The sequence below is a fragment of the Gavia stellata genome, chromosome 16 (assembly GCF_030936135.1).
Source record: "Gavia stellata isolate bGavSte3 chromosome 16, bGavSte3.hap2, whole genome shotgun sequence".
Classification (NCBI taxonomy): Eukaryota; Metazoa; Chordata; class Aves; order Gaviiformes; family Gaviidae; genus Gavia; species Gavia stellata.
Window position 1 is genome coordinate 1719021 of NC_082609.1, and position 127089 is coordinate 1846109.

At 46.4% G+C, this 127089-nt stretch overlaps 6 protein-coding genes across 11 annotated transcripts; 3 read left to right on the top strand and 3 right to left on the bottom strand.

The window, feature by feature from the left end:
• The first annotated feature begins 535 nt into the window (after positions 1-535).
• SPRY4 (sprouty RTK signaling antagonist 4) lies at positions 536-1457 on the top strand. The gene has a single exon (XM_009820143.2). It carries the CDS (start codon positions 558-560, stop codon positions 1455-1457), a length of 900 nt encoding a protein of 299 aa, XP_009818445.2. The 5' UTR covers positions 536-557.
• A 29759-nt stretch (positions 1458-31216) lies between these two features.
• Positions 31217-50118, bottom strand: NDFIP1 (Nedd4 family interacting protein 1). The gene is given in 10 exon segments (XM_059825569.1): positions 31217-32165; positions 34436-34541; positions 35156-35222; positions 37114-37238; positions 37422-37509; positions 38431-38561; positions 39717-39804; positions 49559-49620; positions 49691-49761; positions 49763-50118. Coding segments are annotated over 9 exon segments (1092 nt in total). The 3' UTR covers positions 31217-32165; positions 34436-34437.
• Positions 50119-56867: 6749 nt separating this feature from the next.
• Positions 56868-61169, top strand: GNPDA1 (glucosamine-6-phosphate deaminase 1). 2 transcript variants are annotated; one of them, XM_059825299.1, is made up of 6 exons: positions 56868-56991; positions 57069-57170; positions 58253-58435; positions 59074-59258; positions 59939-60113; positions 60398-61169. In XM_059825299.1, exons 1-6 carry the CDS (start codon positions 56868-56870, stop codon positions 60493-60495), a joined length of 867 nt encoding a protein of 288 aa, XP_059681282.1. In that variant the 3' UTR covers positions 60496-61169. The 2 variants fall into 2 exon arrangements, with proteins under 2 accessions (XP_059681282.1, XP_059681283.1); XM_059825300.1 differs by lacking the exon at positions 57069-57170.
• A 2044-nt stretch (positions 61170-63213) lies between these two features.
• Positions 63214-71435, bottom strand: RNF14 (ring finger protein 14). Of its 3 annotated transcripts, none has more exons than XM_059825263.1 (9): positions 71399-71435; positions 70479-70631; positions 69735-69897; positions 69048-69199; positions 68179-68706; positions 67539-67767; positions 66706-66878; positions 66009-66139; positions 63214-64802 (listed from the first exon to the last, which is right to left on the bottom strand). In XM_059825263.1, exons 3-9 carry the CDS (start codon positions 69886-69888, stop codon positions 64745-64747), a joined length of 1425 nt encoding a protein of 474 aa, XP_059681246.1. In that variant the 5' UTR covers positions 69889-69897; positions 70479-70631; positions 71399-71435; the 3' UTR covers positions 63214-64744. The 3 variants fall into 3 exon arrangements, with proteins under 3 accessions (XP_059681246.1, XP_059681245.1, XP_059681244.1); XM_059825262.1 differs by having other exon boundaries at positions 70428-70631; XM_059825261.1 differs by lacking the exons at positions 63214-64802; positions 70479-70631; positions 71399-71435 and adding an exon at positions 65063-65213 and having other exon boundaries at positions 69735-69898.
• A 596-nt stretch (positions 71436-72031) lies between these two features.
• On the bottom strand, positions 72032-91131 carry HSPA4 (heat shock protein family A (Hsp70) member 4). 3 transcript variants are annotated; one of them, XM_059825146.1, is made up of 20 exons: positions 90959-91131; positions 86639-86696; positions 84838-84978; positions 83977-84099; positions 83415-83514; positions 82869-83002; positions 80701-80945; positions 80226-80302; positions 79770-79921; positions 78664-78770; positions 78200-78333; positions 77540-77721; positions 77441-77452; positions 77039-77128; positions 76369-76521; positions 75726-75851; positions 74617-74724; positions 74185-74304; positions 73632-73793; positions 72032-73362 (listed from the first exon to the last, which is right to left on the bottom strand). In XM_059825146.1, the coding sequence occupies exons 1-20, from the start codon at positions 91063-91065 to the stop codon at positions 73156-73158; spliced, it is 2538 nt and encodes an 845-aa protein (XP_059681129.1). In that variant the 5' UTR covers positions 91066-91131; the 3' UTR covers positions 72032-73155. The 3 variants fall into 3 exon arrangements, with proteins under 3 accessions (XP_059681129.1, XP_059681128.1, XP_059681130.1); XM_059825145.1 differs by lacking the exon at positions 77441-77452; XM_059825147.1 differs by lacking the exons at positions 77039-77128; positions 77441-77452 and having other exon boundaries at positions 78670-78770.
• Positions 91132-105295: 14164 nt separating this feature from the next.
• ZCCHC10 (zinc finger CCHC-type containing 10) lies at positions 105296-117809 on the top strand. The gene is made up of 4 exons (XM_059825443.1): positions 105296-105336; positions 108523-108684; positions 112440-112481; positions 116046-117809. Exons 1-4 carry the CDS (start codon positions 105296-105298, stop codon positions 116311-116313), a joined length of 513 nt encoding a protein of 170 aa, XP_059681426.1. The 3' UTR covers positions 116314-117809.
• The last annotated feature ends 9280 nt before the right edge of the window (positions 117810-127089 follow it).

The window sequence follows — 127089 nt, forward strand, 5'->3', positions numbered from 1 at the left end:
TGGGTTAGCAAGGACGAGTGCTCAGCCCCGCGCTCCGAAGCATCTTGGTAGCAGGCCAACGCTCCTGCGAGCCACAGTTTTGCATCAGGTTCTTTAGGGGTCAGGGTCAGCTGGGGAAAAATCCCCAAACCTTAGATAAGTCATTTCAGGCAGTTTGCTGACAAAAATACATGTGGATATGCACCGGTAACCCTAAGATGTGCTTTCCCTCAGTAAAAATGATGAATGGGTACTTCAGGAGCTTGCGGTAACGGTAGCCCTCCCAGGACCGGAGGAGCTACATACGGCCAAGGTTAGGGAGAGGAACACAGCAGCAAAGGAAGAGTGATGCATGTCATACCAGGGCAAGTGCTCTGACTCCCTTGGACACAAGTTTAGCTTGTAAGACCTTCTGCATAATAACCAGCCTCAGCGAAGAGCCCTGTTTGGGCTGGGGTTGCAGGGTAACTCAATAACGATGCGCTCTTTCTCTCCCCCCCCGCCCCTTTTCTTTCTCCTTTCCTTCCCCCAGGATACTTAAGAGCAGATTTTTCACCGTTAATCAGACTGCTTTCTCAATGGAGCCCCGGATTCCTCACAACATCACCGTTGTCCCCAACTCTGTGATGGTCCAGCCCTTGCTGGACAGTCGGATCCCCTACGGGCGGCTACAGCATCCGCTCACCATCCTGCCGATTGACCAAATGAAGACAACTCACATAGAGAACGATTACACCGACAACCCCACCGCTTCCCAGCTGGCAGCCCAGAAGCGTCCCCGAGGCCCCCATGAACTGGTCTTGACCAACCAGCACCTGCAGCGCTGTGAGCAGGATGTCACCCACCCCTGGATTTCGTTCAGCGGGCGCCCCAGCTCCATCAGCAGCAGCAGCAGCACGTCTTCAGACCAAAGGCTCTTGGACCACATGGCTCCGGCGCCTGTGGCGGAGCAGTCCTCCCCCAGAGCGGTTCGCATTCAGCCCAAGGTGATTAACTGCAAGCCCCTGGACCTGAAGGGGCCTGTGTCTCAGGAACTGGACAAGCACTTTCTACTGTGCGAAGCCTGTGGGAAATGCAAGTGTAAGGAGTGCGCGCTGCCCCGGACTCTGCCTTCGTGCTGGGTGTGCAACCAAGAGTGCCTCTGCTCGGCACAGAACCTGGTCAACTACTCCACCTGCATGTGTCTCGTCAAGGGCGTCTTCTACCACTGCACCAACGAGGATGACGAGGGCACGTGCGCCGACCACCCCTGCTCCTGCTCCCACTCAAACTGCTGTGCCCGCTGGTCCTTCATGAGCGCCCTCTCCCTGGTGCTCCCTTGCTTGCTCTGCTACCTGCCAGCCACCGGCTGCGTCAAGCTGTCCCAGAGGTGCTACGACCAAGTGAGCCGGCCCGGATGCAGATGCAAAAACACAAACAGTGTCATCTGCAAGGCGTTGCCGGAGAGCAAAGGCAGCAGGCCAGAAAAGCCCTTTTGATAGTTTGGGAGGACGGGGAGTGGGAGGATGCTCCACGGAGGGGGGTGCCGTTGGCTCTTTTTGATAACCTGTGTTCTGAGGATAACGTTAGCCTTTTGCCTTCGGAGAAAGCGGAAGCGACTATTTCCACAAACTGAAGCACTTTGGGTTATTCAGGGTTTTGGAACTGGTCAGAATTTAAATAGATGGGGCCAAGGGAGGAATCTTAATAACGTAGAGTGAAGGCTGAAAACCTATGTATATCATGAATATCATGAAGTACAGCTGCTTAAAAACTCCTGGTTCGGACGGACGGCTGCTCACCATGCCTGCATACCACAAGAACCATTAACTGCTCGCTTGGCAGGCACGGCCGCACAAGCAATATCCATTCCCGGCTGCAGAAAGCTGCATTGGAGTCACCGTATTCAGGGTGGGCTTCTTGTTTTCGCTTTCCTTCCAAATTCCGATTTGCTACCAGCAGCCTGTTGAAGGTGACGGGTTAACTCCCTCCTTCCCCACCTGCACACCAGTAGAAGGGCCAGTTGCACACAAAGTACGTGTTTCCCAAAAGCTTTCTGTGTCCCTCAGAGATTTTGAGCCAGAGTAAAGATACAGTTCGTTTGTATAAGGGTCTCAACATTTAGACATATCGCTTTCTTTGAACCCACCTGGCCACACTGATTTGGACCCTATTTTTTAAAGCAAGATGGTAGCAGGGTTGCTCCCTCCCCGGGAAGAATAGCGGCAGGATGCGTTCAGGCAGTTGTGCCGCCATCGTGTCGTTCTGGCTGTAAGCTGATCCGTAGCATCAGGTTTCACTCAATGGAATATTAATTTTACATCAACAGTACAAACCCGCTCCAGAAGGATGTTGGCCGAATCCCGTTCCCCAACACGGTGCTTGCTCCCCCAGTGCTGGAGCAAAGGGGATCTTCACTCATGCCACAAAGTGAAGACGTTCGGTGTTTGTTTCTCTAAACCTCTCAAGCTCTGTTAAGAAGTCACAAAAACCTACGTGTAGGATACACATAGGTGTATTTTTATAGGGATATCAATCCAGTACCTCCTCTCCTGGAACAAGCTCTTCTTTGCTCATTAAATATTAAGATTTTTTAATTTTTTTTGTCTTGGGGAAGAATGGCATTTGCTTGAAGTACAGCCCATTCCCCCATCTCTATTGCTGCTGTTCGACTTTTGCCTCCTCTGTACAAAAGTGTGTCCTTTTAAATGTAGAGAATGCTTTTAATGTTTATTTTAGTGTTAACAAATGCTAGGGGAAGCCAGGGGAGGGAAGAGAGTGTATTTAAGAAATCTGCCTATGGTTTTCAGTAAGTGAATATCATCGGCCTTGTCCGTGCACTCATCCTAGGGCCGGTTCTGCATTCCCTTAAGATGCAGTAATCCCTTTCTCTTGACAACTACAAGGTGCTAAATGAAAATCTTTGTCCAAACATGCAACACTGTAATAAGTAGGTAGGTACTTGTTGCATGCAGAAAACTGATCTAGTCTCTTTTTTTTTTTTTTAATTAGAGGAAATTTCCTCAGTAAATGCACAGCAGTGACAGTGAAATGTCATCTCTAATTAGATAAGCAATAGGCAGAGCTCGTGTAGCCTTTCCAGGAATCCCATTTGCTTGGTTGCAATACAGTTGCTGCGTAGGGGTTGGCAGGAGCGTACTGATGGGAGCTCTGGTGTCTTTTGTTTTAAGAATTCATTTAAGCTGGATGACTTGGGGTTTGGTTAAGCTTAATTGTAGATATTTATTGAATGGGGAATTTAAAAAAAAAAACCTTTCTATATTTATAACACTTGCTAGCTTGTATATGATAAATCATAGGAAAAGGGATACTACGTCTGTCACCAGATACCTATTCCTATAGTTTATCCTCGTGTTGACCATATGGGGACACCAGAAGGAAGGAAGCAGGTGGGGATCCAGACCTGTATATATTGTCTTGCACAAACAAGAGGCGAAAGGGTAAAAGGAAAACCAACCCCAAACTAGCTGAACTGTTGGTTGAATGTATAAGGTATTGTATTTAATAAGATAAATCATTTTCCTAAGATACAAACCCGCTAGAAAACGCAGCAGGAGAGGTATTTACCCGCTGCCCTCCTCCGTTGGGGCCACACGTATCCCAGTGGCCTCCACCTGTGGTTGTTTTGCCTTTTTGACCCTCTGTCCCTGGCTGTTCCTGGGGGATCTGTGCTGAAAATCTGCAATAGCAAAGCCCGTGGTTTAGATGCATGGTCCTTGCAAGCAAATACAACGCTGGAGTGGTCGCCACTGTGCCAATCTACACTCATGTATATACACCCAGCAATCCCATATGGATTTCCTTTCATTGTACATAGTTGTAAACTATTTCTCTGTTGGTTTCTTTTAATATATAAATCCTGCTATGGTGTAAGCCAGTCCCATGCTGGAAGACTGTAAAGCGTTAGTGGATGTGTTAGAGCAGTGGTAAATGTAGCAGAGCGACCCTCCCTCTACTCCTCGGCCCCCCGGCACAGCGGTCGGACCCTGCTCCATCAGCTCCTGGCCCAAGGCACGGCAAGAAAGTCGCTGAGCTCTTTGCAGCGCGCTGGGAAAGGCTCGGGGTCAGCCGAAGCGGGGGCTCTGCCGGCGGCATTGCGCCGCGGGGCCGGCGGAGGGGACGTCGCCGGTCAATAATGTCTTTATTCCCCTCTCTTCCCCCATCCCAACGCCTCCGTTTCCCCCATCCCCTTTTAAGGTACTTAGGTCTCCTGCCACCCCTTAGACGTACCGCGGGCACGTAACCACAGCCCCGGCCAGGGCACGGAGACGGCAGCTCTGGCCATCCTCCCTGCAGGTCGGGTCGCCCCTTGCAACCCAACGAGCAGCTGCTAATTAGCACAAACCTCGGGCGCGACTTTGCTCTCCGGCCGCGGCGTCGGCGCAGTGGGGTGGGACCAGGAAGGCAAGAGGGGAGGTGAGGTCAGGTTCCCGCGGGACAGGCCAGGCGCTGTGCCACCGCAGAGCGGCTCCGGAGGAGGAGGAGGATGGCAGGGCGCTTCAGCTTTACTGCCCTGAACTGCTAATTGCTGTAGCAGGTTCATTGCCGGGTTTTGTCCTCTGCCCACACGCAGGAGCGAAGGCCCAGAGAGCGAGAAGGGGTGACTTTACGGCGCGCTGGCAATGCCGCGCCGCGTCCCCGGCAGCAGGGTGGGTTCAACAGCCGAATAAACCGTCACTGCACCCTCTGTCCCAGTGCCCGCCGGGCACAAGGAGCAGCTACTAAATTCACACCATTGCTCCCTGGGCACCGGCTTGCTCACCCGGACGAGCCCTCGCCCTTTCGCAGCACTGGGTATTCCTCCTCCCCTCCCACGCTCGGACACGCTGATAAAGGTTTCCCCCTTCTCCTGTTACCACCACATATACACCCTGAAAAGTTACCACAGAAGGTTTTCTTTGTATAGAATATTTATTTTGAAGCTCTATTTTAATAGTATTTATTTTAGAAAGTCTACTATTGTAAGAGTTCTTCTGTTTGTGAAGAAAAACAAGTACTGATGAATGTACTGATCTAGAAATTATATATATATAAATATATATTGTTAAATATATAAATGGCTGTTGTGGTTTTTAAAAAAAAAATCCCAAAGAATGTTTATAGCAATTATTCTAAAAATACAAGCAGAGAGTAGCCCAAAATCAGTTATTTGATACTATGCACACCAGGAGCAGTTGAGGGAGTCGAGAGCCCGGGTGGGATATCTCCTAACACAGACGGCTCGCTGGCCCTGGCGTCACCGGCGCATGGGTGCAGACACCCCTCACCCGAACGGCAATCGCAGACCCCGATACACCCCGTTGATGGTTGTGAGATGCACCAGGTGTCTGCCACCTCATCCACCGGCTCCATGCGGGAAAGCCGTGGCCGGGGCAGCCCTTCCCGGGGAAAGGGGCACCCCCGAGCCCCCAGCACGGCTGCACCGACAGCCAGAGCCGGAGCGAGGGGAGCCCCGCTGTCGCCGGGAGCCCCAAAGGCACGCAGCCCCTCGCCGGGATGCTCTCCAGCCCCATTTTATTCCGGCTGAGGAAGTCAGGGCGGTGCCGGGGTTGTTCTGCCCTACGGCTGGCCCATCGGGGTGCACGTCGGTTAACTACCCCGCAGTTCACCTGCAGCGGGGCAGAGCTGGCTCCTCGGTGAGGAGAATACCCTGCTCTGTCCACTCGTAGGAGCAATTCCCTCCTTCCCTCCGCCTCTAAAATACGCCGGGGAGATTTGCACCGAAGTTAGGCTGCTCCTTCCACAGGGCTAAAGCTCAAGCCTTAGTGTGAAAATTTGGATAGAGATTAAAAAAAAACAAACCCAAAGTCAGTCGTACCCACCGCATAGAGGGGTTTTGCTGACGGGCACGTCCCACAGAGCCTCCCTTGACATTTCAGACCCGCTCCCTGCTGTGCTTCTCCTTTCCAGGAGCAGAGCCCGTGCTTTTTGTACACCGGGCAGTTAGAGACGGGGTCTGCTCAAACGCCACAGCCACACCTATGGGGTGAGCACGGACGGACCACGCGGGACAGGGATGGAGGTCAGAGGAAAAGGCCAGGAGGGCTCTCCCCTCCCGCTGCCTCTTGCCCTCAGCCAAACCTTAATAAAACAATAAGTACGTGGCCTCAGGCAGGTGTAATTTCCATAATTCATGAGTCTTTGGGACAGGAAGGGAGCTCCAGGCTTTATCATATTTGCACACACTTCGGCTGCCCGCACGGTGCTCTGTGGAGCTCTGCATCCCGCAGCGGCGCATCCCCCCATCGCCCACCCGCGCCTGCCGCGCCCGGGCACCCACGATGAGGGGCACCTCCGCACGCAGGGAGCAGGAGGGGACTGAAACCCACTCCCTCATTTCCCCGAGTCGTCAGAAAACTCTTCCCGCATTGACGTTAGCTCCCCGCAGCTACAGCCGTGACCCAAACTCCTCCCGGGGAAGGGCTACGCAGGGCAGGATGCGAACCCCAGCCCCGTTTACCGGCGGCGTGCCGGGTGGGAAGCAGCAGCCGGCACCGAGCACACAGCGCGCCGAGGACACCACCGAGTCGCTCATGTGCAAATGCGAGCGGCCACTCACTTGCAGCCGCCTTGCCAAAGAGCGGGGCGTTGTTTCCTTCACAGTTATTTATTTTTAGAGACAAAAAGTCGGAGCTGCTCCTACGGCGTGATTTACCCAGGCAGGGCTGTGCTGCCGACACCGGCAACGGGCACCGCCGGGGCCCTGGCTCCGAGCACCCACGGCTCCCATCCACCGGCACACGCCACCCTGCCTCCCCCCCGGCTTCAGCTGCCGCCTCGTGTGTCACCAGCATCACATTAGACTGCTGAAAATAAATTATCCGGGTTATTTTTCACCATTCCTGTTATTTATTTGCACGCTCTATGGAGCTATGACTCATTAAAAGACATGCCATGTTTTGTGTCATCCGCAAAGGTAACCGAGTGCTTTACCTGGCCTGAAATAATATTACTGAAACAATAGCGCTGAGTTAGTCACTGGATCAGATAAAGAGACAATAACTACACTGTACAGATCATGACATCTGATGCCAAAAAATTTGCAATAAGGAAAAGATGGTGAATTTTTTATGCCGGTGGTGGGGTTTTTTTAAAACAAACAGACTGAGCCAGGATGTATAAATTTAAATCAGAGTTTGGCAACACTGACTGATGTCTTGCACGTAAAGCATTATAAATATCAACTTGGCGTTCATGTCTCTCTGCTGGAAGTGAACCAGAGCACTCTTGATTTGACTAGTAGATGTTAAAGTAATATTTTTTCAATCAGAATTATCACCTTTTTTAAAATCATTTTTTACACCATTTTCAATAATTGACCATTGAAGGAAACCAATTCCAGCACCATGAGCACAGGTTATAAGGTGGCAGAGAAAGACACAGAGCTAAACGAATAACAGGCTTCCCAGTTCCCTATCAGCTCCAAAGCAACCACAGCTCTTGGAGGTCAGACCAGAAAGGGAATTTCTAGTGAAGCAAAGCATCCAAAATACCCATTAAGCAATTCTGAGTGAATGGGCTGAAACTTATAGAAATGAAATAAAAAGCTAATTCTGAAATTTCCTTTAAAACCAGTTTGCTAAAATATGTACATAGTAAACATGTTGAGATTTTTCCGAGGGTTCAAACCCACCCTTTTGAGATTTGTCAGTGTTGCCAGCAGTGGGAGGAGGGGACGGGGAGAGCAAACAAGCGACATCGGGCAAAACTTGCATCCATCCTCGAAGACAAACACGGCGATAATATGGCTTGACACCAAAACCTAAACAAAGCCCTGAAGATGGGGCTTTGTATTCCCTGGCAGCTCTGAGGTGGGTTTTTTTGGCTGGGGAGCAGGGCGCATTCTTCCATGGTGAGACGCTTCTGCAAGAGCGAGGGGAACAATAGACACGACATGATCCAGGAAAAGGCAGTAACTGCAGCGGGCAGCGGATGCCCAGTTCGAAAGCCGGGGCTCAGGCGGTGCAGGGCTTGCTCAGCACCCTGCCATGGTGGACCCGGCAGGATCCGGCCCTCCCAGGCCATGTGCACCGCTCGCTCTCAGCCCCGGGACCGAGGCAGAGCCCGTCCCCCATGTGCGGCTCATCGCGGGCCGTAACACCCACCTGCCCAAGCTTCTCCAGTAAGGGATTTTTTTTAATTCTTTGCAATTATACAATTGTTTTCCCACTGTGCGTACACACACCCGCAGGTGCACAGACACGCACGCACACACACGTGGAACCGGAGTGGGATTATTTGGTGCCATTCCCCTTAGTGAGCACCTCTGCCCTGTTTACATGGAAACTAGATAAGGGATTCAAGGTCTGGTCTGCCTTTAAAAAAAAAAAAGTTATTAAAAGTCAGCAGATCCACATCCATGATCATGCTGCTGATACAGGAGCTTTGCTTTCATTTCTTGAATTTCCAGGTGTGATGCTGGGGCAAGCGTGGCAAGCAGGAGCCCGGCTGTGGCACGGGAGGGTACCACGCAGGTACCACCTCCCACGGCGCTTCTTTCCCAGTAATAAATAATTTCTGTCGCTGGGATTAGACACCAGTGGTGTGTGAAAGGGCATGACAGCGGCTGTGAGAGCCCTCTGCCCTGGCCGGACGAGGAGCTGGCTCCTCGCGGGGGATCCACAGACCGGCACACGTCACCCACCGATGAAGTTTGGCCTTTTGTGAGAAGCAGACAAATGGCCGGAATAGAGATAAATTGCCTTTGCATTTTGTTTTACTTCCTAATGACAATAACCTCCTGTGTGAGACAGTGAATCACGGGGCTGCCTGCTCCGACCCCCGCCGAGCGCTGTAAAACTTTAGGGATCTCCTCAAAGAGCCGAGAACATCCACCACCCTTGAGAGGGCACCTGCGCTCCCACACAGAGGAAATAACGAGATGGTTATAAAGGTCAGGGCAAAGCCTTTCAGCTGGGAGACGCAGGTCTCACCCCTCCTCCTGCACCCCACGCTAGTCGGGGCTCAGCCTCGGGGCGGAGGGGCTCAGAGCCACCCGCGCCCTGAACAGACCCCGGGAGCCTGAGTTGGATGCCGGGTGCTGGATTTTGAGGCAGAAGAGGGGTGAAGGGGGTTCACAGGAGCTGCTGGTCATGCCTGGGCCACCGGAGCCCATCGTGGCTCCGGGGAAAGCAGCCCTGGGCACCCAACCCGGGCACACCGAGGCTTCTGCCGCTTCCCGGGGGGTTGTTATCACAGGTAAAATAATAACCAGCAAGCTGAGAAACAGCAGTCAAGAGCACGACTGGAGGAGATATTTGTCATAAGATTTATTTTTAAATAAAAAAACCAAACCAGAACCCTTTGGGTCTCCCTGGTGCCAAGGCAGCTGCATCTATTTCACGCGGGCTCAAGAGTCACCCAACAGCAGCTTGAGCGGAACAACGGCTCAGGACTCGGAGCTCACCCCCGCCCAGCAATCCCCACCGCCTGTCAAACCCAGAAAACAGCAAAGGAGACAGTGCAGAGTTTCTGAACGAACCAGCCAGGATTTCAAGTCTCTAAGGCTTCTGCCAGCTTCCGCCAGACCGTCGCCCCACCAGCCTGGGGCCGCACCCCAGCGAGGGACCGGGCAGGGCGGGCGTCCCCCCAGCATCTCCCGCTCCCTGCCCAGCCCGGCTGGGGTCTGCAAACCCAAGCGGGGTTTGTGCTCCCAAGCACAAAGGTCCAGGAATTTCTCAATAAAAAGCCAGAAAAAATTTACTTTTCAGTACTCCTGAATAGAGGGAAGATTGAACTGTGTGCTACCCGTTCGCTCCATAGCACTGCAGCTGTCATTGACATTTTTCTCCCCCTACAACAGGGAATAAATAGAAGTTTATGCATGAAGAAATTCTTATGAATAAATCATAAAACCAAGTTCCGCTCGACGCCAGGTATGTTTGTGATTATGAGATGCAGTTATGTAACTGGGTTTTCCTAATCAGAAACATGATATTCTCGGAGCATGAAACTGGGACGTTCTGCACCGTGTCCCTTCGCTCCAAATACCGCACTGGAGCATCCAACCATGTGCGGAGCAGGAAAATCCTCCCCTGAGAAATGTCCTGCTCTGAGCTGGGAAGGAAACAGTTCACGTTGCCTCTCCAGTGGAGCCGTCTTGCCCAAAGACACGGTAAAGCACAAATATATGAATAAAAAATCCATTGTTGTTGACACAGTATTTAATTGCTTCTCATGAAGAGGGTGAGCTATTAGCACAGATCCTCCACTTTAGACCCTCCAGGGGTCTAAACAGGGGTCTATGGTCTAAGGCGCCTAGGGACCCACCAAAACCAAATTTTTACCATCTCTCGTGTTTGAGGATGAGGAGTTACAACTCTGTTTTCATCAGCTGCCCCTTCCCTCTGCAGCAGCCTCAACACGCTGCTGCACTACTGCAAATAGCTTCAAGGCTGGCCAGAACCAGCTCTCCTGGTATTCCTGGAAATAATCCTTACAAAGACAACTACCAAATTTATTTTTTCCTTTACAGGGGTGTCTGTATCCACTGCTAAGAAACGCCCAGCCGTATTTCAGAGCGACTGAGGCGCAGCAAAGGACTCGTGCCTAGCTGAGCGGGATTCAGTGACTGTGAATTACGGACAGGACAAATCCCAGCTCACCAGCACAGATCTGCCTAAAACTCTGACAAAAGCGACAGCACCTCTGCAGCCGCGGTGCCCCCGGCGAGGTCCCTGCCACCCAGGGCACCCCTCCTCGCCGGAGCCGGGGGAGCAGCACCCGCCTGCTTTCAGCCAGGAGAGAGAGATTTGGCCGCAGAGTTTCTGAGTGAATAGGAGGTGGGGATGTAAAATAAGGCCAGAGAGTGCTCGCTGAGGTCCGGAGATTAAAAAAAAATGAATTGGAAAGATGCCACGCTGCTGGGAAGCGATGGGCTTTTCTGCCGGTCCCCAAGAAGTGAGTGGAAAATGCAGGTTACGATCCAGCGAGGCAGCAATATATCTTAACGATCCCTCGGCCGGCTAAACGGGTTAGCCTGGCTAAATGCTGTAAACTGCAAAGGAAACCCAGAATGACAAACAATTGTAGGAACCTGAAAAACCAAGTTCCTCTGGATTTCATGGGAAGTGCGATTTTAAATACTCCGACCTGTCTGTCTGAGGGGAAGTGGGCAATAAATAGCAGCCTGGTTGTTATCAAGAGGATGTGAGCTATTTATAAAAAATTCTTGGGCTTTTTGAACTCTGTTTAAAGAGGCAATATCCTTCACTTGGGTAATTGGGGGACTAAAATGCTAAAGAAAACAAGATTACTCAGCCACCTTGGGAAAGTTTAGTGCTTGCTTGTGCGTTTCTGAAATTTCGAGCGTATTTAAACAGCTGCGCTGTTATTGTCCCCGAATCCAGAGGAGAGCATGAAAAGGTCTTTCAGTCCGCTGCGTATGCAGGGACGCACCAACAGCCGAGAGCTGCTCCTAACACACAGGGATTTGACCGCTGCAGCTCCGCGATCCCAACAGCTGACAGCTATACGTTGCTTCATTAAGTACTATCTTATAGCAACGAAATGCCTCACCTGCGAAGGGGCTTCTGCACGCCTTGTAACACTCTGGCTTCCCAGCAGGATTAAACTATCTATCTTCGGCTCCGAGACAAAGTGTGGGTATCAACTCATGCAGATGGCAGTAGCCCAAGAGGGGGAGATTTTGGTGGGAGGGCAAGGGGAAAAGGAAACGGGCACCCCTGTAAGGCAGGACGCACCCGACAACACAAACATCCATACAAAGCAATAAAGACCTCTTGCTCAAGGGAAACTCATCCCATCCCTCCGACAAATAACTGTTTTTAAATAAATTAGGAAACCTGCCGCCTTTGCTGGGACAACCACCTCCCCGTCCAGCCTTTGGCAGCACACGGAGATGCACCGAACCTTCAGGTGCTTTCAGAGAAACGGGGGCTGACAGCCCACGGCGCAGCGCCGAGAGCCGCGGCAGGGCACAGCCATCCTAGGAGGGACGGTTAAATGCCCAGGTCGCGTTGGCCGCGACGCCCTCACCCTCCCAGCGCCATGAGAATGACCAAGGAGCGATGGATTTAGGGTTGTTCAACTGGGGAGCTTTGAGTGCAAGCCTCTGAGCGGCTCCCGTTCGCGAGGTCCTGACCCCCTCGCTGCAAAGCAGCGGCTGACACACGCCAGGGAAACATCCCTCCCGCTCCTTCTCACTGTCCCACGATCCGCATGTCAGGATGTGGCACCAAACGGAGCCCTCAAGGGTTTCCACTGGCTGCTTTTTTTATTTTTCTGAGCACAGCCGTCAGGCAGACAACATTGCTCCTGTGTGGGAACCACACACAAAGTGTCCTGACAAAATGATGGCATCGTCTAAAATACACAAACATGCTCAAAAGAAGGAAAACCATGAAATTAAGGATAACAAACAACAAAGAGAAACTCATACACAGAATCTGTTAGTGTTTATGAGTCACTAAGGCCTTCCTGTCTCCTCTTATAAATTGTGGGAATCCGCTGTGGTCCATCCTCTCCTTGAAAACCACCGAGGTGCTATTTTCCTCACAGCCCCAGCGCCCGGGGCGGGGGGAGCCCGCTGCACAAACGAAAGATTTTTTTTTTTGCTTTTTCTTTTTTTTTTCTTCAAAGTAGGAAACCAAATCTGAGGAGCAAATGCTGCAAGGCATGTAAACAGAGGCGACGGCAGAAGCCTTCGGGATGAGATCACTGAGCGCCTTGGCCCAGCGCTGTTTTCCGACGGCGGAGGGCTTAACAATGGAATGGATGGGAAATGCCAGGAAAAGTTAAAGAGCTTTGGACACGAGGTCTTTGTAAAAGCTCATTCTTTAACATTCACAAACAACTTCTCCCCATCCTCCTTCCTTTCTCCCTTCAGCAAACAAGGATTTTCTTTCTTAAATGTATTTTTTTTTAATCTCAGCGTTTTTAACCTCTCCCAGCATGCCCGTTCTGCTCCACCCGCCGTGCCGGGATGTTGGGATGCCAACGCTGCATCACACCTCCACGCACCACCACCATCACCGCGAGCTGTGCTCTGACTTCAGGGCCAAGGTTTCTGCTCCACGTGGCGTTCGCAGGGCGGTGCAGTCGCTGCCCTCCGGCAGGACAGACGCCACTCAAGCACCCAGTAACTCCCAGAAGCAAAGACCATCGCCCCACGGGCAGGCAGAGCCTGTGCAAACGCTTCCCCTGACCCACGGGAAGGATGCTCAGCCCGTGCTTCCTGCCTAAAGCTGGAATACACAAAGTAGAACCGGGGACAGCAAGTTTTTTTGGATTTTTCTGTGAAAGCCTCACACGACAGAGGCTCTCGGATGGCTTCAAGAGAAGCCACCCAGACTCACTCCAGCCAGGGCCAGCCTCGAACAGCTCATCCAAGCTGCAAGTAAAACACTGGCTAAACACATTTACATATTTAGGGACTTTCAGTACCAACTTTGTGTGTAGAGATAAAAATACAAATAAGGATTGTAAGAGGTTCTAAACCGGCATCTGATAGCCGAAGGCAATACCCAGCCTTTGGGGGAATGGTATGTAACCCTATGCAGCACCTCGACACGACGGTGTCGAGCACTGCCAAAAGCTGAAAGGGAGACTAAATCTTGTATTTTTACTGTCAAAATTCTCTCCCTGCCTTTTTCCTGGGGCAACACTGCTGGCCACTGACCAGTTACGTAGTTTCTAGAGCTTTAACGGAAGGACAGACCAGAGCAGGAGCTGTGCTGCTTCCTCAGCCTGGAGCAGGTCCCATGAGTCGGGAGCTGTCAGCAGCACACCTCCACTGAGATTTCTGTTCAGTTCACATAATTCCTTCTATCAGCTCACAAAACAGTTTTCCTGCTCCCTCTGGATTTCTTGGTTTCCACGCCACAAGCACTGGAAATAAAATTATTATAATAATGATTATGCTACAACAAAAAGGCTACCCCCAAAATTACATACTTTGGAAGAAACAAGGGAGTTAAAAACCCTGAAATGTCAACCATAAGTGTTATAATTCTATGTTTGCGCTAACTGGAGGACATGCTTCAGCAGCCCCTTTCATCACCAATAACGTCTCCCTTGCCTCCCTGCCGGAGGAGCCCCGTGCCCGGGACAGCGGCGGGGGGAGAGGCAGGGACCCCGCTGCCGACGAGGCTAAAAGCACCGACAAAAAAAGATTCCAGTCCTAACAGTGTGAGATACGGAGTGGAACCAAAACAGGATTTTACAGCTATTTTGTACCAGTGCAAATGGCTGCAGAAGGAGCAGAGCGTCTCAAGGGCACCGAACCCGCCGTACCCAAAGCGAGGACAGTGCCTCCGTGAGACGGGTGCCTGGAGCCGAATTTTTCTTTCCGACTGAATCATTCAGAAAGTTGTACCCTTTACGTCAAGAAAGTCTCTTTCACTCATATGTGCACTGTAACAATCTGTACCACAGTGTGAGAGCTCCAAGGGGGGTACAGTTTACTGCAGCAACAGCCTTAGCGTCCAGCCCCAACAAAGCGATGGAGCTGCAGGCGCACATTCAGCAAAGAGTCACCAGCGCCACTCAAAACTTTCAGCTTCCTATAGACTGTCAGTTATTGGGAAAAGTTACAGAAATCTTTCCATTCCCTCAGGAATATTAAAGAGATGCCTAAAATGAAATCAGAATAATGTAAATTTGTTCAGCATCCACAGGAGTTGCAATTTCTGGGGTGTTGTAACAGGCACGTTCTTTCACTGAGGTTGGAAAAGACCTGTAAGATCACCAAGTCCAACCACCACCCCAACCCCACCATGTCCACTAAACCATGTCCCGCAGTGCCACGGCCACACGGTCCTTGAACCCCTCCAGGGATGGTGACTCCACCACCTCCCTGGACAGCCTCTGCCACTGCTTCACCACTCTCTCAGGAAAGACATTTTTCCTCATATCCAGCCTGAACCTCCCCTGGTGCAACTTGAGGCCATTTCCTCTTGTCCTGTCACTTGTCACTTGGGAGAAGAGACCAACACCCACCTCCCCACAACCCCCTCTCAGGTAGTTGCAGAGAGCGATGAGGTCTCCCCTCACCTCCTCTTCTCCAGACGGAACAACCCCAGCTCCCTCAGCCGCTCCTCATCAGACTTGTGCTCCAGACCCCTCACCAGCTCCGTCGCTCTTCTCTGGACACGCTCGAGCACCTCAATGTCCTTCTTGGAGTGAGGGGCCCAAAACTGAACACAGCATTCGAGGTGCGGCCTCACCAGCGCCGAGTACAGGGGCACGATCCCCTCCCTGCTCCCGCTGGCCACACCATTTCTGGTACAGGCCAGGATGCCGTTGGCCTTCTTGGCCACCTATATCATGTTCAATATCAGGTTCTTTCAATATACGATCACTTGTGTGACAGCTGAGAACAGAACCAGGCAGCCCGATCCCGTAACCCACCCCACAACCCAGACTGCCACCGAAGCGTTCAGCGCAACCCTTGTCTGCGGGGAGCCGCCACGCTCACGAGCCCCGTCTCTGGCCACGAGCAGCAGACGTAGGTGCAGCACTGGGGCTCTCCCGCCTGGCACCGGGCCTCAGCCTCGCCGGCAGCCCCTGCCACCTCCACCTGCTTTTAAGCTGCGGGAACACAATTCCCTTTTCTGCCTCTCCGTCTCAGCCAGAGGCGGGGGAGCTGAAGCACTATTCGCACACAAAACAACCCTCCTCCTCCTCTTACAGTTTTTATTTGCTTTTTTCCTATTTCCCACAAAGCTGATCATGCGTTAGTCCCACAGCAACAGCGCTGGGAAACTCGCCCACCCGAAAACGCATCTCCTGCTTCCTCGGTGAGCGAGAGGATGGCATCACCCACGTGACGCAGAGATGAGGGTGGCACTGCCACAGACCCTCACCCACGGTGCTGACCTTGTGCGGCTTGCCCCATCCCTGGTCCAGCCTGAAATCAAAGCCAGGGCCGTGCCCGCAGGCTGTGCTGGCTGTGCCCACGCCGGCCCTGCCAAACTGGCTCCTGAGTCCCAGATTTATATATAACCCAGTGGAAAAAAATCCTGGTGTGGGTCCCCTGGGATCTGCTGGTGTCTCAAAGCCCCTCTCACAGGCGGCATCAGACGCATCCCAGTTTCAGTACCTCCATAAGGCAGAGCATGTGGCTGGCGCTGGGAAAGGCAGGGCTGACAGAGCATGAATACAACAATAGGTACCACTCATCGCCCCGAGGGCTTCCCCATACCAGGACTTAATTTCCCTGAAAAACAAAGAACAATTCCCCGCATCATGTATTGATGGGTCTTGGGTTTGGTCGCCCGTACGAACACACACACACACACACACAATTTTTTCTTTTACATTTTTGCCTGATGACTTGCATGACAAGCCTAATAAAAGCCTAGACAAATAACCCAAAACACACAAAAATGTAATACTGTTTCATATTAACTTCCAAAGCACTTCACTGGCTGTAGGAAGAAGCTGTATTAAAACATCAGAACAAAAAATCAACCATGTATGGAAAAAATATATACCTAAAAGTGCCCACTTAAAAATCATCCATGGTTGGGGAATTGTCAACGAGCAAACGTGTGGTGGTGGGCAGAGCCGCTCGTGGGGCACCTTTGTGCAGGGCTGGCTTCCATCTGGAAACACAGACTGGGGCAGCTGCAACGCTGCCGCCCTCCAGCAGAGCCCACGGCGCAAGATACTCGGGAAAAGAAAAAAAAAAGACAAAATCCCACTTGCTCATCCATCAAGAGCTCTGCTGCGCCCAGGGCCCTTATTTGGACAGAGGGTTCGTGCTCTTGGGCCACTTCTGCTTCGCTCGGCTGCGGGCGGCAGCTGGAAGGTCGGGATGGAGCTGGGGCAGGTCCCGGGGACGGGGATGCTCTGGGGAGCACGCGGGGAGGGAGGAGGCCTCGTGGGTCTTGGCACAGCGGTACGGCCACGCTGACACCCTGCCTGGTCTGGGGAAAGGCTCCCCCAGAGCCTGTGCAGGGGTGAGGTGGGAAACACGTTCAGCCCCGACGCAGGACACAGCGTCTGCGTGCGGGGAAGGATAACGTGGTGCCGGCCAGGGCTGCTCTGCGCGGGCAGTTGCCGGATGCCACAGCTTCGGCCCCATATGGCTCAGCAGATCCGAAATCTGCCCCTGCCTTGGAAGCCGCTGCTGGAAAGGCACCGGGTCCCCACGATGGGGCCAGGGGCCGTCCCTCCCCATCCCGGGGTGCCCACGAGGTACTCGGCAGCAAGGGCAGCAATGCTGAGATGGGCCCTTCCACCACAGCCCCACAGCCCTGCACATCCCATTGCCACCCTCTGTGGCGCATCCCCTCCTGCCCCACAGCCGAGGCCATCACCCCCCTCCTGCCCCACAGCCGGGACCATCACCCCCTCCTGCCCCACAGCCAAGGCCATCACCACCCTCCTGCCCCATAGCCGGGACCATCACCCCCTCCTGCCCCACAGCCGGTCGCTGTGCCCCATCTAGGGAGATCACTTTTGGGGAGCTGCTCCCCGGGGCATCACCCCACTCATTGCCAGCAGCAAAAGGCAACAGCTATAACCCCCCCAACACAGAGCAGCAGCGTGGCCCTGGGGGGCAGGAGCTGTCCCTGTCCCGGGGACAGCCCTCACGGGCCACCCCACGGGGGAGAGGGGGCCATGGCAGAGTGAAAATCATCCGGTCTCAGCAGAGAGGAGAGGACGTTCTGGAGAGGTTGTTCTTGGCAGGAGCCGATGGGGCTCTCGCTTCCTGCCCGGGGGGGGACATACCCCCCAAGGGGACCTCCAGGCCGGGGGACGGCACATCCCATTTCGTGTCCTGCCTCCCAGCCTCGCTCGACTCCAGCCCAGCCGGCGGCGAACAGGCTCTACCCTCCAGCAGCACGGGCGTGCTGTCCAAAAAACCAAAGAAAATTAAAAAAAAACCCTAAAACCTACCAAAAACCACCAACAAAACATCTATACCGTTACCGGGAAAACAAACAGCACGCGTGCTTTAAACCAGCATCTCTGCCCCTCCCAATATATTCCCGCCCCTCCCGCCCCTCCCAATATATTTATAATCTACCTGGGGGTCTTGTAGGCTTTTTTGTTATCTAATGACCCTAATGGCTTTGGGAAACAGGCACTAAAAATTTAAAAGTGTGATCTATATCTACATGAACAGCTTCATATAGAAAGGGGAAAAGTTCTTCGAGAAGCTGATAGCGCATTGAAAACAGCCTTTTCCGACTCTGATTGTGCCAAGCAGCTGCAAGAAAGAAATACCAGCAGGAATGGAAAAATGTTTCCACTTATTTTCCTAGGCCGCCTGCCATCAGAGAGCCCGGGAGCGGGGCGGGGGGCACGGCGAGCCCCCCCGCTGTTTGCACGATTGCCTTGCTCAGGAGGTAAACGTTTACGGCACCTTGCTGCAAAGTGCCAGCCGAGCCAGGGGCAACCTGAGTTGGGCGAGTGGAAAGCGGCCCCCGCTTTGCAATGCAGAAACCAGTAGCTAAAGTTTAAACCACTTCCTCTACCTCCTAACAATGCACAGAGGAATTTCCACAAATCCCAAGGCTGCCCTGACTTCCATTTCTAAACTTGGAAAAAGAAATACCAGGACATTCCTTTGTTGTTCCAGCTCACTCGCTGTTTGATCTGGGGTTTTTTCTCCAGCTGAGCCAATTAAAGAATCCCAATTTCCCCTGGAAAAAAGCATAAACCAGTAACAAACAAGGCGCTTACGTCTTTGATTTTTAACTAATTGTTTTCGAGTTGGATCAAAACCTGCTACCTCATTCTGGTTGGCGTGGTTTAATGCTTAAATAGTGTTTTGGCCAGAGACAAGAGAGTGATAGAGGCAATTATAACTGCATTCCTGCCCTCTGGAAAGAAACAGTCTAGTGCTGCATTTATTGCACAGCGGCTATTTTGGATCACAGAAACAGCTTGGAAGATATTCCCCCCCAAAACCACGGCCAGCCCCAGCCAGTGCCCAGCGCAGTCCTGTGGTCCTGCACCGGCTGCCGAGGCAGAAACTCCTCGACGCTTGCACACACTCCTGGGAAAGGTTCCTATTCTTTGCTTTTATTCTGGGGGGTTTCATCCTTTTGCCTCCCCTTGCCACCTGCTGTGCCGCCCGCTCTGATCCCCCACATCCTCGGGCACGTTCTCTGCCCCTTCGTCTCCCAGCACAATCCCCGTCCCCGCTGTCCGACACCTCCTCTCCCCGCTGCCTGTGGGCAGTGTCCCGGCCGTTCCCTGCCCCGCGGCCAGACATCCAGCCGCAGGGACAGCCTCCTCCACTGGTGTCTGTGACTGCCTGCCGTGGAAGCTCTGGGCACCAGCAGAAGGAGCTGGGAACGAAAGCAGCGACACCCAGCAAGGCAGCGTCCCTGCTCGCCCCACGGGGACATGGGAGCTCCCAAGCGATGCGCTCGTCAGCTCCCGCGTGGCCCCAGTGTTTGTTCCCTCCACCATCCCCGCTGGCGTTTGGATGGGAAAACGTCATTTCCTTGAACTTACAAAGACTCCGTCAGTATAAATCACTGCGCTGAAAAACAAGAGATACACACTCAGGTGTGAAGCGCTAGCCTTCGGTTTGCTCCAGGAGTTTTTAACCGTCATTAGAGAAAGCCAAGGGAGTTTTAGAAGCACTGAGGATCAGGTCTGGGTGCCTAAGCTGAGCAGAGATGAACACCTTGACTTGCAGCGAGTGTAACTGCTAATCAGAAAGCCTACGACCAAAAATAATCCAAGCAGCCGCCTAACCACAAAGAGATAGCAAAGCTAGTAGGGTGACTCTTGCCTCAAGCGTAAGGAAGCATCTATTCTTCTGCCAGGAAGAAAGAGAGACGCAAACCTTGAACTTGAGGAGGAAGGACCGGGTTCCTGTTGTTCAGCTGGAGTAATTAATTGCATATGTATCGAGAGAGGCCAAAAGGGGAAACACGTGCTGCTCATGGAAAGCCAGCACGGAGCCAGTGCCACCGGCCGGCGCTGGCGGGACGGCCTCGGGGAAGATGCGACTCCGCCATCACCTCAGCCGCAGCTCTGCCACGGGGCTCGGGGGGCCCCGGCGCAGCAGAGCCGGTGGCTGGAGACCATCGCCACGGCCTGAATCCATCTGTGGGCCCCCCACGGCTGGAACGAGCCTCCAAGTACGGGTCCAGTGCAGACAGCAAGCAGTCGCGTCCTCAGCAGGCTGGAGCCCGGCTAGGCTGCAAGAGAGGTCTGCTGCAGCGCAGCATCAAAGTGTTGGCCGGTATCATTAGCGACATTTTCTTCTCATGATACGACAGAGCTGAAGCTCAGACCTCGGTCTTTTTCTCTTTTTTTTTTGGTGGTATCTTATCATCCAAGAGCTCATTAGCCAGGAATCCCACATGCTGTTTATTTTCCATTTGTCCATATGTTCCCCACAAACTCAGCCTAGTCTCTGTTTTAAGTTTATACTTAGAAGCAGTAATTGGAAGGGCTGAACAAAGGCACGAAGGAAGGCAACACAAGCACAAACAAACTTACCAGATGTTTTGGATTCCTGCATTTCCCCAAGAAGCAGGATCCTTAATGTTTTGATCATGTCATCACAGTACGGAGCTGCTGCAATCCAGAGTACAACTGGCTCCTCTCTTCTGACTACTGGCCACAGAGACAGTAACTCAAGTCTCCACGAGCAACCCAGATCTGCTCTTACCGCCAGCAAAAGCAAAAACCTGGGACGTGCCTATTCGGCATCAATGCCTACAGCGGGATTGTCCCAGGGATGGATTTGGCTCTAGACCTTGAAACTGAAGGAGAAAACCGAACTCCTTAATTCCCACAACCTGCCCATAAGGTGGACCAAGAGCTTGCGTAGCTCCACAAGCGCCGTGCCGAGCCAAGAGCCAGAGGAGAGCCACAAAGCCAGCACTGGCCGCAGAACTGATCCCAGCCCAGCAAACCCCCCTGACCCTTTTCTAAATTCTCCCACCCACTGAAGAGTACAAACGCTCCAGGAAGAGTTGCTTGGGGGACAGAGGGCTGACTGCCTGCCAGTTACCGGATCGGCGCGTGGCCACATCCCTCCGCAGGCAGCCGTAGCTGCATCCCCTGCGGTGTTGGTGACGCTGTTGTGCACCCTTCAGCCCCCCAGCACTATTAATTGAACTGATGCCGCCAAGAGATGCAGCTCCTGCCTCGGGGGCGAGGTGTCCCCCCCCCGCCCCGTGCCGACCCAGGGAGCCGTGCCACCGGGGCGCTGAGCGCTCGGACAGGCTCCTCGACGTTTGGGCAGGCTGAGCCCTGCCCAGGGCACAGGCACAACCCGAGCCACCCCGCTGATGTTTACTGTGTTTTAAACACACTTTATTGTTGGTTTATTTGCTGCTAGTGCAAACCCCTGTAACCACGCTCTCGGTGTCCCACCGCCCGGGCTGTTGAACTGCGGGCTGGGGCACCGTCCCCTCCCCGGCTTTGTCTCGCTGCTCCCCCGGAGACGGTTCACCCAACCAAGTCCATCTGCGTCAGGGATTTGCATCCTCAGAGACTGACACCGCTTTATCTTCAGAAGTGAAAGCAGCTGGTTTAGTTGCGTAGGTGTGAAGTCTTTTGTGCGTTTTCTTCTTTCAGTTCAAGAGTGCTTTTTTCCTTTAAGTATTATGCCAATTCGAAATCAATATAAACTTCACCAAAATCATAGAATCACAGAATCATTAAGGTTGGAAAAGACCTGTAACATCAAGTCCAACCACCACCCCAACCCCACCATGCCCACTAAACCATGTCCCGCAGTGCCACGTCCACACGGTCCTTGAACCCCTCCAGGGATGGTGACTCCACCACCTCCCTGGGCAGCCTCTGCCAGTGCTTCACCACTCCCTCAGGAAAGACATTTTTCCTCATATCCAGCCTGAACCTCCCCTGGCACAACTTGAGGCCATTTCCTCTTGTCCTGTCGCTTGTCACTTGGGAGAAGAGACCAACACCCACCTCCCCACAACCCCCTTTCAGGTAGTTGTAGAGAGAGTATAACAGTATATAAAATACAACAGTATTAATCTGAAATGGGTCTCTGCACTAGTTAAATTAAAATGGTATACGTTTGCTTGTAGATAAGGCCTTGTTTTCCAACACAGCTGTTGCAAAACACTTGGGACAACATCAAGATACTGTACAGAACAGAAAGAATTAAAATAAAAAAGGGATATGGGCAATTGTGCACGGCCCGACCAGCAGACGAGAGCTGCTGGACAGGGGAGACGGCATTTACATTATGGTTAGCAGTCTTCTCTCCCATTCAGAGTGCGGCAGTGAAAAGAGGCCGTAAGACTAACGAGAGGAAAAACTGTGACCACAGCAAATAGAATGACTCATGCCTACTTGATGGTCTTAATTTCTAATCTGGAATAGTAATTTTCTGCTGGACCAGATTAAAAATATTTCCCCTCCTGCTGAGCCCATAGCCTGTTGGGATCCAGCAGCCCACACTCGGAGCACCGGCCACTGCTTGGGTTTAACGGCTGAACGAAGCCAGACTCAAAACTGTCCGAGCTCTACCTCAGCGCTGCACCAGGGAACACAGGCTGGGCACGAGAAAAAGAAATGCAAGACAAAGAAACCCCTCCTGTCTCCCTTCTGTAATGAAAAGCACCAGAGCCCTTCAAACACCACCACTGCACGCTCGCAGAAATGGACTGAATACAGGAAATTAATTAAAGGGAGAACACTAAAAGCAGACTAAATACTGGAAACCGTGTACTAAAGCACAACTTGCATCATGATCGGAAGGGGAACTTCCCAATTTGATTGCAGAAAGCAATTTACTTCAATTAGCAGGGACACAAACAGAGCGCTTGCAGTACTGCATCTCCAGAAAAGCAAGCTCCCTTAATTGCATCTCTCCTCTTGGCGGTGCCGAACTTTCAAAGCCTCTTTTACGAGGGGGGGGTTGAAATAACCCTTTGGTTGTCAGTCAGTCCTGCCTGCTGCGCAAGCGCACCTTCAGCAGAGCAACACGGGCACGTTCCTGTTGGGAGGTTTAAGCCGTGTCGGGCCAAAGAGGAGATCACCGAGGGGAAAGGCAGCAGGCAGAGCCTTCCTCTGCCTCCTCCTCCTCCTCCCGGCAGAGCCCTGCCTGCGCCCCTCTCGCCTGCTTCAGCTGGCTCAGGCTCTGCTTAACGTACGGATGAGGTCATTCCAGCCCCGTCGGGAAGTTTGGGCCCGTAAAGTGCTGCTTCCTCCCTGATTCCAGCTGAGAGTTTGGGGTGATAGATCCGGCTTGTCCGATAAAAGCCTTTCTATAAAACCGACAGTGAGGTAGGACCGAAGGACAAGGGGCTGCTGGTACCCCACGCATCCCGCTCTCCATGTCATCGCCCCGCGCCAGACCCCGGCACCGGCTCTGTCCCGCGTGCTTTGGAGCCGTGTCATGTCCTCCGAGCTGCAGGTTGAGAGGGCAGTAAAAGTCCTCCAAGAATTTAGGAGCTTTTGCTCCAAACAAACTAAAACCAGCAAGAGACGAGGACACTGGCACGAACACCCACGCAAACTGTAGGAATTAAGCACGAGCCCGGGTACGGGGCTGCGCATCCCACGCCACAGGAAAACCATTCCCTGGGAATCGTTTAAAATGGAAACTCCCGCCCGTGCCGAGCAGCAGCCCCTTTGGGACAGGGCAGCGGGGCAGCCCCTGCCCGAGCGCTCGCTGCCCACCCGCCGAACCACCCCGGCACCGGGAAGAGCGCTGAGACCTTTGCTTTTCGAGCCCGATGCCCTGCAGGTCCTGGGGGAAGGAAGCAGCAGCCGGACAAGGCGACGGCGACCGTCCCTGCCTCGCTGCGCCAGCACCTCTGCTTGTGCCTCGGCTTCTCGTCCTGGGGAACGGCGACGATGTATTTCACCTGTTTCTCAGTTCCCTGATAAAAGTGCTCTGTTGTAACAGGCAAAATCACTTTCCCTAATCAGGAGTATTTAGGGCTGAACTTGCGCTACCCAGCCACGACGGAGCAGAGCCGTGGATTTGCACAAAGGACCCAAAGGGCAGCGCAGAGCTGCAGACACCGGTCCCGCACCCGACTAGAAACCACGGATCCATCATTGCACCTAAGTAACTGGTTCCCACTCACCCCGGGCACTCGCAAAGCACTGCAGCGTCTGCAGCTCCGCTTTTCTCAAACCCCGGCCCTAAAGCTGGGCCTAATTTGCCTCGATGTCAGCGTTAGCAGACGGCTGCCCCGAGGTATGAACAAGACATTTCGGTCCCTCCGCATCGGTGCTGTGCTCACCTCCACCAGCTCAGCAGGATTTGGCAAAGCCAGGCAGGTCTGCAGCCTCCACCGCCAGCACCGGCCGTCACGCCGCATGGGGACACGCAGACAGCTGAAAACGAAGAATTAGGGAAACGGCTGGTAGCACCCTTCAGCGACCTCGCTGGGAAGAGCGAGAGGAGGCTGTCAGGGTAGCCCGAACCAAGCACCAGTCAGTGCGAGATCCCACCCCTCATCTCTCTCCTCTGGCAACTGGAGGAGGATTTACCCTTCCAGGCTCCTCGGTCCCCCTGCGCCAGCCCCTGGCCTGACCCTGAAACCAAGGGCTGGTCAGAGGGGAGACCAGTCCCGGCTACAACCCGGAGTGTTGGCATGAAGAGCTCCCAGCCCAACTCAGGAGAACCAGCTCACGTCCGCATCGGCTCATGATTCCAAAGGGAACCCCAGCTCTATCACCAGCGCTGCAGTCACTGTCCTCTACTTTGTATTTTAACCTACAGCTGTTTCAGTGGTTTGAATTTACTTTTGGGGGGAGTTTTAAAACATCTTGTCAAAGCCAAGCTCTGTGTTATTCTTTGCGTGACCGATTGCACCTGCAGACTTCAACCAATCTTTAGATTTGCTGGGCATCAGTGGGTTGGGTTTTTAGGGGTTTCAGGGTTGTTTGCAAAGTCAGGGTTAGGGCTTTGGTTACAGTCAATGTGTTCCTGCTGCCCCGCTCCCGAGCCGCAGGGTGCTGCCGTACTGCTCCCTCCCCGCAGCACTGACCCAGCCCCATCAACAGCTTCACCACCCAACCCAGCTCCCGCGCAGAGGGGCCAATTCTAACAGTGCTCCACGTTAGCAGTAAGATTTTGTGCTGGTCCCACTTACCTCTATGCAACTTGGAGAAATAAAGCAGTAACTCAAGCGTGTCCAAAAAAGCAGCACACCCCACAGCAAAGGATGGTGCTGCTGCAGGTTATAGTCTATTTGGGGGCCCCAGAGCCGGGCTGGGGCACAGGGGAGCTGGCCTTTCCCCAGGCAGGGCTCCCCATCACCTGCTGCAGGCACAGAAGCCCCCGAGCAAGTAACGCCCAGGCACAGCCAGGGCTTTTGGGCTCCCGCCCCGGTCGCAGCTGTGGGAGGGAGTCGGCAGCGATTGCAGCTGCGTCGCAGCCTCCCATGGGCCCGGGTGGCTCCGGCCAGAGCTGCTGCCCAGGGAGCACTATGGGGCTCAGCCGGGGCGGCCACAGCCACTGCCTTCCAGCCATGGCACTGCACGGCCTCATCCGGCATCCTGCAGCACGGCATGGCCCAGCACAGCGTCGGACAGCACTGCCGAGTCTCCCATGGCGCAGCGTGGCCTCATACGGCAGCACCATGCTCGCACTCTTTCCATTTTTTGGCTGCTCCATGCACCCGTCAGAAGTGGTAAAGCCAGCAGCAGGAGCCGCGTCTGCGGTCACAGCGCTGCCCGCCAGCCCCAGCACCACGTCACGCTCTCTTTGGGACCGGAGCCTCTCTCCGGATGGCAGCACGACGGCGGCCTCAGCTTCTCCTTCCCCCAGCACCCGCAGCAGGAACGCTGGTTTTGGGGCAGGACGACGGTGCACAGGGGAGCCACGTGCCGCAACCCCGACGGAGCAGCCGGCGCAGCCACCGCCTTGCTCCCGGCACAGCACCTTGTGTTTCCATCCCATGCAGGAGTGCATTTGGTAAATGGCCACTGCGGCAAGCTCGGGGCAGCCCCAGCTTTCAGTCTTTGCGTGGAAAGTAACCCCTCCAAATTAAACCCAAGGCACGCTGCAGTAACTCACCCCCCTTTCACTGAGCCAGTACAACGCGTGTGAGCGGGCTGGCAGAGAGGGGAGCAGCGACAGAGCCCAAAAACATTAAAAGGATGCGATCTGTAGGCAAAACTTACTGGAGGCTTCCCAGCGAGGACGGGCAGACCTCACACACACACCCGGCTGCATCCCGGCCCTGCGGTGCTCGACCCCCCGCCCCAGGGAGGGAGGGTGCCGGGGTGGCCCCGGCCGCCCCGCACATCTGCAACCCCTTTTCTTTTCTTTTTTTCTTTCCCCTCCCAGATCACTTTAAAAGTCCAGATTAGGGCATAATTAGAAAAGCAGTTAAAGTGGCGACCTGGCGAGGGCAGTGACCTTCGGCGGTGGCAGGAAGCGGCAGCAGTGGGTGGGCTGGGGGTGCAGCCCCCACCCGCTCTGCGCACAACGCCCGCCGGGCGCCCGGGGAATTAGCACTCGCTTGCAAAACGGCCCTCACCAACCCCCGTCACAGCCTCAGTTTCTTCATCTGTTCAAAGAAAACAGGCATTTTGGCGAAAGGGCTGCACTGAGGGATGCTGAGCATCCCATGCGCCATCCCACGCGCTGCATTGGCACCGCTCGCTCAGGCTCGAGGTGCCCCATCCTCTCTCCAGCGCCCTGCCCAGCAGCACCGGGTCCAACCCATTGCCCGTGGTCAGGGACTGCCCCGCCGTCACTCGTCCCCCGGCACTGGTGTGTGACTGATGAACCCCCCCGTTCACGCCAAGCGGGGTCCGGGCGCTGCGCCCCTCGGCTGTGGGACCCGCCGGAGCGGGTGTTTCCACACAGGGCCGTTTGCAGCGGCTGTGCTCCCTTATCGCCCCCGCGACCTTTGCTGGTTGCAGATTAGTGGCTGGAGCCAGTTGGAGTTGTTTGATTTCTGTTGATGGTTATTAGGCAGAGGAAGTGCCAGAAGGGATTTTGACCTCCAGTTTAAACCTATTCCAATTAGAGCCACCGAGCCTTTAATTACCGTGCTCCAGCCACTACGGCTAAAGCAACAACAAAAACAAACACAAAATCTGTCGAAGATGGGCTTTTCTTCTCATCAGCCCTCTGATCTGCCGCCCACTTTGCCCACGTGCTGCAGGACTGCGGGCGCGGGACATTTTGGCCCACGAAGCCCCTCGTCCTGCCTGTGGATCCATCGGCTGCCGCAGGTGACACTGCTCCAGGGTGATGCCCATGGTCTGGAGGCACACCGCCGCCCCGGCACGGCACCCACCGGTGCCCGAAGGATGCTCCGAGGAGCACCTCCGGGTGCCCAGATGGCTCCAGGCCACAAACACCCAAGGTTACGGTTCAGGGGCCCATTAGAGTTCATGAGAGATGATGGAGGAAGCCATACCAGCCCTGAGCTCCTTCTCCTGGGGACGCGGGGATCGACTGAAGTCACTCTGCCTTCCCCACGGGAACACCGACAGACATGTCCGTGCCGGAGCTCGACGCGTCTCAGGAAGCCCAGGACCTCGTGTGAATGGGAACTTGGTGCAGAGATCCAACATTTAATGAAAAAAAGAGAAAACCACGGACTTTCCTGTTAATTTCTCCTGCATTTTCATACGTTTATGAGACTCACGAAGGGAAAGCAAGCCTTGGATGTTAATTAAAGCTTCTTCGTAGAGCACACAGACCAGAGGACACTCAGGCATGGGGCTGGGACACTTGCACGCAGTCGGCACGCTCTGCCGCAGGGACAAAGCTGATGTACTCTCCTTGCTCCGGAGGAGCTCCACTGCTCTACAGCAAACATTCCCGACTGGATAAACTGCAAAAACAACACACTCAGCTGATGCTTTGAGCATGACTTTTGTTGGTTTGAATTTAAAAAAAAACCACCACCCCAAAAAGTTCATTGGTGTTTACATGCAAGAGATTATCCACAAAGTGATATATGATTATTTTGCCAGGAAACCAGCTAAGAACTATTTGCCAGACAGAAAAACTCCTCATCGTCCAAGGTCACAGTAACTCTCAGCATAATATTTTCTCAGCAACACACGTGATAAGGATGACTCCTAATGCAACCCTTTGGACGAAGGAGGTACTTAAAATGAAAATACATGCAGCTTCACTGACCTGCTGTTGAGAAACAGATGCTGAATTGATGTAAACTTACTAGCTGGAGCAGTGAATGGACTCAGGCGTTAACAGGACCGGGCTGGGTGAGCGTAACGACCCTGCCGGTAGCCGCACTGCGAGGTGTTTTATGCGATGAGTAGTATCGCCACTCGTAAACATTCTGCGTTCAAGGAGCTTTTAAAAAGGTTCATTAATCCAACTGCTGCCAGGTTGGGCTTATCGTCTGTATTTTTGCAACACGTTTGTTTCTCTTTCCTTCCAATTAAAGCTATGCCATCTTTTAAACACGAGGCAATGAAAACAACAGCAGGTACTATGAAAACTTACTTCATCACATAAAAAGACAGCAGCAAGTCCCGCAGCCCCTCCAGAAAGGGGCTGGGTACACGGAGGCACTCCGACCTCGTGCCGGCCTGGGCTGGGCCGGAGCTTTTGGCTGAATTACATTTTCTGGCCCTTTCAGATGCTTCCTACCACCCTCTGCTTCAGGATCTCCGGGCCATCCCCTCTGCCATCACGCGTGTCTGAAAAGAGGCGAGTGCACCAGCCCAGAGAGGTCATGGCCATCCAGCCCGTGAATCATTTCCACTAACGAAGCCACCGAAAATGAGTCAGTCCTTGGCTTTGTGTGGCCAAAACACAAAGCGATGAACTCACTGCAGTGCGTTTCTTGTGAGAAAGGACTTTTGCAGCAGAGCCGGAAGGTTTATAGAAATCATTCCTAAATCTAGCAATATTTATCAACTTCTGGGAAACATAATTGCGCATCAGCTAGAGCAAGAGGCATGGGGAAAAAAGTCTTTTTTACGTAAGTGGGAGGTCTCCCGATTAGTGCGTTTATTCCTCAGCTTAATCCTCTATTTCACATGGATGCCACGGACAATTAGCACCAATCTTTTCACTGGAGGCCGAGCTCCCACTGGAGCGGGCGGAAGAGCCGGGACAATGGACAGATCCCATTCATTTCCTCCGCGGTGGTCCTACCTTCTCCGTAGGCAGATTTGATTTCCTCCAGCACGTGCTTTTCTCCCTTTATCTGATCCTTCTCCCCTCAGGTTGCTTTTCCTTCTTTCATGGGAACTGGAAATAAGATCTCAAGATGCGCTTCCTACAATACCTGGAAAAATAACCTCAGAGCAACTTCCAAATGATTGCAAAGTCGTTTAAAAAATCAATCGTACGAACAATTCTGGTATTTGGACCAAAAAATGCAACTCCTTTGTAACACAGCTGAGCTTTTCTGCATAAGACTGTTACTGATGCAAAACAGTTTAACCATTTTGAGACTTACTGTGGAATAACCTGCGCCAGCAGCCACGACATCCCGGCCGGCAGCTCCCCTCCTCGCACACGCCAACCTCTGCCTTCATCAGGAGCAACTGGCATGTTTGCAGAGGATTCCGCTCACCCCGGTGTCCGGCGCAAGGATGGCTGCAGAGACCCCACCGCGGCAGGAGAGACCCAGAAGCCCCCAAAGCACCTCAGCCCCGGGTTCGGAAAGCGGCAGCGAGTGCTGGGCTGAGCCGAGCGCCAGCCCCAGGGCAGGTGGCAGGGAGCAGCGCCTGTATTTGTCGGAGCTCTCTTCCCACGAAGGCACAGCCGCTCGGCAGCCCCTCCGCAGCCCATCTGTGCCCTCAGCAGCACGCGAAGCCTCCATCCCTCTTCCAGGCACAGCGAGCTAAAAGGGATGCTGGAAAGCTTGATGCTTCTTGCATAGAAATGGTGAGATTATTAAATTTAGGGTGATTTGCTACAGGATCTCAGTCTCCGTTAGCATTTCTTGCCATTCCCTCCAAGGCCAACAGCCAAAGGAGAGGTCCTGTGTTTGCTGGGATCACTCCCTCACTCAGAGGCTGCATCCCAGCGTTTCAACGCACTAAGCACAGCCTGGCCTGAGTAAGACTCAGATGGATGGTCACAGTCCAAGAAATCCTGGGGTTATCAAAATGTAAGCAAATCTAAAATGGGGGAGCGAGGGGGAGCAGTGATGTGACACTGACGTTTCAGAGGTGCCATCTCATGCGCACGCAGTACCAAAGGCGCGATGCAAACCCTCCCACCCAAGCAAGCTCCAGGAAAATCACATTGCTGGGTCTTCTGCAAAGGTCACCGCGTGGGGCAGCACATTTTAAGACCTCCCTGGAAATCACAAGTATCGCCCATCGTAAGGGCCGAGCCAACACGGCCGTCTCCCCTCTCCAGGGAAGGATGGAGCACGCCGTTTCCCACAACCAAAAGATAAAACACGTTTCTGGGAGATTAAGTCTGCGTCCTGTCTGAACCTGCTCAGAGGTTTACCATGCTGGAAGGAGAAAACCACCTGGCTGACAAAACGCAGGCAGGAAGGCCAAAGGTGTTTATTTGGTCACTGCAGATGACCACAGACCTGCCACTTATACAGTATGAAGTGGCTGAGCTGTCACAGACCCAAAGTAATTATTTGAGCTTGGAGTCAGTCGTAAGCCACGCCATGTACAAGCACGGGTTTCTTCAGACCCGGTCACCCATCCGCTTTCAGCAGCACATCCCTCCCCTGCGCTCCCAGAACCGCTGTCTGCGGAGGAATGATTGAGCCCTAGGTGTCTGCAGCTTCAGGCCACCGAATGAAGAGAAACAGGAATGCCAAATATTCCAGTTGTCTGAATATACAAGACCAAATAAGGCCCAGATGCCAAGAGAATAAACACAAGGCTGATCTACCAAGTTTGGGCAAATGGGATTCAGAGTTCCCTAATGCTACAGATTTTGCCTTGCAGGATAAACTTAGTAATTCTCTCTGTTTACACTTATTCATGTTTAAAAAGGAAGTCTCTGTGTAACCTCCATCTGTCTTTGTCAGCCCCAATGGCTTGTTTGTGAGGACTATACATTTGAGAAGTTCAGCCACGAACCAAAACCACGAACAAACCGTTTCACGAGGCAGGTAAGTTATATACGTGAGACTAAGAAAAACACCCCCAAGAACGTATGGAATGGCCGTTTCCTGACCTGCCGGGCCGGCACTGAGGACTGTCTCAGGGTTTGAAAACCTGGCTACTAAATGGCAGACCGACACCTTGAAGTGGAGATTTGTGTTACACCTTCTGTGGCAAAGTAGTGGAATTCCCACAGATAATCGGCATTTGTAATCAATAACCAGGTGCAATAAAGCATAGAAACTAAATAAACACTGTTCTACAGCAAAAATTGCTAGATAAGTGACATTTATTAATGTTCTGCTATATTTACAGTTTTAACATAGTAAAACTCCAAAGTGAATTACCACTTGGCAGAAAGCACGGAAGTGCACATTAAATCTACATTTATAATGCATCATAGTCTCTGCTAACACAAATTATAAAAGCAAGAATTACAGGTATGTTAGGAATTGTCTCAAAAGTCCCAAGCCAAGGGGGGAAAAACCAAAAAAAGCCTTTGTTTTGCAAGGTAATTTTTTATACAAAGTTGCAACGTGATCTTTCATTTTTACACTACCAACGTGTACCGTGAAAACCCCTACGTAGGCCAAAAAGTAGGCAGTATGAAAGTAAAGTATACTACAACATTGAGAATATAGACTATTAAAAAAATTAATACTTGAGCCACCTTCAAAACAATACTTTCTCACCCATTTTTCCTTTCGGCCAGGGCCAGCACGGGCGCTGCTGAGTGGTGCATCACCACGGCAATGCCATCACTTCAACTTTTGAGATCACCCCTTCGGGCGCCAACGTCCCGCAGGCTGTAGGGACAGAGCAGAGCCCAAACCCGCTCCCGGGCTGGAGGAGGAACTAAAGCACGCCTGTCCCCTGCCGGCTCCGGGGCAGGGCTCTCGCCAGCGACTACAGAAATGAGCTACAGAAGGCTTTATCAGCACGTCACAGACTCGACTGCAATAGCTTTATCAAACAATAGCCACTAATGATTCAATGACTACAGAATTCTGCATTAATTATTAAAATTTTACACCTAGAAACAAACAGAAAGAAATACTTCACCTTTTCCATTTTTCTTTCCAACAGTACTTTTATTTATTTATTTTAAAGTAGGTGATTATTTTTTCTTCTGCTCCAGAGTCTTGATTCACTTCCTGCAGGTGTCCTGTTGCTTCTGGAGGGAGAATTCACTAACGCAGGAAGACATTTTGCCAGAAAACATCTGTCTGAGAAGGATATTGAATATTGAAACTATAGTTAGATTGTTATTTCGGATAACAGAAGGATGTCGTTCACAAAGAGCGCAGGATGTCTAAAGGCTTATAAAGCACCTCGGTACACAATGACACGACTCTAGCAAAACGCTCTCTAGTTTTGTGTGTATTTCACAGTTCTGAAGAGCTGAAATTCCTGAGGGGAAGACAGAGGCTAAACCAGAGGGTGCTCTTAGAAACACTGGCATGAAAACATAGAGGTGTATGAAATTACACTGCATTTGCACTATGAGACAAAATTTGGCTCGGCCTTTAGTTGCTGCATCCACCCAGGACGGTGACGACTTTTGTGTCTTTCTATCACGAGTTCTGGAGAGAGCGAGACAGCGGCTCTCATAAACTGCCTGTTCCAGCCGCGCTGGCCAGAACCGCTTAAACCTGAGATCCCACACAAACCGCTCTGTCCGTTACGAGCACACGCAGATTGCATGGTAAACACCAGCCTTTCCATCAGATTCATCTTCACCAGTTGTTATTTTCTGGTTTGCACTAATTATTCCTCTCCTCCTCCCCTCCTAATTTTCTAAAAATTATCCCTGCTCTAAAATGAAAATGATCATTCACCATGCCCTTATCGTTATGGCCTGCAGAGGAAATCTAATCTTAAGAACAGTAATACACTGAAACCCCAAGTCTTTTATGGTTTCCCTGCTCAGAATTTAAGATTAAGGATTTATTTTCAGGGGCAGCATCAAAGTTGTAGTATTTAGAAATTATTCTGGACATTTATCTCAATATGTCTAAAAGAGAGAGTGCTTTCTGAAAGCTCTAAATGACAAAAAAAATAAACACACAAATAAATAAGAATTTTTAAAAAGTTCTACACCTCCGTCCTCACACGCATGGAGTCAAGCAAGGTCTCTAAAATTGTAATTTCAAATTCCAAACACAGGCAAAACCTGTGCAACAAGAAACCACACAGCTCCTTTAATAAATGAAAAACTAAGCTTCAGTAAAGAAGCAAAATAACAAAAATTGTTGAGTGAGAACAAACTACAGATGATAAAGCTGATGCTTAAACACTCACACTACGTGACCATACAACTGGGGGAAATAAACCCTCTGGTGACTCAGCAGGAATTTGAGAGGATATTACAAATCCTGAGGAGGTCATAAACCATAACTTTGTTAAACAGAGCCGCAACACTTAAATAAATTGACTGAACTATTTTTACACACTATCACCGGTGGAAAACTCAAGCTGGAAAACACTGCACAATGGCCGTTTTGTGTAGCATGTTCTCATTACAGACTAGAAATGAAGCAGAATCTTACGCAATTTGCAGTTTCTAATAAAAGGAAAGGGCATTTGGAAAAATGAAGCCTCGGTTTTAAAATCTGAACAATTTAATGACCCCCAGTTTAAAGCTGGGGTTTGTTTGGTTTCTTTATACCACTGTCCCAGCTGCGACTGCTTCAACCCTGTCGTGGGGAAATCTAGTGTTATGATGATATTTCTAAAGGAGCATCATGTTGCACTCACCATCTGGGAAGCAACCTATTACAGGATTTCCTTCCCCTCAGGGAGGGACAGTTAATGCAAGGCCATTATCTGCTGTAAGCAGGAAATTATGCTAGAAGGGTTCAACTACTTAAGCCTCCTCCTTTAAAGTCCCATTATGAAGGCAGAAACGTTAAGTTCAGCCTTAAAGCAAAAGGCTTTTAGGCATTAAGGTTTTAGAAAGATGTTCAGGCAGGACAGTATGTTCAAGTATGCGGGAGGCGTTTTCAAGGAGCAAAGGTGTGCAAGAGTTTAATTTCTTCAGGAACTTGGCAGAAAATTCAAACAGTACGCAAATTTCAGACAAATTGTTCTGTCTGGGACATGAGCCAAAGACACTGGCACGATCTTCTAACAACATTTTGTGACCTTTCCTCATGTTTAGGACATACCACATGTTTCAGGCATGCTATTTATTCTGAAAGACACACCTGCCAAATACAGTGCAATACCAAGGGGCAAAGATTTTGTTCTTACAATTCAAGTTATGCAATCTAATGAATATACAATTCCTCAAAGCAAAAACTCAGGAAGAAATGTCAAGTATTCCTCTGCTCCCCACCAAGTCAGTCTGGACTCTGTAGAAACAGGAGCTGTGTATGGGATACCAAGAAACAACTGTTTTCTGCTGCCTTGTCTTCTAAAAATACTCAAAGTCTAGCCTAAAAGAGTCACTAAATAGAGTTAAAACAGAACAAATTCAGAAAAGCAGGACATTTACCTTTAGTAAATAAAGAGAACTCTGGTTCTGGGGAGAGTGGAAAAAGTATCTGGCATCTTCCTAACCTTTGCATAATTAATAAATCCTCTGAGAAACAGCAGAAAACCTAGATGGAAGAAACACATTTGTCCAGTTAACACAGGTGTTGCTTCTTCAATTAGAGAGGGAGCAGTTCAACTCACTGTTACTAGTACGGAGGGACCTAAGTTGCTGGGATGCACAACAGCCGATTTAATACAGGAATTTTTTTTGTATCAATGACATCTAATCTTTCCATTTCAGGCAATCTCAAAACCAAACTTTCCTTAGCGAGTCACAAAACTTCTAACTCCAAAGGAGATCCAGTCACTTCCAAAGGAGGGGAAAAAAAAAACCAAACAAAAAAAAAGAAAGACCACGACCCACTCTTCTATTTAAGATATATAAAGAGATACAACATCAGTTACTATGAAGACAAGCGTTGTTCTCTTCTTTACTCCTTCCGGATGATAAATAGGATGCTGTCACCAAGAAATGACAACAAAAGGACAGTGGTTGTGTGTACCTTTAAAACGTAGAAGGCATTCAGTAAGAGGAGGAGAACTCTGAGGAGTACATTTCAGTTTTACATCTATACGCGCATATTTTAATAGCCAGTAAAGCTATGCTCACAAAAGCCTTAATTGCACTTTACAGAGTTTTAAGCACGCACTCCCTCTTCTCCCCCAAACAAACACTCACCTAGTACAAGGAAGACCCACCAAAGCCAATACTGGCCATCAAAGTAACCAGGAAAATAGGTGGAGAACTGAAAAAAAAAAAAGATACAAGTTAGAGAACATGGCAGTTTCTGACCCCAAATCTATTCTCACCAATTTCAGCAGTAACCAGATCAAGCCCACTGCATACAAGACAGCTTACAGAACGCTACATTTCATCACCTGCACAGACTGCAGGGAACAAGCTACCTCCACGGACTTTCATTTAAGGTTTTTCTACACACCTCAGACCAACTCTAACGAAGGGGAATGGAACAGAATCAATACCCAGCCATAAACTCTTGCAATCAGTGGAGCAGAAAGACACTGCTGAGCAAATACTCCTATCTTCCCTGATGTCTTTGATGCTAATAAACCACAGTTGCAGTTTCTGAAAGGGAAGACCAGGTTTGCAGCAGTGCATCACACTAATTACACTGTAAGGTTGGATAGTATAGCAAACAAAAGTACAGTTGACAAAGAAATCCCAGACCTGTGGAACCCTCTGACAAGATTTTCTATTGGGAAAATTACTGCCTATTGAATGAAAGGCACCGATACTATTACAGCACTGAAGTTCACTATGTCAGTCATAAATACAGTATAATTTTTTTGTTTTCATTCTATTCAAGGTTAAAAACCTAACAGAAGTTAAGCTTGTTATCAAAGTTTAAATCAAATCCACAGTTAAGGTCACCTATTTCTGTCACACCTCTTAATCCAGCAAACAGTTCTTAACACCACTGCTACAAGATTACCCCAAAAATCTTAACTTTCTACAGAAAAAAGTTAACAGATGCTGTATTTACAAATTACAATTCCTAGCCCAAACAGATTAGGTATGAAGTGACAGCCCTAACACTAATGCTCTCTACTTCTGCTTACGCACAGCTAATGACATTCTTTTGCTTGAAATTCAAGATTTGGCCTGGGATGTCTGTGCGCCACTTTCACAGACACCTTTTCACGAGCTTCAAATAAAGCTTTTCCAATATTTTCTCAAAGTCCCTCCAAAAAGTAGTTTGACTTTTTTTTTTTCCCCCCATTTCTTCCAGCATCAGCACATCTACATCCTTTTTTCCTTTTTCCAGAAAGGTTTCTCCTTCTCCCCCTCTAAGTTTTAAAAATAATACGTCAGCCTTGCTTGTTTCCGTGGGCAGAGGTCTGTGCCCAGCAGGGCCCTATCTTGGCATCCAGGCTCCCCTAACGCCAGCCAGCTCCGATCAGTCACCCCCTTCCTCTTTCCTCTCCCTGTGTGATCTGGTGGAAGGGAGCCCAGTGGAGGTTTTAACAGCCTGGATACGCCCAGGGTTTATAGGGAACTAAAACAAAGCAGAGAAGCGTGCTTCCTCCTGATCCCCTGCTGCTTGTGCCGCAGGCAACATCACACCAGAGGGCACCAGCGGGCTTCTCCCATCCATGGGACAAAGCGGTGGCTGCCTCTTCTTCCTCCAGCGAAAAGCAAACCTCACACCTCCTAACCTTCAAGTCCCTATTTCCCTCTCTTCATCAGTCGTGCTCACCGTTATCCCACATTTTAGAGGTTTTTTTTTCCAGAGGAGCACCTAAGAAACATCATACTGGAGAGAAACATCCCTGTGCTGGCAGCGGGGCTTGCTTTATCTGGTTAAATGTTGTACAAAGGTCAGATCGTTGTTCCTGCTCAACACACAAAGACATTTTGATCCAATACAGTGGCCCTGTCAGAAAGTGCCACACTTGGGTGTGCAATCTTTATTCTCTTTTATTACAGTAATAATTCCAGCATATAAACAGGACAGAATGATGAAAAAGCTCTGTTCTCAGTGAATAAGGGACTCAAAATCCATTTCATTGTAAGAAGCTCAATTTATAACTAACTTCAGTATAGGCGAGATAAAAATGAGCTAGGGGAAAAGAGTACCAGTGTCTACATATGTGTTTTTGCACTAGACAACTTACCCTGACAATAAGGATCCACTTAATAAGAGACAGACCAAACCCAGAAATGGCCCCATATCGTCCTGCAGCTGAAGTAGTCAGACAGAAAGACAGGAAAAATCCGATCCAGTTGAAGAGGAATGCCACTGAGAAAGCAGGAGAAAAGCAGCAGGTCAAATCCTCTTTATATTCCAAGAAAAAAAAAAAAAACAAACCATAAAACCCTTGCACACAGGTTTTTCCTGGTGCTACATAAATGTAAGTGTGAAAATAACTCTAGCTATTTTGGGTCGCTGTCTTAAAAAAAGCAAGTTCCATCATGTACTTACTGAAGAAAGTTAGCATGAAAATGCCGTCATTTCCTATCCTCAGCTGGTCGGCGTCATCAAAGTCATCCCGTGTCACAAAGTCATCATCCTGCAAATCAGAAGGAGACAAGACGTGGGTGGATTTAAGTCATTCCAGTCCATACAGCAAACCCAGTTCCGCACGTGGCTCTTCAAGAAAGGGCCAGTAAACCGTACAGTCCTCAAAAAGCAGTGGACGACAGAGGGATAGAAAATGCTTCGTTTACATTTAAGGAAAGCCCCCCATGCGGGCAAGGGGGAATCCTAAATCTCAAAAGGCTCCAAATGCAAGCAGGAAAAATTCCTGCTTCTCATCCTGAGATGATGCAGGGCATGAAATATTAAGTCATTAGCAGTATTTTATTTTTTTACAATAGTCAAGATTGGGCATGTTCTTGTTCTCACTGTAAAGAATTCCCCTGCTCATCAAAAAAATTAAACTTATCATCTCAGCAAGGAATTTGGCTTCTATGACGAAGTATAACGAGCAGCAGACATCTAATACAAGCAGGGGTGGAGGAAGAGGCTGAACAAGAGATAATGTTGAAAAAGCTAAAAATAAATAAAAAATTAAAAAATAATTATTCTGACAGAATGGTTTTATCATCCTTGTATCAGCTACACTGACCTCTGGAAAAGTCAACTAAGTAAGCAGCAGGAGTATCGCGGGTAGATATGCTAGATGGCTGAAAATTAATCCTGAATCTTTAAAAAAAAAAAAAAACCAAAACAACAGTGACAGTGCACACAGATACAGTACAGTTCCTCTGTCAGCTTGCCAAACTAATCTGGATAGCACATGCTGGCATTACTGAGATGACTTACATCATTATAGCTGCCCAGAGGAAAATAAAAAAAAAAAAAAAAAAAAAAGAAAATAGCCCAAGAAAGCTTAAAAAAAAAAAAGGTCACAACACTTGATCGGCAGGAGCTAAACCAGAAATTCTACAGAAGAAACGCGAAGGACATACAGCCAGCCCAGCATACTCACCCTTCCAGGAACCAAGGGAATTGTGGCTTCAGCCTTGGTTCTCTCTGCCTCATCATAACTAGGCAGTGTTGTGGCCACGTTGTAAGATGGAGGCTTAGGAAATCCTGACTCATCCTTGTAGTCAAAATAAGCTGCAAAAGAAAAGTTATATAGAAGGTAACTTGTCAGTTCCTTAAGAACACCGTGGTGGGAACGAGAGGTGTTTCAGACGACTTCAAAAGACCCCAGTGTCCCAGGCTGATGAAGCCGGCCCCTCCTGTCCCCTCCCCACCCTTCCAGCCTCTTGCCATCCCAAAACAGAAAGTGAAAAACACGGGAGCACCTTATCTAATATAAAGTAATTCGCAGAGCACTACTTTAACATGCCTGGCTGTACTTATTTTTGAAACAATGACACAGGCCGTGTCTCTCCTGACTTCAATAAACAGAAGCAGTCCCATGTTCAAATCCAAGTGGCTTGAGTGAGTCAAAGAAGGATCACTGCAAGCCTCAGGCCACTGGCGACCAGTTTTTCCACAGAGACTCCAAACTGTTTCCTGATGGAGGGGAAAGGGATTGGAACAAAAATCAAACATAGCCTTTCTGAGCCCCAGTCACTGAGAGGCACTAAGGAACCAGACCTAATGGGACATCTTTACGGTTAGTGTGTCAAGGCAGGACACTCAATAGGTAGCTTGAGAAACACAATATTCAAACTTCTATCCAGAGCTGGCTGGCTGTTTGAGAGACTGACAGTATGCTGCACTGGATTCACAAATCTTATCCGAAAAACTGACTGTGAAAGTTCTGGAGGGAAAAAATGAAAAGATTTACCTAAGCCAAAATAGCTGTTTTCCTAAAAGCTATTAGTGGCATGACAATATGATGATTCAGAAGAAGTATAATCCTTATGACCAAGTCCTTAGTTACTGAAAACTGTGGAAAGAGTGAATTCTTTAATCCCTTTTAAGTAACAAGTCCTTTTTGGAAGTAGCACAGCATCATCCAAATGCCAAATAATGAGAGGGGAACCACAAATCCTCACAGCACTTTGATTTTAACTGTCTTTAATCTACTAAGAACACTGTGAAATGTAACTTGAACACCACTTGATGGGATGACATCAGACGAATGTAGCCAAAACGCATCTTCTAAACCACAAGTAACAATAGTCTCTTTGGACCAATTCTGATCCTTTGCAGCCTTAGTAAGCATGCTGCAATGCCATCTGTCAATACGGAGAACAACTAAGGAGGTAAGAACGAACAAGAGAGGAAACCTAGCTATTTCCTTTCAGTCACATTTACCTGCATTCTCCGCAGAAATGCTGCTGTAAGGCGGAGGGGCATCGTTCACCACTGGTGCAGTCTCGCCTGGCTCCTCTTCGTTCTGCAGCTGAACAGAGCCACACACAAGAAAGGTTAACGAGGTTTCTCAAGTTCTGTGAAGTTACCCCTGTAGTCTTAATTGCACACAACAGACTCTTCTGGAAGATGACTGTTCTACGGCGCCATGGGACATTCGAGCAGCTGCTCAGCTTCCCTCCAAAGCACTCCCACTTGAAATGATCAATACACCGTCTCAGTTGTAACGTGTTTTTAAATCATATCCTCACACACCTGAACTTCGACAAAGCACAGCATACATCTTTTCAGTACCTTTCCATTTCCCTGGCACTTCCTCAGATTCCTCAGCTCTCACTGCTTAGGAGCTGCAGTTGCACCTGTTTTAGTCAAAGAAATACCACGATACCCAACAAAAGACTCCATTGCTGCCTGTGGCTGTGCTAAGGCAGGGGTTTTTCACAGATACATTATATAATGATACATGTAAGTATGAATCTTGCCATTTCCCTTCAACCTTTCACAGTGTATGACTGAAAAGGAGACAGTTTATTTTGTGCACTGTGCTTCCCACAGGCTCTGTATAAATAACCATACAGCTTATCAAATATACAGCGTCACTTGCATGAAGCAGGTATGCAAACGCAGGCTCTCAGCAGAGAAGCTGACAATAGCAGGCCAGAAGGGTTCAAAGCAGAACGCACCAGAAAGGAATTTACAAATCAGCTGCCATCTAATTTTTTGTTCTTCTTTCCATTTCTCATCATCTCATCAACGACGCAGCTGAGGTTTTATGCAGAAAGACAACTCATTTCAAAACACCACCTTGGGACTGAACCACCTGCCTGAACACAGAGGTACTACCCCCTTTTGTAATCTCCACAAAACAGCAGCAACCCTGCAACTTATTCCTTAACATCTTCTTGAGCTATCCCTCCTGCACACCCATGCTAATACTCTTGAAGCCATCCGTAGTATTTTGCTTTCTTTTCTTTGGAGAGGCATGTTGCCGTTCAAGTGCTTCCCAAGGATTTAATAGGGGAGGGTGAGGGTGTGGGGATACATTCTTATTTTACTCGTATGTCTTACCAGGAAAAAAAAAAATACAAATGAGCTCACACTTCTAAATGAAGTGTGTTGGTTTATATATAACTATTCTGCGTCTTGGGTTTTTATTCCTTTTGCTGCCTAAGATCAACCATGTCCTCTGTGAAGGTCAAAGCCCAAACTTTTTCAGCTGTTTTAAGTGCAATTCACTGGACGTTTGCAACGTCCAATGTGCAATCCAAACCACAGCTGCATGGCTGAACTGTGAGACACACGAGTCCTACAAGCTTGCCGAGAAGAGCGTGGATTGTTTGATTTTCTCTGCCGTTAACTGGACAGCCGCGCACCTCCATCGGCTGCACAACCGTGAGCATGCACGCAACGCGTAACCGCCAGTCAGTGGCTCACAGCCCTGCGGCCGGACCCAACGTCCCCACTGGCCTTCCACCTCCTCCGGGTGGAGGCTGCCGTCCTCCCCACCCCGCCAGCACAGCTGATGTGTCATAGCTCCCTACGCCAGTTAGGCCAGAAGGATTTTAAACACACCTGCTGTTAAAGGAGTTTAACCTAGCAAGGTTTAAATGACTTGGGTTAGCAGGCAACGACACGAGCAGTTCTGCTGGCAGGTCCGAGGGGTCAGCCGAGGGAGGGGGAGGGAAAGAAATGACACTGGGAAGCACTGGAAATCTTCAGCAGCACTGTCACCCACTTCAGCTCTGCCAAAGCAACAGACTGTGACAGAAACAGGACTCTCTTTCACCATCAGATGAAGATCACCTTGCTACTCTAACAGCGAGTCTCCATCCTCTCCCCATTGTTTCCAGACAGGAGAGGTGGAAAAAAGAGGGAGCTGGCCAGCCCCAAGCTTTCCAGGTAAGAACTCGCCACACAGCACAAAGGTGAACCACTTCCTTGAAGAAGGAGAAATTAATTAAGCGATCCGGATGAAAATTGAATCTGTATTACACCAAGAGCACCTCCTAGCACAGACGCCGTGGCTGGCAGCAGGAGACATCCAAAATGCTGGCCCTCGGCCAGATGGGAGCCCACACCAAACCAATCCCTCCCTGCGCCCCAGGAGCGAGGCCGCGGGGCACACAGGGCGGAGGTGGCGGGTACCTGCCTCGATGGCTGCAGCTTTAATTAGCCTCAGGGCGCCAAGCAATTAACTCGATAAGCTGCAGCAGCTCCTACAACAGCAATGCATCTTCATCTTTTTCAAACCAGCTAACTCAGCATGAGCCCTTACCAAAAACCAAAAATGCCTTATTTTATAAACCCCATGGAGTTCAGTCATTAGAAGAAAATGCAAACTAACTTGTGAAGTAATTGCCTATTAAAATAAGCTTAAAAAAAAAAAAGAGCACTGCTGCAGAAATTCAGGAGCAGCCTGCACACAGCACGAGAGGGGCAACCTAAGGGGTAATCCAGTAATATGCAGAGTCAAACGAGTTGATTCATTCTCTCCCAGCTCTGTAATCTATGAATTTTCAGAAAATGCTCCATCATGCTTATTTTCAGTCTATCCATGAAAATGCAATACCTCTCCCCTTTTTTGTCTTCTGCCTATACAAGACCCAGTCTATTAGCAAAGGAAGAAAGGCTCGGACACACTAGGGACGCTCTGGATAGCGCATGCCCTGCATTACCTGCCCTCCTAGCGAGGGGGGGGCAGAAATTAAACCCCTGATGTTTGTAAGAAAGGAGACATATAGTAGCCAAAAGTACAATCACCAAGGAGGGGGAAAGGAGAGCACTGGATGTCACAACACTGCAAGAGGTGAAATAAAAGTGGACACAGATAGTTCACTGTAACATTAATTCCAACCACTGGAATTCTTACCATGTTCTTCTTTCAACAGCGAAAAGAAATACATATTCTTACAACTACCTTGTGTGGGAGAAAGCAAGCTGAACTTACTGCTAGCCTCAAACCATTACAGTCCAGGTAATGACACAAGAAATGTAGTTACTTTTTAAAGTTGAGCTAGAGGCTGTAGGAGGTATACAGTTATAGAAAGCAGATTTTTCTTCTAATGGACAAGGTACACAAACGCCTTCCAGCCTTTTTAATGATTCCAGGCATATAAAATTCAACTAAGTGCTTATTAGCAGAGCAGCGAGGGTTCATGTGACAGGAAGAATGAGTCATCAGGCCTCGCGCAGCGCCGCACCGGCTACGCACAAGGAGGAAGGCTGCGCTGCGCTACTCGCGTCGCGGGCAGCTCCCCCTTGGGCCACTGCTGAGGGTCTTCGGAACCCGGAGAACCCGATTAAAGCAGTGTTTGGCTGAAGTCTACTCTGCTGAGGCTGTGGGGTATTCTTTCTTTGAGCCACTGGCGGATTTTAGCTTTTAAAGCGTGACTCTTGTATTTGTGGCATTAAAAAATAGACAGTCTTTACAGCAATGCGTACAGTTATTAAATCAAAAGTTTGGCTGTGATTTTTTCACCGGGTCGCTAGAACAACACAAAGTTGCGTGACCAAGACCCAGGGACATGCATTTTCCAAAAAACACCATCTTGGATCTTTTTTTTTTAAACCCCCCCCCCTTGCCCCAAGTCCTTAGGCTACAGGCAAATATTCTTTATAACTACCATCAGGATTACTACAAGCCTCACCTTAGCAATACATCATCAGTAATATATTAACTCAGCAGTATATCATGAATGTTTACTGCATTTCAGTTCTTATGTTCTGGCACGCAAGGTAGAACTGCACAGAAATCCCAGAGGAATCCTAGAATAAAGATAACCCTAATCAGATCTCATTTTTGTTGTTACTACGGTTTCTGTGAGATTTCAGGAAGGCAGATATTTAGGCTAATGCCAGAAAGAGAATCAGTATTTTTTAAAAAGGTGACAGGATTGATTTTTTCAGACCAATGAAATCATAACCTTTGCAAGCCAAATGTTAAAAAAACAAAACAAAACAACTGTGCATCACTACTAAATTTGAGAGTACTCCGGCAAGGCAACAGCCTGCCCACAAAAAAGTTACTCTTCACTCCCACTGCAACACCCCTTACTTTTCTCCTTACGTATCTTTGGCCTTTTGGAAGCAAATGAAAGTTTTTGCCAACTCTGAAGGAGAAGAGAATTATTTTTATTGACTTATGCTTCACTTTAAACACACCCTGATTTGAAATCCTGACTTTTGCCCAATGCTGTTGCAGATTCCTGTAATTTAGTATCAGCTTATTAATCAGCAGGAATAACGATAAGCTATTAGAGAAGTCAACTCACATGCATCAGCCCTCTCTTGACGAGCAAATAACTGCTTTCTCCCGTAGGCACTTCCAGTTTAACTGAAGGAGAGCGACAGCCCTGACCAGCGCATCTACCCCAGCTACCTGTGCTCAGGCACGGCACGCTGTACGCTGTGCGGCTCTTTGGCGATGCGCTCGGCAGTCGCGCTGTCTAGGCAAACCCTCCGTCCGGCTTCTCCCTGCACCGGGAGATGCTGACGCTCCTGCCCAAGCCTCACACTGGGGAACTGATTCTCCCCAGGGCCCTGAGCCCAGCTCTCGGGAGCGACCTCCCGAGGTCTCTGCCAACCCAAGCTACTCCTTCATTTTAATAGAGGACTGAAAACCGTGCCTCCACTCCCCCTCCCGAAAATTCTTTTCCTGTTCCAGCCAGACCAGCTCCCTGCCATGCAGCGAGTGCAGAGCCGCAGCCACGCAGCAGGATGCAAGGACTGAAGGGTACGTTTGCAACCGCCCTCCCAGCTACCGAGGTGAAAAACACAAATCAGAGCATCTTTTATGTCCATCAAAACACAACCTGTGCTCACGAGGATGTTGTTCTTCACCGACTCACTGCAGGTAATGGCCTGACAATGTGGAAATACACCTCGGTCCTGGGAAACACACTGATCCAATTCCCCCTCGCCTCTGTTCAAACAGGGAATTATACTGGTCTGGCTAGACTGTAAACAAGCACTTGGGCCAGCACAAACCTGTGCCTACAGACTGTCCGTAAGTTTGAGTGTTCGAGGTCTTAATACAGAAGAAGTCGGTCTTAATCTTAGATAGCTGTAATTAAATTTCAAATACTTAACAAAGCCTTAAGGCCTTACTGTAATATTCAGGATCACATTAACCTTTTTTCTGGACATTAAGACATGACAGAAGGAATTCCAGATCATTTAAACATTTTAAAATACCACATTTTTTTAATTGTCATACGAAGAATGTTAACTATCTTCAATGAAAAAAAAATCCCATTGTGCCACCATATATCAAATTTGGATACCTCACAAGAAGAGGCAGACACAGAATGAATGGATGCATCTTAATATTGAATTTTTCTTATTAGTCCCAATGACGAAGAATCAGAATTCACAAACACACAAAACTTGCTACTTGCTTTTGGTATGGCTCCTTTTAAAAGGCGATGCCAAGCCCACACAAAGAGGTGCCACACCTCCCGCGAGCCACTTCACAACCCGAAGGCCTGAGGGACTGTTCCTACACCTGCTTCCCAGCTGGGGCTGCCGAGCCCCACGGAATTTCGGTGACGAGAGAAAAGTCACCAAAGAAGCCCAAGTAAGAGTCCCAACACAATCCTGATGCCCGAGATAGGTTTTTTTTTTTTTTTTAAAGGCTGGTTTGTGCTGTTACACAATCTACGTGATGATACTGGACTACTACAGTTTCACAGCATCTCCCAAGTCCTTTGAGTTTTAGAGGTGGAATCTATTTTCATTCTGTAATTACTTTTTCTCACAAAATCACTAAAACCTTGCAAACTCACCCGACAGGTACTGTTGCCTACAGAAGTGGGGGTTTCAGAACAAACCGGTGAGACTTCAGTCACCTGAACAGACTGGGCTGGACGTCGGGCAGCTTCAAACAAAGCGTGTGGCCCCCATCAGCCGCCGCAGAACGTAAGAGCGGCGGCTGCGCGAGAGATGTGGCTTTACTCCACAACTTTTTTTTTAAATCTTTACTGTTATGTCAATGGACACCTCCTATTCTACTTATACAAAAAAGGAAAAAGAAAAAAATGTGAAAACAAAACCTACCCTGGAAATTTCCTTACCATTCTTATCAGTTGCACATGTCTTTAGCAAACACATCTTCTGCACACTACCAGTACCTTACAAAGGAAACGAGTAGCCACTGACGTCACTAATTCCAACTGCTGACATTAAAAAATACAGTATATTCTCATCTTTTAGTTTCAACCTACACGCTCATTTCAACTGAAAAATGAAATTCAAGCTTAAGGTAAGCACAAGGTAACAACTGACATCTGCCGCCCTATTTCACTCCAGCCTTCCCAGATATGAAGTAAGCACTGTGGTCCTTCGTGGATTTAAGCTGTATTCACATTATACCTTCAGCAATATATTTCTTCTACAATTTCACTGAAAGAAAACCACACAAATGGAAAAAAATCTTTCTTCCTTATGTTTCCCATAGACACCTCCCCTTACAAAATGATTCATGATCCACGTGAGCCTTCAGCAAGTGGAACAGGAAGAAATATCCCTTAAAAAGCAATACGTCTTCATTATTTAACACACCCACCATTTTCTAGGTGGGTTTACATTACTCATATATATCACATATATTTTCAAATGCCTCAAGTAAAAAGCATGCCTCAGTTAACATACAGTGTAAATAAACCTATTAAAAGCCTGGCTATTTTTTTCCAGAATGGAGGCTAGTTTCTACTCCAAGGACAAAATACAGTTCTGCCACTGAACTCACAATCCAGGGGTCATACTCAAAAGGCCTTAAGCCACCTAATCCTAACAACATCCCTGTATAACTTTCCCAAAAGCAGGTCAAAATGACAACAGCCTCCCAGCATCCCTTTTTGGGACGCAGCGACGCCCAGAATAACGATTCCTTCCTCCCAAACATCTCCCATTCCCACTTCCAACAAGCACAGCCTGGTCACCCAGCGGGCCGAGGAGGAACCGAAACCAGCGCCCTGCCCCGGTCACCCTGCCCGGCTGCCGCACGCTGCCCCAGCCCATGCTGCCGACAGAAAGGGGCCGGGGGAAGCAGAGATCCTTTCTCTGGAGCTTTAGCTTTATCCTTCATCGAGCTGCACTTCCTCAGTGTATTAGATCAGACTGCCACATCATCCAAAGGCGTCATCGCAGGCTATTTTTTATCAGATTATCTAATGCTTGAACAAAGCACAGGGGCTAGAAAGTTAGCTTTAGAAAATAAATCATACGCCATTGTACATCCCTTCAACACCACACGTACCAGTGAACGGGCACAGGCTGGGAGTTTGCAGTGGAGGAGGCTCGTGGGGGTGTACACCCCCCCATCTGCAGGGCAGCACGGGCTGAGGAACAGGACAGAAGCAGAAACACAACACAATTGCTGTTGTCCTCAGATTATCCTCACATTATCCTATCTGAAAATACACACATTCAGGGAATCCTACAACTCTTTTACACGTTCAAATAGTGCCCACACCTCAACAGCGCTGCTCCTGCACGCAGGTCGATACACCAGTAACACTACACACCCCTGGCACGCTTGGGCGGTGTATCACATTTAGCTGTACAGGAACCGCTCAGTTATGTGACAAACTCCTCTAATGCATTACCCCTCTCCTCTCAAACAAAAAAAATTACCAAGTTTACAATTCTCAGTTCTCCTCCACTGCCTCGTGATCCAGTAACTTAAGGATTAAATGAGCTTGTCCTGAATTTCTACAGGCTACCTCTACTTACTGGATCCTGTATTGAGCTCCAGCCCTTATGGTTATCAACTCACTGCAAGTCTCTCTTCATTGGCACATGGCACGTTCCTTAATTGTACATTCGTACACACAGTAAGTTTCAATGTATGGAAAAAAAATTGACACATTCAATGCTAGAAAGACTCTCCCACCCTCTCATCTCCTCTTCATCTAAATACCAACTCTGCACCTTTAGTTCCACAGCGTGCAGGGTTTGTTGGAGCAACACAAGCATTAGGAGCCAGTTCAGCAATAACACACTTCACAACAATGCAAATACCAGGGTTCTGGCAGAGGGCGAGGGAAAAAAAGTAATTTTTAAGCAGCTACACAAAAGTAGATAAATTTATACGCGAGTTTCTGATTCTGCACTCCAGTCACACCAGTCGTTTCACGGGGCCTCCATTATCTGTTTGTCTTTAGCAGTACAAATCCTTTGGGGCACAGCCTGCCTCCCTAATCTCTGCAGTACCAGCCAGTTACGCTCTACAGCAACAGGGGTGTCTGCTATGTGTCTGTCGGACGTGTTAGCAGGATCTGGCGAAACGACAGCTTTACACATTTCTCTTTAAGGAAACCAGGATTGCGCTTATCGGTCAGGTACAGAGTCACTGAAGAGCAAGGCGATAGTGTCCTTCAGCACATTTTGTCACCTATCTCCACGGGCTCAAGGCGATGGGACACAAAGCTAGACCCCTTTGTAAAAGACATTTGTGAAGATGTTTGTCGGGGTCAAAACCAATGGCAGGACTGACGGGAAAGGCGATTAGTGAAGAGAGCTGGTTATCTGTACCTACCATTTCTGAGAACAACAGTAAAGAGATTTGTCTTCGTAAGTGAACACATCTGTTTTGCATAGAACAAAAAAAAAAAAGCCTAAGTTTTACTCACCTTTTACATTTCTAGTATGGAAAAAACAGAGATCTCCAGCTGTCATGATGAGACTAATATCCCATCCCAATGGGAAGGCGCATCTCGTATTCTGAAGAGAGCGAGCCTACCCACGCTGAAAACGCTACCGAGGCAAAGTCACAACACAGTGATTTCTTCTAAGAACCTCGGTTAAACAGGGGAGTATTGCGTACCGTCTCGAGGGGTTTCTCTCCCTTACTTTAAGTAACGGATTCTCCACGTCTGCATGTCAGAGCAGGAGCCGGGTCGCACAGCAGGGCCCATTCGACCCCGAACCCTTGCTGTGAGGCTGATACTCCTGACAAAACACGTCCTCTCCTCCAGGAGGCAGGGAAGGAAGAACAACGCCAGATTTACAAGGGAGGTCTGTAAGGACGGTCTCTGGCCGATGGGGGTTTCAATCTGAGCCAGAGGGGACCGCATATAAAAGATGAAATAAAACTGACGCTAATTTCGAGACAACGCAGACCAAGTTCGGCTCCTCAGAAGAGTCCAGGCAAAGTTCGCTGACCCGCGGGCTGGGACCGGGAGGCCACGGAGCGTCTCTGCGGCATCGCGGGGGGCCAGAGAGGAAGATGACCGGCGGGGACAGCGCCCTGCGCACAAGGTCGCTCCGGCCCCTCCGCCGCGCTCTGCCGGGCGCTCCGCGCCGAGGCCGGCCCGGGAGCGGGCAGACGCCCAGCCCCGGGGAGAGGCTTGGGGCAGCGCGGCCCCGCACCCGACGGGGAACCGCTCCGCAGCCCGAGCCCGGTCCGGCCGCCGGCGGGGCCCGCCGCGCCGCAGCGGGCAGCCGAGGCCTCCGCCCGGGCGCTGCCGCCGCCGGAGGCCGCGGGCCCGGCCACCGCCCCGCTCTCCCCCTTTCCCCGCGGCGGGACAGCGGCGCCCGCAGGCCCAGCCCAGGCCCAGGCCCGGGCCCGCCCGCCGCCCCGGGAGACGCCCGGCCTCGGGCCAGGGCTGAGGCGCCGCCCGGCTCCCCGGGCCCCGGGGCACGGCCGCGGGCGGGGGGGAGGCGGCGGCGGCGGCGCCCTCCGCTCCACAGCGCGGGGGCGGCGGGTCCCCGCCCGGCCCCGGGCTCCGTCCTCCCCGGCGCGGCCTGCGGAGCCGCGGCGCTCGCGTGCCCGCCGCCCCCCTCACCTGCTGGTACCGGCCGCTGCTGGGCTCGGCGGCCGCGGCCGCCATGGCGCTCGGCGGGGCGAGGGCGAGCGGGCGGCGGGGCGGGGAGGGGGGGGACGACCTCGGCGGCGGCGCTTGCCCGGCCGCCTCCCGACGGGCGCTGCGGAGGCGGAGGCGGCAGCAGCCGGGTCGCTCCTCGCTGCGGGCTCCGCTCCCGCCCTCCGCCCGTCACGCTCGGCCGCGCCCGCCTCCCGCCCCGCCCGCCCGCCCCGCGGGGACGGGCCGGGGGCCGCGTCCTTTGCGGCAGCCAGAGCCGCCCCGGGGCTGAGGGCAGCGCTCGACGGCGGGGTCGTCCCGGGCCGGCCCCGCTGGTGCCCGCAGGGCGGCCAGAGCCAGCCCCCGAGGCCGCCCGGCGCCGGGCGTGTGTGCCCGCTCCGGGGCGAGAGGCGGAGCAGGGCGCGGGTCGGGGCGTGGGGGCCCGCGGTGCACCTCTGCCCGAGGGCAGGCAGCGGCCGGCGGCAGGTTCCCGGCGTTTTGAGGGGGCTGCAGAAGTAACCCCGCAGGCTCTGCGCTACATACATGTTAGGAAACTTCATCTGTAATTATTCAGAGTGAAAGCTTCCACAGAAAGTGTTAAAGAGACCCAGGGAGCCAGAAAATTGATGTAAACCCATGCTGAAAACCAAGGCCGCCTCAGCGAGGACCCGCCGGGGACAGCACGCGCAGAAACCGAGGCCGTCCTGAGCCACCTCACCCGGCCCTGGCCACGTACACCCATCTCCGCCCCGTCACCAACACCGCGTCGTCGCGCCAGCACGTGCCCGCACCGCCGTTGCCAGCAGCGTACCCGGGCGGGCGGAGAAGAGGCCTGCGACGTGCTGCGCTGCAGCTGAAGCAAACAACGAGATGTTGGCCAACTCCTCCGAAAGCGCCGTCAGATCTTTAATATCCACACAAAGCAGATGGCGTCGCAGATTCCAAATCTCCTTCCAAAAGAAGCACACGTAGGAAACCACGCAGAGATAGAAGTTTGTTTATTCAGAGATTTCTTGCCTTGAATGTTACATTGGTTAAGAGACTTTCCAGCTTGTGTAACCTTTATTTTCTACGTGCGCTGTTCAGCTATAGTCAGGCTTGTACAAAACTACCCACATCAATCCCTAAGGTTGATGAGACTGAAATATATCAGCTTTAGGATGAGGAAGGCTGAATCAGCCCCGCTGGGATTCCAAGCTGCAAATTCAGAGAGTTGCAAGCATTTAAACCTGAGGACATGGTTTTGAACTGCACACTCAGTCATAAATACATGCTTTAATGCTCATTATTCGGTACCATAATCGGGTTGGATTTTTTTCTTCTGTATGCTCTCTTTGCAGTAGATAGTTCACCAGTGTGTTAGTGAGATGAACGAGCATCACAGTTCTCATGTTGAAGGAGAGGCGGGGATCGTAAAGCATTTTAGCCAGGAATAACCTCAAAGAGTGACTCCCGAGAAATGCTGGAGACAGGAGGAGAATGCAGGTTTCTTGCAACACAGATACCTTTGAAGGAGCTGGAATGAGAGCTGCAGGCACTGACAGACTCTCTGGTTTCACCTCTCCACAAGATTCACAATTTGCACAAAGAATCTCTCCTGCAGTAAGAAGCTGTCCTGATGACTTGCGTGGATTTACTTGCCATTGAGGGCGGATTACATCCCTAAGTAAGGCTGTAGCCACAGTGGTAATTAGCTGTACGCTGATTGACTTGGACATCAGAGAGACTAAAATAAGAAGCAACCTGTACATATCCTCAGAAAAGATGCTGGAATGTATCCTGAAGAAATGATGAAACAGTTTGTGTCGCAACCGTTTTGGGGCCAGCTGGAGGCAAACTGTTGCCTAATTAGGCCATCTAGTCTGAGCAAGACCAATTCAGGAGGGGTAATGGCAATTTCTTTCTGTGTACTTATTTTATTTTCTTAGGTGGGGAAGCTCTGTAGAAAGATGATGGTGTGGTACAATGCGTGACTGGTTCTGCTTTCATTTCCCACAAGATTTTAGGCAAATGACTTCATGCCTCTGTGTTTTTTGACTTTTCCTCCAGTGCAAAATGTCTTTTCTCCCAGGAGATGTTCTGAAGTTTGAAGTCATTGCTTTTTAGTGACTTCCGCACGGGATGTGCTGTGAAAGTATTTGAAAATAATCGAAAGTATTACAGAATTGCAGTACAGTGAGTCTTCTGATATCCTCGCACTGTACAAGTGTTCCTTTAAGTATTGTGTATGACTGAGCAAGGAAGGGAACACTTTTAATCTACACTTTGTAATAAATATTGAACTCTAAAAGCTAAATAATAAACCCCAAAGGCAGGGTATTTTAAAGCTAGACTAACAAGAAATAAGCAGGACATTTAAACTAGATCTTTCTTCTCATCTTTTAGTGATAAATGACCCAATTAAGAAAAAAGCAAAGACAAAATGTTCACATAAGCTAATGGGTCAAATTGTACCTGTGAAGCTCTCCGGTTTAATAGCTTAATCATATGCCAGCAGGCTGCAACTGGCAGGTTAAGAAAAAGCAAAAGTGATGGTGAAGTGTTACTCATTAAAAGGCCGGATCATCCACCCATTCACGATGCTGTGCACAAGGAAGATGGAAACTTTATTAGGAGTCTGATTCAAAGACCGCTGGTATCAGCAGAAACTTCACTGTGCTGCCCACAAAACCTCGACGGAGTGCTGGGAGCCTGGCTGGGGGCTGAGCTGCTGCTGCCCGCTGGGTTCCTTCCGTCCCAGTAGCTGTTTGTAGTGTTCACTGCTTGTCCCTACATTTACACTTATTGAAAAAGCTTTTTTGTCATCAACCACAAATAATAAAGTGAGTAGTAGTCCTGTGCCCCCAGAGGCATATATACTTAATACGCAAGAAGTGGAATTATAGGGTTTGGATATACATATACATCGTGCCTTGTTTTCACACTGTGGAATAACGTCCTGAATTATAGCTGTATAATTAGGCTGAAGAGATTTCTTAGGATTAATAAATGCTGTCTGACAGATGTTCCTCCCTAAAACATGATGAAAGACTTCTGCAACTGCGAAAATGTAAAGTAAGGAGAAGCAGCAGGAGACAGGTGTCTCATATGTAGTTAACTTCAACATAGCTGTCAATTGTTTCTAGCAATCTACTGATACAAAATTAGTTTTACTTTGCAACACCACTATAGACCTTGATGCTCTTCAGTTTCTTAATATTTTTTACTCAGTACCATTTTGTATTTGAATCTTCTTTTCGCTTTTGCCAGTTCAAAGCTTTGTTGACAGAGTGCAATATTATTCTCACCTCAAGTTGGTTTAAAACCATGGTAGTGATGTATCTACAGTAGGTCAGGGCCTCACTGGGTCTTTCTCTTTTTGCTGCCCCCTCAGAGAAAACAGAATCGGCGATGACCACAGTGCTGTGCCAGCACAAACCCCCACCGTTTCACAGGCAGCATGGCTTCACACCTCTGGATGTGCCCGCCTTTATGCTGCCCGGTCAAACGAGCTCTGCCACGGCCTCTAAATGCACGTGGGGGCCCCTGGCCCGACGCCCGTGCCAGCCCCTGGCCCAGCAAGCTGCACCACACCTCCTCCAGCCTCGGCAGAGGTCAGGTTCCCCGGCACGGCAGATGCAGGTGTGGGTCTCTGTACGCAGCTTTGAACACGCACGCAGCTGCAATTTTCCGTGACTGTTTGTTGTACCAACAAAAGCTGCTCGGTCACGTCGGGCCTGCTGTAACGAGGAGTACCTACACAGCGAGCACAACCGCACACGCTCTTACAGACCAGGCAGAACTACTCGTAAGCAGTGCCTTGTTTACTGGTGCGCAAATTACACCCCAATAAGCCACGACTATTGTAAGGAAGGGGAATGAAGATAGCAGCAGCACTGAAATGGAAGACTTTCCCAATGGGACTTCTCTTCCAAAATTCAACAGCAGAACTGAGGCTCAGACTATCAAGTGATGAAGATGAGTTTGTGCTGAATGTGAACAGGGCAAGGCAGACAGCTGAGCTCTGAATTGCCTTTATCTAGCATAGCCAACTCTGGCCGAGCCCGATTTTTGGAGCCTGAACTCAGATTTCACCACTGATCTTTGTCGCTCCATTATTTCTTCAGCCTACTGGAGAAATCACAATTAACCAATGGTTAATTTAATCTTGCTATCCAGACTAAATCCCTTACTGCATAGACTAGCAGTTTTTAACCTGGTGAGGAGTGAAGCTCTGCCAGCTCTCCCATGGGAGCCTCATCTGCAAAAACGGGAAGGGACTGGCACGTGTGCGCTCCGGAGCTGCCTGCTCGTGCACTGCCCTAGCGCGTCGCCTTGCTGTGGCCCCCCAACAAACTCCTAAATGGGATTTGGGTGCTGCTGGGGGAGCTAAGCAGTGAGTGAGGCTTGCAGAAAAGAGCAGCTCCCCTCCAGATCTATCCGATGTGGAATCCTGTTTCTCCTTTTCTTATAAATAGGGGTGAGAAGGTAAGTGGAACATGCTGGAGCAGGAAGAGGTGACAGATGGTGCGTATTAAAAAGACTCTTTAATTACAGCACTTGGAGAGAGGGTCCTTTATGGAGATAATTTTTTAATTGTTGCTTTTTTTAGGAAAAAAATCCCAGCGCTCCCAAGCAGTTCCCAGTAGCGAAAGCCCTGGTCTTTGAGCGCTGTTGACTCTAATCACTTCAAGGCAGAGAAAAAGAAAATGCTGTGCTTCTTAGAACCCCTTGGTTAAACTTCAACTTCTTCTGCAGAGGAGAAGTGTTTGTTTCCTTCCATCTGCTGCCTTTGCAAGAAGGAAAATCAGCCTGTTCAGATACCAGGAAGTTCTTCAACATTTGAACAGCTAGCTGTAAACGCAGAAACAATAACATGCATAAATTATCATACCTAAAAATACCCTGCATGCTAGTCACACATATTAACCCAGCCCTGGAGCAATTCCTAAGTAATGTAAGACTGCATAAAGTATGCAGATACACGGGATGTGGGCAGAACAGGGCAGCTGTGGCGGCAGATGCACGTGCCTGGCTCTCTTGCACCGTTGTAGTTTTTTCCTCTCATCAAAACATGTTTTGCTTTTACTGGGAGCTGCTGGCTGCCTTCTACATCTTTGTGCACTGTATCTGCCAAATCCACTTGCACAGGAGATTAAAGTGAGAGCCAGACCCTTTGCAATCGACAGAGACCCACAGGATTTGCATTTAAACCAAATCCATCCTGACACTGGGGCTGTGTGAGCAGCGGGGTAGGATGCTGTAAGGCTGATCCTCAAATGCAGCAGCGCTCCGTACCTCCGAGGGTGCCAAGTGCAGCAAAGAAGGCAAGGCAGGCGGCAGGGGACGGGTGACGGCTGTCCACAGGCCGCTCTGATGGCAGACAAACCCGACAACCCGTGAGTCACCCCAGGCGGGATGACATGGCTGTTGCCCTACAGCTCACCACTGTGGGAAGTCCACGATGCCTCTTGCAATCAGTTCCAATGCGGTCTGTGCCTCCAGTATTCGGTTTTCCGAAATCCCCGAGCCCTCACCGCGTTTCCGTGGTAACGCTGAGCCAGCCGATGTGGGTTATTTGCAGAAACGAGGTGCTGGTGCACTCTTGCATTCTGAGCGCTGCAGCAGTTTTGCCTTTGCACACCAGCAGCTGCAGGTGTGCTACAGTAACGGTGATGTGCTCTTCACCGCGACTCCCACGGCGTCGGCGTGCCGGTCAGGAGGTACGCTCACCAGATTCCCGGTGTACCGGCAGTACCCGAAGCAGCCCCAGGGTGGGAAGTGTTCAGACCTCAGCCAGGTCCCTGCTGCCCCCCCATCCCAGGGCAGGCACAGCCCCCAGTTTAGCCAGCGCCTCGGTCCCGTCCCTATGAACCCACCGACGCCATAATTCCTGCCAGCGTCCACGGGACCGCTGGGTCTATCATACCGGTATGACCCCAACGGGAAAAGTGGAAAAGCTGTTTCACACAGAGCCAAAGCGCAGGCTGCCCTGCACTGCAGGAGAGCCGAGGATGCCGCTGCTGTCAGCTCTTCCCCCAGCACTACAGCCACCGAAATACTTTCCTGCCTGCTGGCTAACCACCGCTGATGGAAACACATGGTGCTTTCAGTTTATTTAGTCTCTGTGGCCTAAAACTCCTCCCGTGTCCGACCACAGATGTCTGGCTACGGCCGGTCACACCCATCATTCCCCATCCAAATGGAAACAAAGCCAGGATTTCTCAGCATCCACGATGAGACAGTATCAGGAGCACTCAGTCTAGCCAGGTCGTTTAAATTATTAAAATAAGAAGAAGCTGCATGGTCTGGATCCTAGCAAAGCAATTTGTAGGTTATTCTTTCTTCTAATGAAAGTGAAAAGCTGTCTAACTTTGCAGTAAGAGCTTTGCATCTCAACACCGAACCAAGACTTTGCAAGGAGAGGTCGGGCACGTTTTGATCACATCTTGAAGGCAGCCGGAGCAAGAGCAGAAAGGTCTTTTTGGGATACCACTGCTGTCAGGAGCCGCACAAACATCCTCAGGTCGCGGTCTCTTCATTGTCCCTGCAGCTGAAGCCCCAGAACGACCCCAACGTGCCCCGAAGCGGGTCCTACAAAATGCTTCAAGTGCGAGAGCTGCTCGCTCCTGCCCGGGACACGGCCCGTGGCTTCGCTTTAGGGATCGCGGGTCACTGCCGGACAGCCAGCGCGGCTGAAGGGCCGAGCCGCACCCATCCCTGCAGTGATGGGGACACCCCAGCAGAAGCATGAAGCAGTCAGGACATGTAAAGATCTGTTGCCTTCATAGCGTATTTGGGGAAAACGTTGGCTCCCAAAAGCTTCGTTCGGGCGACAAAGCACACTTCCAGCGTAACTTGGATTGATTTGGACAGACAGCAGCCCAAGCGCTTCATTACTGGGTGTTATTTAACCGCTTCGTTGAATTCTAACCCTAAATCCCGACCCTGCCATCCCCCCGGCTCCCCGGCCGCGGAGGGCGGCTGCAGCGGGGTCCCCCCTCCCGCCGCGCGGGGCCGCAGGGCCTCGGGCCGCGCTCGGAGCCGCCCGCGGGGCGCGGCCGCCGTGAGGGGCCGGGCCCGGCGCTCACCGCCCACCGGCGGGGCGGGCGCGGAGGGCGGCCCGGGCGGTGCTGCTGCCGCCTCGGCCCCGCCCGCTGAGGGGATCCCCGGGCGGCGGCGGCGGCGGCGGCGGCGGCGGGCGCGAGGCGAGGGCGGGCAGGCAGGTAGGTGAGCGGGGCGGCGGCGGCAAGATGGCGGCGTAGCGGTCCTGGTCAGCTCGCTCCCGCCCTGCCAGGCGGCGCCCGGCCCCGCCATGAAGCTCGTCATCCTGGAGACGTACGCGCAGGCCAGCGAGTGGGCCGCCAAGTACATCCGCAACCGCATCGTCCGCTTCGGGCCCGGCCCCGGGCGCTTCTTCACGCTGGGGCTGCCCACAGGTGGGTGCCGGGGCCGGGGCCGGGGCGGGGCCGGGCCCGGGCCCTTCCCCGGGGCTGAGGCGGCGGCTTCCCCGCAGGCAGCACGCCGCTGGGCTGCTACAGGAAGCTGGTGGAGTACTGCCGCAACGGGGACCTCTCCTTCAAGTACGTGAAAACCTTCAACATGGACGAGTACGTGGGTGAGTGCCCGCGCACAAGAAGCGTTTGGCTTTCGCTATCGGATTTGCCGTATCTTCTCTCTCCCTCTGTCTGGAGAGCGCGACTGCCCGGTCGCCGAGGCAGGGCCGGCAGCGCTCGGCACCGCGGGCGGACAGTCTTGTTACTGCACGGGGGGTGCAGCAAATCCCGCTGCAAAAGATTTACGGTAGGAAGGATAAAATCTGCATTAGCCAAAGGAGTTAACAGGAACAACTTTAAAACCTGTGTAAGAAATATTAAAGGGTATCGGCTGTCGCCTGGTATTACACGCACTGGACGCTGCTGTGTTTTACCTGAACTCAGGTATTGACCAGCTAAGGATCCCTCTTATCATTGCAAGCCGAGATAGTGTGCAATATTAACTACCACCTTTGCTCTGGGATTATAAAGGTCACTTTAGTTCCAGGTCTCTTGCAAGGAATGATGTGATACCCGTCCAAGTGCCCTTCCGTAACTCACGTGCACTCCTGTTAAGATAGCAGAGGACTGTTCCGTTTATGAAGCTGTGATGAAATAGCCTCCTCAGAAGAAAGAGTACAAAGAGATTAGTGGGCAAGCCTAAAGCTCCAAAGGTGAAAAACATACAGGCTAAATATTTGCTAATGCTAATTTCACTCTGGTCAGGAAGTTTTCTGTGAACAATCGTAATGAAGCAGCATTGGGGAATAGGCAGTGCAGTGTGGGTTTATAGCATTCAAGAGGAAAAAAAGTATGCAGTAAGTTATTTCCCAGGCTTCTGCACAGTTTTTTAATTGTCTTTGCTAATACAAACTGGGAGGAAGGCTGAAAAGGTAGTAACAGATGAGGCACAGTGCATGCCTGCTTTTCTGGAACATCCATTGCGTGTTAATATGAGCACATGTCTTACAGGAGCTATTGTGATTGATTTTAATTTTGCAGTTTGGGGAAGTAAAAGCAACTTGTGGAAGTTGAGGGAGTCACAAATGACAGACAGACAAAGCAGTGCTCTGTTAGCGAAGCCACTGCAAGGGCGTATAGGTGATTTGTGTTAGGGGTGATATTCTTTCAGTTGGTCTTAGTCCTGCACTTGCTCTGTTACCAGGTCTCCCGAGGGATCACCCGGAAAGTTACCATTCCTTCATGTGGAATAACTTCTTTAAGCATATTGACATCTCGGCAGAAAACGTTCACATTTTGGATGGAAATGCACCTGATCTACAGGCAGAGTGTGACGCCTTTGAGGATAAAATCAAAGCGGCTGGAGGAATTGAACTCTTTGTTGGAGGTGAAAAACCGAAGGACTAGAGGTCTCTAAACACTGGCAGGAAGCACTGCCTTTCCTCCACCAGCTATCTCACTTATTGTCAGGAGAGTTCATTTTCCTTGCAGTTCAGTGGATTTGCAGTGAAAGCCACCCCACACTCCATCGCCCTGGGCACTCACGTGTGCTGGCAGCCTTGTCTTCCAATGTACTGCTCCCCCAGTTTTAAGTATTTCAATCCAGTAAGTGAATTGTTCAGGAAATGATTAGCAGGAGAAACAGGCAGGGCTAGAATTGTACCAAAGACAAAATGTATTACAATTGCCAGTGCTAACAGGAAACTGCTAGGAGTAGTCAGAGTCCTCTGAGCCAACAGGAGCTCAACACAAGCTTTTCCCATCCATTTGCCTTAAGATTCTGCCATCTACTTGTTGTCATCTTGTCCCAGCACAATTAGGGAAGAGTCTCTGTTGGCTTCCGAGGGGGCTTTTGCTATCATTCCTACCAGAAGCGAGTTTGAGCTTGAGCAGAAAAACTGGAAGGGGTTTTCTCAGAGCTGTATCTATTCCTGAATCATTGAATGTCCTTGTAATAGGAGTGCTGCTGGCTCTACAGTAGCCATTACAGCCACTGACCTGCTTCTCAAACTGTCTCTGTCACAGGTATTGGCCCAGACGGTCACATTGCCTTCAACGAGCCTGGGTCGAGTTTGGTATCCAGGACGCGAGTGAAGACGTTGGCTAGGGACACTATATTGGCTAATGCCAGGTTCTTTGATGGTGACCTCTCCAAAGTCCCCACAATGGCTTTGACGGTCGGAGTGGGCACTGTCATGGATGCCAGACAGGTTAGGAGAAAAGCAGTGACTTCACGGAGTAGCTCTTGAGCAGGGCTTCCTGGAGCAGCTAAAGATTATCCAGTCCCGGAGCAGCAATGCACCCTGCTGGCGTCGGCCAGCTTATGCTCTCCCTGCCACGGCCCACTGAATACCTGACCCTCCTGTTCTCTTGCATCCTGCAACACTATGGAAAGGCTCTTGCTCTGCCTTCCGTTTTTGCTCTACTAACACTTAGGTTTGGGTAACCCCGCAGTACAGTTGTGATCCACAGGGAGCTAGAACGGTTTGGGAGGATGTCTTTGGTTAAGAGTCTTATCTGGGGAAATAACTACAAGAATCACTGGTTGACTTGATGTTACACCAGCAGATCATGGAAACTGCATGGGATAGCTTTTAATTGAGTCTATACCTTGATTTATACTTGTTAAGTCTCAGCGTATAGGTGCCTAACGGGAGCTCAAAGGATGCGAATCATTACAATGACGCACCAGGCTGTGATTGAATTGACAAAATAAAATGCAGCCAGAGCAAACAGAATTGTGATAGAGTGACGTGCCTCTGCAGAGGATGACAGAGAGATCCCCCTGTTAGGGACAGGGCAGCTCGCTCTTGGTTCAGCAGGGTATGGGTGTGCTCGCTCTGAACGCATCTTCTAGACCCTAACTGCCATCCTCTGTCTCGGAGTCCAGGTGATGATTCTTATCACAGGAGCCCACAAAGCCTTTGCTTTGTACAAAGCCATTGAGGAAGGTGTCAACCACATGTGGACAGTATCTGCTTTCCAGCAACACCCCAACACTGTGTTTGTGTGCGATGAGGATGCCACGCTGGAACTCAAAGTGAAGACAGTGAAATACTTTAAAGGTGAGTGTTTGACCAGGACAAGCAGCTGTCGTACGTGGTTTTTAAGTGGCACAAACCACACTTTGCATTAGATGTTTCTGTTTAATCAACTCCCAAAGGAGTACATTCCTTAAATAAAACAGCTGAGATGTACAGCCATAATAAAAGCATAAAGGTAATGCTAAACTGTGTGGGCATGGGAGCAAAGGAACAAGGACTCTAGTAATGTTTAATTTCATTAGCATCAAATGAATGAGAATTTTGCTTTATGTCTACTCAAGTCATCTTTTTACTTGCTACGTTAGGTTTAATGCTGGTTCACAACAAGCTTGTGGAACCCTTATACAGCATGAAGGAGACGGGAGCAGAAAGAAGCCAGTCTAAGAAGCCATACAGCGATTAATCTCGCTGTTCAGAGTAGTGCTGAACCAGCTCTTCTCTTGGAAACCAGCTGTGAAGAAAGGGAATTGCTGCAGAAACTCATCTCATACTTGTTCTTAAATTAGCAAAATGATTATGTGCTTGCTTCTCTCCATTAAAAAGACAGATGCCAAACACCTGCCTTAATTAACCAAATGAGGATGGGATTCAGTATACTGCATTCCACAAACTTCCACCACTAGCTTATTCTCTGAAGGTAAAGTCAATGGAGAAGGAGTTGTTTAGAAGCAACTGTAATCATGTGGACTGAAGGCCTCAAAACTTAACTGTGAAGATATGTGAAAGTAGAATGTTGCAGAAACCAAATGGGTAATTGCTTTGGGATTTATTTCTTGCAATTAGAACAAGTACCTTTTGTGTCACTCCCCCTCCACAATACACTCTTATATTATACTCCTTTAAAATGGGAACTGAGCTTGTTCAGCCTGGAGAAGGAAAAGCTTCAGCATGACCTAATAGCAGCTTGCTTCACAGCTACGAGAAGGTCATCAAGATGAAGCCAGGCTCTCCTGGGCAGCGCACGGGGGGAAGATGAGATCAGACAGTGAGGCTTGAGTTGAGACAAGGTGCTCAGCTGGCTATAAGGAAACAAACGACCCATGAGGACAGTCAAGCAGTGGGGCAGGTTCCCCAGAGAGGTTGTGCAGTCTCTGTCCTCAAGAGGTTTTCAAGACATGACTGGATAAAGCCTTGGCTGAACCCTGCTTTGAGCCAGATGTTGGACTCAAAACCATCTCGGCAAAAGGGAAGCTGCAGACAGCGTTCAGCTGTGCTGTATTATTAATGCAGTACCATTAATGCAGTTAATGGTTAGTTTAGGCATCAATATGATTTTATTTGTTGTCACACAAGAAGCCTTACATGTTCAGTTTCAGGGTATAATTTTCTATGCCCTGGTGCTCTACTACAGGAGGATAGATTAGTTCAGACTAAGCATAAATGACTTCTCTCTGTGCTGCTCAGCACTCTTGTGTCAGTGCAGAGCCTGAAGCAGTAAGTTCTCTCCCCCCTTCCTGTTGCAACAAGGAAATGCCAAATAAGCCTCAAAGGAAACATTCCGTTCCCTCTGGCCTCAGCCTATGTTTAATTACAGAAGCCCCACACAGGTGGGCAACAGCCTGTACTGGTAAGACCCCACCAATTCTGAAACTTGATTCCTGGGTTTCCTATCAGACACTATCAAGTGAGGGTGAAGACAAACGGGGGAGCATTTATTTTCTTTATGCAGAAATTTTGTAAGCTGTTGATCTGTAATGTAACTTACTACAGTAAATGCCTTAATTTTTTCTAAATGGTCCCTCTGACTGTATCTGCTGCTCAGTCTCGCTGTGCTAGTGAAGCATGGAACAGTTTATGTGGCTGAACGGGACTTGTAACACCATCTTCAAACAGAACACCACAACCTTCAAAGCATGAGAAAGACCTGTTATTTTGCACAAGATTTCTCTGTCACCTAGATCCAAACCTGTATTGAAAGCAGTTCAGTAGCAATAGAGAGCTCCTGAAGTGGGGAGCAGCAGTAGCTGCCTCATCCACCAAACACCTGCCACTGTTCTGTCCCGCCAGGCAGCAGCCATTTCATATGACGAAGTGGAGATCTTTGAAGGAGAAAGGAGGCGGTCACAGCTCTCTTATACCACAAAGTGTCTGCAAATAATCTAATGCTCCTTCTGTGCATGCACAGAAATGGAGAAAGTGAGGTTTGCAAGAGGGAAAGACCCGAGAAAGAAACTGCCATGTTACCAGAGTTACCCACCTTGCTCTCTTGTCGGTGAAGACAGGATCTGGTTTTAGCTGTCCCACCTTTGCAACACCAGCTGACTGTCCTATGAGTGCAGTCACCTGCTTGTCCCCTCCTCAGAGGGTCTGTCCTCCTCGCCTCACTGCAGAATAGGGGAGCTCCAGCCCAGGGGTCCCCGAGTGCCCAGAACTCATAGACACGGTGGTGACTACATCACTGTTCCTCCTCTCTCCGCACGTTCTTGAAAGCGGAGGTAGTTCATTGCAACATCTCCAAATACTTCACCATAGTGCTTGTGCTCTGGTAGCTCTGGCCGGGGGCTATCTCCCCAGCCCAGGCTTTTCATCCCAACGTACCCTTTGCTGTCCAGGCCCTGCCCTCAGCCCACCTCTGTCCTGGCAGAAGGGACCTGCCCAGCCTCCCATAGGATTAAGAGATCCAACACCATCTCCTCCATCCAGGCAGGAAAACGGGGTTTGAACACATGCTTCTCCTTGTCACAAACATTCCCATCTGCCCACACATGCACCTTAACAGGAAGAAAGTCCCTTCCAAAAGCAGGCAGCTTTTGGATTCAGCCTGTAGAATTAAAAATTGTGGCCAGAGTGGAAACTACAGTGGGGATTGCAGCTAAAAGCTGGCTTCATCCACTGCAGGGTTCCCAGAGCAGTGTCACGGTAGTCACCGTGTATTGGTTAGGGGCTTGCACCTCCCAGGCAAAACCAGGGCCCTTTGAGCGTGAGGGCACTTTGCATATGTAAACCTCCAAACTTCTCTCAGCAGAACAAGCTTCGCTTGCAAGCTTTGCGCGAGCCTGGGTCTGGTCTCTGTCACTCTACAGGCGACCACGCGAGCAAGCGTGCACCTTGGCCCCATGGCACACAGGCACTAGAGGTGGTCACCACCCAGATGCAGAACAGAGCTCTGTCCCACAGACTGACCTGTGGTGCCATATACATGCCATAATGAAGACAACCAGGGAGACAACTGTGTTTACTGTCTTAAAGTGAATTTAGTGCATGTGAAAGGTGCAGGAAATACAATTTAAACCATACACAACATAAACTTTTCCTAAACTCTGTCCTATAGCCTAAACCAAGACAAGAGATCCATTCTTACCATCTCATCCTTTTAATCACTGCCAATTCTAATAGTACAGACTTTCATCCTCTGCGAAAGGAACTAGATCAGCACTCATTTTGGCCAGATAGCCGAGTATAAATTTATTTACTATCAGTCAAAACTCAGTGAGGGATGTTCACCTTCAGTTTCTGAAGAGTCTTCCAGCTCCTGAGCTATCCATCCGGACCCTGCTAGTTGTTTTGAACACAGCACATGCAGTTTTAATTTCAAAATAAATTTTTAGACCATTCTGCAAGTGGAAAAACTTTTAAAAAATTAGTGGTTCCCTCCAGTAATTACTTTCATGCTCACAAAACTACTTACTGAGCTTTTAGGGGAAGCAATTTGGTTTTTGAAATAATTTGAAGTGCAAAAACAGTGGAAATAAGGGATCTAGTCCAGAAGCAAAACTATCAACTAAACAAATTTCTTACATGAAGAGTTAGTAAAAAATAAATTACTTCACCATCTGAGAAAACAAGGCAATTTTCAGTATCTTGAAGAATTCAAGTTAATCTCAACTACGTATCCATAAAAATGTGTTTCAATATCTGACTGATACTTTTCATTCTCCCACTGGCCACATACTCAGTTCATTGCCTTAGCACTCATCACTGTCAAAATAAGGAGAGGCAACACTGAGGTGAGTCATCACACTGATTCAAATGTCTGGAAATGGCTTCTGCCAAAGCATTCCATAAGGCAAAGACCCAGGCATTACAGCCAGTAAGAAGGGGGTTAGGGATAATCACCTTCACCATCACTAGAAAGTATCAGTGACAGAGCAATGAGCTGCTTTTCAGAGAAACAGGTCAGAAAATGCTACAGAGGCAACAGGCTCAGTTGCTGAATACAGAAGAAATTTTCTGTATTGTATCTGAAAGCTTTCCCTGTCCAAGCAGCATCACTAAACAGCTCCAGAAAGAGCACTGCAGCTATAATAAAACTGCCCTAAAACCTGCAATGGATACAAGCCAAGATCCTCGAAAAGGTCAGTCTCCCTATAGGAAAGCCCCAAATATTTCTGTGATTTAGGGCTTCAGGTTTTTTTGTTTGCTTTTGAAAAAGGGGCACCTCTTAGTATGTATTTTCCCAGTAATTTTCCAACTTCTGGCTGGTTGTATTTGCCTTTGACAATCGATATGATTATTAGGGTGATCCTGACCGCAGGGTGGGTAAAATGGTCTCCTTTGGTTTTGGCAACAGCCTCTGAAGTGTGAGTATCCTGCAGTGCAAGGTAGTTATCATTCTTCTATCATGTAATGGAAGTGAAAAGCAAACAAACTTGACACAACAATGGAAAGCATCTGTCTCTGGTTTGTTCACCTTTTGTTGCTAGAGAAAGCTACTAGTCTTCATCTTCAACTTCCCAGAACTCACCATCAATATGCATGGCTTGAAACAATCTGCAAGACAGCCAATAATTTAGGTCAGGATGTAAAAAAAGTGAAATATGTGCAAAAAAAAAAAAAAGGCAATCTAAATGTGACAAAAAATACAAAAGCAGCAAGTTTCACCCTTTTTTTTCAGTAGCATAAACCACTCATGCTGCAGACCTCAAAGTCGATTAAAACAAGCCACTCTTGCACTTCTACAGCATGTTACAACAGAAGGTTTCACAGTACCTTACAAACATGTTTCAAGAAATCCCTGAAAATATTAATAATCCAAAACATATCAAAAGTTACCTAGCATGCTGCCGTTCCTAGTTGGTCTTTAGGCAGTACATAATCAGCAGCCAAGCCTGCCTGCTCCAAACAGCTTACAATCTAATCAGAGAATGCAGAGCTGGGCAAACGACTATAACATACAAGCAGCTGGGGAGGGGGAACAAAAGGGAAGAAAATGGGTTTTTTTATAGAACAGATGAGCTTAGTCAAGATAGGCAGAGGTTAAGCTAAACTAAAAAGAACACCAGAAGAAAAATAGAAATAGGGTAGGAAGCAAAAAAATTACTGAATGCTGAAAAAGAAGGGCCAAGAACATGAAAAAAAGAAATCCTGCCAGCCACATCTATTACAGGAGAATAGACAGTGGAGGATTGAGTAAACTATTGGTATTTTTACTTTTGTATCCAGGCTCTATATATCACAGCGCTGGGCACATAACCCAACGGAATACACACAAGCTTAGCGGCTGCCATTATTACCCCTCTCTGACCCGCCTGCCCTTTCATTTGTCCAGACAGCAGCGGCATCCTTTGTCTCTCGACACATCCCCTGACAGTGATGATATAAGGCAAGTCTGCAGCTTTTTAGAAGCAGCTTTCTTACCCAAAACCTTGTGTTGCACCTGAGCATCTGCAAGGAAACATTTCACCACAGGCTGTCTCTCAGTCAGAGGCAGCAAATAAAGGATCAGGAATAGGCCCAGAAGACTTCTCCAGAATTTTAAAACACAAGTTCTTACAAAGAAAAAACATATCCCGAATCACTCTTGACTTTTCTATTGTTAGTGTCAGGTCCTTGTAAGTGCAAATATTTGAGAGAAGAAACTGCGCCTTAAACTGTATAACCACAAATTTCAAGGTAAGAATAATCTGGGAGAGACTGTAAGAAAAAGTAGAAAAAATAAGTGGTACGGCACTAAAAGAAATACGTGTCAATACATACCTATTAAAGCATGGGGAAGATGGATCATTGAAGTGCCTGTATGGGTTCCCCCTTGAGAGAGAACCCATACAAAGCCAGCAGAAATACTGCATGCAGCCAGTACATGTCATTTTGTTACAACCATCTAGTTTCTGAGGGGAAGAAAACAAGAAATAACAAAATCTTACCATGTCAGTTTTCAGGCCTGTCCCTATATGATAACAGTCCTCAAAAATGCGTCAACTAACGAATGCATTTTACCCCAATTCTATCATAACAGATATGTTTTTCACTGTTCAAAAGAACTAGAAGCTAGAATCACGGAATTGTAAATTGGCTGTAATACTAATAATACTTTTCTGAGGCTAGTTTTATTTCCTGGCTGTAGTCTGAAACAGCTGTAGCCTGAAACACATGGAAAACAAAGGGATTCATACGGTTCCATAGTCAGGCTGGATCTTTTTAGTACTGGAGTCTGAACAATATGAGTTGCTGTATTTACTCAAGTCCTTGAGCTCCAGAAACATCACCTCCTTATCTAGATAACACAGACAGAAACGGAGGGTTCTCTTGTAATTTCCTAGAAATTTACCTTCCCTGGTGAACTTGGAGGCTACAAATAAACCTCTGTTCCAGCTTAAATACAGAACTGACTTAATTTATGTTAGTTTCTGATATGAGTTACTACGATTCCTCAGCCCTTCCCCTCCATGCTTACCTCTATAGGAGTACCACAGCAAGGACAAGACTTTGAGTTCTTTTCTAGCCATTCTTTACTCTCCATCTCCTCAAGGGCTTTCTGAATCACTCGTTTGCCATAGCGTTGTTCCAAAAATCTTTTTGTTGCCTCATCTGCTTCTAAATATTCATTTCGCAAATCCATTAATTTCTCTGGGGAATAAAACAAAACAAAAAACCCAAACAAAACAGCTTTTGTTATATATTATATAAAGAAGTCCAGCTAATAACAGCATAAAGTATTCTCAAAGGAAACTAACATAATTAGTTAAAAAGCAATAGAATACGTAAGAAAAAGATGAGAATATTAAAACCCCTCTATCTCAAAACTCAACAGTTTTACACTGTTTCATTATGAAAGAGACCAGTTGATGGAACTAGAACAAGTCTACAGTGTAAAATAAACTGAAAAAAGGAAATATTTTTTCTGAACATACATGTAATGAAACTTTGTCACGGGATTTTGAGGCCAAACAGACAGAGAAGCACCCACCTGATTCCAGTATCAACTCTGACAACAAAAAGTAGTGGATTCACAGGAAAGGGTAAACAAAAGGCACGTATAAAATTATTCTTCCCCTGCTGTGGCCTCTCAGCATTTGGCAATCACCAGTTTAGGGACCTCCTGAGCTGTGGAGTGTCAGCAAAGGAGTAATTTTTAATTGCCAACAACAGACCTACTCCAAATGAATCTGCCTAATCTTTTAGAAAGCTCACGTGGTAATGAGTTTCCTTGCTTAATTTCTGACTTTCAGTCTTTTTCACACAAGACTTAATTGTTTCTTGATCCACTCCTGAAACACGAGGACTCACCTGCAGTAACTTTACATGGAGAGACCCCATGGTAAGTCATTTTACAGAGAGTACAAAAAGCATAGTTGCAACGGGAACATATGCCCATGGTGCAACCTGGTTCTTGCATGACTGGTGTCTGACAGCCCGGGCGAGGGCAATACACTACATCCGCCATCAGGTCCAAGCTAGACTGCAGCAGCAGGCGGTCATAACGTGCAAACAACTGCTCTCCAACCAATTCTTTAACCTAAACAAAGATCAAAGAAAGATTACATGCATCTGAAATTCTGAGCCTGATAGCTTCAGCAAAAACCAGTAAGTCACAGCTGGGATGAATCCACTTTATATTCTCCAACAGGTCATGAAAATACTCCTAGAAATGCTAGGTTAATAATAATTAATCAAATTAAAAGCATGCAGTGTCAAATGCAACGGGACATTAATTCAGGCCTCTGACCGATGCCAGTACTAATAGAGTGGGCAAAATATGTGTCAACTGATCCAGTTTTAACTCTGATGCCTCTGTGTGGCTCAGAGTATGAAAAAAAAGTTCCCCGGGTATATTCACAATGCTCACCATGAAAAGCCACACCTTGTCTTCTGTAATTATTGGTAAGTTAGCAGAACTCTACCATCACTGCTTGCACACTTCTATTACCTGGCCAGGAGTAGCAACAGAAGAACACTTCGGTTCTGGACAGTTGAGACAGTGGACCTGACCGTCCCTGATCTGTATTTCAAAGTAGTCCTTCAGGCATGCTTTGCAGTACACGTGGCTGCACTCGGTGAAGTACATACATTCACTGCCCAGCTTCTCACAGAAGCAGATATTGCACAAGTACATCTTACTGTTAAAGCACTTCCTCCTCTGAGCCTGATCAAAGTCCAAGATTTCCCTAATCAGACTTGACAACGATTCCACATCCTGCACAGCTCTTGCATCGATGAGTTCTTCTTCAGCTGCGGCAGAGCCTGCTGCACCACCACAATCCTTCTCAGCATCGAGAGGGACCAAAGGTGTCCTACCCTGCCCGTTCCCTTGATGGCACATTTTTAGCTCATATGGGGAGGAAATATTCAGATAACTCAACGTTTCTTCCTTCAGAAACTGCATCCAGGCAAATAAGACCACACAGCCTCGATTCTCTTCCCATACGTTGTCTAAGTGTTTGCAAAGAGCACTGAGCTAGAAAAGGAAGAACAATTCCAGATTTCAGTAAGTTCTGACAACTCGTTACTGTTTTCCTCTCCCATGGTCCCCCTTCGTGCATGTTTAGATCTCAGATTCTGGAGTTTTAACACATCCATAAAATACGTATAAAAATAATGCTCATAAATGCAAACTTTCATTCCTCGGAATGGTGACCAAATAAAAATAAGTAGGAAACAGAAGAAGAGCCAACCATAATCATTTATGTCTTAATTTTACTTTCATCTACTACGTCAACATCCTCCAAAGCACTGTTAATTATGAACTTACTCATGATCACAAAAGCTCTGTTAAAATGTTACAACTATTTTGCAAACCTGGGCTTGGGAGAGCCATTTTCCACTGAGGGTAAACACCGGTGGGGAGGTTGACGGGTAGTCTGGTGGCAGTTCAAAATTCAGCACAAGGGGAGGCAGAAAGCAAACGGTGTATTCAAACCCATTGTTCTGGAGGTTTTCTGTGGAATTGCCTGAATTAAACAGAACTGAGACAGTCTGAGACATAACAAGGTGAAAACTAATGAACTGCAACAGTTTGCGACAGATACCTCTTTCCATTTGATAAATTTCTGGGTTTAGAATTATTTATTCAGCCCTAAATAACAAAACTTCTCAGTGTAGTGCAGTAAAATTTCATGGGGTTGTATGCATATGGTTAAATCAGTAAACACCAGTCCTGCGAAATATCAGATCCTGCACAAACCAAGAACCAGGAAAGACATATCCTCAAGGGAAAAAAAAATAATAAACTAACCTAATTATTCCAAAGAAATACTATTACACATCTCTAATTTTAAAGTTCACTGATGAGGTTATATGTATGAGGACGAAATCACCCACTCGGATATAAACCCCAACTATACCACAAGCACAGCATAGGGTCAGTCATGGCTGTCGCTGGTCAGCGTTCTTGTAGGTCGCTACAGCAGCAGCCATCTAAGCACATACCAGAAAATCAGCTTGGTAAAAACTAATTTCGGGATAACACAAAACATCTCAACTCACCACTCACAAAAATTTTGAAGTCTTGGGGCAACTCCAGACAAATTCTTGTTTCTCCTCCTTGGGCAGACTCGGCTCTCTTAAACTCATCTTCATCGTAAATGCTAGCCAAAGCCAGCAGCTCATCCTCCTGAGCTTCTTTGTCTTCTGAAGACATTTAAATTCTCTGTGGAGTTAACACCACTCTACAAGATCAACCGAGTTAACGCATCCTATTCAAATTATTAATTTGGGGTATCTATTTTATGCTACTATAAGATTTAGAAACCCAAGTAACTGATATAAACCAGTGTAAAATACAATTAAGCTTTTTTACAGGTTGAGGAAAATATTGGTAGCTTTATAAAATAAAAAAAACACCTTAACAGAGCATTGAAAAGTCAAAAAGCAAAGCGTTAGTGGCTAAAGACAGCTGCTGTAAGGGGAAAAATAGTGAAATACACTGATGGCAAGTGACAGAGAGACATTTTGTTAATGTTTGAAAGGGAAAACAGACTGAAAAACAAGAAAAAGGAATCAGTAACAGTATCTCTCGCCCACTGTTCTAAAACAAACAAACAAAAAGGCCCATTTATGATTAAAGCTATTGAAGATATCAATAAGAAGCTTCAAATCCTACACAGGCATCTTGTAGATGTGCTCCTATGCCATTTCAGTTCTAGCTTTGGGGAAATAAAGCCAGGCGTAATGGATTACCTTTTTATTCACAACCGCGCAGTGGCAAAGTTGGAGGTAGCGGTTACTGACCGAGGGCAGCCACGTTAGTAGGGCCAGAGCAGAGCCCCTGATCATTCCTCTGGGAGAACTGGAGGTCCTCAACTTTTTCTCATATAAAGCATGAAAAATGTCGACTTTGTCATCGAAGCGCATATGGTTACGGCACCGGTACTTCTGAGCTGCCTGTAGCCAAACAAACACACAAATGCTCAGAGGGATTAAAGTCCCCTCAGCATTTTCATTATGAACGCTAACAAACATTGCACCTGAGCAGACGCACTCAGTAATTCAGAATAATCTTTTCACAGCTCTAATAGCAGTAACTCGTTTAGGTGTGTAAGCTGCGGTCGCTGCAATTCCGGCCGTTACCGCGACTCACTCAGGAGCCTGATAAGGGCCCGGCTGAGGTCAACAGAAACCCCGCCCTGCTGCCTCCCCCCACACCATTCGGGGAGAGTATTCGCCGCCGAGTGGCAAAGAAGAGGCAGCCCTTCCAACCGAGCAGAACGGGAACGAGAACACATAACCAACAAATGTCCGGGGAGCAGTGGAGGGAGTTAGTTAAAGTCAAATTTTCGGGTCGAGCTCCCCCAGGCAGGCAGCGCACGACTGTTGCTTCCGTTCCAGCCATTCCCGTCTTTCCGCCCAGCACACCGCCCGAGGCCTGCCGGCGGCTCTGCTCGGGCGACGGGGAGCAGCGGCACGGCAGCACCCGTCCCGCCGTCCCGCCCGGGGCTCTCGGGCCCGCCGGGGCGAGGCCGCGCGGGGCGGAGGGAGGCCCGGGCCGCGCCGGGCGCTCCGCAGCCCACACGCCCAGCGCTGCCGGCCGCCTCCCCGCGTCCCTGCGGCACAGCGCGGCCTGCTCCTCCGCCCGCCGGCCCGGCCCGGCCCGGCCCGGCCCGGCCCGCCACCCCGCTGCCCGGCGCGGCCTGCCCCGCCTCACAGGTTACCTCAGCCGCGGGGCCGCCGCAGGCGTGCGGGCCCGGGGACGGCGAGGCGGGGCGCGGCCGGGCGCAGCCCAGCCCCTCACGGCACGGCACGGCGCGGCCGGCGCCGCGGCTGAGCAGAGGTGGGGGGGGAGAGGAGGGGAAGGGCTGTCGGGCGGAGGCGCCGGCCCGCCCCCGGCCCCGCCGCGCTCCCGCCGGCACAGGCCGCCCCGCGCCGCCGCCGCAGCGCCCCCGGCGGCCGGGAGGGACGGCGGCGCCTGGCCGAGGGCCGCGGCCCAGGGCGGGGAGCGCCGCGCAGCGGGGCGGAGGCGCGGCTTCCCCGGGGCAGGGCCGGTCCGTGCAGCCCCCGGAGACGCTCAGAAAACGCCGCCCGGCCCCGGGCCGCCCCCCCGCGCCCTTCCCTGACAAGTGCTCCTAGCAAGTACAGAGCCCCCCCGTTATTAGCTTTGCTTCATTAACGTGGGGTTGAGCTGACGTCTGTAAAGCACAACTCCCCCCTTGTCAGCAGGAAAAGCATTAACGCCTTCGTGCAGGAGGGCAGAGCTCTTTGCACACCTCCGGTAACGACGGACACAGCCCCTACACCCACCCCGACACACTGATCTCTTCATTGCAATCAACAGCTGGAGAAGGTGATCCAGTAGAATCCAGTGCATTTATTTCTTGCAATAGCTGAATGGGTGGTTCAGCTTTGGATTTTAACACATACAAATTAATGTCTGCAAGTTTAATGACAATCAGGACTAGAAGCAAATCACTGTATAAAGCTCATAGAAAAAAAGTATGCCAAAGGGGTCAGGTCTTTCTTTTCCTGGGGAAAAAAAACAAACCAAAAAACCCAAAACCCCACAAAACAAAACCCCAAGCATTCCAAATGAAGGCCTCGTGGAAGCAAGCTTACCTCCTTCAGAAAAAGTTATGAACAAGTCAGAATCGACCATCACGGTAGGCAGCTGAAATACAAGTACTCATTCTTTCTACAAGCAGCTAATTTAACTAGAGACAAAAAGTTTACATGGTCTAATCAGCTGGGGAGTTTGCCAGGAATACACTTTCATGCCTAAGAGCACAGTCACAGTTCGATCTGCAGGAGCATACAGTTGCTACTTGGATTCATTTACCTGATATGGAGTCATCCATGACATGACAGCACCAGCTAAGGAATACTACTGCTAATACCATCTCTGCTTTGCAAACCTTACGTAACTATGAACTCTTCAAGTGCAAATCAAAATAAATCTAGAGTACCGTGTTAACACTAGAACAACAAGGGCTAGATTAAGATGAGCAAATGAAAGACAATGCTTCAGGCTCTAGAAGGAGCACCCCCTGTCCCCCATTATCTTCTTGCAGTCCTAGCATTAACGGGCACTTTATATAAAGGCTGTCACTGTAATCCACAAGAGAAAGTGAACAAACAACAGTGTGCCAAGTTAAACTTCAGAGGTTGCTGTCTGCCTACTTTAAAATAAGATTGACTCACCCTGGACATTAAAAACAGAGCGTCACCTGATGGCTGTTCCTGTAGGTCTAATAAGAACACCAAAACCTCTAAATACAATCATAATGGCAAGAAATACTGCTTATTTGACTAAGTAGTTAGCTACCTAGGTGTTCTGACTTGATGCATTGACCAAACCTCTCCAAAAATTCCTAAGAGTGCTGTGGTATTCACTTGCTTCAGTTTGTATTCAGAACATACAAAGTTGACAACTTAAAGCTTTATTGGAGTTTGCAGTAATATAAACAAGTGCTGAAATTCAGTCAATGTCCATTTCGGGAAGCTTCTTCTCGGTGGCTGTGGGGGCAGTGGCAGCAGCGCTCTGTTCGGCAGCCTGGGACCCACCGCTGGCCTCGCCCTGGCCGTCTACTGGTCCATTGGGTTCAGCTGGTTTCTGCTCCTCCTTTGGGAGTTCAACTTTAGGTTTTGGTTTTGTGACTATAGGATTACAAATACTTGTCAATTCCTACAAAGCACAGAAATAAAACAGTTAGAAATGTTTCTATCTACCCACAGTTGCACTTTAACCCACTGCTCAAACTAACTTTTGACTACACCAGATGGATATTGAAGTTGACAGCTGATGCTCCCCAATATGTGTTTAACAGATTAACACCCAATCACTGTCCTGCTATTATTGATTTCTCACCTCAGAGTTTTCCTCTGAGCACAAACAACTAGACCAAGAAACAGAAAGATTCATGGAAATTCAGTGAATCATGTGGAAAGACTTACTTTAGTTTTAGCCTGTATGTCTTTAGCTTTTATAACTGGGTCCAAAGTAAGACTTCTCTTGTTTTGAAGATTAAGTTTATTGTTCATCCACTCCATAGCTTCATTTGCACTCTTTTCCACTTTTGCTATATCTGCTTCATCTAGATGGTCATACTGTTCATCCTGAAACAGCAAAAATATAGTAGCTGTGCAAATATTTGTTTTGAACATCTAAAATTTCTTCAAACTTTTAGCTTCAGAAATACTAGGACGACCATTTAGCCAGAAGGCTGTTCCAGTTAGCAGAGCAATTCAGCTGATCACCCATAGCTCTGTAACCAGAGAACTGAAGTTCTACTGCTGCTGACATTTTCCCTCCATGAGGAAATCAACACCTGATTAAAAAAAGACTGTCAGATTCACAAGCCAACATCCACTTCTGAAAATATGTTAAGTATCAAAAACTCAAAAGCTAGCCAGGAGGTTGCAGCAGCTTTTTGTCTAAAGGAGCCTACTTAAAATTCAAAAAACATTTGTACCACTTCCTTGTGTTTGCCAGAAAGTATGAAAATACCTTTGCTTTGAATGCATGAACAGTTTTCATGTACTGTTGAATTTGCTTCCCTAAGTCCTCAAATGCTTTTGGTCTTTCCTCCGATTCTTGAAATCTTGCCTGAATAGGTTGCCCCAGGGTCTGAAACAAAGTACAACAGGTATCAAAATCCAGACAGCATCACAACATGATCCTGCAAGGTTTGACAGGGTACATCAACATTTCTGAACTCCTATAGAACTTTTACTCTTCCCTCCACTTATAGGAGGGACTGAGTCTCCCTCAACCCTGTATTGTTTCAGGTCTATCAGAGATCTGCTCCTCATATACTTAATAAACAAACTAGTTTGTTACCAGCGCTAATCTCTGAATCAACAGACGTAAGACAGCGCCCCATGTGAACTAAGTTCTCTAGATACAGTAAATTCCGACGGGAATGCAAGAACCACTTACCTTCAATTCTGTCAATTTATCAATGTATATTTGTTTGGGTTGGTCTTCACCATCTTCATAAAGCCAATTTTCTGTATCTTCCAGCTTCAGTGTGAAACTATTTCGATCCTAAAGCAATCCATACAAAATAGGTGAGATAATACTATCTGTCATCTAACAGAATTAAGTGATACTTGGAACCTTTCTGGAAGGGTTACATTTTTAGAATGTAAAGAACTCTGTCTGAAACTCTTTATCCTATTTTAGTAAAAAGTAAGAAATAAAGTATTCTTCAGCATGGATTCGTGATGGAGACCAGGCCTAAAAGAACCACCTATGACACCCACGGTTCAGATCAATACTGCTACATAAAAGCCTGTTTCCACCCCTCCCCTTCATCATCACTATATGAGCAAGTCTGAGAACAGAGTGAAACTTCTCTTTAGCAAAGGTGCCATGAATCTCACTTGACTTGTCCCAGTTTTAGCTCTGATGTAGGTACCTAGGCTCTGTAGACACCTTGCTGGCAAGGCTCCCATTAGAATCAATGGAGATCTGCTCAAGAGTTTGGAGCGATTCATCTGACTAGTGTAGTCATCTAACTTAGAATTATATTCATTACACACCAAGCTCCTTTAGTACACCAGGGAAAGCTATTTAATAAAACCAAGAGATTTTTAGGCAACCTGTTCAGATACAGGTGCCCACATTTAGTCAGACTAATGCCACTTATTATGTTCCTAGGTAGGGTTGTTTGATTTTTTTTTTAAATCTTAAACTATTCCTAAATACTGACAAAGAGCCAAAATAGAATAGGTTGCCTTAAAACGATTGTGCAAGTGCTCCTAGTCTGTTTGAGTCTGAAAACACATGCTCTGATCATATCTTAATTGCTGCAACTGTTTTGGAACAGAACACACAATATATCCCGGGTACCATCTGCTTGTACTCGAGCCACATTTAGAAGGTTATCTTCACAGCCAGAAAGGTTAAAAGCTATTTCTCCAAATGTAAAGTCTGAAGACACAGTTTGAGTAAACATAATATCTGAGACAGGTCAAAGGTTAGTAAAATACAACTGTTCATTGCAACAAAATATATTAGAAGACAATCAAGCTAGAAATACTTACCTCTTCACTAACAAATTTCTCATAAATACTGCAGAGTTTGTCTCTCATATCATACACATATTCTTCCACTGCATTCTTGGCATCATTCCTCTCTTTCTCTAGCTTATCCTGCATTATCATTTTGCCCTGTGAACAAGTTGTCAAATTAGTTGGCTAAAAAGCTAGTTACTTCACATTTATCGCCAGGATACCATGTTAGCAAAGGCTGAAGTTTGACTAAAGATTCTGAAACAGCATAGTTTACAGAACTGTTCTAAACACAAGCACATGAATAAAAACTAATTTCAGTTTTGGTGGGATATCCGAAACAGTACAGGACAATGCTGCTCCAGTTGAGGAACCTTCACCCTGATGGTAGGAGTCACTGAGTACCTTGTAACTGCAGCTGATTTTGGAACTAAATTACCTTGTGAACTAGCTTTCCTGAAGAACACTTCTTCAGTAAAGGTTACGGCATTCAATTAACAAGAATAACATATTTTGGCCCATGAGGCACTGTTGTTCATCTCCAAAATCTGAGGTTTCCCACCCCCGCCCCTTTCTCTTTCCTTGATCATCCCCAAACATTAACCATGTTTAATGGACAGCAAAGTTTCTGGAGATCAACTAGTGACATTTTTAGCTTGAGCAGGTTAGAGTTTACCTCATTCTCAATGAATAAGTTCAGCATGTCTTTCCCTATCTGCCACACCAACTGATTCTCAATGGGAAGGTCCACTGTAGTAGTCTTTACTTTAGCCTTCTTGGCTTGAGGCGGTTGATCCACTTTCTTGTCTTTTGAGTCAGCCTGAGAAGTCTGCATTAAAGAAACATATTCAAAGTAGACAGCATCACCAGTCAGCTCAAGCTCAGTATTCAAGACTTATAATAAAAAAAAGTATTACTGAATTAGCACACCTCAACATCAGAGCTACATACTGTCATTTGGTACTTCAGCTGCCAAAGTCAGAGACAATTAATGCAACAATGACCTTTTCTGAGCACACTGACTACATTCATGGGAGTGATGGTGCTTATAGTAGAACACTTTTCTAGTATTTTAAGTTATTGAAAACTAAACGATTACTTCTTCCATGAACAGGAGAGTTCACCCATTTTATCAGTACTAGGTCACTTGACAGGGCTGCAATTATCCATGCCATTTATATACTTCTAAAGCTCTAATCACAATACAGACTACCAGTATATTCAAATAAAAGTTTAGCTTCCAGAGCTATGACAAAAGGAAGCAGATACACTCACACGCTACCTATTTTCATGAATATTCCAGAAGTACCCTGTAAGAAAATAGAAGTCTCAAATGTTCACATTACCTCCATTTCTTCAGACTCTGCCTTATTTTCAGGTTGGGCCTGCTGTTGTTCTTCACTCTTCTGTTGCTCTTCTTGGTCTACTTGCATCTTCTGAAATTCATAAAGAGAACCAATTTGACATATTAAACAATGCATGTGCAGATCACTGCTTCGGTTCTTAGGCTGATTGCTTCACTTAAATCTAATGCTCTTTAGGCAAAAGAAACAGAATGAAAACTGAAGTAGCGTCTCAAGGCATAGATTATCAACTTCTAGTCCGTGCTTAGGCAAGTGACAGCTTACTCCTAGCATGATTAAGAATGTCATCTATACCTGACAGCTCTGGTTTCAAGAGATCTTTCATTGGCATAACATACTTCAATTAGTACTTAACCACATCTTTGTATTTTAGTTGCTGGACACATCTACTAAATCCTTACACAAGTCTCAGAACCTTCCCAGAACTTGGCCAATTGTGCTTCATCAGTTTTCTAAGTAGCTAAGAGCAATGAAGTCTATTACCTCTTCCTCTTTAGCATGCTGATCTGTTTCCATAGGCTCTTCATTCTCATCAGATTTATGGACCTCCACTAAAGATGCACTTGAAACACTGAAGATACCATGGATATTTACTCTAACTTTGACTTTCACTTTTGAACTGGATCCATCTGTTTGAGGAGTGACCTTCTGAACCAAGAAGTGAGCTAAACAATCCCAAAGAGAAAAAACATACCATTTGATTAATCTAAATCACTGAATGTGAAGTAAAACCTGACTGTTGCTGACAACAGATCACTGCAATGTGCTCAGCGGACAGCAAATCCTACTCAAGTCAAACAATTAATTTTTTTTCGCTCAGCAATGCTAGGATACACAGCTATTAGAAATTCTCTACGGTATGCTGTAAAAACTGGTGTTACTTCTATCACAGTAAAAGACTGCACGATTTTGAGTATGCCCCTTTCAGATTTGCTCCAACGTTAGGATGCTCTTTATTTAGCCTATTTGTCCATAAACGTCATGTTACTCCTCTCATATTATGGTAGATCCACGACTTTGGAAACCTGTCCCTGCATCACTTGCAGTATGTTGCACTTTCCAGACTACACAATTAAACAGAAAGAAGTCCGGAAACATGTACAAGACTATTAATAAAGCTTAAAGCTACAGAATGGTCTTAACCTATAGCAGGATCTGGGTAGGGCAACTCCTTGGGAGAACTGTAGTACGCCTCAAGAGTAAAAGGTTCCTTTCTGTAGAATGTGAGGACCTTAGAAAATGGAGCAGCGTGGTTCTTGGGAAAGACCTCACAGTCACTGTAAGAGAAAACAGAGCATTTGTTTAGTATGTGAGATAATGCATCTGATAAGTTAACAAAACTCTTCTAGATACTCTTACACCTTAAGGAAAAGCTTCTTTAAGAAGTGACAAGAGTCTCCTAACCTTTAGGATAAAAAAAAGACCAATAGCCATGTAGGAAGTGCTGAACTGCCATCCATCCTTGGTTTTGTTTTCTACTGTCATTAACTTAAGTATCAAAATCTAAAATTCTTAAATAAGCATTGTTCTAAAAGTGTTATTTATTCTATTTGTCATTAGTTTTAAGCTGTATGTAATCACGCAAGAAGACTGAATTGTTTTTTTACCTTAACCCTTCCTCTGCTGGTGAATTCCATCGTAAAGAAATAGGATATGGTATCAAATCTGTGATAGAAAATTCTCTCACTTTGAAAGCCGGGGATAAAATAGCACACTGAAAGAATACAATAGTCATATTACAAATGGTCAAACTTTAGGTGAATAGTAATTAATTCAGCAAGTAGCTATTTACACTGCTTAATATGTATATTTACTCTAGGTTAAGGGAGACTAACACTGATGGACTTGAGACCTGCATAATAAGCACTGGAAGCTCATATGTACCCTTCCTTTTTAGGAAGCTATCACAATCTGTTCACTCTGAAAATAGAAATACACAAGTTTTAATTTACATCCACCATGTTTGGTTTGCTATGGTTAGGCTACTGAATTGGTTTTAGTGCCAACATAAGAAGTCAGAAAACCTCAATTCAAGTTACTTTTTAGGTGACATAGTACTAGGGGTTTTTTTGCATACCATAACACAAAATTCTCTTGTTAAGCAGATTCCAATAGCTAGTTTGTACCACTGATAAACAGAGCTCTAAGCACATACTAAACATTCAAAGAGAGAAATGAGGTGATCAGAGCAAAATTAAGCTGCATTCAAGAGATGGTAGCACTAGTAACTATGGAGTATTACTGCTGCTTAAGCCATTCAACAGTGACTGATTCCAGCTCAGGACATAGATTTCCATCAGCAAGAACCTAAGCTTTCATTTCCACCCTTGTTATTAGGCAACTGTCATGTCACAAGTTTATCAGTAGTCCTGTAAAGCCTACCCCCCCCCCCCCCCGTTTAAGCCAGGCCCTGAGAGGAGCCTGGAGGGGAAAGCATCATCATATGAGCTTGATCAAACTACCATTCTCCAGCCATAGCAGAAGCAGAGTACATCTTTCACTTCAACAAGCTACACTGATTTGGCTTAGACAAACAGCACAAAGGAATTGCTTAAAGCTGCTATTCGCATTCTTCCAACCACCTTCCTGAAGCCTTTTCGAATCCATTCTGTGATACACATGAAATATCCTTCATGTTACCTGTGGACTCTGGCTCAAATATTAATGGATTTCAATAAAAATATGCACAGCTACAATACACAGCACTTTTTACCTGCAGCGCACAACCTCGTGCAACAGCCTCATCTGCATTCAAAGTGGTACTGACTTCTTTGCCAAAAAATTTACTGATCTTCTCTTTTACAGCAGGGATTCTTGTGGTACCACCAACTATCTCTACTGCATAAATATCCTCCTTCTTTAACTCTAGAAAGGAGTCAGACATTAGTTTTTATGGATTAAGTGTTTCTGTTTTAAGTGAATATGCTGACATTGTAAACTAAAAGTTTTGCTAGACCAACCATTATTTCAAGCTTGTTCTCCAAGTGTCTAAGCAGTAAGAATTTCAGATCTTAGCTTGTGTGAAAAAGTTTTTAAAAGCTTGTAACTACTAAGCAAGAAATTGTTAGCTGTGCTAAATCCATCTGTCCAAGTTCTGTCAACACCCAAAGGAAGCTTGTATTATGGACATCTATTTCTGCATGCAGAATATAGAATGTGCATCACTTACTGGCTTGCTCCAGCACACTGCGAAGGGGTGGTTCTACTCTTGCAAGGAGTCCATCACACATCTCTAAAAATTTGCTTCTGTTGGAAGAAGCCATGAATAAAGCTATAGCATTCCATAAGCAAGTTCATACTGCAAATACAACAGGACGCCAAAATTGAACGAATGCCATTTTAACCATGCACTGCAGGGTTTTCTCTCTCCCCAATCTAGTTTCATACTTATTTAGTATATTCTCCCAGACAAACTTGGTTCTAGTAATCTAAGCATACTTGCAACATTCACAGACAGCCCTTTTTTCTAACTCAAGGCCACTGACCAGTCTCTAAACATTATCATTTTGAGCAGCACCCCTGCACGTGTTGTTCTTCATTTCCCACCTCCCTCCAGTCCTAAGAACCGGTACTTTATACAAGTTTCTTTCTTGACTGAAGCAACTTGAATGAGGGGCACTCCGAAGCTGAAGTATAAACATTACCTGTTCATTGTTCCAGAGACATCTATGTCATTCATGAAGCATTCTATGTTCATCGGGAGATCGGAAGCATTAGCGCTCATCAGTTTTTTCAGTTTTTCACATTCCTGGTATAGCCTCAACAACGCACGAATCTTTGATTTTATGTCTAGTTTATATTTCTTTCCGAATTCTTCACAGAAGTATTCAACTAACATCTCATCAAACTTCCTGCCTCCAAGTGTTGTATCAAATGATGTAGCAAGAACCTTAAAAAAATTGAACTCTTCAGTAATAGCACAATTTGTCATTATTTCAGTGAAACCAATTAGCAGTTAATGTCAAAGCATTTCTTTGTTTCAAATATAATCCCACTTTAAATCAAAGCAAGTATCACAACATTACAATGGAGGAAGAATTATACTGGTGCAGCCATCACAGAAAAAATCCAGTACAGTTATTTTTATTCTGCCCTTGCCATCACCAGTGAGGAGTTTCTTTTGATAAGCCTCATCTAGAAGCCTGACCTATCGCAAACAATAAAGGTACATCCCATACTCATTTTTCAGATTTTATGGACACTGCTGACAACAATTAAGCTGTTCTCTTATATTTCAGGGCAATCCAAGTAGCAATTGCATCACTAACATCTGATAGTTATGTGGACTGCAACTGCCGTAATAGTCGTACACATCCTGAGATGCTTTTTTTAAAGCCTACCAAGTCTAAACCATTATTATCCTATGCCTTTTGTAGCTGATATTAGATAACAGTATGTTTAAAATGCTGTTGGAGAAAGAGCCACCATTACCACAGACAAATTCTGGCAGCTACAAAGGTATTAGACCTCTTTGTGAATGGTAGTTGTCACAAGAATTGCAGTGCATACATAGAGAAGTTATGAGCTCCAGGAGTCAAAAAACCATCTGCTATCTCAAATGCTAAAAAGCAGCCTTCGACACCCAGCCTTCCTGTAACGAGGCGAGAACTTTTAAGAGAAATTTAGGAAGACAGGGCAAGGCTTAGCAGCACAATCTGTTCAGTAACTTGTACTGTAAGCAGACCATCAGAGTTTCCAAACTCTGCTTAGCCACTGTCAGTTTGAATCATATCCCAGTTTAATATTTGATGCCTCATAAGGGTGGAACATGCTTACACCAAGCTAAAAATAAAACATGAAGAGAATAAGTGTTATTAACTCTTGCAAACAGGTGCTCATTTTTGATGAAGGAATTATCTGCAAAGAACATCTGTAGCCCATCCATCTCAGTCAATTCTACTCTTTAAACATATTGTGAACTGATTTTTTTTGTTTTAGGAATAGAAATCCGTAAAGTATCACATTATTCTCAATACTCCTTCAGACTAGGTTTGGTGTCTACACTGTTTTAACTGCCTTGCTGTCCAGCTCTCCATTCTATACTCAAAAGCATCCCTTCAATACTTCTATGGTTTCAAAGTTTAAAAGACAAATATGAGAGAAACATAAAGTAGGTTACATTTCCTCACAAGAGGAAACAGAACTACAACAGAACTACTGTTTTCAGAACTCTCGCCTTCTCTTCGTTTCACTACCCCATGCTTTAAAATTTGTGTTTGTTTCTCTAGCTGATTATTCCAAAGTTATTGGAACTGCAAAAATCCAGACTGTAACTGTAAAGGAGCCAACTAAGAAATGTTAGTATTTGCTGGAAAATAGGAATGCTTTGGCAACTTACACTTAGAAGTACACTGTAACTTGCTTAGCTTCCATTCGCAGCTTAAAGTAATTAAGAATGTTTTTACTCTTTCACATGACCATGTTTACATGAGTGTTAAAAAAAATGTTTGTCACTTACACCATTCTAGGAATTCCTGGTTTAACGCTAGATCTCATGACTGAACTATAGTATTTTTTGAAAGCAGCATCCAGTCAGATATGATAATTTCTGAACAAATAATTCAATCCAGGTTTTGTATTCCTTGCCAAAGTCTGCTGATTAAGGTATGTCTGTTTCCTCCACATAACACTCAAAAGCTCTCTAGTTCTCTGCCCTACTTTTAACTCCAGACAAAGTGCAATTTTAAGAATATGAATTGAGCCGTCTGGACGTGCTTACGTAAAGACAGGCAAGCTTGCCTGTCACAGTCCATGTATGTACTGATGAATATTTCTACTGGTGATTAAAATGGATGCATAACAGATTGTTTACTTTCAGTTTTCCTTTGTTGAATGCACAAACAGAAACTTGATATGCAGAATGCCCCATATCCACAAAAACAACATTCCGTGGCTTCTCTTCCAAGGCAGGCAGGTCTTGCTTATAGATTCCGTATGCAAGGGCAACTACACAGAAAGAAGAGTCAAAGAGTATAGTTAGGACATTTAGTTTTGTAATTCCTTAAGAAATAAACGGTAGCTCAGTAAACAGCATTAGCATGCCATCTTACTTTTCAAGCTACAAGAATTGATACATCATTAAACAAAATTCCCAATGCTAAAGGAACATCAAAGAACATTAAACAGTATTAGCCCCTCCTAGTAGCTGCATTAAAACAGATATTCAAGGAATATCTTTATGCCGCTGTAAAGCAGTAAAAAAACAGACCAGAGCTTAAGAAACTTTATGATCAACAAAATCTATTTTAAGTTTACAAAACCAGCAGTAATTCCAGAGGGCATGGATCAGGGACAGATTAAAAGCCCTTTATCTAATAAAATGAGAATATTAAGTGAGGGAGAGAAAGGAAGGTATTACCTGCAGTTGTTTCATTTATTAGTCTCAGACAGTTGAGACCAGCAATCTGTGTAGCATCCATCACAGATCTCCTTTCTGCATCTGTGTAGAAACAGGGAACCTGCCAGAAGATCAGATAGCTAATATCAGCATTTAGAAGAGCCACCTTTAGGAAATAGTTACAAGTGTGTATAGAGAGTTGGTATAGAGTACAATTGAGGTACCCTTCAAATTTAACATTCATTTCAGTTGCAACAGAGAAAAGGCAAAGAAAAACTGTTACATGAAGACAAAGTTACTTTTTGTGAACCTTCTTCCACTCCCTCTCACAAGCCACTCATTTTAGGAGTACAGAACTAGAAAAAGGTATCAAATATTATTTATGCTACTAATTAGCAGCAATTTAAGACATTTTACCATTAATGAAGTAAGTCTAGTTTTGAAGAAGAGATGTGGCTAAGATTCAGTTTTAAACAGAAAAGACAAATACCTGAATATTCACATTTAATGGCCAATTTAATGCTGTGGTCTTTTCAGTTTACTATACCAAATATGTAAGACTTATTTACTATCACATACTTACAGAAACAACACAGTCAACTACAGGCTTCTTAAGCGCATTCTCAGCAGTCTCTTTTAATTTGGTAAGAAGCATTCCTGTCACCTGTTCAATAGTAAAGTTTCTTTCTTCTTCCATATACATGGCCTTCAAATAAAAATTGTGTACACATGTATTACACTACAGTAAAAACCATGCACTACAAACATAAGGAACACAAAGAAACGGTCTTTACTAAAAGCAAGCTTAAAACTAACACAGCTCTATGCAACTTTCTCTCTGATCACCCAGCTTGTGCACAGCAAATGCAAGAAGAGAATACATAAGCAGTGGAATGCACATTTAAGAATTCACATACACAAAGCTGCTCTGGACACAGATTTTATTCTTCTTTTTAATCCCAATTGTTGGACAATGCCTAGGATGCCTTCCTCCCTGCTGTTTTGGAATAAGTTAATTAGTTATTCCTAAAATCCAAATCAGAAGTTCAGCCACTGTTGAAAAAGACCAATTTTTGCCATGTCAGCTCAGGTATAAGCTGACATCTTACACTCTTGCAGTATCTGGACAGCAGCTAAATAAGTACATGGGTCAAGTAGCTTGTCTTCCAAATTCACCATGAAGTGAAGGAAAAAACCACTGCTAAAACAGTTCGTGTGGAACCGGCTTTGCAAGACAGAAATTGTATAGCTGTGTAAAAATCAGTCTCACCTGACACCTGGAGAGACCATCTGCACTGTTAGTCTTTTATTCCCTATTTAAGACTTTAAGACCTTCCATTCACAAGAGAACAGAAACTACAGCAAGCAGATTCAAAATAAAGAGATAAAAGGAAAACTTTATCAGTTTCCTCCTCTGGCTCTTTTTCAAATACGCCAGACTTACCTTGATGCCAGTTGAGCCTGTTGGCAGCTGGACAAGTTCATACGCAAGGCTTGCTTTTTCAGCTTGAACAAAGGGATCTGAGAATGCACGACCATGAAATCTTTTAAAACTTTGTACTGTATTCTTTGCATTTGAAATAACCTGGAGGAAAAGAAATCTTTAATACAACATGTCAGGGGAACATCTGAATTTCAAACAGAAGACAGAGTTTTGTTCTCATGCTTCCCTTGCCAGAGTACTTTTGTCATTTGTATCTTAATAGTATCAGGGCAGTTGCTAGAAGGCAACTTCATTCAGATTGCTCAGATAACCTATAGGAATTTGAGAATTAAAATAAAAATGTACACTAGAAAACTGAGCCAAGATCCTATGAAATATTGATTAAAATAGCACTCAATTTTCATAGTGTATGTGTAGGACACTAAAAATGCGAGCAAAGTATCTTTCCCATTTACCCGTTTCCTACCACCCTACCTTTCTACTGCATTGCAGCCAGTAATTTAGCAAACATCACAAACATATTGATGCGAACTCCAGTTCAGGTTCATCGCATGCATGTGACAGTCAACACACAGATACTCTCACTAAACAGCTCAAGGACCTTGTCATGAAGCTTTAAAAAGTCAGGAGGGCCCCAAGAGGATACCGTCCACTTGATTTAACTGACAAAAGGTATATTGTCTTTTATTAATAGCAGAGATGAGTGCAAATGGAGAAGTGAAAAATCATTATAGCTTGTTTTCACATAGTGCAAGTAAACTTCTTAATTCTTTCATTTACATTAGAGCAAGACACATACTGAAAAAACACAGTAACTGACAAAGCAGACAAGCACCATACCATGTAACATTTACCTGCGATTCAGTTTCAGTCAAGTGTCTATTTCCTAAGTAACCTGGATTTGATTTTCTGTAAGTTTAGTTTCTGCAGGACATACCTCATCTCTACTGGATCTCTGTATCAATGAATTTCTTTAAGCTAAGCAGACACTCAATTCCAGAAAAAACATCTGTATTTAGTTCTAGTACAGTTCTTCTGTTCTTGAATAACATGGTTGTGTCCAGTCATTTTTGTATTCTAGATAATCAATCTTCACACATCTCTAGGTTTTTTAGGCTAAGAAAAACCAAGTGTTTGAATAGTCACTTCCTGTAGAGGACTTCAAAAAAAAGTCATGTTTTATAGGGGTTTCACAGCAATACAAGATATGATACAGCAGGCCCCAAATGTCACAAGCCGGACAAATCAGCTTAACTTCTCAGTCCTTAAGTCATATTTACCTACCTACACCAACGGAAACTCAAAGTATGAGCAAGAACGCCTAAGACAGCTATTTAGCTCGTAATTCAACCACAAAGAGTCAAGAAAGCTGTATATATTTACACTCGATTAGGTGCCCTTTCTGCCAAAACTATACACTTAATGGAATTCTAAGGAATGTAGTCACATAATTAAAAGCTATCATAATGCACACAAACTGGAACAAGCCATGGTAGGATGAAACACTACTGCTTAGCTTTAGAATTTACATTTGCAACCTAAAAAAAAATTAGCATTTATCAGAAGGCAAAGGTGGTTTTTGTACATTTCATTATGTACAACTATCAACCCTCAGATTTCTGTCCAAGATGACAAAGCAGCATTATACACTGAACAGCTGAATTAAGCTCAGCTGTTCGTTACAGTTAGGAAGACACTGGGACACCAGCTCAGAGACTTTTGTAATCGTCATTGATAAAAATACATTCTGCTAACTGATTTTTGACTGCTAAAGTTGCTTTTACCCAAACTATACACTCACCTGGCTTTTAGCTGCAGCGCCAATAGAGCGATTCTTGGGTCCAAAGGCTATACACGATCTATAATGAGAAGAAAGATTTCCAGTTAGTAAGTGATTGGTAGAACTGCACTACATATCTCTTGTCAAAAAGTGTTGATAATATTAATTAGACTAGAGATACTTTAAACAGTATTTGGTCCATTAAGAAAGTTGCTCACTCACTGCAATAGATGCATGGAATGTTCCATGAATTCTGGAAAGAAACAGGCACTCTTAAACCAGCAATGCTCCTCACTGCAGAACAGCACTAACCCCAAACTTATTCATACTACTTCAAGTTTTACATCTAAGTAATAACTGCAGAGACACCCTTTATGTCAATAATTACCTGTATATCTAAGCCACTCAAAGATAAGTTGTTCACTAATAATACAGGAAACATTCAACTGTTCAGAAGAAACACACAAGGTAAATCAGATATTAAGAAAATCATTCCTACATGTCTGTACCAAATGCTAACTAAGCTTTTCAGTTTTAAAGCAAACCTTTCAAGAGCAGGAAGGCAAAACCTGCAGAGAAAGACTGGTGTTTATGAGTTTCATCTGTACTCACCAAAATAATGTAGATTACAGAAAGAAAAAAAGAAAAATCATACTTTACTCCAAACTACTTTGTGACAGCTTACAGTTGTGAAAAAGAGAATAAAAAAATCCCCCCTTTTGGAGAAATCCCTAGTCCTATTAAGCCTCTTAATTTACATATTTAACAAACTGTAGAAGGCCTAACAAAATTAAATCCAGCCCTCTAATCCAAGTTCCTCATACCACCGAAGTAAACTTACTAGGGGAAAAAACCCTGCTATTAGTCAAGCAGCTCTTTACTATTCACGCAACCTACTAACAGGATAATTAAGCTGTTCCCTATGCAGCAGGTCAAGAAACTGCTTTACGGCAGGATTATACCATAGGGCTGCCACAAGAAACAAATTCCATCTCAGCCCGAGGTCTAGAATAGGTCTTCCAAACAGAAACTGTCAAAACCAGAATTGAAGACTAGAGTAATATAATTGCATTGGGTTCATATCTTCCTCCAATTTATTAATAACTTAATAAATTAAACAAGGCCCACCCTAAAGCCTGTGTTGCAACAATTAACATTTCTGAATGAATCTTATTATTTGAAACAAGGGATTCCAGGGATTAGTTAACAAAAAGAGAGGAAGTTCTGTGCTATGCAGACCCTAAGGTCCATACTAAGGGAACAGGAGCTGCAGAGCATACAGCTAAAAATCTAACAAGCCCAGAGCAGGAAGCTCGTTATTAATTTACTGTGGCCTCCAGAAAGGAATCAAGACATGAACATGAGAATTGTTGCTTTTCTCCGGGACAAAAAAAAAAATCCAGCTACTTCACCGCTAAATTCACAAGCCATCAGTCCCCGATCACCACAAATCCACTAATTTAGATTATAGAACCCTTTAAACCTGCCAGACTAAAACATCAAGGTAGAATTCTGTCTCAAGAGAAGGATACAGTGCAGTAATCAAAAAAACAGGCTTCTGTATTATATGCTGGGAATAAAAACCCAAAGTGCATACATTCTTCTTAAACATGCTCGTCTGCTGCTTGGCTTTATAAACAGGCACACTTCTCTGAACAGCTGCAGCTGGACAGACGGGATGGTTCTACTCTGCTCCTTCCCTTTCTGCCCACCCCAACCCTTCTCCCATGTTAACCCTGGCTCCCAAGCAAGCCTTGGGGAACCATACAGGGACCCAGCACAGAGGCAAGTTCAACTGTGAAGGGGGAGGAAAGGAAGAATTTTCAGCCAGTCTCATTCCCTAAATCACCATAGGAGCCAGGGTTAACTCATTAAACACAAATCATACTATTACACAATTTAGTGGACATTAAATAACTAACCATAGCATTTTAAGTAGAAACATATCATCCCAGTGAAGGTCATCAGAGGTCTAATGAATCAACTTAAGCAGAGCTTTGAACATCCTCAACACACCTGCAGGCACCACTTCACCCTTATCCTCCCACCAGCTTTCACTTCCTTGGAAGATGTCCCCTGACAGCACATTTCCTCTACCCTGAAAATCAGCACTAGCTTCCCAAGATAGTTACAACTACTTCACTTAATCCAAGTCCCTTCGTCCTTACGTAGATAATGAAACCATCTTAAATTTTTTCCCCCTCTTCTTTTTTTTTAAACTAGCTTTCTCTCTACCACTTCTCCATTTTAAGCATATCATATTCAAAGACAAACATGTTTTGCACTGCTTCTGGATATACAAGTTCAAATTTCACAGGATTCTGGAAGAATACAAGTACAGAGCTGAAAGCAGATTCAGTGACTTCAGTGGCACAGATGACATTCTAAGTACATTCTAAGTTCAGTAGGCTTTACTTTACTCATGCAAACGATTACAACAACACATACCCGCTAATCCTTTCCAAAACTTGGATGTCATCACAGAAAATGTAAAACAGTGTTTAACCCTGACCATGAGCTGATTCCTGAGGAAACCTGTCACAACGCCTTGCGGTGACTTCCCCCAGAGCTCACTGTAAAGAAGTGCTAAGCACTGACTTTTTGAATCAGGCTGTTTCCAAGACAGACGCTTAAAAGTAGTTAAGAATTTCTTTTCATAGATGTGTTTGCTTACAGAATTTTTTTTTTGCATTCCCTCAGAACAGTCCTTGGAGATTAAGTCCTGTTAAAAACTCTATCATTTTCATTATGCCAATTTTTTCCAATTTCACTTCAGCCTTTCATAACTGAATTATTTCTTGAAAGATGCACTGTGTCAGATATTTTATATAGCTCATCTCCTTCAGTGAGTGAGTTTTGTGTTCACAGCACAAATATATATATATAAGCAGAACCTCAACTCCCTGAGGGCGAGATGCCTAGAGCTAGTAGAAGATTGCTTTGAAATTCTTTACATTCATTATTTTCCTAGTACATCTAACCTTTAAACTTCCATATTATTGAGAATACTTAAGAGGCTAGTCCTTACTCTAGCACATGTACAGAATTAAAGATTTCCTCCTCCATTTATTCATTGCTTAGAGACAGTAAGAGACAAACAGAGCTGACGTATTGTGTAATGAGAAGCAAGGTCATTTTATGCTTCTGGTCTTTTTAAACAGATGTGAGGGATCTAAAAAAAAAAAAATCATCACACCTCAAGACAATGCAGTTGTCTCACCAAGACAGCTATTTATTTTAATATCTGTTTAAAATAAAGCTATACTACAACATTAGTAAGCTGTAGAAACACTTTTTCACACAGCTTTCCAAACAGTTGCCCTCCAGGTTTGATGCACTCGAGGTTCTTTTCCACCTTTATTTTGCAATTCATTCTTAGATTTGTTTTATCCCAGTTCTCCCTCTCCTTCTTAGCAAGAGTCTCATTAAAAATAAGCAATGCACACTCTTCTTGAGAAATGCGTTGGGAAGCCTATTTATATAAGCAGGATTAGAATATACTATAGACGTTGTAAAGTGTGACGTGTTTCAAGACCAAGTCCACCAGTAAATCGCACAGTTGGTCAGTCCCCGTCCCAGGAAAGCAGACGCCTGACGCTGTACTGTGTATTCACATTCCCCTGCCCCATCTTGTCAATCCGGCAGCTAGCGTCAAGTGAGAGTTCCAGAGACCCAATACTCAAAACAAAGGCAAGTTTTTTGAGAACCCTTGCTGAACAAAGAAATACACAGGCTGAAAGGAAGGCTACTAAGAAGCTTTTCTAAGCTTTGACCCAAGGGCAGGCCAACATGCTCCCACAGAGCTAAGCACCAGCCCAGTGTTCACCTCCACGGTCTGGCTGCGCTGGGAGAACTGGGCTTCAGCTGCGGGAGAGCGAACAGGCACGCTGGCAGGTGTGTCAAAACACGGCATTTATATTTATAGGAATTTAAGCTTTGTTACTTCCAGCAGCCAAAGGAACGGTTGTTTCGTACGTTCACGGGCCCCATCCTTTTAATCACAACAACGCAGCCCTGCCTCGGGGAGGACAAACTGGTCATGCTGCACAGAAAGGGAAAGCGCACAGAGGGTCACCCGGAACTCCTCTCCGGGTCTGCCGCACGGCAGAGCTCCTTCGTTAAGCACTTGGGCAGGAAGCCCCCTTCTCCCGGCCCGCCGCGGCGGGAACCGCCGCACAGCCCCCGACCCCGGCTCGCTTCCCTCCCCGCGACGGCCCCGCCGGGACAGGACCGGGCCCGGCGGGCGCCTTCCCCTCAGCGGGAGGCCGCCGCCTCAGCCCCGCTCCTCAGCCCGGCGGCAGCGGCGGGAAGGCGGCGCGGCCCGCCCCGAGCCCCACTCACGGCGTGCTGCGGTCGCTGTACTCATTAGCGATGGTCTCGATGCCGCCGGCGCGGGCCACGGCCACATAGCAGCTCTGGAAACCCAAATCGATGCCCACCACCGACATAGCTGCGACGGGGGAAGGGGCTGAGGCGGCTGAGGAGCAGCGGCTCGGCCCGTTTAAATGCGCGGCGGCGAGCGCTGCCTCCTCGGGGCGGGGGGACTTCTCGAAAGATCCCGTCGGGCCGCCGCCGAGCGCAAGGGGGGGGGAAGCTCTCGCGAGACTGCCGCCGGGCGCTGCCGCGCAGGCGCGGGAGCACGCCCGGGGCGGGGCTAGTGATAGCCACGCTTCCCAGCGGGAGGCTGCGCCAGCCCCTTTTCCCTGGGGAAAGGTTGATTTTCCGGCGTAATCCTGTAGGAATTGGAGGGGAGTGCGGTGAAGTCAGCGCTCGGCAGCACTGCAGGGGCCTCTCTCTTGTTATTCCCTTTTGGGCTTGAGGCTTTAAGGAGGCGTTCTGGCTTTCAGTGCAAACAGAAAGGCCATTTTACCCAATTTATGGGTTTTTCCCTGTGATGCAATCACCTGAGTATAACAGAGGGGGCTTGAAGGAAAACAGCATGAAATAAAGTCACAAATTCTGGAAACACACACACGTTTTGCAGAAAAGGACCTAAACGCCTCCTGAGGAATTACATTTGCTGTTGGGACACTGCCATTTTGTGTCCTGTCAGCTCAAGAAGACGACACCGGTGATTCTGCCTCGGCGCTCCCGAAATGACCGGGAAATCTCTTCCACCTTCTGTTTTAACAACCTCGAGGCCTAAAACAATCAACGGAAGCCTCGCTGACGATGTTTCGCAGCTAGCTAAAGGGTGTATCGGTAGCATCTCTATGTCACTCATCTTTCACACAACGGCCAACTTTTACAGCAATAAGGAGGTGAACTGTCATTTGCTGTTTTTTCCCAGACCTCCTCTGCATAAAACATAAAAACACCGCATCGAAACCATACATACGCACACAGAGAAGTGTTTAGTACTCATTAAACCTTTCTCCCTGTGGGAATTCGCAGGTAAAACACGGGAGACCTCCATGGCTCCAACACGACCGGGCCGAGTGACCCAACCGTGTTCCGGCTGTTTCTGAGTCACAGACGAAAATCCAAGGCTGGGTTCATCCCTTCAGAGTTTCAGAACGTGGTTAGAAGACAGTTGGGTTCCAGGTGTGCTACCAATAAAATTTAGCATGGGATTGCTTTATATCCAGTAGGATTTGCAGGACAGGCGGTCTCTAATCAACACATACAATTTTAATATTAGTATATCTGTCTTCAGGGCTTGGGCTGGCATCACTGTGGTATGTATTCGTGTTTTCCAGGGAAGCGTTTGGCCACCAAGTGCTTTGTGAGCGTGCTGGAGAAAAGTCCTTTTTAGGGATCAGGAATTCCTAAAAAGCTAAAATTAAAAAAAAAAAAAAAAAAAAAAAAAATCCCTAAAAGCTCCATAGTCCCAGTGGTGGCGGGAGCAGGTTGAGGGTGGATGGGGCAGCGGTCCGACTGCTCCGCTGGGAGCCCGACAGCGGCCCTGCTCCTCCCAGCAGCACGGAGGTAAGGGAGAGTTCTGCCGAGGGGAGCGCTTTGGGAAGCAGGCACAGGGGACTGGCGGATTCATCCGAACACAAACCCAGTTCTGATACTTATCTTACATTCGTGACTGTTGTGAAACTCAATGTTTGGGAATGCTTTTTATTCTGCGATAAAACGTGCCTAAAATAAGGCAATGTGAAGTGTTATAAACAGTACGCTTCCAAATTCCCAGCCCTATATTTACATCACTGCTCCTTGTTTTAATGATACAGAAAACACATGGCAGAGAAATTCAATATTTAAAGCAGGAAGGACTCTTCCCCAAAGGCTGTTGAGTCGCCTCGGCCCCACGCGTTTGCGATTCCTGGCAGCGTGCTGAGTGACGCCGCTCTGGCAGCTGCCGGTGGGCTGGGAATTGCATCACGCTGCTAATGACAGAATAATAATGAAGTGTTTAACCTCGGACGTCCTTGGGTGTAGAGCGAGGTGCCAAGGAACAAAACAGGCCCGCTGCTCCGCATGGAGAATATTGTACAAGACCTACCCGCAGCACGAGGAACATCACCCCGTTTCTTCTTTTTTTCATTTTTCACTTTCGTTTTCAAAAGGAGAGACCCTGCCAGCGGAGGGGCCGGGGAGCAGAGAGCCTGGCGTCAGAGGGGATCTGTCTCGGAGAGCCTGGAGCCCCGGAGCCCCGACGGGCTCCCACCAGCTGCCTGCTGTGTGCGACTGCTGACCCTGGGCTAGGACACGGTCCTGGGACCTCGCCAGGGATGCTGCCCGTGGGGATGGGAAGGAGGTGGGAGAGAGGGGCCCTGCCAATCCAAACTGGCCTGATCTGCACATGCAAACCCCCAGCTGGGGGAAAAATAAATAAATCGATGCAAAACCTGGGGTCTCATTACATAGTCATCTGAAGTGGAACAGATTCTATGATTCTCCCCACTCTCTTCTATTTTCTGAATGTGTTTTCTTGTAAAAAGTGAGACTTCTAATGGACAAAAGATGAAAAGACTGTAAGAAATATTTCCAAGAAATAATTAGGATTTGATGACAGCTGAAAGACACATAGCTTATTCTGAACTCTTGTAATATGTATTCTTTAATAAGGCTTTATCATTTCTTCCCTGGTGAAGATTGATTTGCAGTATAGAGAGCAACTGTGAAATGACAGAGCAAAGTACCAGCTGGGGTAACTCAACTCGCTGGATTTTACCTATGAGTTTGACAGCGCTTGACTTTTGAAGCCATGATAAGTAGCTGATTCTATATATGCTTTTTTTATTCTATCTATGCTTTTTTGATATTTTTTCCCCCTCCTATAACTTCTGATGAATCCTGTTGGAATCCAGACTGGCTGTTCCTTTTGCCACAGATTTTTCACTTTCAGTATGTTACAAAAACGTAGTCATTGCTGAGGGCACTGAGAATCCTACAGAAAAGTGTGCACCTCACCCAGTACCAAGGCATTTATACTTAATTTGGTGAGCATCCCCTTCTTGGGGCATCAGTACAGTGAAGCAGCTTCCCACCCTGACCTTGAAAGACAGAATCACAGAATCACAGAATCACAGAGGTTGGAAAAGACCTGTAAGATCATCAAGTCCAACCACCACCCCAACCCCACCATGCCCACTAAACCATGTCCCACAGTGCCACGGCCACACGGTCCTTGAACACCTCCAGGGATGGTGACTCCACCACCTCCCTGGGCAGCCTCTGCCACTGCTTCACCGCTCTCTCTGTAAAGACATTTTTCCTAATATCCAGTCTATCCAGATGCTGTGCACAGGGACGGTTTTGGGAGTGATGCTGCTAGCCAGCTCACCAACGGTCCGGGCGCCTTTCTCAGCTCTGTGCCTTGCAGCCTGAGGAGCACTGTGGGCAACATTCACTCTTCTGCTCCCCTACGGTTCCCCTTCCCCATGGGGGATCAACATTGTGTGCTTGACCAGCTATGCGTAGTTGACAAGCTTTGCATTTGGAAAGGAATTGGAATAACAGAAGCATCTTCATCTTATCTGAATCCAATTTCCAATACAGATATGCCCACTGAGATCAGACCTTGGTCAACATTTCTAGCCTTCAGTGTGGCAATGGTCTTTCCAAATGGCAGTTCAGAATAAACCAGTGTTTGTTGTCTGCTAAATTTGTAACAGCCTGAAACAACTGCTATTAGAGTGACACTTACCCTCAGAGGAGCGATCTAAAGACAAATGATACTCAAAAGGTAAGTCTTAATTTCTTTATTGCTTATGTTAGTGTGGAAAATAAACTGGGAAATGAAGCCTGCCTATGCCAATGTGGTGGGTAAAATGCATAGAGAAGGAAGATGTGAAAAGTGAGAGGAAAAAAAAGGGAGAAACAAAGAGCGGGAAGAAAAAATGTCTGGAATAATGGGCAGCCTGATCCGAAAGCACATTCTTCGACTGCTTTTCTGCCCGTTTCCCAGTACAATGGTAAGGCACTAAAAGAAGAACAGACACAAGTTTAGTTACCTTTTATGTCCTCTGTAGTATGGCTTTGATAGCCTCCACCCGCAGCACTGCAGCGTTCGCCCGGGGGTACGTTGGACCTGATCCCCGGGAGGACCCGGGCGCATGTGCCTGTCCTGCTGTAGCCCAACCAGACACCCCATTGACTCTGCTGCTCCACCTTCCCTCGCCCGGCAAATACAAACTCCCAGAGCCAACACAGAGGCAGAAAACCTTGCTGCAGTTCTCTGCGGATGCTTAGGAAGCATGCCTACAGCGTGAAGATTTGTTTCAATTAACTTCAAAGCTGGGGTTTGTTTTGTGGTGTCCCACAGATGTGTCCTCTGCTCGGGTGTGCACTGAAGTCATTCTGTTGTTTAAGCCTTTCTGTGTTAAACTGTCCGTTAGCTTGTGAAATTACTCCTGGCCTGGAATTGCCACGAACTCGTGAATTTTAAGTTCAGTGGTTTTCAGCTTTTAATTAGTAGAGGTATTTATTATATTAGATTTTTAAAACTCTGTCATGGGATCTAATTATTCCAGAAGACCTGGACCATGAAAATGACGAATAAATAAACCTGACATGCTGGAAATTACGGGGAGAAATCTGCATGTTTATCATTGCTTTCACAAGCTTGCTAGCACATTTTCAAATTGGGTTTACAGCACTGATACATTTGCTTTTAACGGAGATGTATGACTAGAAGAAATGTCCCAGTACATTAAGAAATATCAAGGCAAAATTCAACTATGAGGTAGCATAGCACCTTGTCATGTTAATTTAAGGAAGTAATTTTGTTTCTTACATCAAGGCAGACTTTGTCTTCTTCCAAGCAAGTAACTTGGCTTTTTCTTCTGCACTTAAATACATGATCTGTGAATCCTTACCAGACACAAATATTCCTTCTTATATTCCTTATTTGAACATCCTCTGTTTGCCATTTGGAATGTATTGTGTATGTTGCTACTTAGTTGCTTATCAGGAAAGTGATAAATAGCTCTTTTGCTGTCACAATAATCAGTAATTTTATTTTAAATTAAAGAGAAAAACACAGAAGACTCATCATCAAAAAAGGGCTGTTGAAGATGCAACTTGTCTCTTTTAAAATAGATGGCAATTATTCTAAGAACAAAATGTCTCAGAAATTCTTAGACTTTTGAAGATAATGCAAACAAAACAGCAAAAGCATTAAAGTTTCATAATCGCATCATATGCTCAAGATTTCAGAATTCAGTTATATATTTGATCAACTACTGCTATACATAAGAAAACATGAGTCAGAGAACGTATTCAAAATGTAATGATAGCATGGTCTAAAACTCATGGCTATTTTTTAAAGAAGGAATAATTTGCTGTTGATATACTTGGTACCATTTCACTGCCTTCAGCTGCAAACGGGTCTTCTGTAGCCACAGGCATTACGAATATCTAATCCTCAGAAACCACGGGTACAAAAAAAATGGGGAAAAGGCTGATGCATCTCTGTTAATTTGTATGCTAGGGGTGATTTTGTCTGTTCTTCAAAGTATCCTCCTCATGCTTTCATTCAGTGGTTTACTCGACTGGTGCCTTAGTCAGCCCTGATCTCAGTCTGCAGCCTGAAGACTGTCCCAAAACTTATTCCTCTTGGGAATTGCACAGAGAAATCCTTGCCTGACAGATTAAGCATCCTTCTTTTTCTATTTTCTGTATGCGAAACAGATGTATGATTGCAGTGGAAGTACTTACATACAGCAAGTCTGCCACCACGGTGTATCTCAGCGTACGCCCAGGATCTTCAGACTCTGTTTACAGTGGCATGTCCTGCAATTCATTAATGCCGGCCAAACACGAAAATTAATATGGGCTTAAAATAAGTCCTAGCTGATGTCTGTCACAGGCTATTCTTTGGGCTGCTGTAAATAGTCACTGCGTGTCCCCTAATGTATGGTTCATGGTGCTATTCTGGGATATTCAAATAGAAATGGGCTTTGCAATCTCCTCAGCTGAGGGTATCTGAGTATCGTGTTGCCCCAACTCTGATATGAATCATACCCTATATAACACAGTTCCCAGAAAATCCTACCGCTCCATGCTGCGGAAGGTTACTCGGGAGCCATTTTCATCAGTGCAGTTATCTCAAGAATTTGCTGTCAAAGAAATGTTGAAAAGATAAATTTCCCTCTTATTCTCATCTCCATAGTTTTCCATTAAGCTTGAAAGAGCATTAGATTCCCTGTGTTTACAAAGGAAGCCATCACAGCTACCGAAGTATCAGAGATGGATAATTGCCCACCAAGCAAAACTCAAAGCCACCAACTGAAAATTTCCCAAAGGAATGTGACAAAAGCAAATAGAAAAAAAAGGAGGAAAAACGGATACAAGAAAAACAATATTGGAAAGTAAAGGGCACTACAGCAACAAACATGTAAGTCTAAAGAATATACAGATGTTTCCTGAAACAACTATTTGCTCCTGGATGTTGTGTATTACACATACATCATAATTATAAAATTAAAGGCTAGTTCCTAGTTTTGCATATACTTCCTAACGCTGAAAATCAGTGCCCCGGGGCAGCCTGCCTGCATGAACAGTTTTCAAACATGTAAGATACCTCTCAGCGTGTTGGTCCATGAGCCGTTGCAGCATGATAAGCTTTTAATTACAGGTCGCAATTAAGGTGTCAGCCTCCCCACCGAATTTTGGAGGCACTGAACTGAGCTGCAAGTCCAGCAGAAAGAATTTTTAATATATTGATAAAGATGGTGTCATATGATTTCAAAATATGAACCATTGGCTGTGTTAAAGAAAAAAAGATGATCAATGCTGCACGCAAATGTACATCCCTTCACAGAATGCAAGGCGTTAGGAGAGAAATTTTTTAATTGCGATTAAGTTTTCTGATGTGACGTAAAATTAGGAGGCATTACCAATGAAAACCTGCATGATCCCGATGACTGGAGTAGTAAGACTGGAATGAAATTCAATGGTACAAAGATTAAGGTCATGCACACATGAACTAAGATCAAAAAAAATCTCATAGAAACTGGAAGCTCATCACTAGAAAATAATGGCAGAGGACTTGCGTGTGAGCTGGCTGATCAGAGGACGGCTGTGGGTGGCAAGTATCGTGCAAACATGAAGAAGAAAGTATCTTAAGATGCCTGAGGTATCTCCAGCTGAGACAGGAAAGTGTTAGTCCCATTTGTACATAGAATAATACTACGCTTAATTCCTGTCACGCACATTCACAAGCATTGAGAAGACCCCCAGAAGGGACACTGATGGTCAGGGGAACGACAGTTGTTATTATGGATGGAGATTGCCCTCCTACGAGCAAAATGAATACAAGAGGGGATACAACCACTGCCTGTAAACACAGTGGAGATGGGAATAAGTGCTTAAACTTAAGAACGGCTGACATGAACAAATGGATAAATGGATCACCAATAAATTAATTCAGAAATTAGTGTGATCCTGGAGCAATTGGAGCAATCAAGCTTTGGAAAGCCTGCTCAAGAGAGCTGGGAGGAAGAAAACAGCTTTAAAGATGAATCAGCGTAAGTGTATGGATGGGATTCTGTGAAGTGGTTGCCACAATAACTGTAAGCAGCAGCGATACCCAGAAGGTAACTTGGAACTCTGTAATCCCAAAACATACAAGTCCTAAAATACTGAGGATTGAGGCTACAGCCACTCCTTGTCGTGCCCTTCCCCATGGCGCCTGTACTCCTACTGTTGACAGATCCAGGAGTTCGGCCCCGTGAGCCCACCTCGGAAGGGCGAAGGGCTGTGGCTGGGCACCGGACGGGAGCTCAGCCCCTATTTTCTCCATCCAGACTATCCACAAACCTCCTAAAGGTTCTAGTATTGTGTGTGACGTGCACCCGCAGTTTGTGCGGGTGACAGCCTTCCCCTCTCGTCCCGTTCGGGTTCGGACTGCCAGCCAGGCATCGCGGCTGCACCGTCCTGCGCCCGGCCGTCAGCCCCGAGCCCCTCCGCCTGCCGCTGCGGCTCCTCTCTACACCACGGTCTGCTGGCTGTCTGCCCAGGAAAGAAAAACATCTGAATTTGTTCTAAATCCATTTAATACATTCCAGTGACATATTTAATGATGTAAGCTTCCACAAACCGCACACACAAATGACGTCCCTGCTACGTTGGCGTGCTTTACGCTCCATCGGGAGACATTCGGGATCTGTTGACACACAGGGATACTTGGCGTCCGCTGAAATGTGAGCTGAGGGTCTAAAAATAGGGCAGAGTTTTCTAGGCTGGAGCGGGGAACAGTCACCCAGCAGGCACTCGCCGAGGGTACAGTCCGAATAACACCACAGTCCCATAGCAACGCCACATCAATGCTACCCCCCCCCGAAAAGGGGTGTTCGTCTCAACTTCACAGAGCATAAATTGAGTTCATTTAAATGCATTCTAATAATAAAGCCTATTTTTTACTTTTTATTTCAATGGGAACTGTGCTTGGGCATCCATCTAGATAACAGATTTTTGGGGTGCCTTAGCCCTTTCAATGTATTTTTACAACAGCTGACCTAATGAAGACTAATCTGATTTGAGGCTCAAGAAGCTTCCTTCATGTGAATGGCAAGTAATGGTTCAAACTGGCTTTTCTATCTTTTTTCTTTCAGCTTTCTGTACTATCCTCTAATTGTCTGTTTATATGGTGGATACCAAAGGAGCCTGATATTATGCAGGCCTGGAATTTTAATGCATAGAGCCAGGGTCTGCTCTTAGTTACTGATACAAATATTGAGTATCTGCGTCGATTTTGCTGGAACAGACCTATATCCATACTGGTATTAAACTTATATATATTATAAATAGTTTTATTTTGCCAAATCTTCCATCACCTGTTAAGTAGTTGAAACAAATACTTTTTGTGACTCTGCTAGAGGAGACCCTTTTCACCATGCAAATATGTCATAATACGTTCAGCAATTTATACTGCAAGGAAAATACAGAAGAGGAAATGAGGGAACCCATCTTGCTTGGGAAGTTACGAGACAAAGAAACATAACTGAAAGACTTTGAGCTTGTGCTGCTTTGTTTTATGCCTAGGAAGGGATTCCCACATTTCTGCTTCTCACAAGCAAGTCAGCTGAAATATCACAACAGACGGGATCTCACCTGGAGCTCCCTACCCTGATGTGGTCAAACACGCTGTGATGAGGCCGGTTCCCTGAAACCCACCAGTCGGCACAAGGCAAGAAAACCACCATATAAATGCAGCATACAGGCAACACTCTGGCTTTGGGGAAATCGGAGTTTTGCTCTTTGTACCAGTTCTAAGAGAGCAGCAGGGTACCGTGTTCATGCTTCCCTGCAGTGAGTGCTGTTGCACTTGGCTGTTCCAGTTTTGTGATGAAGAGAAACATCGGGATTTTCTTCATTTTAGGTTGGCTGTTTCTTAAGGAAGTCTCTGTAGGTAGAGACAGTATCTTCCATTAGGCCAACTTGTGTTTGGAAATAGTAGAAAAGCTTTGAGAAAGCACCCCTTTGCGTTGTTTAAATCTTTGGTTCTGTAACCCTGGGTGGATTCAGAGCCAGCTGAAACGCGCAGCAGCCCAGCACCCATCCAGACTTTCCGGTAAACCACTTTTTATTGGGTCCTGACGTAAAGCTCTGCCACCCCAGACACCCTGCCCTGCTCTTGGATTTCAGTCTGGAGCTGTACGACAGGTGTGGCATTGTTTCCTGGGAGAAATTAGGTTATTATCTGGAAATCCAAGCTCCAGATGCCCTGGCAAAAGAATCACATCAGGAAAAGCTTTAATTAGAGAAATAAAACCTGTTTCGGTATGATCACTTCATTTCTTCCAAACATTTTATTTCATAGGCAGTGTCAAACTTTTTACTTTTTGTTCTGAATTAGGAAAGGCAGAGAACAGAACAAAAGACTTTCTGGTATCTTAGGTTCTGTCCACATTGCGACTGTAGTGCTATTTAGAAATACCTGAGCCAAATTTAAAAGAACTGCTTTGTGTACCCAAAAGGAGTAACACGGAGTTTCACGTGAGCTTGCTTCCTCTGCAGAGAAGCAAAGCAAGCTGGCCAACACCAATGTGTTACCTTAATGTACGAGCATGTGTAAACTTGCAGTTACTGAAGGTACAACTGGGTGGAGGCAGGAAATCCGAGACAGGGAGTAATTCAAATCTATTGACTATATTCTTTATCACTGAGATTTTTTTTCCAGCCTACAGTTTTGCCTGAATAAGGACCTTCTGTATTTCTGCCTCTCATTTTTAGTTTTCTCTGATGCTGAAAATGATAACAGCTCTACATACAGGAATTCAGTAGCCAGTGTGGGTTATTTGTTTTGGTTGTTGTTTTTTTTTTTTATTATTATTATTATTATTTATTATTTCTATGTCCAATTTGAATTGTGTTTTAATTTGTAATTTTTTTCAGTACAGAATACATGATGTGACTGATTTCTTTTTGGATATGTTCTGCAAGAGAGCTAGGGGAAAAAAGTAAACCGCACATTTAAAAAATGCCAGGTGACACTGTCTCTAGTGCTCCCTGTTTATCATTATTATTGTCCAGCATTAGTGCTATCAGCTACTTAATTGCTAGTCATTTTGGAAGACTGATCAGGGTTTTGGGTAACTGGCACTAGTAGCCAGCAGTCTTGGCAATGGAGTTTTAACCATGTATTCATGGACTCAATTCTTCTCAAGCCATGGAAAGCAAGCTCTGACAACACTTTTCCAGTTTCACATAGACACCCTGGACAGATAGTGTGACACCTTTGCTTTGTAAGCAGTATGTTTGCAGCGAAAAGTGCTGGGGGGTGGGAGCATAGCGAGGAAGGTCTCCAAGGAGCTGACACGAGGCAGCTCAGCGTTGGTGCCGCTGAACCTTCAGTACTTCCCCCATTTTTTCTCCTGTGTTGCCTGCATGCCTCCTCCCTTCCCTGCCTAGAGAGGGGCACATTTTGGAAAGGAATTTCCCTGCGCAGCATATTTAGAAACAGGTTAATGACATTGCAACTTTAAATAGCAACCTAATGTGCAAAGGCAGGATTTATGAGCACAGTCAGTTCATTGAGCAACAGCAGCTCCCTGGAACCGTCCCCCCGACAGCGAGGCCAGCGCTGCGCAATGACGCTGCACATTTAGTCCGGAGAGTCTGGGAGTCGCATCCTCCGGTGTACTCATCAGCCCCGCGGTGAGCTGCCTGCGAATGAAAGAATGGCTGTGAAACAGAGATTTCAGGCTGTAGGAACCTACGGACTTTGAACTCACAAGAACACTTTCAAACTCATCAGGTAGAAGGATTTTAAATTGATTGTTCTAATAAAAGGTACATCTTGAAAGCCTCTGTGTAAGGAAAAGCCCATGCGCTCCATGGAGTAATCCAGCATGTATCAGAAATCTTGCTATACTGGCAAATTCAGGGAACCGTCGTTCTGCTACATTCACATTAGGAGAGTTGCACAGGTGCTAGAAGCATCAAATGTTGTTAAGCAGAGTGCAGATACTGCTAGCAGTGCGTAATTTACTCCCAGATTTTAAGTGATGCTGAGGTAAAAAAGGGATCATCAGACAGGAATTTATTATAAAGCATGGATTATTATAAATAGCTGTTCTCAGCTATTCTATCCTAAAAGAGGAAATTCTTCTGTCTGACTTTCTCCATTAAAAGTGAGATGCCAGGCATCAAAATTCAAATATTGAGGCCAAACTCAGAAGCGTTTATAACATACCAGGCATCACACACCAAAATTTAGCTAAGGTGCCACATAGGATTAATCACAGGTTATCGCGGAGCATCATCCAAAACAGGACAATGATTAGATACCGCAAGCAGTGCCAGCTATAGAAGAAAACATGACGCATACCGGAACAGCCACTAGCCTTAGATGTTACAATTACAGAGTTTGGGGACAGGAGCCACCAGAATATTCAACAATTAGTCACGTAGTAATTAATCCTGATGAGTTGGAGTTGTTCATGTCTAAGAGAATCCCTCCCTATCTTACCTGCCCAGTGTGATATTTAATTGGTGCCATTGTACCCAGCAGACATTGCTCCCATCCCTGTTACCATAAACATTATGTGACACACAGCAGGAAGTTCTGGCTCTGGTATCTCCTGGCTGTGACTTGACCATGCACCATCAGAGGTGAAACACCTCTATGCCCCATGCCTGCTAATTCAAGACCTGGGATACTCATTGCCTGAAAGCATCAGATTTTTATTGCTGTATTATGTGTGACATATATTTTATTTTTATACATCTATGAATTGCTTAAAATAAATATAAACTTATATAGCCATCTGTTCTCACTACTGTTGCGTTCCAATTTTTTCTCCCCACAAATTCTGTTGTACCGTCTCTTGCCTTGAGGTAAGTGTGAGCTTTTCTCAGCAAGGGCTGCCTTTTACCCTGTTTCTACAGTTCCTCACACAGCAGTCATCCAGCTGGTACAGTTGGATTCAACTGAACTTAAGAAAATACAATACGTATTTTTATTGTATATACTAAATGAATACCACCAACTCACAAGAAGCACATTTTAAAGAGCTACATAGCTGATACTAAACTACTACAAATCGGTAACAGTTCATCTATTTCACTAAATGTAAATGTCCAGGGAAATGCCCATGTATTGCCCATCAATTGTCCCTATGGCAGGACAGTTCTGAATTAATACTGAAAACGGGTGGATATAAAGTACTTCCAGGATACTAATAGCAGGAGTAATCGCAATTCAGCATTAAAAAAATGTTTTTTGTGAGGATTTATGTCATGAAATGTAAGATATTAAAACTGATCCCATAAGATAACAATGAGTTTTGATAAAGCAAACACATGAAACCACATTCCTTGCTTCCCTGAATCCAGGATAGGGGCTGCTCTACTTGTGCCAGCTGGCAAAGATTCCCATGGCGCTGCCTGCCAGGTATGTGCCGTCAGAAACCTCCAGCCGCTGCTACTCTTCTTTTCTGTGCCTAGACCTCGCCTGCCATGCCAGAGACTATAAGGAGATGATGCAGGAGCCAAAAATACAAGCTGCTGTTGGCATAGCTGGGGGAGTACAGTCTCTTGGGCTGAATGGAGTGGAAGAAAGAATTTGCCTTACGATTCCTAGAGATATCTGAACTGTATTTCCTTACAATCAAGTATAGAACACATTGGGTCAACAGGAACATGGCTTACCAGTATCTTCAGGCCCCGAGGTTCATGTTTAATGGATTATTGAGCCATGGTTATGTACCCACACCAGTAGAGGAACTGATCTTCTCAATCATACTGAGATTTCTTTTTCTGTGGGTGTGGGGTATAAAAATCTGACCTGCTAAAGATTAATACGTTAGTAAACACTTGCAACCTTTTTAGGCCTGATAATGAGTTAAATTACTCCTTCCTGAAACCTAGCGCTTTCTAACATTTTTTGGAGCCTTCATGTTATGACCAGAGAGCTATTACGCTTTCCAACTTGTCGCAGAGCTGAAAGCTCTTGAGAAGGTGTAGCAGGCTACCTGCAGCTCTGTGGAATCATTCACGTGGACTAACGGAGGTGAAGCTATCCCAACGTCAGCCGGCACTGAGGCCCGCTGAAGCAGCTCGGAGGTGGTGCCCCGTGGCAGGAGCGACCTGGATCAATAACCCCCGCTCCTCACCTCCCTTCTGCTGCCTGACATCAGCCATAAAGCCTTCAACACTCGGCTTCCCCCAGCCGCACACACGGTCAGAGATGGGTTGTCTCGGTTACAGTCCGTTCTGCTGCTGGTTTCAGGTATTTAAAACATACCCCTTCTGAGAAAAATTACAAGTTTTTAAGTGAGAGGCAGGCTCTGGTCAGAGGTGGGCTGAAGGGAGAGAGAAGCAGCGGTGAGGCACCGGCAGGCCGGGAGCCCGCGACTGACCGCGAAGAGGCTGAGGCGGCGGCCCGGGCCCGGCGGAGGGCTGCGCGGGGCCGCGCCGCCGAGGGCCGAGCGCCCTGAGGAGACGCCGGGCGCCGCGCCACGGCGACCGAGCGCTGCGGGGCTAGCGGAGGGGACAGCGGGGACCCGGCTGGAGGAGGTGGAAAGCGCAGGGATGAGGCGGCAGGGACAGCGGGCCGCCCCGCCGGGGGCCGGGAGAGACCCCACCGCGCGGCCGGCGCCATGACAGCGCGGAGCAGCGGAGAGGAGGCGGAAAGCGCGGTCCGCCCGCCGCCTCCTCTGCGGCCGCAGGAGGATTTACGCTCTGTGGCGGCCGCTCCTTCCCCCAATGGGAGGAGGCGGCGGACGGCATGGCCCGGCATGCAGTGCGGCCCGCGCCTCACTTCCCGGCCTGGCCGCTAAGATGGCGACTCCCATGCACCGCCTCATCGCTCGGAGACAGGCGTGAGTGCGGCGGGCGGCTGGGGCGGGGCAGGGCGGGAGAGGCGGAGCGGGAGGTTTCTGCAGGCGAGCCGGAGCGAGGGGAGGCCCGCCGGGCAGCGCCCTGAGGCAGCCGCTCGCGGGAAGGGGGCTGTGGAGGGGCGGCTGCGGGCCCGGAGGAGCGGGGCCGGGGCAGGGCCGCGGGCGTCCCCCGCGAGTGGGGGCCGCGGGTCCGAGCGCTTTCCGAGGGCACGGAGCCCTCTCCTCGCAGGCGCTGCGCCTCCGAGGCGGGGTGCTGCTCGTCTGTGAGGAAACCGCTCCGAAATACGGCTGGGTGGCGCGGCTAGTGACATCGTTGCGGTGGGGCCGTGAGAATGAAAGCAGGGCTGTGGAAAAGGAGAGGACGTCTTCAAACTCTGGGTTTGGTGTTAAGGCCGGTTAGCAGCGCTGTGGGAAGAGGCTGCCTTACGGGTGTCGGCGTGCCGTGGCTGCCAGTGAAGTGTGTAGGGTCTTGTGATGCGGGTATTCACTCATCTTCATCGTAGGCTTTCACCAGTCAGATTAAGAAAAACAAAAAAGTTCTAGGTTCATGTTATGATATGTTTATGGAACTGTGAAAGAGAGGCCAAAAAAAAAGGAAAGCAAGTGATCTTTACTCTGATAGGGATATTGCATTCAAGTAATTCTCTCAGTACCAAAGGGAGCTGATTACCAAACACTGAGATGAGGAAAAGCCAACATCTTTGCTTGTTTATGTTAAGCAAATGCCTATGGTCCACTCTCATGTATTACATGTGTTGGCTTTTAATTTGTTCGCTGGTTTGGATTTTTTTTTCCTTCCTTAGAATAATTTATTTCTTGTGTTTCAATTTTTGGAGTGTGTTTGGTTTTTTGTCTGATCATAAGAGTTGGATAGAATATGGAAGACATCTGCATTCTCTTCCCTTTTTTTATTGTCTAGTATAATTTCTTTCCTATTTTCTAATGGAAAGTAACTTGGAATTTCAAAGTACTCATGGAATACTTGTTCTTTTAAGTTGCTATTTTATTATGAGTCAAGGAACATTTCTTGTCATGTCTCTGTGTGCTTGATGGGTATACGCTGAATTGTATATGTGCCAGCCTTCACTTCATTGAGACCTGTTAAAAGTTTACTTCAGTCTCCTGCTTTTCATTAGTGTTAAAACTTGTGAGGGCTCATATGGTATTTATAGATCTGTAGTTGTTGAGCTATTTTGATCTGTTTTCCTGGTAATTACTTACATTGCTTTTAGGACTTGATCTTTTAATTTTAGTTTGCATAGAATTGTCTGCCCTGGTCATGTGGGTAGTACTAAACCCCTGGACATACCGAGTTATATTACTGTTGCTTTAAACTTCCATTCTGTTCCTGTAGAGACAGGTCTGGGCTAGTTTGAGATAGAAGAACATTCACTTTTTTGGGTTTGTGTGTTGGTGAAGAAGAGGGAATATCATCATTCTGCTTATATGGAACTCTTGTGGCAGAGCCAGCAGTCCAAGGCAAGACAAAGCAAACCTTTCAAAGATGTTCGGGGTTTTTTGTTCATTACTAGACGTACTGCTTCCTGTTGAGTCCGAGTTAATTGTGCAGCGTAGTTTTCTAGTGCTGATTTAGATTAGTATTTCCAAGGCTAGATTATGAAGCCAAATCCTCTTTGCATTGAAAAAGTGATGGATGTTCAGAACGAGATTCTGTCACAAAAGGTGATGGCTAGAGTTGAAGGAGAAGCAATTCTCAGCTTGCCTTGAAAAGCACCACTCCTTTTGAGAGAAAAATGCTCACTACTGGTCTGTCACTTTATGCTTTCTAAATACTAAATGAACAGTCTAGGAGCCTCCTCCTAGTTAAGTCAGGGCTGTTAATTTCAGATAGTCTAGATGGGCTGGCCTTGAAAAATTAGTATTTTGGTGTTTGGAAAAAATGATAGAAGGTGGAACTAAGCGATAGTAGTTGCAGTGAACTGTACGGGAGCTACAAAGTCCCGATTTCAGTCCTGGCTCTAAAACTAATTTGTGATTCTGACCTTGACTGAGTCACTTGACTGCTGTATGAGTTTCCTTATTTGTAAAGGAGGAGGGTGTCTGTGAGAAGATTTCTGAAGCTTTGCAAAAGCTGTTCTGCTTAGTGGAGTAAGAGCTAGAATATGCAAATATGAGTTTTCTCCCTTAACTGGCTTCCAAAACAATCAGAGGATTTTACCACTGTGAAAACTGAAATGTGGATGTAAAATGCTCACTAAATACTTCAGGTATTTGGATGGTACAGAGTAGTAAGTGAAGTCTTGCTTGATTTACATTGCACAAAGTGAGCAAGAATCTTATTGGTGTTATGATAAACCTTCTGCCAGGCTTTAATGGATCTTATGAAAATGCAAATAAGCTACAACTAGGAACATCTCTGTGTTACTTCTCAGAGTCCTAGGCTCTTTGTGAGAATTTGGCAGTTTGGTACTTGAGTGTTAAATTCTAGGATTTGGAAATTAAGCTGCCTGCTTTTTGCTAACAGTGTTCTGAAACATAATTTCAGTTATTTATCTGAGCAAGCTAGAACCACGTGCAAGTATTGAGTAGTTACAAATTGTATGCAATGTAATTGTTCCCAATAACTGGTGTACAATTCTATAATGCTAAAAGCTGTGCCAATTAGGCTGATCAAAATGTGGTTTTGGTGATAGGATTAATCTTTGTTCACTGACAGAGAATGGTCCTAGCAGCATTTTTCAAAATATTTATGTTGCTTACAATATCTGAAGGGGCTGGGAAATTATGGAATCTTAAGAGTGAGGGAGATTGCGAAGTAGGCTAACCAGCAGCTAGTATAAAACTAAAAGTGAAATTCAGGTGTGGTTGATGAGTGTGACAGTAGATGTCAGTAGTTCAGCATTTGCTGCTTCAGCAGAAGACTTAAGCTGAAGCTCTGGAAGAGAGGAGAAGTGTCTCTGTTCTCTTTCAGAAATAGCTGATATGAGAACGTTTTAATAAATTGCAATGTGTTTGCCTACATTCTGTATGTATCTGATGTTACTGTTTTTGTCCTATTTTAAGATGTATAATAGCTAAAGCACCCATGAATGTCTGGTGTAATCATAACTACATATGCTGTTAAGAATCTGTATGATAAAAAAATGTTTTTTCAATAGGTAGAACAGACTTGGAATCAGTCACTTAAGCAATTCTGCATTTTTATAGGGAGGCAAACAAGCAGCATGTAAGATGTCAAAAATGTTTAGAGTTTGGACATTGGACGTATGAATGTACAGGGAAGAGAAAATACCTGCATAGACCTTCGAGGACAGCTCAGTTAGCGAAAATCCTTAAAGAAAAAGAAAGGCGACTATTACTGCAACAAAGGTAAGACTGGCAGAATGAAAATGTCTACTTTATTAATGAAAAGGTAATTTTGTGTGTGGGTGGGAAAGATGGTGTCCTAGACCATTTTCTGTGATCTTTTCTTCCAGACTCTGTCATGCTTGCTCAATCTTAGAGCCATTTTGTATGTTAGGTGGAATATGTACACTCAGGTCCCACAAAATTAAAATGTTTTTCATTAACATCTGCTCATCTGAAATATGCTTAAAAATTTTTTTGGCCTGTCTGAAACAAAAATGTGCACTAAGCTAAAGTTAAAATAGTTGGAACCTTTTTTGTAATGGAGTACTGTTTGCCAAATTCCTTGGTTACTTGGTTTCATATGTTTAGTGCTAGTGCAAGCAAGGTGGTGTGTAGACTGTAAATGTATTTATAACAAAGAAGCAATTCTTACACTTCTGTTTAGGTCTGCTGTTAGACTGTGCAGTTAAAACCTGGTCTTCTGGATATGACCTGACAGTGGATCTGTGCCAGCACAGCTCCTGTATATTGTTCATTATGAGCTATAATGGTTAAACAGGTGAATGAGAGTTGGATTATCAGGTGTTTTTAACTCTCAAACATAAAGTAAAACCATCTCACTGAATTGCATAATTATTTCCCTTTTTGACGTCTGAGAAAGTGAAAGATACCTGCAGCTAAACAGAAGAATCTAAGCAAAATTCTGCATTTGTGTAATGTGATTTCCTTTCCACTTTACTCTGTGAGTAGACTTTTATGCTTCCTCCAAGTTTTAATAATTGTTTTAACAAGCAGCTCCAGATGACAAAGAGAAAAATAATGTAGCACATTAGTTTTCCATGAAATTTCTACGTATGAGGGTCTCCGTTCTGCCATTGCAACTCAAACTTAGTTATGGTAGCGGGACAGTTGTTGCCTCAGCCCCACTGAGGGACAGTATCCTTTACAGCCATTGCAGCTAAAATTGTTGAGGATTTGGAAGCATACCCGCTGTTGCGGCCACTTGCAGCTCAGTCTGTTGGTTGTAGGTCATTAGTGCTGCCAGGATGTGAGTTACAGAAGAGTGTTCACACCTTTTGCTCTGTTATCTTAATGGGGAAAGAAAATGGGTGGTAACCTCTGGCAGAGAGGTCTGATTTGACTTCGTCAGCTCTTTCAGCTGAGGCAGCAGTATGAATCAAAGTGCTGAAATACTGACTTGAGTGGAAGCCCATTAGCTTGTGTTGAGTGACATAAAATGTTTGGTTTTGAAATTAATTTTGATCCAATGAGTAATTCTGAAGCAATTGTAATCCCCTAGTATTGTAGATAAGAAATCAGGAGTGCTTAGGCTCTAAAAATTGCTCCCTTTGGAGACAGAGTTTGGAAGAGTTCTTTGGAGACTCAAGACTCTTAAGATGAAGATTGAGGTTTAAGACTCTGATTATTTCCTTGTTCCTTTCCTGCCCTATTTCTACTGAATTCTGCAGATTAACATTGGAGGATAGTAAATTGAGGGTGAAATTGCTTGTTGCCTGGCCATTGTGCTTGAGTCTGTGTATGGGATATTTTTATATAGGAGTTGCAGGACTGTCTGGTGTCTGCCATGAATGCAGGTTTTTTTGAGCTGTTAAGTCTAACAGCCCACAGTGCGAGGTGTATGTGGTGCGAAAAGTCATCTCACAAAAGGAGGACTAAGTAATCCTTAGACAGGAACAGTTTTTAATCCTGGTTAAATTGGAGTGGATTCGTACTGGTTATATAATTGTAAGCTCTCTGAAGCTCCTTAACTGTGCTGTGAGGCATCCAGTTCCTTTGATGCCAATGTTACACTTTCAAGGATGAAGCTTACTCTTCATGGAAAGAACAACCTCCTAGGTCATGCTTTTACTGTTTGTATAGCTTGCTTTGGAAGGTTATTTCTTGTCTGCAGAGAAGTTGGGTCTCCTGCAGGTCTGCTTCAGAGTGTATCATCATCTTTAAAGATCTAATAATGAATCATTAACCAGAAAGCAAATGTAGTTTAATAAGGTTAATATTTACTTTTTGACAACCACTTACAAGATTTTTCAGCATTAACTCACTTCGGCAGTTGTTCCAGGATCCTTCTATTTGCCCAGTGTTGACCCCACGATTCTGATGGACATTATGGAGGTTTCGCTTACTGGTGTCAGTAAAGCCCACTGCTTGCCTGTCCTAGAGTAGGAGTTGGGAAGGGAGGAGAGGTGAGAAAATGTGTCTGTCTTAGTGATGTTACTGCATTGATCCAAAACCAGGATGCCTGAGTCTTACTTATGGTCCTGAAAACAGTGTGGTGCCCCGGGGAAAACGACCGAGTGTCATGAAGCAGATCTGTTTGATCTGCAGGGGATTTACCCCTCTCACTTGTGTAGTTTCATAGAGCAGTGAACTCCTATACTTCTCCGTATGTTAAACGCTAGAGGGAAGCATAGACCTGTGCCACGGCAGCCCAGGTTACTCCCATGCTGAATTAGGTCCCATCTTCTGAAAGGTGCTTTGGATCTAATTCTTTTTACTCACAGTGACTTCTCGTACCAGTGAAACACCTGGTTACCTATGGTAAGAGTATAAGGCCTTGATAATATAAATATTAACAGCATTCAGCAATACAGGAGGGACTATAATTTGGGTCGAAATTTGAAGATCAATGAATCTTCCTCTGGCCCACAGGAGATTGTGGGGAGTGTGGAAAACTCTTCTGTGTAATTGTAATATTTTCATAACCTACATGTGAAAATAAAAAATTGAAAAATCTCATTTTTCTGGCATACAAATGGCACTGAGTACTTTTACTGAAATACAGTATAGTTTACACTTAACGCTTTCTTCTTTCTACCCTTTTCTGGAGTCTTTATCAACAGTTACTGCTGCCTAATTTCTAAATGCAATTTATTTGCAGTTTTTACTTTTATTACTGTGTATTTAAGATGGCTTCCAATAATAGGTTTCAGTTGAGGAAAAAGTATCCTGGTTCATGAAAGAATGTACAACCTCCTCATATAACAGTGGCGCATTAAGCATGTTGTAAGTATACGATGAGGGACTACTTAATTCAACCTGGAATGTACGTGTGTGATTAATGTGCTATATGTCTGCAATGCATTGTAGAAGAAGACGTGACTGGTACATTTGACTTGAAAGAATTTTATTTTCTTAAAAAAAAAAACAACGCAAAAGTGAAGACTGGTTTAAAAAAAAAAAAATCCCTTTGTGTTTTGTTAAAAGAAACTTTCTTCTGTGTCATTTACCACTAAAACTTTCTGTGAGTGTATGAATGCATGGGAATCTGAAAGACAAATAGCTGGAAAGCATCAATGTAAATAGATTGTTCTGTGTCTTTTTGTTCTTGAAAGAAATGCATGGTGAAAGCTACAGACTAATTCAATATTTTACCCTTTGTTTCAATCAATTTTAGTTATTGCTAAATATGGTTATACAGAACTTTTTTTTGTATCCTTTTCTCCTATGCCTTTCCCATCCCAAAATGTTATTGTCCGTATGATATGAAGAAAAGAGTAAAGAAGAGTAAAGCATACTTAACACAGAAAATTAGAGGTGAATTGCTGCTTTTTTTTTTCTTTCCTGATTTGTAGGTACTGTTGTTTTTCTGGTTTGAATAGTGACTGAAAATAGATGCCAAATGAACTTTGAGCAGTGCGGCTCTTTGCCGGTGGGATACCAGTTTTCTCATATTAAACTCAGCTCCACTGTGCTGCTATTTATTTAATTTTCCTACTGTATTAATCAAAGCCATTGTTCTTCCCCCCCTTTATTAGCGCTGGAGAAAGTACTGCAGAAAGGAAGACCAAGAAAAAAAGGTATGTGGGGAAGGGTGACAAATTGTGCAGCTGTTTCAGTGTGTGATCTTGCACTGGGTATTGCAGCAGGCGACCTGGAAGAGGTGTGTGGGGATAGTCAACATTGCAAACACAGTTTTGATTTTACTGCTTTTTAGGCTGTTACAGGCATTTGTATAACAGACATTTGGAGAATTTCTACTCCTCCCTGTCTGAAAACTCAAAATTCTTTGTCCTCTGCTTTTCTCCCTACTGATTGTCCTATCTTTACATGACCTTGCTTCAGTAATAAAAATCTTCCTATTTCTGCCTCAAAGTTCATCAAGTATCTTTTAAACAATTGTGCAACAAGGGCATACTGTTTTCTGGTCTGTAATTGCTCCACCTAACCATCTTGCTCTTCCTTTTGTTGTTTTCATTCCCTTCTCATAGCAGCTGTCTCTCTCTGAAGCTTTGTCTAGAGAATGAAATAAAGCATCTAAAAAAAAAAAAACCCAACCCCAAAACCAACCAAAAAAACCCACCCAATCCCAGACCAAAACAAAATCCAGGAACTAAACCTCACCCCAGCCTCAAGTACTAATTTGAGCTAAGAAGTCTTTCTCTTTTGACATTATTTCTACTTCACTCTGCAGTAACGTTTGCTTGGGAATCCGCCATCAGCTTCTGTCTTTATTAGTGAAACCCTTTCAGGAACAGCTACAACTCTGGCTGTAATACTCCTGCTAATTATGTTAGGAGTTTTACGGGGGATGTCTGTACAGTAATAGACTCATTATCTCTTTGCATTTAGTTGACTGTCCTCTGTCTCTAAATCTGATCTTCTAAAAACAGTTTTCAGAAGATTTTTTTAAAGACTAGGCCTTTTGTTTTGTGTGGCAGTCATTAAATAAGCCACAGCAGTTTTTTAAAACACGCCTTTATTTTAGGCTATCGTGTGGAAGGTGGCTTTATTGGAATACTACTTCATGAGTGTCCTTGTTCTACTATCAGAATATGTTTTCTCAAAGGCCCCTTTCCCAGACGTGTCCATTTATTGTTGGAGTTACTTAGGACTACTGAGATCATAAATTAACTGATTTGTAAACAATGTAGTTCAGACCTCTTCCTGCGTCAGCTTTCTCATATGCTGCAGTCTTCTACTTGGCGTAATGATTTTCAGAGTGTTTGAACTCTAAACCAATACAAACCCGAAAAGAGCAAAAGGATTTATGGGGGAGGGGGTGGACTGGTCACTTTTTCCTTAAAATTTTAAAACTCTTCTAGGTTTGAACTGTTATCCTGTTTTTATGCAAGCACTGAATCCATCAATATAAATTCCTTTCCAGTTCGTTTGCTATTTACATTTTTATTACGATACAGGAAGCATTAAATGTGGAAAATTCAGTGAAGCGTTACCATTGAATATGTAAGTTCCAGATCTAAAAAAAAAAAAAGGCAAAAGTTAAGGTTCTAGCAGTAGTGAGCACTAACCTTTTACATAGTGTATGTTTGTTTTGATATAAACAGTAATAAGTAAGCTGCAGGCTTAACCAGAAAAACAGGAACAGGCAAAACAGCTGTTGTACAATCTTGTGACCTCAGGTGACACAGAGCATGTTCTGGGTGCATGTTGGCTTCAACGTTCCCATATGGCATACTGTGGTTATTAATTGAAAGCCCACTTCATGCTTGGGTGACATAGAAATCTACCTGTCTGAAGGGCAAAATCATCTCTTAATTCACTTGTTTCTTCAGGCACCCAGCTGTGATTGTGCCCCAAATTGTAGATTTGATTTAAGTAGCAAGTTTAAAATCACCTGGAGTTGTTAGGTGATTGCAATAGAATGAGAAAGGACTGAAAGTCTCGGAGAGGGGTGATAGCATGTGTTACAAAATGCAGCAGTTGTATGATTTGATGCATCAATTGTGGAAGAAGATACTAACACTTGTGAACTTGTTTTGAGCAGAATGAATGCTTGTCTGCTAGAGAAATTTTCTACTTCTACAGTGGTGTAGTAGACCCAAAGATCTTAGATCTACCGATCTATAGCATCTGGGTTGTCACCTTACCTAATCAGGACAAGGAGAAGTAGGTGAATTTTACTTGCTCCCATGTCTATCCTCCTTCTGTAACTACCAACAGACCACATATTGCATCACCTGAAAACAAGTATCTGCTTGTTTCTTCTCTCATAGGTCTAACTATTGCTTTCCTCTAGGAGAACCAGTATCAAGTGTTATATTCTGATGTTTCTGTGAGTGGGTTTCAGATTATAACTGAAATAGTGGAGGTCTGTGGGCTGCTTCCATGGATTCTGTGAAAGGTGATTAGGAAAAGCAAGTTCAGTCGAAGTTGTCATTCAGGGGATCCTCTGGCTGATTCTTGTCCATATAAATGGGTCTGCACATCTGATGAAACTGCTTAAACTACTAGTCCCATTTTTTTGTTTTCGTCATCTTAAGAGTAGTTTTTCACCAACAATAAGTCTGTGTTTAACCAGCCCTTATGGATTTATCTTTAATAAATAGCCATTGTGTCTGCACGCAGAGAGAACAGATTACAGATGTATTAAAAACTTAGGTGGTTCATAGCTTAATACGTGCATCTAGATTTGTCAACTGACATGACCATGGCTGATATGATGAAAAAAACATTACGCTTTCTCTAGCCTTAACATAGGCATTTCCTGAGTTGTTGTATTTAACCAAACCCTCTGATAAAAACTACTACATTAATTTTCTAAGGGAAAGAAGTTTCTGCATTATTATATTCTAGCACTTTTGCATGCTGTTTGGTTGGCTTGGTGGGAAGCGGGGTGAATTAGTACCTTTACACTTTGTTTGGAGAAAGATCTATGGGAGAATTTAATTGTACTTTCTTGGAATTGCATTAATCAGAGACCTTGATCTTGAGAACAGCCTCAGTAAGGGTTAAAAATGAAAGAAAAATTAAAAAAAAAAATGCAGAGGATATAGAAATCCATTTTGCTGTGTTCATAATTCTGTCTTTATCTTGGACTGTTTCCACCCTTTCTCCTCCACCCTGAAAACATAAGCATCCTGTAGTGGCAGGTAATTTGGGTTCTTTTGCCAGGAGTAATCTAAGAACAGTTTCCGTTGTGTACAATTCTAACGTTTGTGAAATCACTGATGAAACTTCCACCAACTTCTACATTGCCAAAATTTCACTCCTTATTACAGTGGTGTGCTAGGGAACCGATCTTTGTTAATTCTTCCCCGAGGCCTTAGTAGTGCAGGACATTCACGCTTCTCTCGCAGCCTTGTTCTTCTATTTAGCCAAGTCAGTAAAGACACTTGTCGTTCCTATGAACAAGATCCTTGCCAGCTTTCAAACGTAACCTTTTTCTGTAGTCCTGTTTTGGCTTACTTCACGTACGTGGCGTCACTCTGCAATTGCTCAAATGGCCAAAATGTATTTGTTCAGAATTGGGAAGGGGAGGCATGGGAATTTGTCTTAGATTGTCAGGCCTGGAAATTTTCAGACCAAATGATTGCTGTTTGGATTACAACACAGTATAAGGAACACTGGGTAATGAATGCTGTCTCTAGTAGGCCTGTTCTCATCTGTGTATTTTCTTTCAGATCTAAAAGTGTGACCAGTTCCAGCAGCAGTAGCAGTGCCAGTTCGGCTAGCGATTCCTCATCTGACAGTGAAGATTCTTCTACCTCCTCTTCTTCTGACGACAGTGACAGTGATGAGAGCTCCTCTACTTCCTCATCTTCTCCATCCTCGAGTAGTACTTCCTCTTCTTCAGAGTTCGAATCGGATTCTAGTTCCTCCAGCAGTAGCAGCAGCAGCACAGACAGTAGTTCTGATGATGAGCCACCAAAGAAAAAGAAGAAGAAATAGTGTGGTACAGTGTAGAACTGTTGTTCAGTGAATGATAACACTCTTCAAAGATGTTTTGAGCACGTGGTTGCCAAACAGTTTAGCTGGTCAATATTTCTACGGCTAAAACTTTCTAAATGTTTTGCATAATTGTTCATAGGACATGATGAAAGGTATTAAATGGCACGTGAGACTTACTGAAAGAGTATTTTTGTGGTTTATCCTTTTATGGAAAATTTTACTTTTTTAGTTGAAAAATCTATCATCAGATTTGTTTATATGAGCTAAGGTCCAGTAACCTGGATGTTTACATGCTGGAAAGCAAAAGCTTTTTATTGCAGATCATGCTGTGCATCATATGCTACCACTTGGTTTATGACAGCTTCACTTACATTTAGAAAATCCTCTGAACTATTAAAAGCAAAAGTTTTACACTGCTGGCTGTAGAGCACTGTCATTGTTGAAATTGAATGCACAATGTTGCACACAGAGGGCCTTCCATCTCACCGTTAACAAATGTATTATATGCTGCTGAGCTTTTTTCCTGATGGCTTTTCCTGATGCTTCCAGGTTGAGTCTTAACTGCAACATAAAACTTAAATAGTGTTCATTCGTTAATGATCAGTATCCTACTTGTACCGTACAGAGGCTTTAGTCTTTTCAACTCACCTGTTTCCTTAGCTCATGTATTTGTAGTATTTTCTGAGAGACAGAGTGTCTCTTGCAGTGTCTGTGTAAGAAAGAGGAGCCGTGCACAGTGGAAGGATTGTGACTGATGCTGCTTAGGAGTTTCATCTTTGTGCCTTTTTTGTATTGTAAATGTATCCTAGTGAGAGAAGGGCTCGAGTGGGTGTTCTTCAGAACTCCGTTAGCTTTCCATATGGAATATGGTCAGTAAAAACAGAGAAATAGTAGTAACAAACAAAAATGGGCACTATTTTCAAGGAGATAGGAAAAAGGCTATTTTCACTGGATGCTCAGTAAGAAAAGGAGTCGCCTTTAAATAGACGTCCCAAAGGAGAGTGTTTCCCTTTTGATATTTTTGCAAAAAATTGTTGTGTAATGCAAGATTACCAATCTGTGTTGTTGAGCACATAGTGACTGGCATTATAGTCTGCAGTATAGTCAGTCCATTATTTTTATGTAATAGTGTGTACGTGTCTGTGAAAATCTGGCATGGGAGAAGCAAGTTAGTGCAAAAAAAACCCCAGCAAAAGCAAAATCCAAATGTGTACTGCAGAACTGGTTGCAAATTGAAAGTGATTTGTTCTTTTGTTGGATTGAAGCAGTTGGCATTCGTATTTTCATTTGTGATGCAGTCCCCTAAATTTCTTATCCTTGGAGTACCCCTTTTTTGGGAAGGGGGCATCACATGTGGAAGAATTCTTAAATATCTTGGTTTAGGTAAAATATAGTAACTAAACTATTTTTTATATTTTTATGGAAAAAGTAGTGTGTAGAATTACTTTTGAATAAACTGTGCTTATTTAAATGTTTGAAAATATGTATGTTGTGTGTTTTAGTCTGTAATCATTACTGTTTTACAGAACACTCTGCAGACTGTAAATAAAATTAACAGAAAATTGTTTAAGTCTTCTTGAGTGAATGTACCATTTAATGGGAAAGTTAAATCATTAAACAGTAGTTGCTAAGTTCATGCTTACTGCAAATCCAAATGTAAGTGATACAGTAGCAGTGTGTGGAAGCCCTTTGGAATATAGGAGTCTTTATAGTGCAGGGTTTAGGGCCATCTCAACAGTGCCAGCAAGGCGTGCGTGGTGACTGGAGCAGGCGTGGTGGTAAGCCGGTGACCTCTTTGTAGGGTGACTGCTGGAAGCGGGGTGTGGAGCCCATCTGGGTGGAGGTCCCGTGCTACGAAGAATATCGGCTTTGGTTGGGTTGGCGCTGAGCTGGTCAGCAGCAGCGTGGATATGGAGGACTGTGGTGAGGAACAGGTGATCGTTCAAAGGGAGAGGATGGGGATCAAGGCTCAACTACCTTTGCCATCCTCTTAAGACCTTCTTGTATGTTTGCTTCTTTAATGCTGCTGGCATTTGTGTGTAGATGGTCTTGTCAGAAGTGCCCTGCTTCACACAAGTGTATTACTTCTCCCCATTAAGTTATCTGCCAAGAAAAGAGAAGTTTGAGATTGTTGGACAACTACTAAATACTAAAGCTAGTCATTAAATTCAGAGGGTTGGTCTCTTTATACGTCTGTTTAATTTTGGTGTCTACAGTCAGACAAATTGGGTCCATTCGCAAAGACAAAAGGAAATGCTTGTGTGTGTTAGGTTCTGTCAGCAGGAGCTAGGATAAGGTAACGTAATTACAGATGATACTAAGGAGGCCTTAATTTAATTTCTGGTCTGCTGTTGGCTCATGAGTGGAGATTCAAAGAGATGGCTTACTGCTTTTACTGGGTATCTGATACTGCCAACTGCTGATTAAGTCTGAGACCAACCGTAAGTCCCTCTGTACTCAGATTTTTAAAAAATGTTTAATTTCAAATACAGTATTTTTGTTGGCTGTTTTTAAGTGCTCTTTCTATTTACTTTGTCTCTATATATTCCTATTTTACAGAGTAAAACCCACCAGTCTGTCAAGAGCCTTGCCAGTTCATCTTTCACTAGATCACATCCTGATATCTTACTGGATGCTTTGATTCAAATTTTTTTCAACGGGAAAGGTATTTCTTTAATTACTGTCTTCCAAAGCTCTAGGTTAAGTACAAAAGATCATTAATTTTTCTTTGAAAAACCTAGTAAGTAGAAATCGTTGTATTTACTAAGCAATTACGTGAGACCTGTGTAGCTCTGAACAGCCTCAATTTAATCCTCCCAATTACAAGTAAAGCTGCCTTTGCTAATTGAAGGGAAGCAATTGATGCAGTGTAGTAGAAAAACAGCCTCGGGAAAAGGCATCGCATTTCAAGGAGAAACTGCGAACTGATGGGAGAGGAGAAGAAGGGAGAGACAACCTGATCTTCTAGTCCAGGCTTTATTAAATCAAACATCTGTCAGTCAGAAACAGGTTTTTGGGTGCTCTCGATGAAACTGCATTATACAGTCTCTTGTGGATTGATGGATTGATTTTTTTTTTTGAGATGAGTCCTTAATAAATAGAGGACTTTTGCCAGCAAATGGATTTGATTTTATAAAGAAACGATTCAACATACCTTAACCCCATGGGTTTAATTTGCTTTATGAAACGATATTTACCCAAGCTCTGCCTTTAACCAGACACTGAGACATCAGTTGTGTCTCAGACAGATCTTCACAGCCTAATTTTGTTAATTGAGATGTGTAAGGGGGGGAATAATACCAAACAATACCAGAATATGTTTGACTTCTGAGATTTGGTATATCAAAAATGTCACTAGCAGAACATAATTTTAAAAACATCATTGAAACTGGTAGGAAAAGGGTATTTTTATTAGTTTCTGTTCCTTTCTGTTATTTACAGTACAGTGTAAATGTCTCAGACAAGCTGCCTGTGCCCTCCCTGCTCCTCTAACTTCCTTCCTTTGTATGGGCATTTAATTATCAGGTAGGTCGAGCTTCTACCCCAATTTGAACATGTTGTTGTCGTGTTGGTCGTTATTTTGGTGTCACAACAAACTTCAGATTTCACTGCCAGTTAAAATCGTTTTGAACTGCTTCAGATTTGCTCTAGATTTAAAAGTATTGTTGTGTCTTTTTACAGAATTTTTGCATGAAGGGTCTCTGAAACTGTTGTATCAGAGAGTGTATTTTTAAAAGATTTTGATTCTGGAGTTTGCTACACTTGTGAAAAAAAAAAAAAGGGGGGGGGTTTTGCACCGTTCTGCTGCACTTTACTCACATATTTCAGACAAATAAAAAAAGTATTGCTTTTTAAAATACGACCCCAAAGTAGAACTATGTTCCAGTCAGTATATTTCAAAATTAGTTTACGTGGAAGAAGTAGTTTTTGTTTAAATTAAAAATGTTTATATAATATAGTTGTAAGTTTTTCAAAAATAGCCTCTTTTGGAGATTGTTTGTAAAGGCAATTTTGGCAGCTTTGTAACATTGCCAGCGTAACGGGGCTGTCCGCGTGGGATCTCCCATGAAGCAACTTGCGCTTCCGTGGGTCGATCCGAGTTCCGAAGGCCGCCTGGCTGTGCTCTGATCTGCTGTTTTAGGGCACCGCAACGCTCCGCTGAGATGAAAAACTGAATTACAAAGCAAAGCGGCACAAAAGAGCGGCTCCAGAAGACATCTGCCACCTACGCCGGTGCAGTCGAGGCGAGGGCAGGCCTCGGGGGTGGCTGGGGCTCCCCGGGCCTCTCGGGAGCGGGGCCTGCTCCCAAGTCCTTACTCGGAAAAACTGCATTCCCTAATTCCCTTTCCGTGAACAGGCGTGAGGCTGTCTGCGCTTGGAGTTATTAGTAGATCATTATTGATGGTTACGTGATGCCCTGTCTTACATGAGTTCATTTCTATGTATCAAACGAGCCCTTAAAACGTAGCGGGCATGCGGCCTGACCAAACAAGGGAGGTTTGTTCTTCTGGGGTGCAGGATTTAAACGTAAACATTCGATCGCTTGCGAGGGAGCGCGGCTCTGAAGGGCCTTAACCGCCTCTGAGCTGGGCTGGGCCTCTGAGGGGCCGCGGCCCCGCGCGCCGACCCTGACCCCGCCCGCCGCCGAGAGGGGGCGGAGCGCGCGGCAGCCCTCCCCGCCCCTGCCACGTGACACCGGCGGCGGGGGGGGCGGGGCCGCGGCACGCCCTCTGCCTCCCCGCTCCGCGAGGTCACGTGCTCGCGGAGTCCCCGTCGGCGGGTCACGTGAGCGGCGGCGGGGCTGCGGCGGCGCGGGGGCTGCCGGGTAGTGCGGGTGCCCGGCTGCGGGAGGAGCCGCGGCCCGGCAGGACGGGCGGAGGGAGGCCGGAGCCGGGCGAGGGGCCGAGGGCTGCCCAGGCCGACGTCGCCGGCCCTCCCCGACCTCGCCTCGCCGCCAGCCCGGCCCCGTCCCGCGATGGAGCGGCGGGACCCCTGGGGAGCTGCCGTCGCCTCCCGCCTGTGAGCCGCTCCCCCTCCCCCGGGCCTTGTCCCCCGCCGGGGGCCAGGCCTGCCCCCGCGCTCCCCGGGCGGTCGGTGACTCGGCGGCTGCGCCCCCGCTCCCTCGGGCCTCTTCGTTCCCCCCCCTCCCCTCCCCGCCCGGCGGGCCGGTGGCGGCAGCCAGGAAATGGTCCGGGCCTAGCGGAGCGGCGAACGGAGGTGAGACGCGGCTGGGGGTGGGGACGCCCCGGGGGCGGCCGCGGCGCAGGGGGTCCGTCGCGGGGCAGGGGGGCCCACCGAGACCGGCACCCCCGCTGCGGTGCCCGCCGGCGGGGGGAAGGGCAGGATCCCGGTAGCGGCCGCCGTCGGACCCCGCTCTGCTGCCTTCCCCCCGCCCCGCGGCTGACTTCTCGGGGAGCTTTCCCGGCCCGCCCTCCCGCGCCCGGAGCCGTCCCTTCCTCGGCCGCAGCCCGGCTCTCCGTGCCGGGGTTACCTGCGCGGGCCCCGGCCCCCCGCCCCGCCGGGCTGCGGTTCGGGAGGGCTGGGATCGCCCGTTTCGCGGCGCATCTCTCCCGCTTCAAAGCGCGGGACCGCGGTGCTTCCCCGACGCGTACCCGGCGAGTGGCACGCCGAGAGGAGTCGGACACCCGGCGGGAAGAGGGGTGGGTGGCTGTGCCGGGCGCCGCTCCCCCACCGGCCTGTCCCGCCGCGTCCCGCTCCCTGGAGAGCAAAACCTGGGTGGCCCCCGTTAAAACAGGCCTTTGGGGTGGTTCTTGGTGCTGATGGGGCCGGTGCATTCCCCTCTGTTGGGTTTAATCCTTTTCCAGTAATTGACGTCAGGGCTTTGTTCCTTCCCCTTTGCTCTCTGCGTTTTAGGCCCTGAGCCGCTCTGGGGATGGAGCGGGCAGGGCTGGGTGCTGCTGGGGTCATCGGGAATGGCTTCAGGTAGGTGCTGCCGAAGGTCAGGAGAAGGGAGACTCTCGGAGTTATTGACACGCAATCACATCCTCCTTGGGAGCGACTAGATATTTGTTACGTAAAGCATCGTCCCTGATGAGGATTGTGTTGTGCTTTGTAATCAAAAGAGCGATCGCTTAACATTTCTGGAACCTGGGCTGACAGGTGCTTTTTTTTTTCTTTCTTTCTTTTTTTTTTTCTAATGAGCAAAACAAAGCAAGAAAGCGTTGAGACATGTAATACAGATATTAGTGCTTTCAGTTCCTGTGTCTTTCATTCACTTCTTGAAATGAGAAAGTGGTTAACTTCATTTTGGGGGAAAACTGAGAGTGCTTACACCCGTATCTCAGATATGGCCTGAAAAGAAGATGTTCTAACGAAAAGAGAGCTCCGCTTCACAGGTGTGGGCCCCTCTGTTTCACAAGCCCGTCTCCTCAGCTTATTACGGCCTTGTTTGATCATTTACTTATGAAGACTCTGACGGTTTTAAAGGTTCACATGTTTCCACTGATGTCAGTCAGACCTCCCACTTGCCTCTGCGTGAGCTCAACAGGCACTTACTCAGCATCAGGAGTCTTTGAAATTATCTTGTTCTGCTCAAGTCTGTGCTTTTATTTGTCACCTTATTGCCAGCTCCCTTCTAGCTACTGAACTTCTCCTCATGGGTTTATTTCTAGTTCCTTACATTTCTGTAAAACTTCTGAATGCTTCTCTTAAGCCACTGGAACAGAGTGCTTTGCAGCCTGGGGCCACTATTGCAAAATAGGGTCTAGTCAAGTGCTTTGGAGGAGTGGTTGTACACTTGATTTGTCATTTTGTTATCTCCCCTGAGGAGAGAAACATTATTAAACTCACGGTGCTACTGTTGTATCATCTGCCTTAGCAAGGTGCGATATATACAGTCTTAGTCACGTAGGTACTGTGTATGGGTATTGTACTGGAGTTATACAATGGCTCATAATGGTAATGGGTTGTTGATCAATAACGAGAAAGAAAATTTTACCCTTTGGCATTATTAATATCTTGGCTTTATCAGTGTTAATTTTTATGATTTCCTAACTGCTGTGCAATGTATTTGCAGCTTTGTGCATGAGCGCGCTCTCCTCTCTTGAACAGTTTTAACAATCGTGAAAGAAAATGGTAAATTTCAACTCTAGTCTCAAAAATGGTTTTAGTCCCTAGTATTTCCTCCAAACATCTCTGCACTTCTCATTTTATGACTTTTCTTCTATGTCTCAAACACTGAGAGAGCGAGACCGAGCCCCTGGGGTAGGTTTTTGTGCAAGAAGGCACACAGCAACCAAAAAAACAGTAGTTCATGTTTGTGTGGTTTGCCTTCTTCCCAGTTATAATGATCTGAACTTGATAAAGCATGATGAAACTTCACTCAGATATTACTTGGGTTTCTAGGTTGTCTTTCTAGTAAGCTGCCACATACAAATGCTTTTGCATGGTTATGACCCAACTGTTTAATGAGAAGATGCCACATTTTTTTATCTGCGAACGCCACGCACTTTGCGTTGTTCGGGTTTTGTAGATAAATAGTTGCAGCAGAAATCTGTCCTGACATTACAGTTGGTGGATAATAAGTTGGCACGTACGCACTAGTTCCTTCTTCCTTTTCTATCTCACAGCTGCTGGCAAGGATGTTCTGCTGCGCTTTGTTTTCCACCGTGGTTGCTCCTGGATGTCGGGTGTGACTAAAGACATACATGACCTGTGTGTTACTGACAGAGACCAGTGCACAGCGTCTTTTGAAGCAGACAGGGGACTCTGTGACCAAGTGACAGTGAAACTGCTGTCCCTCCCGCCCAGTGTTTTCAGTGCTTATGAGAGTTGCCGTAACTGCTCATACCCGCTTCTGATGCCTCCCTTCCCTTCCTTCCTGCTCATCCTTTTGTTTTGTGAGGTTTTTTTTAATCATTACTACTCTTATTCTTTGCTCCAGATCAACAGAAATCTACAATGTTGAGGGTAGAAACATTAACCAGTGATACCCATGTCTGAGGCCGAATCTTGAGAGTTGAGACATGAAGTGAGTACCGGTCCTACAGGCAGATTTTGCCCTTGTTGGGCGTATGGGAAGAGTACGAGCATCCTTCAAGAGGCCGCCTCTACTGGCATGTAGAGCTGGGAGGAAAGTTAGTTGCAGAGTGTCGTATTTGGGGTCTACCTGTCTGAGGATGTAAGAACAGTCTTGAGATTTTAGTGACTTTGAGGTTTCTTTTCTGCTGCAGTAATTGTTCTCCGCCACATAATTTCAGATTGTTACTCATATGTGGTTTGTTCTACAGGCATGTTTCCTTTCTCTCATGTTACTATAGTCTCACAGTTACCTTCCACAGAGGCTAAGAAATAACTGTCATTTGATTTTAACATCTGCCTTGGAGTTTGTATCAAGAAAGAAGCAATGTTAATGTCTTTGCTAAGCAGTAAGAAAAGAATGCCCCAAATTGTGGGGAGATGGAGAGGCCGTAGGATGAAGAGGGACTGTGGAAATGAGTCAGGAAACTTCAACAGATTACGTTTAGATAGAGGAGGGTTTCATGTATGTAATATATATTGCTAACTGTGTTAAAATAAGAAAATAAGAAATCGGGTTCATAGAATTGCAAAACTAAAGATGAAAGAATTTACCTGGCAATTATTCTTTCCTTGCAGAATTGTTCTTTCTCTGCAGTTACTAACAATGACTAACAAGATGCTCTCCAGCTTGTGAAATGATAGGGGTTCTGTCACTGCTTAGGAAATATAACTGCACAGGCTCATCCTCCTTCCTGTCATAAAGCTTTTCTCTCAAGTTCAGTCAGCCTGAGTTTTTAAAGTAGCACTGTTCTCTTACTGCATATTTTTCTCTTATGGGAGTCCAGATTTAGTCTCTTTTTAGATACTCGAACTAGATGCACATATTCCTGTTGAATTAAGGTTTCCCATTTTGAATAATTGTACCGGTGCTCTCTGAAATGAAAATCTGATGTTGTCTATGACTTTTGTAGCGGTGCCTAGCATAGCACATAGCTGCAGCGCAGCACGGCTTGCTTCCTTGTCTGGTTCTGTGCCAGCTTCGTACGTGCCGTCCAAAATTCCATTTTCCCTGTAGCTGTGATATTGTTTGCCTCATGCACTCATGTCTAATTTGGTGTCTGCCATCTCCCCAGGCTCTCAAGTTCTTACTACTTTTCAAGTTTCTTTCTCCAACTTTGTGTTTCAAACCTCTTTTTTCCCTGATGTAGTGAACTATATTTTCTCCTCAAGTGCATTAGCTTGTAGTTCTTGAAGTTGTCATGTCTCTTGTTCTTACTTGATTCGTTAATTCTTGCTGATGAATGTAAAACCTGGTTTATTAACTGGCAGCAGCGCCAGGTACCAACAGGAAGAAAAGAAAAAAAAATCGCCTCGTGCCTGGTACTGTACAAACACTGAATGAGAGAAGTTCTTGCCCTGAAGTCTTGAACTAATTTTCTGCTGTTAACAGCTCATTAAGAAAAGTTTTCCTGCGCTTCTTTCTATTGAGCTATGGTACCCAGTCCCAGCAATACCTCACTGGACAGCTCACAGCCCCCTTTTATTGATCTCTCTTTATACAGTTAATCTTAGTTTTATTCATGTCATAACCTTTATTGATAATTGACTTGGACGTGTTGCTTTCCATGTTTTATAATTAAACAAATATAGAGTGTACTTTTACTAATATTGTAATCCTGTAATGATCATGTTTTTCAGGACAGACTGTTTTATCACTCCAAATCTCTCCCGGTGGGTAGGTGGTGTACTCTGCAGCCTCACAGCGGTCTCTCGCTGTTTATTCCCAGTACTACACTGGGGGCATAAAGACTAGACGTAGTAGACAACAGGCCAGAATAATGGTGCAGTTCTCTTCGGTGTTAGCACTGTGTTTATTTTCCTGCAAAGGATTGATGTTTCCCCCGTTATCTGCAGGTCCCAAGCGCAGCTTTAAGATGCATGTCTTTTGGGCTGGACTCGAAACTCCTCAGCTTTTAAGTGGCTTATTGGTGGAGTGGCAGAAGGGAGCCCTGAAAATGCGTGTGCCCCTCCTGAAGCTCCTGGGAGTAGCTCTCCTGGGATTGGGAACAGTGTCGGAGAATGGCTCAAGCCAAAGTGGATCCCTAAACTTAGTGCTTTTAAAACTCTGTAACTTCTACTGTATATGGTGTTAAAATGAGAAGGCACCCAGTTTTTGGTATGCTGTAGCTTTGTAGTCTCCTGGAAGGCGGAGGTGAGTACTTGGTATCCCACTGTATTGGATCACAGATAATTTTATTTGCATACATTTTCTAATTTTAAGGATAAAATAATAGCATGTTTAATTTTCAGAACAAGCATTCGGAAAATAGTGTTTCTAACCAGTGGCCAGTTAAAAAGTACTCCTCAGACAGGAAAAGTTGTTTAAACTTGTCCTTAGCTCAGATTCTAAGATGTCACCAAGGTAAATTGCTCCCTATTAGATACTTTCCTCAACAGTTTTGGTTCCTGCGCAAGTTTCCCACCATTCAACAGTCTCTCTTTCCTACTTTTTCATTGTAGCGGGTACATTGAATCTTTACTTCCAGAGCTGCATCGCGACCTGTGATCAGGCGGTGACGTGAGAGGTGGAAGTGTGTTTCAAATCTGGAAACCAAATAAATACGAGGGGAGCGGAGCAGATGTCTTGTTGCTCTTCTAGCCGCATATAGCGTGTAGACGCCGAGGTGGTAGGCACCTGCCCATAGATAGGCGCGTACTCACAGATAAATGTACAACCGCCCTGAAGCCATATAAGGCATTGTTAGTGTAACTGGTCCTCCAGCATCAGAAAATGTG

Excerpts from the sequence above, each read along its gene's own strand:
- HSPA4 (XM_059825146.1), bottom strand. The coding sequence starts at position 91,065 with ATGTCGGTGGTGGGCATCGATTTGGGTTTCCAGAGCTGCTATGTGGCC. Across the intron at positions 78,334-78,663 it reads CCAGCAGAGGAAGGGTTAAG|TGACTGTGAGGTCTTTCCCA; the intron begins GTAAAAAAACAA and ends TTTCTCTTACAG. Across the intron at positions 73,363-73,631 it reads ACATACAGGCTAAAACTAAA|GAATTGACAAGTATTTGTAA; the intron begins GTAAGTCTTTCC and ends TGTGCTTTGTAG.
- GNPDA1 (XM_059825299.1), top strand. The coding sequence starts at position 56,868 with ATGAAGCTCGTCATCCTGGAGACGTACGCGCAGGCCAGCGAGTGGGCC. Across the intron at positions 56,992-57,068 it reads CACGCTGGGGCTGCCCACAG|GCAGCACGCCGCTGGGCTGC; the intron begins GTGGGTGCCGGG and ends GCTTCCCCGCAG. Across the intron at positions 60,114-60,397 it reads GACAGTGAAATACTTTAAAG|GTTTAATGCTGGTTCACAAC; the intron begins GTGAGTGTTTGA and ends TTGCTACGTTAG.
- ZCCHC10 (XM_059825443.1), top strand. The coding sequence starts at position 105,296 with ATGGCGACTCCCATGCACCGCCTCATCGCTCGGAGACAGGC. Across the intron at positions 105,337-108,522 it reads CTCATCGCTCGGAGACAGGC|GGAGGCAAACAAGCAGCATG; the intron begins GTGAGTGCGGCG and ends GCATTTTTATAG. Across the intron at positions 112,482-116,045 it reads AGGAAGACCAAGAAAAAAAG|ATCTAAAAGTGTGACCAGTT; the intron begins GTATGTGGGGAA and ends ATTTTCTTTCAG.
- RNF14 (XM_059825263.1), bottom strand. The coding sequence starts at position 69,888 with ATGTCTTCAGAAGACAAAGAAGCTCAGGAGGATGAGCTGCTGGCTTTG. Across the intron at positions 68,707-69,047 it reads AATGGCTCTCCCAAGCCCAG|CTCAGTGCTCTTTGCAAACA; the intron begins GTTTGCAAAATA and ends TTCCTTTTCTAG. Across the intron at positions 66,140-66,705 it reads GCTGTGGTACTCCTATAGAG|AAACTAGATGGTTGTAACAA; the intron begins GTAAGCATGGAG and ends TCTTCCCCTCAG.
- SPRY4 (XM_009820143.2), top strand. The coding sequence starts at position 558 with ATGGAGCCCCGGATTCCTCACAACATCACCGTTGTCCCCAACTCTGTG.